The 128,152-nt window shown below is 39.6% G+C and overlaps 6 protein-coding genes and 2 pseudogenes across 8 annotated transcripts; 3 read left to right on the top strand and 5 right to left on the bottom strand.

Annotated features, from left to right (window-relative positions):
• The first annotated feature begins 767 nt into the window (after window positions 1–767).
• Window positions 768–1,595, top strand: LOC139934807 (ficolin-2 pseudogene; annotated as a pseudogene).
• Window positions 1,596–1,850: 255 nt separating this feature from the next.
• Window positions 1,851–17,142, bottom strand: LOC139935233 (uncharacterized). Of its 2 annotated transcripts, none has more exons than XM_071929732.1 (9): window positions 16,448–17,142; window positions 13,143–13,295; window positions 11,727–11,833; window positions 10,794–10,893; window positions 9,937–10,058; window positions 9,249–9,600; window positions 8,262–8,340; window positions 6,256–7,619; window positions 1,851–4,987 (listed from the first exon to the last, which is right to left on the bottom strand). In XM_071929732.1, the coding sequence occupies exons 1-9, from the start codon at window positions 16,454–16,456 to the stop codon at window positions 4,862–4,864; spliced, it is 2,412 nt and encodes an 803-aa protein (XP_071785833.1). In that variant the 5' UTR covers window positions 16,457–17,142; the 3' UTR covers window positions 1,851–4,861. The 2 variants fall into 2 exon arrangements, with proteins under 2 accessions (XP_071785833.1, XP_071785834.1); XM_071929733.1 differs by having other exon boundaries at window positions 1,852–4,987; window positions 16,472–17,141.
• A 350-nt stretch (window positions 17,143–17,492) lies between these two features.
• On the bottom strand, window positions 17,493–41,250 carry LOC139935086 (protein O-glucosyltransferase 2-like). The gene is made up of 10 exons (XM_071929544.1): window positions 40,861–41,250; window positions 33,113–33,315; window positions 28,537–28,745; window positions 27,236–27,313; window positions 26,369–26,541; window positions 24,352–24,589; window positions 22,256–22,465; window positions 21,574–21,663; window positions 20,888–20,992; window positions 17,493–20,421 (listed from the first exon to the last, which is right to left on the bottom strand). Exons 1-10 carry the CDS (start codon window positions 41,064–41,066, stop codon window positions 20,404–20,406), a joined length of 1,530 nt encoding a protein of 509 aa, XP_071785645.1. The 5' UTR covers window positions 41,067–41,250; the 3' UTR covers window positions 17,493–20,403.
• A 3,275-nt stretch (window positions 41,251–44,525) lies between these two features.
• On the bottom strand, window positions 44,526–68,612 carry LOC139935312 (sacsin-like). Its single transcript, XM_071929837.1, has 5 exons — window positions 68,461–68,612; window positions 64,239–64,305; window positions 63,832–63,920; window positions 62,266–62,524; window positions 44,526–60,633 (listed from the first exon to the last, which is right to left on the bottom strand). Exons 2-5 carry the CDS (start codon window positions 64,255–64,257, stop codon window positions 47,936–47,938), a joined length of 13,065 nt encoding a protein of 4,354 aa, XP_071785938.1. The 5' UTR covers window positions 64,258–64,305; window positions 68,461–68,612; the 3' UTR covers window positions 44,526–47,935.
• A 1,653-nt stretch (window positions 68,613–70,265) lies between these two features.
• Window positions 70,266–109,449, top strand: LOC139934542 (deoxynucleoside triphosphate triphosphohydrolase SAMHD1-like). Of its 2 annotated transcripts, none has more exons than XM_071928797.1 (16): window positions 70,266–70,371; window positions 87,645–87,764; window positions 88,466–88,517; window positions 89,125–89,170; window positions 89,499–89,659; window positions 90,519–90,634; window positions 91,811–91,881; window positions 94,123–94,266; window positions 94,613–94,831; window positions 95,655–95,746; window positions 102,305–102,361; window positions 103,156–103,357; window positions 103,493–103,588; window positions 105,235–105,339; window positions 105,875–106,006; window positions 107,171–109,449. In XM_071928797.1, exons 2-16 carry the CDS (start codon window positions 87,743–87,745, stop codon window positions 107,243–107,245), a joined length of 1,590 nt encoding a protein of 529 aa, XP_071784898.1. In that variant the 5' UTR covers window positions 70,266–70,371; window positions 87,645–87,742; the 3' UTR covers window positions 107,246–109,449. The 2 variants fall into 2 exon arrangements, with proteins under 2 accessions (XP_071784898.1, XP_071784899.1); XM_071928798.1 differs by lacking the exon at window positions 70,266–70,371 and adding an exon at window positions 86,970–87,080.
• Window positions 72,192–77,163, top strand: LOC139934545 (ATP-dependent DNA helicase RecQ-like; annotated as a pseudogene).
• On the bottom strand, window positions 79,167–80,812 carry LOC139934543 (uncharacterized). The gene is made up of 2 exons (XM_071928800.1): window positions 80,693–80,812; window positions 79,167–80,055 (listed from the first exon to the last, which is right to left on the bottom strand). The coding sequence occupies exons 1-2, from the start codon at window positions 80,728–80,730 to the stop codon at window positions 79,167–79,169; spliced, it is 927 nt and encodes a 308-aa protein (XP_071784901.1). The 5' UTR covers window positions 80,731–80,812.
• Window positions 80,711–85,962, bottom strand: LOC139934544 (uncharacterized). Its single transcript, XM_071928801.1, has 6 exons — window positions 85,547–85,962; window positions 83,807–83,899; window positions 82,742–83,269; window positions 82,225–82,454; window positions 81,394–81,637; window positions 80,711–80,838 (listed from the first exon to the last, which is right to left on the bottom strand). The coding sequence occupies exons 3-5, from the start codon at window positions 82,757–82,759 to the stop codon at window positions 81,520–81,522; spliced, it is 366 nt and encodes a 121-aa protein (XP_071784902.1). The 5' UTR covers window positions 82,760–83,269; window positions 83,807–83,899; window positions 85,547–85,962; the 3' UTR covers window positions 80,711–80,838; window positions 81,394–81,519.
• Window positions 109,450–128,152: the final 18,703 nt, after the last annotated feature.

Genomic DNA, 128,152 nt, shown 5'->3' with positions numbered 1-128,152 from the left:
TGAAAACTAATTTAAGCAATAATTGATTTCATCATTAGTTGCCGACTGCTCATTCTCAAGACATCTTATTTCAAATATAGTAAAAAAAAGTTGAGATATTGAACACAAAAATGACCTTTCAGCAGTATATTGGTTTTCAAGACCCAAGGCCAATAAGCTGCCCATTGTGGTAGACGAGAATTCATTAAGGCATTCAAAATCTGTGCCATAGTCAATTACCTGTATTGTGTCAGCACTGTGCATCACATCGCTCTCGGACCAATCAAGAGGAGACTTGAGATGGGGGGGAAACAGCTTCAGGTTACGGTTCTCATACATGAACATCTTACTGCTTCAGGGAGAATGCAAACAAACTGGACACTTGGCGAATTACTAAATATACTGCAACTGTCCACCAATGGCTTCAAAGGATATGTTGAATTCCATGTATAGTTACAAATAGACTGAAGGTTAGATCTGCAAATTACAGAAAAGTCAGCTGGTTTTGAGAGTGAGTACTCCATTTTGGTTGTCTGCTTTTGTCTTTTTAAAAGACAGATTTGCTACCATTGGTTTGACTTGAAGTGATTTTCATGATGCTACTTCTCCATTACAACCTGGTTTTACTCGCCATAGTAACACTGTCCACACAAAATGAAAGATTTAGCAATAAACATGAAAGATTAGAACTCAAGTTTTATGGCGCCAGAAACGGAGTCCTGAAAACTGCACATACGAGACGAAACATTTATCTCATTTTGTCATTATTTTGTGGACGAGACTGTGCCATGGAGAATAAATGCAGATCATTCAATTTCCACAATTCTTTATGTGAATTGAATAACTTGACATGGACTCAGCATCTTGAAGACTTCAATGAAGATCAAGGAAGTTTATATTTTGATCGAAACGAAAACACACCACTCTCTTCTTTGAATGATTACATCTCCTCAGCTCAAGAGATTAAAACCTGCAAGGCGCTTCTGAACGATGGTTACGATGAAAGTGGAGTGTATACAATCTTCCCTGATGGATTCAATATCGGGTTACAGGTTTATTGTGACATGACGACTGATGGAGGGGGTTGGATTGTGTTCCAGCATCGCAAGGACGGTACTGTTGATTTCTATCGAAACTGGACGGACTACCTGGTTGGTTTTGGAGGTAAAACAGGTGAATTTTGGCTTGGTAATGATAACTTAGCCCTCCTGACTACTGGGCCGACCTCAGCATGGGAGCTACGAGTTGATCTGACAGGGTGGAAATCTGATAAAGTATTTGCAAAGTACGGAGACTTTCAAATATCTGGAGAGAAGTACAGTTTATTCCTCGGGGAATATGATTCAAACAGCACTGTTGGTGACGCTCTGTCATTTCATAATGGACAATCTTTCTCAACAAAAGACAATGATAACGACAAATCGTTATCGGCTCATTGTGCAGAATTCTACGAAGGAGCCTGGTGGTTTACTACATGTCTTAATTCTCATTTCAATGGATTGTATTACTACGATGGTAAAGCACATCAAGGAAAAGGAATCATGTGGCAAACATGGAACGGATATTATACAATCAAAACAGCCACCATAAAAATCAGAGAAAAACACTCTCGATAATCATGTTGACCATTTCTAATGCGCCATGTCTGTCAATGATGACACTCCTGGTACAAAAAACAAGAACTCTGCTTATACACAAGACAACCATTAGTTGATAAAAACAGACTTGTCTTATGCGGTGAGATTTGATTGAACGTCAAAAGATATTTTGGATAAATTTGTTTTCCTTATAGCAACATTGAGATGTGTTTAAATGCTGTTATGTCTCTGGATTTAAAAAACGGAGTCAGTCAAATATATGGGGCAAATTTCCAGCTAGCATGTACCACTTTTACTGCATGCTCAGCTCATGCTTTAATAGCTCTGGGCCCGCTAAATGGCTAAAAAAAAACATACCATGAGTATGAACAAAGAGAAGCTGTTACAGAAATTTGTATGCAGAGAAGTTGTGAAACTCAGTTCAGTTCTTTAATACTTTTTTTTACACTTTGCAACACATTTTTTTTTTTTTATTAAAAGCAAACAAACACTAGTAACCTTAAAAGGGTTAGATAACAATGAACAATCGGTTTTTCAGGTCCTTTGTGGCAAAAAAACCCCCAACATTTTTTACTTTCATGCTTTCGTAAAATACTGATCTTGTTGGGGGTTGCAAGTTTAAGGCATTTCTTTGTACGCAAAATTTGCATGTAATTTTTCAGAGTACAGTACATGTAGTGCAACTAAGTGTCTATGAAAAGCTGTTGCAAATTTTAACACTGTTTTAATGGATTGTTATAATAAGTTGTTGAATGATAAGTTTTTTAAATCAAAATAATATTTGCTTATGGACATGGCATGTTTGAATTGGCTGCTTATTCCATGAAATTGACCAGGAAAACCTTTAAGTATGAGTTAACATCAAACACTAACAGTGTATGTAGTAACAAAAATATATTATCCACGAGGGAAACTAAAAGGGTAAACTTTTTATAATATTTTGGGCTGAGCAAAGACAAATTGACTAGAACTCGACTTGAACCTGTAACCTGCAGATAAATGTTCTGGCACTCTTCCAAAATAGGAAGACCACCAACATTTCTGCTAAATAGCCAGCACGTTAATCTGGATGTCACAGGCCGTTCAAATCTCCCTCTAGTCAGTTGTTGTTTTGTTCAAACATGATTTATTTGAAAAAAAATAAATAAAAATATCAAGGAAAAGCAACTGTAAGTGAAAGAATTTTATCTTGATTTTGTATAAAAAATAACATCATATCTTGCAAAACAGAGACTCCCTTTATAAAAATATCTTTGTGCCATTGTGCCGTTTGATTGACATATGTGCACTTTCATCATTGCTTGTCAATTTTTGAATCCATTTTTCATCACTGCCAACTAAATCCTGTCTAATAAAATGCTGAAACATTATTCTTGATTCACAATGTACAGGTATTAAATCTGTGACTGAATAAAATAATGGTATTAGAGAGGTTTAGCTGCACGTTCCGCGTGAACGTGAACGTCAGAAAAGTGTGTCGTTAAGCTCTCATGTTTCTAGCATACGTGAAAGTACCATTTTTCATGTCAGGTACGTACGTGTGCTCAGACAGACAGATGTCATTTGTGAACATGCAATAAGCCCAAAGTGGTGAAATCACCTACATGTAGAAACAACACAATTTTTTGACGTTCACATTCAGATATTTGCTCGGGAAACATGCAGCAAAACATCGCTATTGACTGCACTTTAAAACTTGCCTGCATATGACTTGTATCCAATGTACATATTTCAGCGATCAGTGTGGGTCGTGTTTGACCATAAAGTAGTCTTAACATTACTACAGGCTAGCTGTCAGTGTGGGTAGGAGCTCCTTGACCATTAAGTAGTCTCAACGTTACTACACGCTATTGAAGCACACCATGGGTAGGAGGTCCTTCACTATTTGTAGTCTTAATATTACTACAAGCTAGCGGTCAGTGTGGGTAGGAGCTCCTTGACCATTAAGTAGTCTTAACGTTACTACACGCTATTGAAGCACACCATGGGTAGGAGGTCCTTCACTATTTGTAGTCTTAATATTACTACAAGCTAGCGGTCAGTGTGGGTAGGAGCTCCTTGACCATTAAGTAGTCTTAACGTTACTCCACGCTATTGAAGCACACCATGGGTAGGAGGTCCTTCACTATTTGTAGTCTTAATATTACTACAGGCTAGCGGTCAGTGTGGGTAGGAGCTCCTTGACCATTAAGTAGTCTTAACGTTACTACACGCTATTGAAGCACACCATGGGTAGGAGGTCCTTCACTATTTGTAGTCTTAATATTACTACAAGCTAGCGGTCAGTGTGGGTAGGAGCTCCTTGACCATTAAGTAGTCTTAACGTTACTACACGCTATTAAAGCACACCATGGGTAGGAGGTCCTTCACTATTTGTAGTCTTAATATTACTACAGGCTAGCGGTCAGTGTGGGTAGGAGCTCCTTGACCATTAAGTAGTCTTAACGTTACTACACGCTATTGAATCACACCATGGGTAGGAGGTCCTTCACTATTTGTAGTCTTAATATTACTACAGGCTAGCGGTCAGTGTGGGTAGGAGCTCCTTGACCATTAAGTAGTCTCAACGTTACTACACGCTATTGAAGCACACCATGGGTAGGAGGTCCTTCACTATTTGTAGTCTTAATATTACTACAAGCTAGCGGTCAGTGTGGGTAGGAGCTCCTTGACCATTAAGTAGTCTTAACGTTACTACACGCTATTAAAGCACACCATGGGTAGGAGGTCCTTCACTATTTGTAGTCTTAATATTACTACAGGCTAGCGGTCAGTGTGGGTAGGAGCTCCTTGACCATTAAGTAGTCTTAACGTTACTACACGCTATTGAATCACACCATGGGTAGGAGGTCCTTCACTATTTGTAGTCTTAATATTACTACAGGCTAGCGGTCAGTGTGGGTAGGAGCTCCTTGACCATTAAGTAGTCTTAACGTTACTACACGCTATTGAAGCACACCATGGGTAGCAGGTCCTTCACTATTTGTAGTCTTAATATTACTACAGGCTAGCGGTCAGTGTGGGTAGGAGCTCCTTGACCATTAAGTAGTCTAACATTACTACACGCTATTGAAGCACACCATGGGTAGGAGGTCCTTCACTATTTGTAGTCTTAATATTACTACAGGCTAGCGGTCAGTGTGGGTAGGAGCTCCTTAACCATTAAGTAGTCTCAACGTTACTACACGCTATTGAAGCACACCATGGGTAGGAGGTCCTTCACTATTTGTAGTCTTAATATTACTACAGGCTAGCGGTCAGTGTGGGTAGGAGCTCCTTGACCATTAAGTAGTCTCAACGTTACTACAGGCTATTGAAGCACACCATGTCAGTATTGATTTATCAAGTTTGTAATTCTTGAGTCGACAAGCAAGATCATCACCAGAAGGAGTTCCATCTGTAGAGCTCCTCTGTAAAACATTCAAATCAAAGAACTGTTATCAGTGACAATCTTAAACAATAAACAAGATTGGAAAACTGACTTGGTAGATTTGGGCTTGGTGGTCTCCTTATTTTCTCACTATCATTGTTTTGGGTTGTCTTTCCTTTGTCAAGCTTCATTGTGAAAAGGATATTTTCAAAGAAACATTGTTACTCCAGAAGCTCTGCAATGTTCAGAAGATAACATCGCTCACAGACAATGTAATGATTTTAAAATACCGACTTAAAATGTAATAGATGTTTAATTTGCAAAATTAACATCTATTATATCGTTGCGGTACCCGCTGCCAAAACATAGGATTCGAACTGCCTCTAGCTGCCGAGCAACCTCGGTAGTCTAGTTGGTAAGACACTGCTCTAGAATTGCAAGGGTCGTGGATTCGAATCCCACCCGAGTAACATGCCTGTGATATTTTTTCACAGGACTCGGGAAAGTACTTAGTATAAAGTGCTATACACATCAGTGTATGGGTAAAAACCAAAATTAATATTCTTTATCCCTGGTGCAAATTTAACATCTATTATATCGTTGCGGTACCCGCTGCCAAGACATAGGATTCGAACTGCCTCTAGCTGCCGGGCAACCTCGGTAGTCTAGTTGGTAAGACACTGCTCTAGATTTGCAAGGGTTGTGGGTTCGAATCCCACCCGAGTAACATGCCAGTGACATTTTTTCACAGGACTCGGGAAAGTACCTAGTATAAAGTGCAAACACACATCAGTGTATTTGTAAAAACCAAAATTAATATGACTTGAAATGGTTATAGGTCAGAGTTTTGTCTCGTTAGAAGGATACCTCTATCATTTATAAAGGGGCTTCATAGCAGAGATTCAGTTGATGTGTTCTAGAGTCACCAATCAGAAAATGACTACAGGGAACAAGAGCAGGAAGAACTTAATGACGCTCAATTCCATTGCCCAGCGCTGCCATTGCCTCTTGGGCCCATCAATTTCATAGCACTGCTGAACGGCTGACTTTGTGCTTACTGCGCAAGTTTTCATTTCATAGCGCTGCTAACCGCGAGCAACAAAAAGGTATGCTAACCTTCGGGTACTTACTGTATGAAAAGTGAAATCCATGGTGGACCACAACCTGGCTGCCTTATTTTCTTGCTTACACTTAAAGAAACGTTTCTGCTATAGTAAGCACGGATATGTGCTTACCGTTATGCAGGGCAATGAAATTGGCCCCTGGAGTGGTGAGAGTTTATTGATGCTAAAAACCTGATGTGTTTACCTTTGACCTCTTTGCGACGGCTGGAGTTTCTTTAAATGTGGATTGGCTCTGGACAATCCAGTTTGATCCACACATGTTAAGAGAACACATTGAACCAATCAATGACGAGGATGAAGATGAGCAGAATGATCGGTCCAATGGTCTTGCATTCCATGACTTGATATTAGAAGAACTACAACTGCTGAATGACCTCGTTAAGGGAGGGTTTGTCTTATCCATCTTTAGCGTTTGAGCAACCTTTAAGATGTCTGATGTTTTACTTAAAGAGTTGGATGTTTGTGTGTGCGCATCATTGAACGTACCAGAGTTCTTTCCAGAAGATGTACGTTGTGAATCTTTGAATGATTGTGCATTTGTAGGAACTTTATTGGAGGTTGGATGTGCTTGCAAGTTGACTTGATGTTGGCTGCCATTGCTGTCCAGTACAGAATCTTTGAATGATTGTGCGTTTGTAGGAACTTTAATGGAGGTTGGATGTGCTTGTAAGTTAACTTGATGTTGGCTGCCATTGCTGTCTTGTTCAGAGTTGATCTCACTTTGTTCTTCAGAGCTAGACTTTGGTTGTTGACTTGAAACAGAAGGAACAATTTCAATGCAATCCTCAAATTCTGTTGAGATATCTGAGTCAGTGTTTGTATCGTTGCAATCTTCAAGTTGTTCCTTATTCATGTTTTGCTTCTTTATATTAGCGAGGTGTTCTCCAATCTCAAAAGAGAGTAATAACGATTCTGAAGAAACAGACTCATCTGAAAATGAATCTTCCTCAAGATTCTGTCTCCTTCCATCACAAGAATTCATCAAACCTTTCTGAAGACCCTCAGACTCAGTTCTGTTGATTTGTTCTTCTTCTCTTAAACATGTTTTTTGTGAGTTGCGTTTTGATTCTTCATCATTAGCCAGGGATGAGTTATCAACAGAAGAATGCTTCAGCTGGAAACCATCACCACCATCATCCTCCTCAATTGGCGTTAGACAATCACAAAGTTGAGTCAAACCTTCTACTGATTCAGAATTATCCCAGTGTTTTTCCTCTTCTAATCCTGTTTCCTGTTGAGGGTTACTCTGCAGCTGAATCCCTCCCAAGAGTTGATTAGAATTGAGACATCTAGAAGCTCCTTGGTCTTGATCCTCAACGATCTTACTCTCGTAACTCTCAGAGCTCTTTGCCATCTTGCAATGACTCTGTGACCTTGGTGAGAATGTGGCTTTCCGTTTACATCCCTGTGATGCAACACTCTCCTGCTCTTCTCCATCTTTCTTATGTTGTTCTACAGAGGGCTGAGTATTGAGGCTTGTGATATCGATTGAGGAGCTCCCAGCAGCACCTCGATCAGAGCATGGAGGTATGTAGTCAACTTTCCATTCTATTATACAGGATAAAATAAAAACCGATATGTTTAGCCGCCGACAATTCAGCAAAGCTAAGAAGTGGATTGCTCAGTTATAAAAGATGAGAAACTTATCTTTTATATTAAAGAAATAAGCTCACAAGCACTGCTGCATATCATTATAATAATGATTATAACTTGTTTTCATAATAATACATATTACAAAAAGGGAATTAAAGGGAAGCGACGAGTTCTTTAACGGCCGTTTAAAACAAGCAGGGTCGTTGCCTAGTGATAAAGGCCCAACACGCGGAAGCCAGCCGGTTATAAACAGCGACACTGTCTGGGGTATTTATAACAAACATATCAATGTGCTTTAAATTAGTGCCCTGGTCATTGGGAGTATACAGCCCTGAGCTGCAGTATGGCGCTAGTGGCTTTTTCAAACGCAATATCAATATCTACCCTCGCAGGTACCCGTTTATAACCCTCGGTGAAAGAAGAGGAATTATAGTAAAGCATCTTGCTCAAGGACACAAGTGTCATGACCAGGATTCAAACCCACATTTCCATGACTTAACCATAAGAACTGGAGTTTCATGTTCTAAACCACTACGCTACGGCACCCTGCAGCATGTGCAGCAATAATCAGAGAAAGTCAAGACCTTTGTGACTTACCTTCCATGTTGTCAAGTTTCTGAATAACATCATCCGGGGTTTCATACTCAGCTTGATCAATCAAGTCCTTTGAAAGGTTCTAAAGAGAGAAAAGAGTTGTTATCAGAATCTTCATACTTGGTTCACGTCATGAAATCTGGTCATGTCATGGTGGTGGGGTCAAGGAAATTTGGTCAATAACAGTTTTTACTGAATTGTAGAGAGTTGTATGAATGAATGTAATAAAAGTAATTTGTCTGTGTTTGCTGAGTTTCAAACTCGGCCTCATTGCTAAGTGGCAGCATCCCAATCTCCCCCAAAAACCAGAAGCTACAGCTACCCCATCCACAGACATGAGAGACCAAGAGAAAACAACAACTGCTTAGTGATGTGTAAACCTTGCCAAGGGCACCACAGCAAAAGCACAGGGCACCATGGCAATTGCTGTGGCTGCCGAGGGTTAAACTCAAGGCCTAAAAGCAACATATGGGACCTTTGTGCCCCAACGAAGCAGTGACATGAGCAGCAACCATATCAACACACTCCGTCTCAGACAAGTAGGGCCCAATTCCATAGAGCTGCGTTGCGAGCACAAAAAGTAGCTACACTGTAAACATAAAACATTGCTGCTTACTGGAACTAGGTTACTAGCTAAAATACCATTCTGCATGTCATCTCTGACAGGTGTCCTGCTAATTTTTGCTTAATAGCTATACATTTATAAGCATGATTTTGTGTTGTTATTTGGCTCTATGAAACTGGGCCCAGAACTTAAGTCCAGTGCACCTGTCCACTTGACACTCCATGCATGATCATAACGCAGTGTCCATATTAGCGGCTACAGCTAGGGCTACAGCTAGGGCTACAGCTTGACTTCCGTGTCATTGTTTAGGTATAGGACATCCTTAGCAACACCCTTAGTAACAGCCGTAGCTGTAGCTGTTAATGCCAATTTGGATACGGCCAAACCTTATCTAGAAACTTAAACATTCAGACACATTTACATACCTCAAGTTCTGTTGCCAATATTCGGTAAACCTTACACCCCTGGCCTCTCTCAGCAACATCTTGAATCTCACTCTCTACATCCTCTGCATCTTCGAGACTCCTTATCACCATCTTCTCAACATCTTCAACGACCTTGCTGAGAAACTCACAACTTCTCAATGTTCTCCACTGGTTATAGTCCGCTTTGTCTAGTTCATAAAACCCACAATGAGGGCGCTCTTCATCTGCCCTTTGATCTTTCTCAGAGATCACTAACTCAAGAAGTTGAGAGAGTGCATCTCTTTCTTGGGAATCATCTTCTGAGACGACTTTTGCAGAACATGATTCTTCTTCGTCTGAGTTGTACTTTGACCTGTGGACAATTAAAACGAAATATAGTTGAAACTAGAGTTGAAACTAATGGTTCTTTTTTAAAACCACCCCAATCCATGAGATGTTTAATCAAACTAGTTGTCTGGCTTTACGTTTACGCATTGTGTGAATTTCATTAGAGAAAATCACATTTTGTTCTGAAATTAAAGTAATGACACAGTAAAGAAGACAATGTGATTATTTTTAGAATTCGAGGTCACAGAAACTTGTCATAAAAAAGGCGAGTAGATCTATAATAACAAGTTTACTTCCCCAGAAATCTGAATATACATGTAATGGGACAAAATTATCAGTGTTTTCTTTATAAAACTCTTACCTCCACATTTGTTTGATTTGGCGTGCTATAGATGGATGTGTAACAGCTTCGATAAGAGGAGCTGAGTTACCAAACGATCGAATCAAGAACTCATCTACATAAATAGCAAGTTGGCACTGCTCCTACAATATCAATTAAAAAGAAAACAGGTGTTTATTATGTCATTATTTACACTTGATCTTAATATTGTTAATTGTCCAAAGCTTAGTGCTATTTCTTTCTTCTGGTTTTGCTTAATATTGATGGTATATAAGTGCAATCAAAAGTCGAATTTCAAAGAGCTACTTTAAGCACAAAAATAGCTAAGCACGACAAAACTATATGCTTACCGGAACACCAGCCAAATAACAAATGCACAGGCACAATTTGTGACCGGTTTCCTGCTCACTTTATGCTAAGCAGAAAGTTGTTAAGAACTATTTAGAGCTAAAAGCAGCTCTATGAAATTTGTGTCCTGGTGCAAATGGTGAGAATATAAGCAAGAGGAAAACACATCAATGATTTTCTGACTCGGTCAAAAAACAACAGGTCTTTACAGGCAATTGAATGCCTCCAGTGACCTATGAAATGCTCCAGTACAAATTTATAACAGTTAACTTTTAGTTGCCTTTTAATAAAACAAAACTTCCTTGCCCTTAAATATGAAGTATCAGGCCTGCAAGAAGTATAGAGGTGAAACACTGAGCAGCCTGTAGTTCATTTTCCGTCCATTGAACAAGTTTACTCATTAATTCATTGGAGGCAGCATAAATACACCGACATCTAAATTTACATTTTTGAAGGAAAACAAATAAAAACAAAATTTTGAAGATGATTGTAAACTAGGGTATTTATAAATTGTAAAATGGCCTACTTACAAACTGTGGCGTTATATCCATATTGATGTGAAACTTCTTTAGAACCATAATGCCATTATTAATGTCAGAAAATCCCAAACATGACGTCTGAGCCTCATTCCTAATCAAAACAAAATAAAACATTCCTTCAATTCCAAAAGTCAAGAGAAGTGAAAGTGATTATCAAGTTTAGGTAATAAAAATCAACAGAAGGGGTTGACAATAAAGTGTCGACCATTGGCTCTTTGCAGAAACAAAAATACTCAAGAGAGATGAACACAAGGTGCTACCGTAAACCTCACCTAGTAACTATACTCCCACCGTGCAAAGTTTAAAAAACACTGAACACCTCTAGTAATTGTCAAAAACCAGTCTTCTAACTGGGTGTACATGTACAAATGTATCTCAACATATATGCATAAAATAACAAACCTGTGAAAATTTGAAAACAATTGGTCATCAAAGTTGTTAGATGAAGTGTCACATGAAGTTTTGTGTTTTCAGATGCTTGAATTCAAGACCTCATAATCAAATTTTGAGATCTCGAAATCAAATTTAAATATTTTAGTGAGAAATTACTTCTTTCTCAAAAACGACGTTACAATGTTTTGTACTATCACTATCAAGGGCTCTCCATTGCTTGTTACCAAGTAAGCTTTTATGCCAACAACTATGTTGAGCAATTACCAGTAGTGTCCAGTGCCTTTAAAGTGCAAGTAAGTAACAAGAGACTGATATATGATAATTATTCTTGTAACAAGGAATCAGGAGATTAGTGAGCAGTTTCTTTAGTATACATTGTAGGCCTACTGGTACCCAATTATCCAAGTACCAAAATTCTCCACAAGCTACATGTACATGTATTACAAAACTAGCGCCCTGGCAAGGAACCGGGACCAATTTCCGATAATGAGACCAATTTCTGTTGATGAGACCAATTCTGAAATGTCTTACTCTTCAAATGTCTTGACAGCATCTTCAGTAAACAAAGCTTTGATGGAGAATTGACTATCGTTTGCATCACACATTCCCGACATGCCACAGATTGGCTTCAAAAACACCTGGTGAAACAAAAGTGTAAATAGTGTTTGAATCAGTCAATTAAAAACAATTTTGTTTAATGTGTGACAGGTAGTGATTACATTAGGCCTGGGCAACTACTGAAAATAACTACTCGACTAGTCGCAACTCAAATAGTCATGACCAATTTTTAATTCTCAAGACACATTGTTGCAATGTTTGCCGCAAGCGCAATATAGTAAAATTCAAGCTGAAAGGATTGAAAGATGTGTTAATGTCTGTTAGGGCCTATGTATTTTGTAAGTAAATTATATCAAAGTGAATAGTTGTTAAAGACACAATTGGTTCACCAAACAGGTAGTCGTGACTATGATTTCAGACATCCGCTCATCATTTTCATCAGTCCCTTACAACATGCCACAGACATCGCCACATCTTCAACCAGAGTGTAGACTGTCTGTGTTTGAGCCTGCCACTGTTGCTGAGATTCAAAGGGTTATTATGAAATCTCCTTCAAAATCCTGTGAGCTGGATCCAGTATCAACATCCATGATAAAGCAAAACATTGATATATTTGCACCCTACATCACTAAGCTTGTAAACGAATCTCTCAGTTCCGGTTATTTCCCCGATAGCCTCAAAGTTTCCTACATCAGGCTGCTCATCAAGAAACCAAACCTGGACAAGGAGATATTTAAAAACTACAGACCGGTGGCAAACTTAAAATATCTTGGAAAAGTCATCAAACGAGTAGTGTCATCACATATTTCTGATCACATTCATACTTTCAACCTGTCCGACGTGTTCCAGTCAGCATACAAGCCTTTCCATGGGACCGAGGCTGCACTAGTCCGTGTGAGCAACGATATTCTCTCTTCTATGGACAATGGTAACCTTACAGCACTAGTCCTGCTAGACTTGAGTGCTGCTTTTGACACTGTTGAACACAACATCCTTCTCTCTCGGCTCCAGAATCACCTTGGCATAGAGGACACAGCCCTAGCATGGTGCAAATCGTATCTCCACAATAGAACTCAGCATGTTTGTATTGGCACAGCGATATCCGACCCTGTTGTTTTGAACTACTCTGTGCCACAGGGTTCGGTACTTGGCCCGCAGTGGTTTACGCTGTACACTTTACCGATTCGCGACATCATCCTCAAATTCAATCTGAATTACCATGTGTACGCAGATGACACTCAGCTATACATCACGTTTAAATCTTCTCAAGAAAACGCCAATGGAGACAATAGCGGAACGAACCTCAAGCTCTAGAGACAATAGTGGAATGGGCCTCCATAGTTCTAGGAGTAAAGATGGACAGGGGACCAGTCTGAAAATATGTAATACCTTTAAATTTGACACATGACAACATTCATGTGGTGTAACTTCTTCCTGAATCTGATCAGATGTTTGATTTTCATGATTGTTGAAGTGATTATTCACAGATGTCAAGATCCAGGGATCAAGTGCACATTCACCAATGTTGTCCATTTTGTTACCCTGGAAAAAACAGACAGAGACAAAGAAAAGATCAGCTACATCTGAGATGGTGAGTATTCATCAAAAATACTGTGCCAAGTATTGAAAGACTTTTGACTGGAGGTGGCGGAAGAATAAACATTTCCTGCAGGTAGTTGCGAAAACATAACCCTCCTCCCAACGGCAGCATTATCGCAACTAGCGTGCAGGTTGAGAACACTCAGCTTTAATTTCTTAAACAAATGTTGTCAGCTGTAAGGTTTGTTCGATAATTTTCCGTATGGTGCCACCACCTTTTCACTGATTTTTAAAGAAGGGGATATCTCATTTTTCATCATTGACATGATTGAGGGGTTTGAGGTAAATTAGATATTGGTACTATTATTTCATATCGAATGAAAAAGTGGTGGCACCATACAGAAAATTTTCCGGTTTGTTCTACTATAATTATTAGACCAAGTGACTGGGGTGCTGTACTCCTTTTTTCAAAATGTTGTCCTTATCGGGCGCAGTACCATGGAGGTACGACCGATAATACTGCACTGGGTCTAGTTGGCTAGTAATAGTATCAGATTCATATATCATGTTAGTAATAATAATAATAACATGCATGTATATATAGCGCTTAAAACAAGGTTTCTAATCGCTGAACAGAAAGTGTAAGATAAAAAAAAAAAAAAAATAATAATAATAATAATAATAATTACAAAAAAAAGTTAGAGCAAGGCCCCGAGCCAAAAGCTGCCAAGGGCCATCATTAAACTAACTGAACATGCTATAGCGCCAAGCAACGAACAACCCGACTCTGGAAAGGAATGTTACTAACAAACTAACAAAGTTTTTAACCCTTTCACTTTTTAGCCTGTTTTAATTTTAATCACAAAAGAACACAACACAAGTTACTACGGTAAATAATGGGCGGGGGGGGGGGGGATTCTGTGACTGTGTACAATGTGTAGGCTGTAGCAGGTAGGCCTACTCCTAGAATTTGAAAACGGCAGGAGGGTTACGTTGTCGCAACTAGCTAGAGAGTCATACACAGAGTCTCAAGAGCACTTGTAGTCACTGCAGGTGTTTCTTCCATTAGTAGGCAGTTTCAGTCAAATTTAATGCAGGTGATTTTTTCTCTGACAAGATGTAGTCTGTTAAGGTGTATTCTTAGAAGTAAAAATCAATTTAAAATTTTGAAATCGGATGTTTGGTTGCAGAGATATACCGTTTTTAATGAGCGTGGATCGTGAAAAAAACGTACCCGTGTTCAAGTTCAATTCTTATGTTTTTCTTCATATCGGCCACGGCCAAGTTTAATGCACAGGCTATGGCAATAGAGGGCGCACACTAGGCGAGCGCCCTCTATCTCTTACAAACTGTGCTTTGAGGCGCTAGTATGATATTTTATGAACGGCAAAAAGTGATATTTTGTGAATCAAACTGAGGAGCGGCATCGTGGGGAAAATTGTTAACTATAAAAATTAAATATGTGTTAAGTTTTGCAGGTGTTTGTGTGAATATTCTTTATTAATTATGTCAACAAATAGCATTATTGAATTAACCAGAATGGAATAAAATTAAAGAGTTTATGACTGGTGTTTCCTTTAATTTAAGATCAGTTGATCCTTTGATTTAAAATTGTAGCATTAACACAGTAAAACATTAGAACAATCTTTAAAAAACTTGAGGATGAAGGCATTTGTATACATCGATTATTTTTGTTATATTTACAAAGACAATTTCTAAAAACCAATGGCTATAATTATACAATCAATTTTTTTGTTCAACTTTCGTTTCAATTAGTATAGGCCTTTAAAAGTATATAACAATACTAGTTTCTTTTGACTCAAGATGAGCAGTCTGTTATTATCAATTCAGAACGTAGAAATTATCAAAGAAACAAGATCGGGCAGCTTTCCAGCTTTCTATTATTAGAGCCCCGGCCTATCAAACTTATTGTAACATACGCCCTCTTGTGGTGGCACATCACGGAAACACGAAGATGTACGAGTACGACGTACATATACAATCGTGCGTATTTAGGACAACTTTGCAAGAAATGGTCTAACAAAACCTTTCTGCGGGAGAAGAAAACATAATCAAATTACACCAAATTTTCACAAGTTAAACTTAAAAGTATGGGAATTAGCACTGACAAAGTCGCATTCAATTTTGATGATTGTCTCTGGAAGAAATCTTGATTCAAAAAATGAAAAACGCCGACAAAAATAGGTTTTTATGGTAAAAGCTATGCGACTAGCTGTACGATGTGCGGAATTTTATCGGCTACACGATGATGTAATCGTTATCTCATTTTGTGTAAACATGTGCTCCCGCATCGCAAAAAACCGTCTTCGGGCTTCTTCGGCGCTTTCCGAAGATTTCCGAAATCCGTTGTCCACGGGGTTCAAAGTTGACGTCATGCACAAACGAATGGGCGCTGCACGCCAGGCCAAGCTTCTGCTTTTTGTCGTTGCTCTCTTTTTTTTACAATATCTCCGAAACTATTCATCCGATTTCGAATATTTTTGAAATGTAAGCACGGGGAGAGAATGCTCCTGCCTGCTGTCAAGTCTCATAGTTGTGAGTTGTACAAAATGTGAGTTATGATTTAATATATTTCGTTCTTTTTTTTCGGGGCTGTGTGTGTGTGTGTTTTGGTACACGTAAAATCAACTTGATGAAACTGCCTAATGAAGATAATTAGGGCATCGGTTGATATATGGCATCATTATTTTTTTCTCGATTCAAAGAAAAAGGGCATAATACCGTGAAAACTGGTAAGAGGAGGATACAAGTGCAAATAACCAGTGGAGCCTTACGTGTTTCTAAAGTTTTGTTCAAGGGAGAGGAGACTCTTTCAAAATCAAAGACTCTTTGCTTACAAATAAAACCACCTGACCACACAATTTTTATCTAGGTAGGGACTGTTTACATCGCGCACAGAGAGGAAAAGATTATCCAAGATTTGCTACGATTTTAGAGACACCTCGAAACATGACCTCCCTTCCTACCATGTATAGCCCAGGTTGGACTCCCTCGTTCGTCATGTTCGTTGCAGACAACACGAGTGCAGTGGCACTGACTGACATCCTACCACTGCCAGGGCCGGCTAGGAAGTGTGGAGTGAACAGCCGCTGGGCTGGGGCGATTTTTCAGGCAAGATAACAAACACAACTTACCGAACACATAAAGGAGATACTAACCTGCAATAGAAATAGAACTATATTATAATGTAGGAACTGCTCACGAGCCTCTCTACGGACTTGGGTCTTGGCAAAATAGAATTATGTTCTTCTTTCTTCACTGGAAGTTTTTAATTTCGTATCTTCGCGCACTGAAATGACTGCTGTGTGTGTGTGTATGTGTGCGTGTATTTAGCCAATTCGTTCAATTAGTGCGCCCTCAAACCAGTTTCATGTCCAGTTTGATTGCGGGCCTTTTCGAATCTACGGTCTACCTTTCGGCTTTGAAACAGGCTCTGTCAGATAACGCGCACTTTTTGTGTGCATTCCGAGGGGCAGGCGGACGACACACAAGGCATACCGAAAGCCTTGGAAGATCTGTGCATCGTTGGGCCCATGCCGCGTCTGGAGTTTCAGGATATCCGAGTTTCAAATCACGGATTTGGCTTTGCTAGGCTTGACACCCAATACTAAAAGCATAAAAGGCCTAAACAACAAAAACCGACGACGCTCTTCTACCTCCTTGTTAGGTTCCCCAGCGGAAATTTCAGGAGGAAAACCTACCAAGGACATGTACCATGGAGGAATAAATTAGCCTCCATGCATGTACCAATAGTAGTACCAAGTTCCAAAAAGGGCACCTTCAAAAAGTTATTGACGAAGCCATGCCTTGTTTTTAGGTGCAACATGTATGAAACAAATTAAAGACACATCAAGACCAAAAGATCAAAAGGGGGGGGGGGGTGGGTGGTAAATTAAGTTCCCAGAATAATTCTTCTTTCACTGAATCTGTGCAAATTTTATAGGGGAAAAAAGTGGCAAGACAGTACCTTCTGCTATGCAAAATTAAGCAGCAGACCTATGACAAAACAGGTAAATGACACCATAGAAATAGAGCAAGGACCAGCTACCAAGTCCCATACAACATCATTTTGTTGCCAACCCCTAGCCAACTTTGTGTGATTAAACAAAACAACTCTGTGAAATCATACCCTAATCATTAAGTTCTTTTGACCAGTAGTGCAATTAAAACCTGATCCTCCTTGAGAGATATATCGATCTGAAATCCAGCCCCACCCACCACCACAATTACGAACAAATTGAAGAAAATCAATTAACACAGTGATAATTTTGTTAAACTTTACTTCATTTATTAATTCAGCACCAGAAAAATTAACATAATATTAATAATGAACAGAATTTACTTCATAAGGAATCCATCTCCATAATCCTTGGCATAATATTATTTCAAACCAATAAGTAGTGTTTATTACAAGTCGTTTCTATCTATTCTCTTCATATTATTACTAGTATATGAGTCTGAGCCTAGTTTCTAAACCTGAAATGATAACACAATTTTTAAGTACAGAATGTAACCTAAAGATTCAAGGTGTGATAGAATTAAGTTTCAAAATAAAAACTGTTTACAAAATGTTAGTGTAAAGCAAACTGTAAACCAAGTTGTCAACAATAAAAATAGTAACTTATTAAGTCATTTTATGTATTAACATAATATTTAAGACATGATAATGACATGCCAATCAATGTTTTATTTTAAAGACTTGACAAAAGTTTGCCAGTATAAAACTATCAGTAAGTACATGGACAAATGACCAGCAGCTAAAATAAAATGAAAATATTTACTTTGTTTTGCTTGCCTTTCATTGCCTGCACTACCATCTTTTGAGTTTTCTTTACAAAGAAACAATTAGTTTGCTTCTATTTCATATGTATAGATCATTATTGAATCACAGGAGTTCCATAATTTTTCAGATAACAAAACTGCAGAAAAGTTTTTCATAAAAAAAGTCTTGTTAATTTTTTCACTTATGTGCAAACGTGTCCCCCCCCCCCTGCATATACATTTCAAACTTTTACCCACCCAAATATAACAACTGTGTGTGAATTTCAAGTTTTCAAATTTCAGTAACATTGATGTTTGTTAGTTTTGCCAAAGAAACTTAATTAGTGTACATGACAACCTGTGACAGCCAGGCTACCTTTGTTCTGGGATCCGACAGGCATAACAAAAGTTCTTTCAAGACCTAATTTTACATTTGAATGTGCACAATTTTGAGCACAAAAGTTGTTTTGTACATGTCAAACTGAATAAATGAGTTGATTTGCCATACAGACACAGATGGACAAATATAGAGTCATCTTTGAAACCAAACTTCCATTTGGTAGTGATTTGTTTCTATGAAACCATTTCCAAAAGAAAATAAATGAATTGTTAATTATAATTCTCTTCTCTGTAATATCTTCCCTTTGGTCTACTATCAGTGAAAGACCAGACCATGTATGCTAGCTATAATCATGAGATGTTAAGTAAAACCTAACATAATAAATATCTTGCAAAATACATATAGTGGCAATCATAAAAGTCCAAAAATAAAATGTTTAATGAGAAAAATATTATTTTGTGGAGATGTCAGCGTAAATGGAATATAAAAAAGTTGTATAAAAATGAGTGCATCGTGAATGGTAAAAAAAATTCTCAGTGAAGTTTTTTTAAAAATTAAAATAAGAATACTGTTGTAAGAGTGTCAAATACCCAAGACATAAAAATGAAGGTATTTTATTGAAATCTGCCTTGAGTGTCATATTTCCTTTACTGCTATAATTGGGGACTAAAAAAACCTTCATGACCCTGTTTCTGATGACCTTTGACCTTTCTATGAGATGTCTTTATATCTAAGTCACTTTGCTTTTCATTCATGTTTCAAGGAACAACAATAAACAAATTGATTCCTTCACTATCTTCTAGTTTTCTAGAAACACCACCATACATACAACCTGTGAAAATCCCATCAAAGTCAGTGATACTGTTTAAGAAAACTACATGGAGTTGCTGCTGTTCATTATGTATTCACATTTAAGAAACGATTCCTTTCTAAATAGTGTGGTTTCAGAGAAAGGAATTTAAAAAATTTAGAAATGTTTCATGCCGGAAACGTTCCTCAGATTGTGTATTCAAATTACGGATGTTTCTTCCTGCACGGACTAACTGCTCCAGGTTTTAGTGATATCCCCAAAATGCAAACACTTTGTGAATTGAAATTTTCACAACTTAGTTGTAATGTATTTATATCTACATTCATATAGGATTTAATCAATCAAGCAGTTCCACAGGTATACTTTACCTGAGTGTTGAAACAATAAAAATAAGACTGACTTGTGAGGCTTTAAAATGTGATTTCCACAAATTTAAGGTGTGTAAATTTCTCTGAATGATTGAAACGGATTTCAGCATTCTTATCTTACAAATCCGTTTTTTCATTTTATATGCAGCACTTGTGAAAGTAATGAGTTGTAATTATTATCGTTTGGATTGTGAGAATCAGAAATAGTCTTCTGTTCTTAGTCGCTTGGTTTCTGAGAATCAGGAATAGTCTTCTGTTCTTAGTCGCTTGGTTTCTGAGAATCAGGAATAGTCTTCTGTTCTTAGTCGTTTGGATTCTGAGAATCAGGAATAGTCTTCTGTTCTTAGTCGCTTGGTTTCTGAGAATCAGGAATAGTCTTCTGTTCTTAGTCGCTTGGATTCTGAGAATCAGGAATAGTCTTCTGTTCTTAGTCACTTGGTTTCTGAGAATCAGGAATAGTCTTCTGTTCTTAGTCGCTTGGTTTTAAAACCTCATTCTATTTGTGGAGATAGAATTTAACAATTTATTGTCCACAACTTAAAAATAAAGAAACTTATTAACCATTGGGAAATAAGAAAAGAAAATTCAACTCTAGTTGCACCTGTATAATATTTATGTTATAAATGTCTCCTTATTTAACTGTCAAGACAGCCCAGCCAGATAGGGTTACCATGTGTGTCAATATCTGTAATACATTTCTACAACACTTATACACTGTTTTAGTAATACTTATGGGTTAAATGTTACTTGTTATACACAACATTATGTACATTATTATAAAAGTGAGAGCTTGAGTTGAAGTTGTGTGTTTCAGAGTTCTTCGTGTGCCTGGAGAATGAAAACAGAAATGGAGAGAGGAGAAAGTTATTAACAGATGTAACAATTGTACCAGGGAAAACAAATGTTATTAAAACCTTTTGTATCACCCTACATCTATGTGTGATAAGCACAAAGTACTCGATACTTTTACCCCAAGTCCTGTCAGAAAAAAAGGTTCCCTCTGGTATACTACTCAGGGGAGATTTAAACCCCACACCCCCTGCCATTCTACAGAAGAAGTCCTACCACTAGACCATCAGGAATGCCTAGTGAAAAAAGACCAGTTTTAATCCTGTTCAATACAAATAGTAATATACCTTTTTTTTATAATGTGTGGAAGTTGTTTATACTGCCCCACAGGGGGTCCCCTAGCAACCGTCTTTCCAAACGTAACATCTTTGCACTTGTTCCATTCTGCTGCTACCCTACAGGGGTTCCCCTAACAACCCTTGTCCCAGGGGTTATATCTACTCACTTGTACCGTTCTACCGCATTGACAATGTGCATCTTCAGCAGGGTGCTCAACTAGTTCCATTCCTTCTCGAATCTTTGGTGAACCAACCTGTCTGGAAGAGTATTCCTGAGGGTCGGAAGAAAACAAAAGTAGAATTATAAACACAACTTGGAGAATCTCATAGTTAAAAAATACAGAGGAATTGTGTGAGTATTCACACCAGGATTTGTGCATGTGTTGTCCATTGGTGCTGTATATTTAGGACTATTCACTTTATTAACCACATCACCAGAGAGTGATCTCTCCATCAACCACCCAATAGAGTCCAAGGTTTGGTTGATGATGATGTTCCCGGATCCCCCACAGAATTATGGCCACTCTAAGCCAATAGAGCCCAAGGTTTGGCTGATGTTCCCGAACCCCCCCCCCCCCCCCCAGGATTATGGCCACTTTACCCCCATCAGCTCGTAAGAAGAAGACTCTATTGAGAATGGATTTCATAAAAACAACAGGCCTCAAAATAAATCACAGCACCCTTTGCAAAGTTCCAACACAAATTGACGTTTCCCTCATAGAAGTGCCCCTCCAGAAGAAAATTGCTGTGTGACCCTTCAAGAGTGAAGTTCAAGCCTGCAAAGAACCATTCATTCTATTAACAATTTCATATAAAAAGGTGGAAACTTATGGAGATAAAATGAACTGACTACCTTAAGAAGTTGGTAGTAGTAACAGAAGATATTATTGGACAGCAGATTCTCTCGGGCAAACTGCTGGGCGTTTTTAGCTATTTGCTGGGCCTGACAGAGAGAAGGAAAAGATTGATAATAAAAGTTATTAAAAGGCTAAAAACAGGTACTATCAAAGATTTTTTCACAATTAGAAAGTCTAAAATTAACTTTGAATACTTTCATTTCACCAATCAGGTAGTTGTGAAGTTCATTTATTTCGTATGGCTCATTGAATGATCAATTTCACTGACACTTTGTGAAGCTTTTAACTCTTAGAGCGCCCTCTTGTGGCAGATATTTGACAGGCTATAGTGCCCATTCAAACTGCAACCCCACACCTTAATTATTTGTGCAGGTTAGTGTTTATTGGAAACAATTTCATATTATATGTCTGTAATGTTTCCTGCTCATTTCTCTGCCCAAGCACCTTATGAAATACATATAAGCCATTTGTGAGATGACCTGCTAAGTCACCAGGGATTGCTTACATTTGAAATCCAATATCATGTAAAAAACCACTAGAGAAACCATGAGAAACTTACTGGGTAAGTTTTTAAGTAGTTTAGCCTGACTTTTCGACCAAGCAGGTTGTTTTCTCGAAGGCTGAGATGAAAAAAATGAAAAGAAAATACTAGAAGATGTAGAGTCTCTGATTCCTCACCTCTTCATCATGTGTTTGGGCCCATTTAATCTTCTCTACGATGTCACTTAAATCCTTCTTGAAAGGAATGTAATGAACCCAAGGTTGTATCTGCTTGTAGAAATGTTCATAGTAGACCGAGTCATGCTTCAAGACAGCGCTATCTCCACTCAGTAGGTATGGAAGACGGTAGGCTGCGACAGTACCATCAATGTTTATTTGGTATTTGTACTGTAGAAAATCAACATAAAACACTTGTAAAACAACCATCAAAAGGTACATTTAAATATGATTAGTTAAAGGGTTAGGACTGAATTGGTCACCGAAATTCCAAGAGGATAATGAAAGAAAAAACAACACCCTTGTTTTACAGTTGTGTGCCTTCAGATGCATAATAAAATGCTTCAGGCCTGATGTCTAATACTGTTTGAGTGAGAAACTACCTCCTTCTCGTAAACTACATTACTTCAGAGGGAGCTGTTTCCCACAATGCTGTTTACTATCAACAGCTCTCCAAGTTTTTATACTAACAATTATTCTGAGTAATTACCAGTAGTGTAAAAAAAGAGCTTTTTATGTGACAGTGTAAGAATGTTCGCTTCGGTCTTGAGTGTTCAAATAATGCAGTCACCAGAGGTGGTTCATGTCAAAACAATTTGATAACAGGGTACAAAAGTAGGAAGGAAACCACTACGCCAAACTGAATGCCAATCATTTAAAAATGACACCTTTAATAAAGTTTTGCCTTTACTTTAAAATTGAACAGCATACAAGACAGTGTTAGGAATGGGAAGCTGTACATTGTACCATGGAGCCAAGATCCATGATTGTACCATCCTCCATGATTGTACCATCCTCCATGATTGTACCATCCTCCATGATTGTACCATGATTTTACTCAGCCCATGGAGGTAGAATCTAGACTGTAATATGTGTGCAGTGCAGGCCCTTCATTGAAATGTAGTGCAAGTGGACTTATGACTACCAAGAATCATGGCCATTTAGACAGTTCAACCATAGATGAAGGTATGGTTCAACACAAAAGAAGCTATGGATCATCCTAAAGAGGATTAAGGTAATCCCTGATACTTTTCATGTAATCTTCTTTGCCCTCCACACAGTGAAAGGAAGGCTAACAGTACAATCATGGGTTACACAATAAGAAATCTCTATAGATGAATTCTGGCAAACTGGTTTACTAACAATGAACACAATGAACAATTCTAGTCTAAAGACTGGTATCAACAGAAGTTTTCCATACTGGGTATAGGATCAAGAAAAATTCCCCATAATTTCAAAGAAATACTTTAAGAGATAAAAAGATCAGAGCCTATCGATCAAACTCAAGAGTTTCTCACTTTACTGATTTGTATAAGAATCACCACTGCTCATCTAGATTATCCCATGGTGTTAAACCAAACCTCACTAGATTACAGATTCCATTGAACTACTTTTACACTTACAGCAGGTTGCCAAATTGTCCTTAAATCCCAGACTAAAAACTTAACAAGAGATTTGCGTTTCAACTCAGATTACATGAGAAAACTAGATTCCAAATTGAAAGCTTTATCAACCTAATGCTTCACAATCCAAAGTATCTTTTGATCCTCCCTGAGGTTTTCTAAAGACCACACCAAAGAGTTTTTCTCAAAGACCATTTTGATTTTAGCGTTGAGGTTCAAAGTACTTAAGAAATTGCTTCAATGAAAACCTGTACACCACTTTGCACTGTGACATCCAGTATCCATGAAATGACAGCAACAATTTGTTTGAGATGAAATCGTTAAAGTTTTAAAGTTGAAACAAACATTTGCTGGCGATACATTTCCACACAAAAAAACAATATTTCAAAACTTGAAAGATGAGGGCACAATTACATAAAACATGTTAGCACAAAAACATGGCAGGCACAGAGAACTCATTGCTTAACAAAAATAGGTTACCGACTAAAACACCATACATTTACCATTGCTGTGACTGGTACCCCACTCATTTCTTGCTTAGCAAGAGTAGGGTCTTCAGCTAGTAAATCTGCCATGAGTAATCAACAAGAAAACCATTAGTATACAAAAATCAAAACACCGTTATTGAATCTTTTTAAAAGATACCAATCTCACCTTGAAAAAGTCAAAGAATGAAATATGTTTGACTTTAGGTCCATATTCCTCCTCTTCGTTCCTGAAGAAGAAGAAGTTTGTGAGCGCTGCATCAATAAGATCCGGCTGACTACGAGATAACTTAACCAGATTTAATCTCTCTCTACGACTATCTCTACCTCTCCAGAATGCCTTAGTTGTCTTGTTGATCCATTTAGGACCAGTGTTGGCCTGGACAGACAACATGTCTAGAGAAACCCTGGAAAGCAAGCAATAAGTACAGACGCAGTATTTAGTAAGTGACATTATTTTCATGTTGCTGAAGGGAAGCAAAATTATTGAATTTAATTATGTCATAAGAAGATATTTAACTTTGCACAATAATAAACAATTTGGAATTAAAAGCTTGCGGTAACACTATTTATATCATTATCATATACTTTTGATATTTGGTAATGACACCAAGGAGCCGATGCCTTTCACTGTGACCCTAAAGTTCAAAGACACCTCAGAAGATAAGATGTTGAAGAAATCTCAGTTTAAGAATAGGAGGGAGGCGAGGAAAAAATAAGAGAGAAAAAACAAACTCTTGGGAATGCCCTAGCTGCAATCAGGTAGGGACTGAAAAACCAACCCACACACAAGGCTCCAGTCTAAGTTGAGTTTCAAAGGGCTCTACAGAGATGAAAGGTAGCAGGGAATAAACCATGCAACCAACCTGAATGCTTCAGACAGAAATCTAGTTGTTGTGGTGGTGCTGAAAAGAACCATTGAGTAGTTTTGGTATAATGTAGGCCTCCTGTGTCTGTCAGTTAAGTCAACCACGAGTAATGAGCCAGTCTATGCTACAACTAGCCCCAACAAAACAACAACCAAACTTCCCAAACAAACCCAAAGATCAACTTGCACAAGCAAACAACTTCAACTGCAAAACCCAGTATTAAGGTGCTGTATTGAATCTTGTCAACTGAATCTACTCTTGATCATTATCAACTATTGATCACTTCATGTGATATCCCTGATGGACTCTAAACATGATACAGAAAGGAAAAGTAGCAACAAGTGCAAACTAGCCACTTCCACAAACCATTAAAGGATCATCAGTATAAGGGATGTGTTTGCCACTAATTAAGACAGAAATCAATGCTAAGCAACAATCACAGCAGCTTAGTACTCCAACTGCCAGGCATGGCTTAGCCGAGTGGTTAAGAGCACAGAACTCTTGAAAGCTTTTTTTTATCAGCAGAGTGTAGGATCGTGTCCCGGTCTTGACACTTTACACAAATACATGAACGTCCTTAACTTAATAGTCCCAGGAAGTATTTCTGTCTTAAAAATAGACACATTTAATTAAAGGCACATACATGGACATCTGAGTAAGTTGTTGTGCAACATTAACTACGTTGTTACCATGACGAACAATGTTGTAATTATAACATCCAGGAAATGGCTTTCCCTGCCATGCTGTTGTTATTTTAAACAACTTTAGATGTAGTTATGTATTTATAACTTGCAATGTTGCTGTATAGTGTTTCCACTATTGAAACAAGATAATATAGGAACGGTGGCGTTCTCCCCAAACAGTGACACTAGTTATTTCTTCTAAGGACCAGTCAAGTCAAAAGTCTGTCCAGTGAGCTCAGCTGGCAAGGTCAATTCTTTCCAAAGTTGTGTAAACCACTGCCTGCTTGGAATGTTCAAAAATGGTTTCAACTCAAATAAAAAATGAGTTTCTCCCCCCAAAAAGAGGAGAAAAATAAGTAAAAGATGAACAGGTGAAACATCTGGTGGACTACCAAAATAAGAAGCTAAACAGGTCCTGCTGGCTAGTCAATGAAACAATGGGGGAACCTGAATGATTTTAAACGTGGTCTTATAATACAGAGTTATACACATTTGTTTGAGAGATTTAAAAGACCAAATTGACTTTTCAAAAAATTTACTTTTTCAAAAATTGTAACCCCCTTTAAAGGAAGGTCTCGCCTCCACAAACAAAAGGGAACATTTTAAAGTCAAATTAAAACCAGCTGGGACTGACCTGCCTAGGGTTTCCAAGGTTGACTCTGTGATGTCATACGTTGGCATGACGATATCCCTGGTATCATCGGAACCACACCAGGACAGGATTGGTAGAGGGCTGTCATTGGCTGACTTCTTCTCTAGAGGCCAATCACCGAGGTTAATGAAAAATTCCACATCTGGGAGTCGCACCTGTTCAAATAAGATATGATGGTTGACAAGTTATTTCACTATTGAGTTGGTAAACATTAGAAGTCATAATTGAAACATGATGTTTAGCTTTCAAGACAGTGGACACTATTGGCAATTACTCAAAATAATTATTAGCATAAAACCTTACTTGGTAACGAGTAATGGGGAGAGGTTGATAGTATAAAACATTGTGGGAAACGGCTCCCTCTGAAGTAACATAGTTTTCAAGAAAGAAGTAATTTTCCACGAATTTGATTTTGAGACCTCAGAATTAGATTTTGAGGTCTAGTCGTAATCAAGCATCTGAAAGCACCACAACTACGTGTGACAAGGGTGTGTTTTCTTTCATTATTATCTCACAACTTCGATGACCGATTGAGCTCAAACTTTCACAGGTTTGTTATTTTATGCATATGTTGAGATACACCAAGTGAGAAGACTAGTCTTTGACAATTACCAATAGTGTCTTTAAATAAATATTTGTATTGTTAAAAGAAAATGTGACCTAACCATTGTTAGAGGTATTTATATTTTCCTCTGCATTACCTTCATTCTCTCTGTATCAAGGCCTATAACGTATACACTTTCTTGCGTTTGGATTTGTAAATAATGTTCCGTTAAAAAACAACTCTCAGAATACAAGTACATGCAATATTGCCGCAGATGCCTTCTCTAGTAATAAATACTGACTTACCTTCCGAGCCATGGAGAGAAGAAATGCATCCGAGAACATTTTAAAACCAACATGCTGTCCATGCGTTTTTCTATAAATCTGAAACAAAATAAAATTAACCTCATTTATTTATTAGGTCATATTCAACCAGGGGAGCCCATCAGCTGTCCATGAACTGCTCTCCCTGGGGGTCCTCATGACTTTCATTATTATTTTTTATTAATGTTTCATTGTCTTAGAAAAGGGGGGAGTTCTAGAAAAGACAAATCCTGTTTATTATCCTGTAGAAAAAGTCTGTTTATTCTCCTGTTTTGACAACCTGTTAACCATTTTTGACCTTGGGGTCATATTAAGAATACATTGCCACCATTGTCATTAATCTGTGTACCAACAGGGGACTGGCTTGCAGTATAACTAACATAACACCATCAATGTTTGCTCATCCATAAAACATTTCTCTATGGTTTATCACAATGACATGCTTCCTACAGTATTCCAATTCCCTTCGATCAATTTGTTATTTTTTAATCTGTGGTTTTGTTTGTTCAGATAGATCTTCCTGTCTGGAGAATACCACAAGGATCCGATCATCGGAAACAGCAAGCTGGCATCGGATAATAATCTGTCATGATTTAAAACAAGGTTTTTCATGTCTCTTTCTGTTGTAAAAATGTAGTGGATTCAGTACTCTCCTGATGATATAGCTAGAGCAAGTCTCCCGAACACCCGAACATTCTACTCCGCGGTTGTAGAATTAAGCAAAACAGTTCTCTAAGAACAAACTCTTTCTGGCAAGTAGATACACATAGTGTTACCGAAAAGCAAATATATGTAAAGCAAGCTGGTCGAAACGTTGAGAACAATTAAGAACTCACTTCGTGGTAGTGAAGTTAATAACGAGAAGTCCCCTGGATCCACTAAAGAGAAAGTAGTAGTCTCGGCCGATTTCCTACCTTCTACTCAGATAGTAGTTAATTAGCAGGACAGTTTTAATTCAGAACTGACAAGTCTCCCAAATTCCAAAAATCTACTCCACAGCACTTAGAGAAGTCTCCCGAATTTAAAAGAAAATGTATTAAAAACATATCGTAATAGAATATAAAGCAAGACAAGTTTTCCTAAAAAACAAAATCTACATGTATCCAGCAAGCAGATATAATGATACACATGGTGTTGCTGCAAACCAACAGTATATAGATTGATATGGAAAGATTTGCGGTAACAGTAACACCATGCATAATGACTATGTATCTCTAAATGAGTTGGGGTGGTTCTAGAAAGAACCGTTAGTTTCAAAACCTTCATGTTATAGATTGACTTACTTTGTTATCAATAATACTATAGTGACACATGCTGTGGTGTTTCTCAAATCTATTAACGGCTTCAGTCGCTAGCCGATCCAGATCAATGGATGGAAACACAGAGAGATCGTGCAGAATTTGTGGATGTATTTCTGAAGCACAGTGCATATTCTGTTTCCATTGCTCTGGATCTTGAACTGGACAGTTACACTTCTCGTCATACATTGGCTCTGTCAAATAAATAAATAAATAATTTTTTTTAAATGCCTGACGTTTTCACCCTAGCAGATTTGTTTTCTCGTAGGCTAAAAGAAAAACCAACAAAGATAAACTTGGGCCTGGAATTTCATCTTTCAGAGGGCAGAGCCATTTTCACTTTGAGAAGGGCATTATCTTTTGAAATGTTTAAGTCTTTGGGAAACCTTTAAATGGGCACCAAGATTAATACCAGGGCAACTGAGGCTATGAACTTGTTTAATTACCAGGGCAACAGAGGCTATGAACTTGTTTAATTACCAGGGCAACAGAGGCTATGAACTTGTTTAATTACCAGGGCAACAGAGGCTATGAACTTGTTTAATAATACAATTCTAGGCCTGTAAACAGAGAAACAATGAGTCGGAGTGTCTGAACCTAATTTTGCTTTCAAATGAAAGTTGCCTAAATGCTAAAGAAAATCACAGTCATAAAATAAAATTTTAAATATTGGAGTTGGATAATTTCCTTCCTGGTTTGATCAATGAACTTTCCTTGCCATAAAAACTTTTAATAAAATTGACTCTTTGGCTTTGGTTGGTCTTGGTTCAAATTCCATTTTTTCAAAGCCATTTCTGACCACTGATTAGCTCTTTTTGAGCCTACTATGAGTCTAACAACCATTACAAAAACAACCCTAGTCTGGTTTGGTATTGTCATAGCAAATTTAATGAAGTAAAGGCTGTTAGTGCTGTACAATCTTCCGGTGGCCACAGAAGGCGATACATTTCTAAGGTTACAGGGGAAACAACAAAAAATACCAGTTGATCGTCCGGATTTTTCTAAAAAGAGGAGGATGAGGGCCTTACTATTTTCTTTCAAGATGGCCGCTAAGTATTTCAAATCAAACAGGCCACCAATTCTTCAGTTTGAATCAACCGCAAACTTATTTATAGGCCTACCTAAATGAAGTTAGATTCGGAAGAAACTCCTAGGCCTGTCCTTTTGAAAAGATGGATTGAAAAAAAGAAAAAAAGAAAAATAGTAAATAGTAAAAAAAAAGGATGCGGCCCCCAAAAAGAATGCGGGCAGGGACGATCAACTGTTTTTTTTTGTTATTTGGCCTTACAGGGGAAACATCATCAACAATCAGAGATGTCTGCACCAACAAATTTTTGAATGTCAATTTTGTCCTGGGTTTGTTACTGCAAAGTGTTTCCAATGAAAGGTAAAAATTTGTTCACCAATCACAGTGAAATTAAAAACATTTAATGAAATTTTCGTTGATTGACAACAATTTCAGAAAACACCTTTCAAGGCAGCTGATTGGTAATTACTCAAAATAATTATTAGCACAACAACTATCTCGGTTAACAAGTAATGGGGAGAGGTTGATAGTATAAAACATTGTGAGAAACGGCTCCCTATGAAGTGGAGTAGTTTTAGAGAAAGAATTGATTTTCCACGAATTTGATTTCGAGACCTCCGATTTAGAATTTGAGGTCTCGAAATCAAGCATCTAAAAGCGCACAACTTTGTGTGACAAGGGTGTTTTTTTCTTCATTATTATCTTGCAGATGACCGTTTGAGCTTAAGTTGTCACAGGTTTGTTATTTTATGCATATGATGAGATACACCATGTGAGAAGACTGGTCTATGACAATTACCAATAGTGTCCAGTGTCTTTAAAACATGTAAAAGATTAAATTCAGTTTGGTTTTTACCCATATAAACCGATGTGTGTTAGCACCGTATAGGGGGCCAAGTACTTTCCTGAGTTCTGTAAACAAAATCACTGGTATATTACTCTGGTGGGATTCGAACCAATGACCTTTGCAACTCTTTTAACACTACAGTGTCATACATTACCATGGAAGGTAGAAACAGTCGTGGTCATTCCTCGTAACAACTAATAGATTGTCATAAAATGCAACAAAAACCCAGCAAAACTCAAACACACAATTGTAACACTGAATATCAAACTATGTTTCACCATGGAGGAATAAATTCCCATGGTAAAACAAACCAGAAAGGTGCTGGTTAAGTCTTCACTATCCATTACATGTTGTTTGGATTTAATTTAGGAAAAAATAAACTTGCAAGCACAAAGGCCATGGTTCCAAGACTTATCTCTTGATCTTTAATGACCCCTTGACTTCCTGTCCAAACAGAAGGTAGTGCAGGCTACTGTACAATATACACTAAACAAGCAATCCTTCCTCCATGCCTTTAAGTGTGGGAGGTTTCAAGCAGTAGTGTATGGTAAAGGACCACACGTTCATGAACTTTGGAGCCACGGGAAACGTCTGGAAGTGAAATAAATAGACCAAGGACCCTTTCTGTTTGTCATGTGTGTGGTTTGATGACTTCAATCTGGTTGCCTTCACTCCGTTAGTTCTTAGCCAGCAGGAGATCTAAAGCTTGTTTTTTTCATCAGTTTGTCGGTTTACACAAAATAGGGATACTTTTCAAAATAGAAAAAGCCAGCCAGACCATTTGCAATGAATTTTTGACCGGTCCTCATCAGATATTTGAACTGTCCCGCCCCCCCTTTCATCAAGCATTCAGTACATGTTGTACTCTCTAAAAAAAACACTGGTTGCCAGTCTAACCTAACAACCAAGGGTCTACAGTGTCAAAGGTCACTTGTACTTAGGTTTGATAACTTCCTTGCTAGGTTGACTTTGCATGAATGTATTTCACTTCCAGGCTACCTCCAAGCCCTACAAAAGGAAGTCAATAGTGTCTTCACTTTGTTCTAACCCTCACAATAATGCAATGTCATACATCAGATCGACCTTCCTTAATATCCATTTTTTTCCTAAAAGACAAATTTCTCTTAGATTTGAGAGTTTGTCCAGGAGTACCCTTGCTCTGCTCTAATCATGGTTATATGTATGTACAGTGTACATGTACATGTATGAGCTATTTACAACACACACAAATATACCTGTGACTGCGAGTGCTCATGGCACTAATACAAGCAATAAAACATAGGGCCTACATCCAGGCCATACATGTAATAAAGGCCTTGAATTTTGTTTTTCAAGGGGCACATCAATTTCCATGGTAAGGGGGTACTCAATGAGGCAATTGCTTTTTTGTTCTGTGGCTTAATTCGAGGTCTGGTATAGGAACGTAAATAGGCCTACTATTTGGTAAGGAAATGTGTCTGGCACATTCTGTTGGGTGTGGTCAGGGGGGGGGGGGGCCTTGAGAAATGGACCCTTACAATAAACTGGATCAGCTTGTGAACTGACCTGATGATAGTGTTCAGCAAAGGCTCAGGTTCCTCCATGGTATCACGAAGGACAACTTTCACTTCAGTGATGAGGCAGTGCCTGCCAGACTTACATAACCAATACCCCAAATTGAGCTTCCTATAGATCACAAACAGACAGGTTTTTCAAATTGTGCACAATGCACTTTCACCACAGTACAATAGTTGTCTCCAAACATTTCTTGCTTCTAGTAAACTTATTGTGCGGGAAACTATTTTTCTTTATGTTGAAATAGAAATGGCAGCAAAAGGTTGCTTAAAAAACCTTGAGAAGTGTTTAGGTACATGTAACAACTGCGGGGTATAACAACTCTCTGAGTGAAAGGACTTCCAGCCAGGGGACTGCATATTTTGCTCAACAGATTCTAATTGTAAGGTTTACAATTGTGGTTTGACAAAACATCCATTACAGAATAGAAGACACAAATATGCATTACAGCTTACATGTACTGTGATTCTTACTGGAGTAAAGTCATTTTACTTCCAAAGTAAAAGTAAACGGAGTTTACACACAAGGATTTAACATGTTGACAGACTGTTGGCAAAATACAAGATTATCTTCAGAATTCAGGTGTACCTACTGGAAGCTGTAGATCCTTTCTCTAGGCTAGAACTTATGTAAACAGGAACTACCTGTGACAACACCCAGGAGGATGGGACACTCTGAACAGTGTGAATACAGTATAGACCCATGGAGGTGGGAAAATCTTCCTCCATGGTATGGACCAAAGAAAGTTCTTATAGATAGAAAAATTAACCTGTTTACAAAACGAGACCTGTACATTCCAAGGAACATCCTGGCAGGCAAGAAATTACACCTTGTTGGTAAAATGGAAAATTTTATATTTTGTGTCATAGTAATTTCCATGTAGATTCAAGAGTTACAAAAACAATACAAAATCAGAAAGTTCTTACTCAATAAAATATCAGGGGTCGATTTCACAAAGAGTTAGGACCAGTCCTAACTTAGGACTAGTCCTAGGAGATATACAAATTGCATGGATAGTCCTAAGTTAGGACGAGGAACTGGTCCTAACTCGAGATAAGACTAGTCCTAACTCTTTGTGAAATCCACCCCAGATTTAATGTTCTAGTGTCAGTTGGTATCACATACAAATTTACCTGTAATTATAAAAGGTGAGGCGCCAACATGTCGGTCTCCACTCATGACTTCAATTCTCATCTGAGGATATGTTTGAAAGAGACGATAACGGACAAGAAACGTTCCATCGTTCCTATCCAGTACTTGGGTCCAGATCCGACCTCTTCCAGTAGAAGGTTTAATTGCGACTTGGAAAGCATTGGGTCCAGGGGAGTATGTGAAGCTGTTAAAAAGGAAGAAGATATTTTGAAATTTATTTGTCAAATTGTGGCTTGAGTTGGACCCAAAATAACCAACAAAGAACTTCTGTTGAGAGACCGCTTGAATACCGAAGTAGACACCGCTTCTTTGACGTCACAGAGCAATTGGTTCCAGAGCTTAGGAGCTGTATTGAAGAATGAATTGTCTCCAGCCTTTTTGTAGGAGCGAGGAAGACCAAGCGTGTGACGTCAGAAGCAGAGCGGAGCCTTCTACGGTCGGTCTTCAGAATGACCAGTATTGTAAAGGATGATGTTTTCTGTGAGGTATTTTGGTGCTTGACCATGAAGACATGTGTGAACATACAGAAGGATTTTGTATTTGATTTAAATTTCTCGTCAGTGAAGAGATCTCGCAGCAGTGCAGAGACCTCAGCAGGATTTTTTTTCCAAAAAATAAAAACAAATAACCCTAAAGTTTGCTATATAGGCCTATTGACCAGCTACCCAATTTTAAATTTTCCAAAATTGGACAGTTGAACTACATTAATTATTTTTAGGCATTCATGTAGCCAAGCAAGTCAAAAGCCACTAAATATAAAAAAAATTAAAAAAGGTTGCCAACCTCACAGATCCAGTAGATTCAACAGTTTGCCTGATTGTTTCATATAAAAAAAGATCTCCAAACCCACAAATATTCTTTTTCAATACAAGAGCTAAATTTTGGGATGCACACTGACCTATAATTGCTCCTAAAGTTCTCATACAATTAAAGAACCCTTCCACACCCTGACTAAGTAAGCTGCTGAGCACATTTCTTAATTGTTTTTTTTATTATTCAGCAGATATTACTGCAAAACTCTGCTCACTTAGCAATGGATTTCTGCAACTGAGCTTGTTTAAACTTTCCATTCACATGCCTCTTTCCAACTGTGTCTAGACTAATGCCACCCAATTACACTATCATACCCATGAAGGTCAAATATGACTCAGTGGTTGTTTCCTGCACAGACACCTAGCAAAAGTATTTCAGGGCAAAAAGCCCAGTAGCTTGTCATCACCAGATCTACAGCCTCTAAGAGGAATTGAGATAGACTTTGAGCAGTTATAGACCATGGTTAGACTGAAACCCTAAATTTCCTGCTTACCACTAGGAATGATGTACAGTACTAAGCGCAAACACTGGACACTATTGGTAACTGTCAAAGATCAGTCTACACACTTGGTGTATCTCAACATATAATGCACAAAATAACAAACCTGTGAAAATTTGAACTCAATTGGTCACACAAAGTTGTGTGCTTTCAGATGCTTGATTTCGGGACCTCAAATTCTAACTCTGAGGTCTCGAAATATACAAATACTTTAGTGGAAAATTACTTTTTTTTTTCGAAAACTACGTTGCTTCAGAGGGAGCCGTTCCTCACAATGTTTTATACTATCAACACCGCCCCATTACTCGTTAAACCAAGTAAGTTTTTATGCCATAAATTGAGTAACAACCAATACATCTGAGGCCATGTTCAGATCAAGATCTGACCATATGTAGGAACTGTCTGACATAGCTAAAAATGAAGCATTAGCCCCTAAATAGGAGTCAAATTTACAAATTTATAGGCCCTACGCATTCATTTTAAGATAAATTTTGGTGAAGTTTGCCTAAACTACAGGTGAGGACGATGAATTTTAACAAAAACAAAAGATGCACACTTTCTCTCATTTCAATTGTCTTTGTTGAGGGTGAGAGGTCAGTGGTCATCCGTTGTGAGATACACTTGATGTTGTCTTTATTATTCTATCCACATGCAATGAGTATAAACCCAAAGCGGTCTAAAGATAAACCCTCCAGCTCGACGGCTTAACTTTTCCTGGGTTAAACCCGATTGGGTCTAGCTCTAGAATCATTCAAACACACAATAACTAGATTGGGTTGAAACACGAGTTCAACCAACTTGATCATAATAGATGTTAAATTTGCATCGGGGATAAAGAATATTAATTTTGGTTTTTACCCATACACCGATGTGTGTTGGCACTGTATACTCAGTACTTTCCCGAGTCCTGTGAAAAAATATCACAGGCATGTTACTCGGGTGGGATTCAAACCCACGACCCTTGCAATTCTAGAGCAGTGTCTTACCAACTAGACTACCGAGGTTGCCCGGTAGCTAGAGGCAGTTTGAATCCTATGTTTTGGCAGCGAGTACCGCAACGATATAATAGACTTGATCATGTACTCATTGTGTTTGAATGACCACTTACACAGCTCTACAACAGCGGTGCTGTAATTCAGAAGGCCCTACAGAGTTCAACGTTCAAGTTCTTTTCCAATTTCTTAAAAGCACTGTTTGAAAAAAAGACGTGTGTTTATCTCAATTATTGTAAAAGCTGTCTGCTGATGTTTGTCTTTGGCCTTCACTTTCTTTTCTTTTACCAGAAATAATATATGAGGCTACAGTTTTTGACAAAATGTAAACTATTTCTTTCTTGTCTTGGAGTCATTGCATATGTGGTGAAGTATCAATAAATGTTTGCTTAGCATCATACTTACCAGGTAGATTGGTCTTTTGAGATTATGTCTTGCTTTTTAAATTCTACTACCGCAGAGCATGGAGGTAGAATTCTACCTCGAAAGAATTCTACCTCCATACCTCCATGCACAGAGAAACTTCTCTATTCTAAAAAGTAATGTCGAACTGCTTTTTAACAAGTGGGTGGAAGGTAGGAGTTATTTCTTCTTCCTTTGATAACCAGTTTACTTCTTCTGAGAAAATTTGATCAAGGAGGCTTTGAGAAACACCTGATCAAAGGTAGCCTTGATCAAGGCGCTACAGCCAGTCGCGATCTGCAAAATCCTAGTCACCATCACTACTGAATTCCGCCAGCGCACCCCCATACATAACACAGTGCATATAATACGTGTACAGCGTACACATGTACTTACTGTACATGTACATGTAGGTACTGTAAATGTACATGTACCATCTGTGTACGGTACACTTACGGTACATGGGTACTTCCTAAGTAGCGCCTTGATGGTTTTGTAACTGCCAAAATTTAGGGCGGAGCTCATTATGCTAATGTATACTAACAACCCGTTCTCATTGGTTGTTGGTTGACCTATAAACTCTCGCTGCGATGTCAATCACAACGTTCTGCAAGCACTCGCACACATGTGCTCGTGGCTGTCATTGCAATGGCGGCGGGCGAGGGAGAAATCCCTACTAGTAAAACAAAACTGGAGTCAGTGGAAATCAGTGGTGTAAAATTTGCAACACAACTAAAGAAACTTTCAACAAAATATAACAACCGCGGTTAATGCATCAATCATGGGTTGAGAAATAGAAGGAACAAAATTAGACCGTGTGAAATGTGTTTGAGAAAGGTTAAAAAAGTATCCAGGTGTCACGGGTTTCCGGCAAGATGGCTACTTGGTAAGAATTCTTAGGTGCTGGGCATATTTTCATTTTAGAGGAAGGACAGAGATTTCATAAACTAACTCTTGCCATACTAGTACAACACTACAACGTTACACTCATAGTACAGCAGCTTCCAATTCAGGGACAAATCTACCAGCTACGTTGTAATTATGAAGCTAGTCCTCGTGTTATAATGAAATGCAAGACAACGGAAGTTGTTCGAAGTTGTTCAACACCATTACCGACCGGGCGAGTCTTGTCCGGCTCACCTGTCCGGCCGGCAGCGCATTCAGACTCCTTACAATCATAGCTAATATACACCACGCTCCCGACACTGCTATAAAAAGCACGTAGTACAGTACATGTACATATACAGCTAGCGTACAGCGTACACACACACACATACACACATGGACGTGGCATGATTGCTAGCAGTAATACGTCATTCTCAATCGTGCCTGTGATTGGCCAATGTTTAGAATGACACGCCCACATCATGACTACCCTTTTATCGGAATTCCTATAAAGCTTTACAAACCCATCAAGGCTGTTGTTTGAGCCACGTGTGCGAGGTTGAAAGTAGAAAGACACGACCGTACTCACGACTACGCTATACTGTTCTCGCTGTACAATGTATGGTAATGTACATTTGTGTATGCACTGCATGCGTGTGCAGCGAACCGGGCCGGGGAACAGTACGTCAACAGCCTTGATCAAGGCTAGATCAAAGGCAGTGGACACTATTGGTATTGTCGAAGACCAGTCTTCTCACTTGGTGTATCTCAACATGCATGAAATAACAAACCTTTCGAGCTAAAATCGGTCGTTGAAGGAGCGAGATAATAATGAAAGAAAAAAACACCCTTGTCACGTGAAGTTGTGTGCTTTTAGATGCTTGATTTCGAGACCTCAAATTCTAAATCTGAGATCTCAAAATCAAATTCGTGGAAAATTACTTTTTTCTCAAAAACTATGTCACTTCAGAGGGAGCCGTTTCTCACAATGTTTTATATTATAACACCCCATACAAATATTCTGCCTTTCCATTGGCTTAGAGCACGTCACATGACATACATGTCTTAGTTTTACTAGACACTACTAGACGGCGGCTGTGTGATAGTGCATCGTTTGCAGAGTGAAAGTGCATCGTTTTGCCGTGTGATAGTTCGACGACTATCAAACAGCTTGCAGTACCCAGACGTCTTTTTACCCACCTCAAACCGTTGTGCACCTGTGTATCTGAAACGCACATACGAACATTACGTGTACGAAGATGATAAATAGTCTGGTGGGGTGTTATAAAACAAATATGGACTGCTTTAACTTGTGCTAAACTACGACTCCCTCGCAGACGGAAAATCGACGGTCCGGGGATCACCGAGGGAGTCGTTGTTTTAACCGTAGCACTCAAAGCAGTCAATATATTTATACTATCAACCTCTCCCCATTACTCGTCACCAAGTAAGGTTTTATGCTAATAATAATTTGAGTAATTACCAATAGTGTCCACTGCCTTTAAGGAAAAATCTTGAAAAAATCAGAATGATACTGCAATTTTAAATGTAAGTTGAAACCTGCACTCGCAATTGGCCTCCTTTAGCCTCTCAAGGTTTATAGAGCGCCCCCCCCCCCCCCCCATTGAGATTTAAGACCACTTGTGGTTCTTTGTTGAACAAACATGGTATGATTGAAGTGGGAATGCTTGGCAAACAGTCTACCACGCCCAACACTTGATTTGCTTCATTGTCATCGCTCAAAGACTTTATTGTTTGATAGGCCCTATGACCTTGCAAAACAAAAGAGCTAGCCAAAGTGTATCGTAAAAACACAATTGCTAATTCCATTGTTTACTGTAAATTTGTAGAACATTCAAAAACCTCTTTAGAAGTGAAAATTTACTAACCTTCGAAATTATAATTCCATGAAAAAATAAGTCCTTAAGACAGATTTGTGTTCCCAATTTCATTGTCATTTCTGAAAGACATTTTCCTTTAATCATGGAGGAATAAATTAATTCATTCCTCCATACTTCAATATAACCTTGCAAAACAGAAGAGCTTCATGTTAGCTAATTCTGTTGTTAACTGTGGATTTGTAGAACATTGTGTATCATACTAAGGATGTTAACCAAACACCCTTAAAGCCATTGGACCCTTTCGGTACAGAAAAAAAAAAAAAAGTTCACAGATTTACAAATAATTTACAGGGTTTACATAAGGTAATGGTGAAAGACTTCTCTTGAAATATTAGTCCATGAAATGCTTTACTTTTTGAGAAAACGGTAAAACAATATAAATTCTCGTTAACGAGAATTACGGATTTGTTATAAACACATGTCATGACACGGCGAAACGCGCGAAAACAGGAGTGGGTTTTCCCGTTATTTTCTCCCGACTCCGATGTCCGATTGAGTCTAAATTTCCACAGGATTGTTATTTTATATATAAGTTGTGATACACGAAGTGTGGGACTTGGACAATACTGTTTACCGAAAGTGTATAATGGCTTTAAAGTAAAATTGACCAATGTTCATCAGATGTTTTACCATGAACAAAATGTTCCTGTGACATGTGTGAGTAGGTATCAATGACGATGGATCAATATTGTCGAGTTTCCTTTGTTGGTTACCATGGTTACACCTAGATATCTTTTGATTGTTAAGCAGGTCTTCTTCCTGATTATTTTTCTTTATGCAAATCTAACTGCTTGAATGCATCTTCTGTTTTAAATGCCTAATGTATGATTAATGCATCTTCTGTTTTAAATGCCTAATGTATGATTAATGCATCTTCTGTTTTATAGACTCCTTGTACACCTAAACAAGGTGCTCTGAACCATCATCTAGGTTTATCAATCCCTTTTCAGCAGTTTCCACTTAGTGGAAACAGTTGTTTGTTGCCTCCCTTTTCTTAAATGCTCTATTTCTGCTTTTAAAACATACTACCATTATTTAAATATATTTGGCACAATTCAGGGATAGCCCAATTTACTTTTTTTTCAGTGACTAGCTAGAAGGACGAGCTCGTTTATGATTCACTTGGGTTAATTTTTAAAAACACTACGACTATTATTGTTCCATTTCTTTAAAAAATGATTCATTTCAAGCTTACCACTGGCATTTAATGCAAGCCAGGAGCTCAGCTGGACCACTTGCAGAGAATATTGATTGTTTTTTTTTACCAGCAAGCAATCGCCTTTGCTGCTTTCCAGTAAAGGATCAGGCATGTTAGGCCTGGTTTGTGGTCAAACCAACCCCTTTTCTCCAACCCCAACCCACCCTCCTTTGTAACCTGCTCTTCCCTAGACCCAGTAACTGGGGCACTGTAGGGCCTACTCCTTTTCCGAAATTTTGACATTATCGGTCGGACCGATAATGTCAAAATTTCGAAGAAAAAAGAGTACAGCGCCCCAGTTACTGGGTCTAGTGCATCCCAGGTTGTTTTTTTTTCTGTGTGCTTTCTGCCCACTCTCCCTCTCTTTTCATTTCTTTCCACTTAGTTGCTTCATAGTACCAGCTGGGCCTTCCTGTTTATGGGCATTATGTTGTGTTGTCATTTAGCCTTCCAGAAAGACTCTGCCAGACTCCAAACACTTATTTCCATTCACTTCTTTTCCACTTATAAAATACCATTACACTACACTGTATAATGGTCATTTTGGCTAGCTAGCAATTTGCAACTGCATGTTTTCATTTTTATATAGGCCTTATAAAGTACTTGGTTTAGTTTACTGGGGAAAGTTTTGGTTGTGTAGTACAATAGGAAACTTCAGTTATTGGTGGCTGGCTAACAGTCATAAAACTTTCATCTATCAACGCGATTTTAAAAACGAAAAGCGTATAAGGAGGCCCAAATTATTAATAGACCCCTAGTATAAGGCTCATTCATGGGGGGAGCCTTTTTTACAGAGGGAGCCTTATCTTATAGTTTCTAGTGAATAATGAATAATATTTTACAAGCAAATGCAATATGTTTTAATACAATGAAAATACGGAAAACAAACATTTTCAAGCAAAGGCAATCGTATTTAAAAATAGAAAATAAAGACTATAAATACCCAATACTGGGGCCTCTTGTCTAGGCTAGGCTATGTCACATGTGAAATACTTTGTAAATAAACAAAGAGTTTTTAAATACAGAGAAGTAAACCTACCTATTGTTTTGGAAGTCAACTGCTTGAATAAAAAAGAACCGAGCCGGGACGTCAAAGTTGGCTTCTAGTCCAGGCCCCCATGCCAGACTTTTCAGTGGGCACACCACTCTCTCCCTGTCATAACCCGTAAATACATCTTTCACAGCACAACACGCTAAAACACAGTAGACAAATATCACAAGGATTGTTCGACGAAACCCAAGCATGGTTTTTGTTTATAAAAGCCGTTTTACGACATATATGTAATATCCTTTTTAACTTCTAGTGTCGGTTGTTGAAAACGCGTAGCAGGACAGTGGGTGACACACTGGCGCAATTAATGCACGTCCACGCTCACAAGGCCCTGTGCTTGCGTTTGTTTTGATTGCAGCATGACCGCCCCATCCAAAAGTAAGGATCACTTTATAACAATGGATCCCATAATACAGTCAACTTCCGTCCGTCCGTCCGTCCGTAGTGCAGTGCGTGCGACGACCTTGATCGAGTGTTCCAATATTTTAGTAGGTATTACTAGGAACATTAGTTTCACAAGATTGTCTTCAATAATTATTTTACTGGTTAATTTTAATAAATGACAACTTAAGACTCACTTCTACAACACATTGCAGATCTTTAATTGTTATAAAACTGCATCGCAGGAAGCTCTGGTGCCGAAAGAAAACATTTCTCAACATAACGTACCCTTTTTATAAATAATAGACGAACCCTCTTCTCTTTTTGACCAACAGGTGGCGCTATTAACATTTTGGATTTCAGTCAGTGTGTTGGTTTGCGGTCTCTTATGCTAGGAGTGCGTTACACTAATAAGTTTCTGTGGTAAACATAGAGCTATAGCTCTATGGTGGTAAATCCACTCGTTTGAATGAAAACACCCGTAGAAAACTAAATAAATACAGCATGTTAAACTTTCAAAGGTTCATAACAATTATCAACGCCTCATAAGGATTTTCCTACGCCGGTTTGGGTGGAAGTAAGGAGGGGGTGTGGCAGGATTCTGCCCCCCCCCCGCCTCCGGAGATTCGGTCCCCCCATTATGGCTTAATCACTTCTGATAGCGCCGTCTTTTGAAATATCCTCCTACAGCTCACGTTAATTTTGCATTGGGTGACAGATCTCCGGCGGACCGCATTTCCCTGGGGAGGGGGGGGGGGGGGGGGGGGAAGAGGACGTCTTTCACCAAAGCGACATTGTGGGCTTTCCCCACAATTCAACTATCCCTTTTCTTGACACTTCCCCTTCATCAGCACAGTCATGTTGACCCTTTTCACAGTACTCTATTCCCCCAGGGGTTGCCCCGGAGAGTAACGGCAGGCCTTTACCCCCAACCCCCGGTCTGCTCTGACAAATGGGCATACCCCGGGGAAAAGCAACCACCTGCTCTCAAGCGACAAAACCCCGGGGTACACGTGGAATGGGGCGACAGTGTGAAAGTAAGCCGGGGTATGGAGTAAAAACTCCCGGGGCTGTATTCCAAGCGGATAAGAGATACAATGTGAAAGGGGCGTGTGTCATGAGATTCAGTCCCCCGGAGGTTCTGTGCCCCCTCTCCAACCCCCCCCCCCCAAAAAAAAAAAAAAAAAAAAAAACCCCAACAACAACACCCTTTTCTGATATAGCGCCCTCTTTAGAGTGATCCTCTTCAGCCACAAGGAGGGGGTAGAATCATCGGCGGAAGACACTGCACGCACTGGCATGGATCCTTCAAAGCAACACTAAATGTCATAATAGTTTATCAGATTTGAGCGCGGGAAGGAACATTTCAACAGTTTTCCCGAATTTTACACTCCTGATGGACTCAGGAGTGTAAAATGGAGCAGACTGGTCATAACAAACGAGCAGTTGTAAATGCAATTTGCAGAATGTTGCTTTTATCTCTTACGTGGAGTGAGGCTGGCACTCAAACTCGGTGGTGTGTCTAGAAAATGTTTGAAAAATCAGCGTAGACTTGGCTTTCTTATTTTTTGCACTCAATTCGAGGACCCCCACCCCCCCCCAAAAAAAAAAAACCACGACAAACAAACAAACACCTCCCAAAAACCAAACAAAAACACCCCAACACGCAAACAAACAAATAAACCTCACCCGTTCAATGCTACGCCGACACGACCAGGACAAAGTGTCTTCAATGCTGCAGACCTCTTAAAAATGTTTTTCAATTTTAACATGGAGGAACGATACATGAGTAGTGTTAGAGTTAAAATTTAATCAAATGTAAATAGGAATAATATTATCAACATTATTTGTCATCAGTTTTGTTCTCTTCACTTTTTGGGGGGTTCAGATTTTCAACTTCGATAAGACAGAACTTATGATTTTCTATGAACTGATCTTGATGAAGAAGATAATATAAACAAATACAAGTTTGGAGTTGGAGGGTAGATTCCTTAAGAAGTCTGACATATAAAATAAATAAAATGATATTTGGATTCAACGAGTAAACAGTACTTCTTTATTTTTCTTCCTTCTTTCTTTATAAGTTTGCGATTCATGGTTGAAGACAGTGGACACTTGTGGCAATTACTCCAAAATAATTATAAGCATAAAACCTTACTTGGTAACGAGTATTGGGGAGAGGTTGATAGCATAAAACATTGTGAGAAACGGCTCACTCGAAGTGACGTAGTTTTCGAGACAGAAGTAATTTTCCACGAATTTGATTGCGAGACCTCAGAATTAGGTTTTGAGGTCTCGAAATCAAGCATCTGAAAGCACACAACTTCGTGTGACAAGGGTGTTTTTTCTTTCATAGTTTAATCTCGCAACTTCGACGACGAATTGAGCTCGAATCTTCACAGGTTTGTTATTTTATGCATGTGTTGAGATACACCAAGTGAGAAGACTGGTCTTCATCACAATAACCAATAGTGTCCAGTGTCTTTAACACATGGACGTTGGTCCCAGACTTGTTACATTAACGAATAACAAAAGAGTGTTTATTAAGAATGCAGAATGAAGAACATAAGTCAATACTGATATCAGCCTTCTTTGTCTTAGATATTCCAGTAGGTTTTCCAATAGCTGGAGTGTCAAGAGTTTATGCATACTTTTATATCGTGATACATTCCATTGAGCATCAAATCATCAAAGTAATTGAGTGATAATATTAATTGTGGTTTTATCTTTACAGTAACTGAGCAACAGTTAAGTAACCGAGTAACAATTTTAAATCTTGTTAAAACAATTTATACTTGTTTTTGTCTTGTTGATCACAGTTATTGAACGATGATAAACATTTAAAAGCTAGGTTAAAAAATTGACATACTACGCGTTTATAATTCAATCCACTACAACTGAACAAGCATTAATCTTATAGAAACGAAAACTGTCATCTGTCATTAAAGGAACACGTTGCCTTGGATCGGTCGAGTTGGTCTTTGAAAAGCGTTTGTAACCGTTTTTTATAAAATGCATATGGGTAGAAAGATGTTGTAAAAGTAGAATACAATGATCCACACAAACATGCCTCGAAATTGCGTGGTTTTCCGTTTACCTCGTCGACTAACACGTCGGCCATTTATGGGGGTCAAAATTTTGACTCCCATAAATGGCCGACCGTGTTAGTTCGCACAGTAGAAGGAAAACCACGCAATTTCGAGGCAAACTTGTGTGGATCATTGTATTCTACTTTTACAACATCTTTCTACCCATATGCATTTTATAAAAAACGGTTACAAACGCTTTTCAAAGACCAACTCGACCGATCCAAGGCAACGTGTTCCTTTAACACAAATTTAAACACAGGGATTGGTTTGATTTCGTTGTCTACCAATTCTCGAGTTTGGTCAAGTACACCCAAATCATATGCAACCAACTAGACAAAGTTAATTGACTTTTAAAGTATAGGCCATTATACTTTTATCATGTTCCATACTGCTTTGATCCACGCGCAGTTAAACAGCTCTTCAAATAGAGTAATATTAATCAACAGTGTTATAGAGCTATTATAAGCATAACATTTTTATTTAGTTTTGTCTGTTTGACGGTACAATTGCTACAAACAGGCATAGCAGCCATGTTAACATACAAACTGCACCTTCAATATAAACCGTAATTATTATAAACACATGACAACAACCCTTAATACACAATATATAAAAAATTAATAGTTTTGTTGTTTTACCAGACGGTTTTTATACACACTTTTAATTTAAACCCCTGATAAAGTTCCTGGAAAATGAACACTTGACGTGCTAACCTCGGGGTTATGTACTCCAAAGTAGTGGTAAATATTTCGCGGGAAATGGCAATTCCCCGGGAATTTGCCGGGGTTAGTAAGTCAAGTGTGAAAATGTCAACCAAAATGTTCTGGTAGTTTCCTGGAAATGTCCTGACAATCTCATCTAATGAGGAAGGGGTTTGAGAGTAGACTATTTGGTGCTGGCAGTTACAACTCCCGATGGGTTTAGTTCGTATCTTAGATAGATTTGAATCAAAAGTTAGATTTGAATCTACAGCTTTATAATGACATGAAGTGTGTTTCTGAAAAAACCCTGATATTCAATTAAGTAAATTTATGTCAAATAGCCAATTTCAAAATCCACATTAAATATATGTTTTTTAGTCACCTGTTATTCACAGAAACCATTTTGAAATAGAAATAAGAAGAACAATCTAAAGTACATTATCGTTTGCTGTTCTGAGCATTATATTGTTTACACATATTATAATCATTTTTCTTCTCCTAGGAACACCAGACTCGTGTCAGGCACCCTTCTTCAAATAGCTGAAACTGTATACAGACTGACTAATGAGTTTTTCCTATTCATACGGTTTGTTACTTCATTCTGTCAGGTATACAACTCTTACAAAAACGAGCCATTTAGTGACACTATAATGTCGAGACCCTCATGGATCATGGGTTGACTACCGTTGAAAGGTACATACATTCACCTCAAAACCATCTACACACAAAACTCACATTAGTGGTTTACGAAAAAGAGAAATACTAGCTCTCTTAACAAAAATATACAATCAACAGCTATTATAGTAAGCTCATATCTAGAAAATCATACTTTGTTTTCAATCAGAACCTGTATTATGAATATCTTACAGAATTAACTTATTTTAAACTCTGTGAAGTGTACCGAGTCATAACAAAGTGTATTATGGCCTAAGACTAAAACCATTATATTCATTAAGTGTTTACGACAACGTTTCATCTATATATGCATCAAATTAAACTCTCAGTATCAAAACATGCCTTCGTGCATAAAGTACTATTATTAGGTACAAGTATTTATTCCTTTCTCAAAACATTAAAATTAATTTGCATATGACATCATTCAAGAAACTCCAGTAAAACGTCATTTGGGACACATTTTGTTTCATAAAAAAGGTGTCGCTCCCTAAAAAATGGTTCCAATGGTGACTTTACCCGAAGACTCTGAATAAAAGAAAGTAATCCCAGTACAACATACAGCTTGATTAAAATACACCAGAGATTTGTTGAATATCCGGCAAGTGGCACACAATGTGCTAAAACCTTTGAAGTTAAGTGACGTTACTCATTCACGCAATTTACAAGCAGGTACAACAAGGACCTCGTACATATGAATAGAAAAAGCACATGAAAAGCATAAATATATTGAACCACGTTTACATTCTTCATATCACAAAGACAACATGTTTTGCTCTTATAGGCACAACATTGACGTGATTGTACAAAAGACTGCATTAACCGTGTTTTGAGATCAGGAGAACATATTACTCTCATTGAACCAACACCCATAAAAGTGTCACACTAATTTCAAGAAAAGTGTACAGAATAAGGTACAACATTATTTGCCCGGAAATGAAATCGCTTTATAATTTTGCTTTTTTCCGTCCACGAATTCATCGTGAACGAATAGTCATACATTAAACTCAATTATTTCTGAGAAGTATATGCTTTTTCTCAATAAAACAGCTCTAACTTATAATTAGCTGCTATCTTGCTACACAATTATATTACAAAGTGTGTGAAACAATTAGCCTTTTATGAAACCCAAGTTTTAATAACACAGAGAGTGAGCAGTGAAAACAAACTCAAACAATGAGTAATACATCTGTTCAACTATTGCTTTACATTAATATTAATTGTGAAGCTATAGAAGTTATATCAATTTGTATTATATAAAATGCTATGGGGTTATAAAGTAAGTTATAACAAGAAAGGTTTTGAAACACCAAGCCTTATAATAATACCATATAAAAGCGAGTAGTAGAGCGAGTAAATATTTAAACCGAACTCAAAGAGGCGTACCACGTCGACTGCAATACAATAAAATTATGTTATAAAAGGTTTGGTATCTATACTATTAATTGATATCAGGCTTACCCTTAGCCCGGCAAACAACATCACAGCGATAATTACATTAAGGGTTTTGTATTGTGTCATTGTAGGAGTGTCAAACAAGACATCGATATCATTGAATATTCAGTACATTTATTTCAATGCTGTCATACAAAACAATAATACAATAGCGTACATTTATGTCAAAATTAAAACAAGCAATATAGTATGAGGTATGATTAGGTACACAATACTTCAAAAAAATAAACAAGTAGTATTTAAAGACAACATTTAGGTGTAAGGTTAAGCAAAATGCTTTTGTGCCCTAACCTATTGACAGACAAACATGATACCAAGGAACACAAACAAAGACAAAGACAAGGGACAACATGGTCAGACGATAGGTGTAGGCCTACAAACAACACAAAGGCGAGTCATCATTAAATGGAATCGTACTATTAAAGTCATGAATTATAGGGTTATAAGGAATATGCATTTGAGTAGTAGTTTTTGTAGTTTTTTCGAAAATACAGGTAGAGTGATTGCCGATTAAATTGTTCATAAATTTGCCTAATATCAATGATAAAAATCAGAGAACAAAATAATGCAACAGTATGAAACCCCCCCCCCCAAAAAAAAAGACATCTCGCTTTCGTGAAGTAAGACGCCGATTACTACTAGTGTAGTAATATCAACATCTACCACTTAAATTCCGAATGTTTATCACATATATTTTATACATCGAATCTGAGTAAATTTAGTTTAACATCGGGAATCAATTCAAACATATATTTACAAGCAATTTCAAAATACCTTTATCCCAATGATATCCCTCACGAGGACGAGCAACTCTCGACAAAGCTTAAGGGCATTACTCACCTCGAAATCTTTATAAGCCTGTCCACTTGTCCTTGAGCTTCGGGTTTGAGGTTTTCGGGGTTTGCTGAAGTCACAACCAAGACGAATCAATTCACCTACTAGAGTCAACACTTCCCTTGATGTCACATCTTGGTGTTGACAGACTTTCCGTGCAAGAGATGTCAAGTCATTACTGCTCTCATCAGGACGACCGTCGAGACTGAACTGAGCTGCTTTGAGAGCCATTTCTACTGCTTGATGGATCTGAAAGGCAATCCATTGTACATGGGTTGGCAAGTTTTCATTCAACTCCGCAGCGAGGAAGTGCTCTTCAGCCTGTCGGAACCACAACCTTGCGCTGCGAGGGTCAGGGGTATCTTTGCTGAAGGAGGGTGGAACGAAGCCAGTTGAGTAGTCTTCTCTCTCTCTTCTTCCATGACGCTGGAAATCATCTTCGTACTTCTTTTGATAGTTTCTAGCGTCTTCTCTGTCCCTTCTGACGTCATTGTCCCATGTGGAATATTTCTCTTGGTATTTGGATCCATTTTCATGTCTGTCAATTTCCGCTTTAAGGAACTTAAATGCTTCGTTTGCAAGTGTTTCCTTGCCAGGGTTCTTATCTGGATGCCACTTACGGTAAAGACGCCTAATGGCTCTTTTTCTCTCTTTTTCTGGTATATCGAAGGCTTCGTTTATCTCCTCCCTAATTTTGTCTCGGTAGTTTTCGAAAATATCTGGCAGTGGCTCGTCAGATGGCATCGATGGAACTTCAGCTGTTGGGTCGCCAGTGAAGGGAACAACAGTCAGGTCAGGTTTTTCCTTAGGTCGCAGGAACTTATAGAGTGACGTTACCTTGACAATGATGTGTTCTTTGAGCCCGATGTCAATTCTGTATTGTTTGGACAATCTGGAAGACGCATCACTCTCGCCAATCTGTTCAACAATTTTGGCAAAGATTATCTCTGTATCTTCGTCTGATGAGTGGTTTGACTCCAGACTAAAAGATCCTGCTGATCCCGAGGCAGTGTTCACATCAGCTTGATATACATCTTCCAATGAACGCTCGTAACCCACAATCTCCCCTTTATAGAGCCGGTTGTAAGGATCTTGATCAAGAAGAAGTCTTCTGTCTCTTTGAATAAGAGCCCCCAAACGGTATTGCCTGTTTGTGTGTGAGCCTGGTGCACCGGTGTCATACTCTGGAATGTCGGCCGTGGATAGGATTTCATTCATCCCATCAGGATTTTCGCAGTCAAGAGCATTTTGTAGGAAACCTAGGTGTTCAGAGTCCAGCAAATCTTCCATCACGGCACCACAGTACTGTGCAATAAGACTGAAGGTTAGACATCTAATCTTTGCAGTACGACACACGTGCTCCAAGTATATTGTCATAGTGTCTTTGTTAAAATATGCTGGTACTGACTTTGGTCTACTTGTAATTAATGCCCCATTTGAGTCATACAAGCCAAGTTTCAGTTCAGTCTTGCAGCAGAAGTTACTGAACTTCTGAAGCAGTTTAGCACTTTTTGTTTTATCTGCGTCTGGTGGTTTATCTAGTTGATGCTGAAGAAGTCTCAACAACACTCGTGTCATCTCCACCGAGTTCACCATCCTCTTGATATGTTCTAGATATGAACAATCTTGTCCAGCAGGGCAGTCTTCGTTATCTTCACATACATTTTCATGCATCTCATTCCCCAGATTCTTCGGCCGTAATGATTCAGGAAGAAGCTCAATTAGACTCACCTCATCATTGACATCAAATCCGCATTGCTTAAGTGGAATAAGAAACTCTTTATCAGTTGACGCTAGCTTCATCTTATCCATCAGATGTGGATCTGCATAATACAGATTTGAGGCTTTCCTCAGAAGATTGTTAGAACTGGGAAGGTACAGCTCAGAGACTGTTATCTTACATTTCCCTTCGGTATTTGCAAGTAGTGTGAAAAGAGCTGTCACAGCACCCAGAGCTGACTTGTTCTCATTTGGATCAAGGATTTCATCTTTGCATTCTGTCTTGATGGTCGACAAAACTCCAGCCAACTGGTCGAAAGTACACTTTGTTTCTGCTCCAAGTAATTTATTAAGAGCATCAAATTCTGATAACTCCCTCGGTGCCTTGTACAAGTATGGCCTAAGACTCTCCTCTTCTTGGTCCATCATATCAAAGACCATTTGATCAGCTCTGATAAGGACTTTTCCATTATCTACCAAACAGATAGCAGTGTGGTGTAAACGACGCTGTAGTTCCTCTCCATGCTCTGTTATATTATCTTGAAGATACTTGAAAATCTTTGTCATGACCTTCTTCAATGTATCTCTCACTTTAAGTGGCAGCATGTCTTCCTTGTGGATAGCATTCTTTTCAGCCATTCGACAGCAAACTTGTTGAATGTGACTCACTGCTGTTTCGATAACAACTTTGTTTTGAATGCCAAGACAATCATGCATGAAGACTTTTCTGTCGATGTGTATGTTTGAGGGTATAGACCATTTGGGTAGAAGCTTGGCAACTGACCACACAAGTTCTACATATTTGTCAGGCATTGATCCTCGATATGCAATGAATGGACGCAGCTCTTGGCCATCAGATACAGCAGGATGAATGTCGATTAGTTCTTGCTTTATTGGAACTGAAGGAATAAACTTGATCTCTGCAATTTCACGCAGGAAAAGTGCGTTGCGTAGTCTCTTATTAGAGCCCAGTTCATCTGCAAGAAGTTCGGAGGCTTTACAGAGCTCATCGCGTTTGGTGCTAACTGTGACTCCCTTTGATTTTGATTCAATTGTCCTGCAAAACTTGACAAACAACTCCCGAGTGACTTCAGTATGAAGCCCAAGCCTAGACAAGAAGTTCTTCACCAACCCCATTGAGTCAGGTAGTAATTGGCTTGGGTCAATCATGGCTTTAAAAACTGCATTCCCTCGGTCAAAAAAGTAGTCTACAGTTCTTAAGACACCTTCTCTATCAGGAATGAATGAGATCTGAGAAAGTCTCCTCGTAATGCTGTCTTGCTCATCAGCAGAAGAAGAATCCAATACTTTGTCTTCAATATTCTTGAGATGTGAAACCTTGGACGTCAGGGTGAGCAGGTTGAAACTTGGAAGTATGAACTTTAAGTAAACCTCAGCGTGCGTGATGGGAGAGATACCAAGTTTACAATGAATCAAAATCAAATGTCGACTTGGATGCAGGAACACACAATTCATGTGACTCATCCACGTTTCTGCTTCAGCCTGTTGTAAATTATAGCCTTCAATTGTATGACAGTGTTCGAAGGACTGAAGACTGGTCATATTGCCATGAGGGAGTTTGAAAATTGGCAACATCTTGATGGTCTTGACGTTCTCCTCAGAAAAGGAGTCACATCCCTCTTGAAGATACTGGAGCAAAATATCACTCTCTGAGAGTGAGAGCTTTCCAATCTCACCATCTGTGGCCAAAATAAACTTGATGACATCAACAACACTATCTGGTTTGGCAGGCATGGCTAAGTAGTTCTTCAAAAGCTCAAGTAACGGGGATACCATTATAGGCAGACGATTTAAGTCAAGTTCTGGAACACCCAACTTCTTCAGTACTTTGGTGACTTTCTCACGGAATGGTGCATCACAGAAACCATGTAGAAACAGAACGGTTTTAGACATTGCAGGTGATACCAGTTTCTCTGATGTTGTAGGGAATAAAGGCCAATCTTGGATGGGCTGTAGACAAGTTTGGGAATTTTCCTCCGTTTCACTGCAGATGAACTCCCACATGTTTCTAATCCATGATGCAGGAGGATGTCCATTTTCACTGGGTGTCCATTCTACGTGATCAGTACATCCTTGCCAATCTTCAGGCAGGTAGCTTCTCAAGTGCACAGCCAATTCAGAAATGGTAAACTTCTTGAAAATCCCACTGGTATAAGCCTCGTCTTCTGATTTGTTCTTATAAAGCCAATTGAGACATAAATGGACAAGATTCCTGTGAAGAAACAGCTGTTTCGAGTTGGGAAGCACATTACAATGTGAGCTTACGTACAGTCCATCTAGTGTAGTAAACACACCGACCTTGTTGTCATTCGTGAGACGCAGCGGTAGACCATTCAGATCAATTGGCTTTGTAATACCCTCCAGGCAGTACTTGAACATCGTGGTGAAAGTGCGACTGTCTTGGAAAGCTGTTTCAGTCAAAGAAACTGATGAAGAAGGGTCAATTAAAGGGTTACATAAAAGGTGCTTCACAACTGCTTTGGGAGACACAAACTCTGCTTGGACATGAATAGATTGGAATGCTTCACACAGTTCCACCGAACTTGCTAACAACTTGAAGCCTACTTTTAGTAACAACGTTCTCAGGATGGTGGACCTTGAGGTTGTCTTTTTTGTTTCTACTTCAGCAGATGATGCAACTTGGGGATTGTCTTGCATGCTCAAGTCGTCAAAGTATGCTAAGCTTGTAGCTGTGTTAACATGGTGCCAAGTTACTTGTGTTCCCTTACCCTTCTGACAAACAACAGGTAGCACTTCCAAGTTATTCTGACTGATGTACTGAAGTGTGGCCTTGGCAACTAAATGCCATTCGCTGTGTAAGTTCTTCAAATTCTTTGGAAAAAAATCGTCATAAAACGAAATAAGGTTTTGGACTGTTGATCTCCCCTTATCCTTAAGAGGAATTTTCTTGCCTGCTTCCACCAAAAGTTTAGCATAAGCCGGAGCAATGACACCTTTAATCAGCTGACGATTCCATTTGTGAATGAGTCGATCATCGTCCTCTACATCCTGTTCCTCCATTACGTAATCATCACCTTTAGAAAGATTTCTCCTTGAAGAGTCCAGCTCAAACATGCCATTTACATGCACAGGTAGTTCAGTGTGGATGGGTAAAGGAAGAACACAGTATGCTCTGTGCTGTCTATGTTGGACACTCTCAACTCTTTTACCACTTAAGAGAGCTGCTACTCCTCCTCTGGGAAGACGATCTTCTGACCCCTTGATACCTGCGACTCCTTCAAATCCAAGCATTTGTGACACCATCCACTTTTCCTTTCCCTCCGAAGAATCTTGAATAACAAGGCTGTAGACTTGACACATGGATGGAATGATTTCATGCGGATTGTTTTTGAACAGCTTGACATGTTCAGATAGTTTTGCGCGTTTCTTCCTGTCCACATCCGAAAATGTTGCCATGGTGGAATACTTCACTTCCAGTCTGTTGGTTTCACTATTGACACGTGAGATCGTGATCTTCTTGAGGTTGTTAAGGAATAGCAGAGCTTCTTCTGAGACAATCTGAAATTCATCCAGTAACCTTTCTACCTTGACGGGGCTGAAGCATTCTTCAGATATCTCAGAAGGCTTTGCTCTGAGTGGGAAGCGAAACATCGTTCCTTCAAGATCTTTGAATTCCTCTTCGAGATATCCAGACAACATATCAGGGAAGTTCTGTCTGAAGTCTTCGTTGGTGTTATACCTTCTACCGGGGCAGGTTTCATCAGCTCTTTCTGTATACTTCAGAAGAGGATCAAACACACACAGAGTGTCCTTGTTACTCAGGAAACTTGGACAATCAGTAAGATGGTACACAGCATTGAAGCCAATTCCAAATCGTCCAGTAGTTGAAATATCCTCTCTCTTACCACCAACCCCTACTTTCTGAATTCCCTTGATGTCTGCTTCAGTGAAGGATTTATCATTGTACACACACAACGCAGGAAGGTTTTGGACACCAGCCCAGTCGTTGGATATGACTTTGTGAGACTTGTGCTGGCGAGGGTCATACACAAAGTGTATTTCCTTAGCTCCAGCGTCATCAGCATTTTGTAACAGCTCCTTCAAAACATCAGAAACATGTGGATAGGATCTCAGGATGTTACTTAGGCGGTCTGTCAGTTTTTCCATTTGTCCAAACTCGGATTCGAATCCACTGGAGGTAGAGCATCCATCAAGTTTTTTCTGTCTGGTTGTTTTGATACCGATAGTTTCTGCGGCCTTCTGTGATAGGGAATCATGAGTGTAAACTTCATTGGCAGATTTCCCTACCCACCACAAATCATGGTAAGTAAGATCGCTTGGCTTCTGCAAAATGCATTGGTCATCTAAAACAAACATTTCTTCGTTCACATCTATGTCTAAGTGCTGCATATCATCTGCCTGGTGACTGCGACATATTGTAACAACTTCTGAGGTCATCGCCTCTGCCGTTCTGACAGCTACGTCTGTCAGAGCCATGTCTCCGAATTCCGTCTTCAAAAGATGTAATACTTGAAGATAATCTCCGATCTCAAAATGTTGTTTCACAACACAACGTCTCAACAGCGTCTCAAACCGACGTAAATCAGTAGGAACTTCAAACAGATAGGGTCTACTTTTGCCATTGTACTTAAAGGCAAACTTCTTGCAAGCTCTGAATTCACCTTCACACAGAATAAATGGCAGAGAACAAAGCCTGTCAATGTTCTGGTCTGTATCATCATCTCTGCAAAATGCATCTTGGAGAAATGAATATATTGTTTGAGCCATAGAGTATGTCTGTGGTGTGGATTTCTTCGTTTCTTTGATCAGAATTTCGAGCTGTTTAATGACGTCCACGACTTTGACTTCATTTTCAACAAACCCAAGGAAGGCTTTCACATTTTGATTCAAGGCTTCAGATCCAAGTCTACCCTCATCTAGTAAAGGTTGGACAGAGCCAATTAGGAGGATGTGTCTGGACTCATACAGAGAAGCTGCTGACATTAACTTCAAGGCGCTCTTACACCACACAGAAGGGTAATCATTAGGCTTTGATAACACAGGAAGACACTTTGCATTCTGGATTCGTTTCTTCTGTTCAGCTGTGAGTGTATCTTGTCTCCCCAACTTCTCACCAATCAACCTCAGAATGTTTTTAATCTTCTGGTCATACCCCTCGTTCATAGAGATTGATTCTGCTCTTTCACACACATCATCCCAGGGTAGATCATCGCAAGCCATACCTAACTCTTTCAAAGAAAGAAGGCGGACCTCCCTGCGGTATTCTTCTCCATGAGGAAAACATAGAATGTCGTTTTCACTGTACAGAGATCCAATGAGTGTAAATGGATGGACTAACCTATCAGGAGATGCAAGATCGTCCTCGTCTGGAGAAAATGGAATACAGTCGGTGTTCTTAAGAGAGTCATCATAGTCAGTCAACTTTCTTTCACCTAGACGAAGATCTAATAGATGCAGAATGATGTTGTCTCTGTGACTAGATTCAACAGCTCCTTCCTCCAACATTTGAAAGAAAACTTCTTGGAGAAACCGACTGACATTGAAGGTGTTGCTGTCAAAGGGGATGTTTGCTCCCACGTTAGCAATACTAGAAACCACATCTGAATTCAACTCGACCCAGCTTTTTGCGTGTAGCTTCTGACGTAAGAGTGTTATAACGCTGGATTTCAGATCTTCTGAATCAGATTGGCTCCATTCAGTGAAAAAGCAGTCTTGCACTGCTACCCACTGACTCCCATTAAATATCACAGCAGGTGCATCTATATCCCTGCCCAGTGTGTGATAAAATGTATCAACAAATGAGCGAAAATCACTTGAGCATTGGGACTGTCTTGGCCACAAACTCTGAAAATCTCGTGCATCAACGACATTCTGGCTCTGCAAAGTTTGAAGATCTTGGAGAAGATTGAAAAGTGCGCGAGATAAGACTGACTTTATTAAACAAATGTTCCAACGTGCTTCGAATTCACCTTCTGAAGATGATGGCTTACTCCAGAGCTGGCGACGATTGGGCTGCAGCAGGAAATTGCCATTGACATGAAAGGGAAGACCTGTTGAGACTTCAAGTGGCAGGTAGCTGAAAGCTTTACCATCAACAGGTTTGGGTGTAAGTCCTTGTACACCGGCGCCTAGTTCAGCTGCGACACCACCACAAGGGAGAACTCCTGCTCTGCAACCATCATTTGTTTCTGCTAAGTCTAAGATTTCACCCTGCACCATGCATGAACTGACAACAAATTGAGAACATTTCTTCTTGGTTTTGTTCGATGCATAAGTCTCATGAGTGACCTTCACAATCATTGTTGTCTCTGGGACAGGTAAACTGGAGTCGTCCTTGCATGCTACTGTTGCCGCAAGGAGATTACGTTGTGTTTTCATGTCTTCTTCTTGACCTGATATTGATCGAGGCATCTGTTGAATCCTCTCCAGTTTAACAGACATCACTGTATTCATTTCACATGGGTTCTTAGAATCAAGCTCATGAACACTAACATTGACAACGTTTTGAGTGAAGAGTAAGAGGGTGGAGGAAGCCTTCTTCAGAGATTCTATCAGTGGTTTGACTGCCTCTTTTGAATCAAAGACACCATCAGCCAGTTGGTTCAGCTGTTCATTGGCTTCTTCGGGTGTACGTAGTGGTAGTCTGATCAAGGTGTGGTCGAATCCATCATCAGTAGATGTAGCAAGGTTGCAGCCAAAGATACCATTGTAAGGTTGAAACTGGTTTGGGTATGATTTGAGTGTAAGGTGGTGACGTGAATTAGTCAAATCTAGTTTAATACCAGGCTGCCCAGGCTGTATACGAGTTCCAAGATGTGTGGTTCTAGGATCACAAATCAACACATAGGGTCCGCTGACTATACTAGGGACATCTGTGAGATGATAAACTGAAGTGAAGCCCAATCCAAACCTCCCAACTTTATCAAGCTTGTGTTTCTTGCTCTGTGCTGCTATACTGCAGATATTTGTTATGTCCTTCTTTGAGAATCGTGCGTTATTATAAGCCCAGATTGATGGCCCATGACATGCTTTCATTCCACTGCTCAGAAGATCACTTGCAGTTGCTTCGTTTCTGCGCCAATCAATGAGGAACTTGACTTCAGTGGCTCCTGCATCATCAGCATTCTGGATCAACTCTTTGAAGATGTCCACTCCTTTCTTGTACATATCAAGATTTCGCTTGATAGCATTTACTGGAGTCTCGTGAGGACCTGCCAAATCATATCCATAATTTATAGCCTCGGATGGAGCTAAGATGTGACTTAATGGCTGAACGCCCAAACTTTGAGCCAAGTCATTGGATATCGATTTATGGATAACACGTCTGTCATATTCTGCCAGGACATTTTCATCAAAAATTTGTTTCATTAGTCGCTCCTCATCTACGTATAGACACTTGGATGCTTCCAGCATATAGAGACAACTGCCACTTGTTCCTAAATTCCTGCAAGGAACTAGCAGGTCTGAAGTCTTGGAATCAAAATCGGCTAAGTTCGTGATGTATCGCAAGATACTGTGCACCAGTTCTACATCACTGTTAATGCTTGTTTCATTACAGACATGCTCCCCTTCGTGTTTCATCTGAATATGTGACAGAACAACACTGAGTGCACTTTCCTGGAAGGTTTGTCGAACTCCCAATCGAGTAAGGAGATTATCATGTGGTTTGATACTGTCTGGTACAGTGAAGAGGTATGGCTTCAGATCAATACGAAGTGTCCCAACAGTTATTGCCATTTTGTCAGGGGTTGTAAACCCTGCGCCATGCCATACCCATGGTTCTGAAGTGATAATGGTTGGGAACAGGTGATTCAGATGCTGGTCTGAGGCTCTGCTAAGGAACCCGTATATCTCATGTACTGCATTGGAGACGGTAGGTATCCCGGCTGGATATACAAAGTTGCTCACAACATTCTTCAATTGGTGCACAACATTTTCAACCTTCTGATAGTTTCTTGGATCAAGCTGTGCACTCCAGTTGAAGACATTCAGTAGCTCTTGTCGAATACCTTGCATCCTGATGAGAGGAACCACAGAACCTTGCAACATGGCTGACTCAATTAACCCAACTTGACGTGGGGAGTACAGTGTGTTGTTCTTACCATACCAGCCAGCTGAGACAGGGTACTGAGATGGAGATGAACCCTCGCATGGAACCCAATTCAAATCTTCAAGGAACTTGTACAATGGCTTAGTTATCCTGTTACTGGAAACATTCTGAGTTAACAGATGTGGGAAGCGATTGATGTAGATAAGGAGCACGTGAGCTCTCTCAACGTCTGCCTGTCTCTTTCCTCCACCTCTTGACACCTCGGTTGCCACATTTAGCACATCACTAGACGTGACATGAGAATCATTCTTCAGACCGACCCGTTTCAGGTGATTGAGAAGTTTACCCTTTGAATATTCCTTGACTGGAAACACATTTGCAGATCCAAGCAGCAATAAAAGATGATCACTTGGTTCAAATAGCTCAGAGGGACTTGCCAGCTTGTCATCTGCAGTGGGTATGAACTTCAAGTGCTGAACTAAACCATCATATTCTTGGTTTGCTAACACCCAAGACATAATTGTCATGGATTCGTCGACAGTGTAGAATCTTTCGGCCACAGCAGGAAGGATATTGTTGTGCAGAAACTCAAAAGCTGCCTCCTTGTGAATACCCATCAAAGATACTAAATTGTCTTCAGAGCTATCCACGATGATTCGGCACTTCTTCAGACGTTTGACTGGGATCCCAAAGAAACTGCTTGGAACTGCACTCACACCTTGCTTTGCTGATAGAAAACTTTGATCATTTGACAGAAACAAAGGCAGGAGTTTTAGAACTTCTTTCTGTTCATTACTAACTTTTCGCAGTTGGCAAAATAAACCTCTCAGCTCATTTTTACTTCTAGCTTTCATCTTTGTTACACATCTCTCCATGTTGACTTTTTGTCTGTGTGCAATCAATATGTTCAGCACTCCCTCAGGATCCGGAGCTTGGATGAACCTGTCCAATTTCCTGTGGCTGGTTATGTAAGACGGAAGATCATCACGTAAAACAATTGCCCCAACGCTTTCAAGAAACAGACAAATGCCCTCAGTCAAACAAGCATTTGAATACCTTGACATTTGCTTGCGAAATATGATGCGATTTTCCTGCATCTTTGCGAGGAACCCGTTATTCATCATTGGAATGAGTGGAATACTTCTGAATTTCTCAAGAGGGGTTTGATTCTTTGTCAGCCAGTTCCACATCTCAGTCAACCATTGAATGGAGGGATGCTTGTTGCATCCTGGAGTCCACTTGACCTTTACATCTGTCCCTCTAGTCCAGGTACTTGGAAGTATTTGGAGGAGTAGTGGTAGTATATCATCGACCTCAAGGTTCTTCAGCTGAGTGTAGAATAATACTTGGTGAGATTTCAATACTGCTGGCATGTCAATTGCAGCAAACCTTGCCTCTGCATTTGGAATGAGATCTCTCGGATTCTTACTGCTGGCAATGTACACTGTGGGTGATCTTTGCGAGAACAAAGTAAATGTACCATCCTGTAATGGCAGTAGATAGAGATTGGTCAGATCAGATTGTGTGTCACTCGTAACATAGTCTACAAGTTGAAGCTTCTCAGCTCGTGATAGGTATTGGAGAGGATCATTCTGGATACATGAACGAATAACCGAGGGTGTTATCTCTTGGTACTGGACACCTGCCCAACGAAGAGATGCAGTAACATGGCTGGGAAGATGTGCGACTGGATGTCCCTTATGCTTTAGTATCTTAGTAAGCAGAGGGTTCTTTGGGGTGTCCACGTATACCTCGTTTGCCTTCATCCAACAGCCACCATTGTGATCAGTGTAGAAGATTGCATCATTCCTAAGCATCTGCAGGAATGTTTTGACACCCTCTGACCACTCCTTTTTAATACTCTCCTGGCATGGCCAGGCTCTATAGACATCATCGGGTTTGACTGGATCAGTTGCCTCTTTGCTTTTCTCTATTGAAGCAAGAACCACTTTTCTGTAGACATCAGGAGATACTTCAGTTGCCAAAAGCTTGTTCCATATGGCATTCTTGTCATGTCGAGACTCTCGATCTGGCCATTTGATGCCTCGACGGTTGTCACCAAGGCCAAAATAACCATGAACGTGAACAGGTAAACCAGTTTGCTCACTACCAGGCAGTGGCAGGAAACAGAACACTCGACCATCACTCCTACTGACACCTACTGAATCCTGACACATGCCGACCTGAATGGCTACACCCATCCAGGGTACTAACTTCAGATCAGCGTCACTGATGAGTTGTTGAAGTTGAGGGGAGGTACTTTCTGTCTTTATGGCATTCACTGTAATGAACCTGCTGATGCAAGAGCCGGCACCGGTCTGCTTCTCTATATTCATACATGTCACCGTATGAAAGTCTCGCATCTCTGGAACTCGTGTCAAAAAGTCTCGTCTTTGAATTGTCAAGTGTGGACGATCGCCAGGAGTAACATGTACTTTGAAGATTTGTCGTGGCTGCTCATGAATATGACCCCTTTCATAAACTTCAATAGAGTGGACATGCTTTAGGAACAGTAGAGACAGCTCAGAATCTGTTTCAAAAGACCTGAAGAGGTCAAGCACTCGATGGTCACCTGTGTACACATTTTTACTGATTTCTGAAGCCTCTGTACGAAGTGGAAACCGGAAAATAGTTCCTTCAAAATGACCATTCACAAAACTGGATTCAGCACAACGGAATAAGTCAACAAGAAAGGGGGAAAACTGTCCTCGAAATTTCGACAGTAGCTCTGCATTAAGTTTCCATTTCTTACCTCGTCTCCCCTTGTACTTGGTGTTGGTGTGAGGATTGTAGTTGAAGTGTTTTTCTCTTGGATCCAAGAAACCAATCGTCTTCCCACTCAGGATGCATGGAAGGTCTGAAAAACAGTATAAGAAAAAACTATAAGAAATAAGCAGCATGATCAAACTATAACAGAAAAACAATTTTTGTTTTAAATTGAGAGTAGCAGTCAGTGAGACTTCGGCCAATCGAGCTGTACAGCTTGATGCCATAGCCCTTTTATTGAATGTCCAAAATGAGTCAACAAACTGGCATAGTTACATTTGGTGGTGTCTTCAGTAAATTGTGTTTGAAGCTAACTATAACCCAATTATAATACACCTGTGATTTTTGTTCACAGAGCAAGGGAAAGTACAGAGTATACAGTGCTAACACACATCGGTGTAGGCCTTTTTGGGCAAAACCAAAATGATTATTCTTTATCCCGTTGCAAATTTGTAAAACATATAACAAGATTGTTGTTTTTGATTTCACGGATGGAGCGTATAGTTTCAAACCAATTGGACGTTTGTTAAACTATTATTCATAAATACCCCAGACAGTTTCTCTACTCCTATTGGTGGAGAGCGCGTCACGTGGGTGTGCATAAACCTTTTGTTAATGACCGGTAAATAGTGTTAATTCATGGACGTGACACGCGACCTTGCACCTGTTCTCATAAGACAGTTTCTTCATTCCTATTGGTCGAGAGCAACGGCTGAAACAGTTGTGCCACATTGCGGGACGCGCGACGCCCCCAGCATTCCCTTATAAGGAGTTGTTTACACGAGGGCAGCGGAGGACCCTACAATTTCATAGCTGGAGGGGTGTTGTGTTGAAAAAAATCATTGAACAATTATAATTTTTGCATTTATTTTACTTTTTGACCAACAAGTGATGATGTTTTTGACCGAAAAGGTATTTATGAATGGGAATCAAAATGTGTTGAATCGGTTTTCAACTGATGGTTTAAACCCGCCAAGGCCTGGTTCTTTATAAATTTACCTCGACTTCGTCTCGGTAAATTATCAAGAACCAGGCCTCGTTGGGATTAAACCACTAGTTGAAAACCTCTTTACCACACATTGATTCCCTTAATCAAATCCATTGTTTGATATAATTTACAAAAATAAGTCTTGAGTAGGCGTGCCAAATTTTGACAATCTAAAATGCATTATGTAAAATCATTATGGATGCCAATTATAAGCTATTAAGTTTTTTTTTTTTTTTTTTTTTTTTTGGGGGGGGGAATTGAGTCACAAGTAGGGGCCTTTTTGTAAACTGTACACCAAGATCACCGACTCGTCGATGGCTCAACTATGTCACAGTGCCTGCGGGGACTCATTTGCAACTTCTGGTGGTAATGTTTTCATTTGTTTTGGCAGTAATATTGGGTTTGTTCAATGTGCATCAACAAACAAGTCTCCACATTTTTAACGTAATTGGACAAAAATTTATGACCATTGGAACAGAATGCTGTTTTTCTCTTTTAGCAAACGGCATGGAAAGAACACACCTCGAACCACTCTATATTAGCAGTGTTAAAAGGTGGAAACAGATTCCTATTTGTTTCCACCCTTAAAAAAGAAAAAGAAAAACAGTTTTCCCCAATAACAAAATATAGTAATCTATAGATTGAATGAAAATTCTTTATCCCGATGCAAATTTAGAATAGTATCCAGTGAAAGAGTCAAACAGTAGTAAGAATATAAAGTCAATACTAACTGACCTGTCAAGTGATAGACAGAGATGAAACCCAGACCAAACCTCCCAACCTTTGTGAGTTCATCGACCTTTCCACTCTGTTCAGGATGTTGGATGTTATACCAGTCTGGCGGTTTAAAGACAGCATCGTTGTAAGCATACAGGGCTGGACCTTGGAACTGACCAAGCTCACTTGTCCAGAGTTGATCCTTGGAGTGTTGTGACTTATCAAACAAGAAGATCACCTTGGTTGCCTCAGCATCATCAGCATTCTGCACAAGCTCCTGCAATGAAAAAAAAGTTTCATCACAGATTGAGGTAAACCAGTAAAGCCAACAATAAAGCAAACAGGAAGTACTTGAATAGCACCTTTGAGCTTGTTGATATAAACAATTTGTATGTTCAACCCTCATTCATGTGTTGTGACTGCATGATCCGATGAGAAAGAGGCTCATTCAACTGGCTTTAAAAAAAATAGCTCAACCATGGGGCAGGAATCCTTCACATTTTACCCTTAATGAAATAAAAACACACACAAATGAATGAATGTTTCATAATGAAACCATTTTGTTCCCCGCACCCCCTCCCCATTTCAATTTTTGTTTTCGCCTCTCTTTAAAAAAAAGCTGGTTTCACCTAGTTAACAATACTACACCACTGTTTAGCTCAAGCGTGATGAAACTTCGTCTACCAGGAAACTAGTTATTTGTATTTTGAAGCAAACCTTTGGTTCAAAATGGGAACTATAGTGAGTCTCTGAATACTGTTTCGGGTTGTTCAATCATTTGCAACAAAATTCATTAACAACATCAGGCAAATTATGCATGCATTTTGTAAACCTGTTTTATTGCCATGATTGTTTGAAACAGTAACTCAACAGCAGGTTCCATGAAGTAGGTGCACCCACCTTTATCTGCCAGAGTTTTTCTTCACACAGATTACAGTCGCATTTAATTACTTGGTTTATTTTCTTGTTGTATTTTCTATAAAGGTGCCTCCATACATCTAAACTAATTGTCATAGTTACAAATTTATTAGTTTCTGACCAGAATGACCAAACAAAAACTTTATCAGAATTTCATTATTAAAATTAAATCATACGAACCTCTCTAATTCATAAATCAACTCCAAAGCTTTACCGTCGAGATTATTGGTCGTCTCCTCAGTTAAAAGACACCATTTTTGTTGTGAAGTAATTCTATTTGTAGACGGTTAACGACACAACCAAACGGCTGTTTTATGTGTGGTGTTCAATAGAACGTTCTACAGGGTAATTGCATGTGAGTTTTTGTGGTTAGGGTGGTTCAGCCACTCCTTCTGATGAGGATGTTTTTTTAATTTAATGGACGGTCCGTCAGTTCGGATCTGAGTCGTATTTCTGACTATATGCCAAGCTCGCTCTTTGGAGTCAAATTGCAAGTAAAAATTGTATTGTAGCCATTTTGACTAAAAACGCTATGTCCGTAAAATTTGCGCATGTTATTCGCCCCTCCCCTTAACTCCCCCCCCCCCCCAAAAAAAAAAAAGTCACAAAAAACCCAAACACATTATATTATTTATTAAAATAATATGGACATGGAATGTAGCCTACCTTAAGTATCTGTCCTCCTTCTGGATACTTGTCAAGAACTCGCTTCAGGTAAATATGAAGAGGCGGCAATTTCTGCCCAAAATCATCATCTGCAATAACAAACAACACGCAGTTGTTAACGGGCGTTAAATGTGTAGTGGAATATAGGGTTTTGAAAATGTAGGCTTCCAGACCTATACTGGAGTTCATGACCTGGAATTATGTGAACGTGTCCTTATATTGCACGATTTAATAAGCAGGCCGGGCAGCGAATATATTTCCCCAAACGACATTGCAATGATTTGGTGAACGAGCAGGTTAATTTCAAAAAAATAAATAATGATGACGTAATCTGACGGAAAGAACCAATCACAGCGATATTGCAATGTCGTTTGGGGAAAAAACACGCGGTCGGGCACGGTACTTACCATCACTTGAGTCAGCCATACTCGGTTAGTCTTTATGAAGTGTTGCTGATCTGTCGAACGCCATTTCCTGTCATTATAACCAAAGTGTAGTTATAGATGTGTTTCAATGCAGAAGCTCTTAAAGGAACACGTTGCCTTGGATCGGACGAGTTGGGCAAAACAAAAGCGTTTGTAACCGTTTTTTATAAAATGCATATGGTTGGAAGGATGTTTTAAAAGTAGAATACAATGATCAACACAAGTTTGCCTCCACATTGCGTGGGTTTCCTTCTACTGTGCGAACTAACACGGTCGGCCATTTATAGGAATCAAAATTTTGACCCCCTTAAATGGCCGACGTGTTAGTCGACGAGGTAAAAGGAAAACAACACAATTTCGAAGCATGTTTGTGTGGATTATTGTACTCTACTTTTACAACATCTTTCTACCCACATGCATTTTATAAAAAACGGTTACAAACGCTTTTCAAAGACCAACTCGACCGATCCAAGGCAATGTGTTCCTTTAATAAACCCGAAATGTAGTTATAGATGTGTCTCAATGCAGATGCATGTCTTTAGGGACATGCATACAAGCTCTGCTTCTGAATTGGCTCCCTCTGTGGTATCATTATTAAAAACAAAATGAACCCTGAACCTTGAAAAACTGCAATTACTACGAAAAACGGCCTTTTAAAAATATAGCCTCATTGAATGTAAAGCCATTGTCTGTCTTCCTTTGATCAGAGTTATTGCGTGCTGAGGGGGAATCCCCCGCGCACGCAATTCCTCTCAATTACTCAATTATATCCATCCGCCAGACCGGCACACACATCAGACCAAAACAAAACACGGGCTATTTTTAAACGAATGGATACATTCCCGATTCAAAACAGATGTAAAAGAAAAATCGATCATAGTATAGTTCAGATAATTATTCATTTGTAAATAATATCCATGGTTTATTACCAAAAACTGCAATACAGCGGCTTAAAGACAGTGGACACTATTGGTATTTGTCAAAGACCAGTCTTCTCACTTGGTATATCTCAACATATGCATGAAATAACAAACCTTGAACTCTATTGGTCGTCGGCATTGCGAGATAATACTGAAATAAAAAACACCCTTGTCACACGAAGTTGTGTGCGTTTAGATGGTTGATTTCGAGACCTCAACTTCTAAACTTGAGGTCTCGAAATCAAATTCGTGGAAAATTACTTCTTTCTCGAAAACCACGTCACTTCAGAGAGAGCCGTTTTGTACAATGTTTTATACAAACATTCGCCATTACTCGTCACCAAGAAAAGTTTTATATGAATAATTATTTTGAGTAATTACCAACAGTGTCCACTGCCTTTAAAGAACACGTTGCCTTGGATCGGTCGAGTTGGCCTTTGGAAAGCGTTAATTGTAACCGTTGTTTATAAAAATGCATATGGTTAGAAAGATGTTTGAAAGTAGAATACAATGATCCACACAAACATGCCTCGAAATTGCACGGTTTTCCTTTTACCTCGTCGACTAACACGGTCGTCCTTTTATGGGAGTCAAATTTTTGACTCACATAAATGGCCGACCGTGTTAGTTCGTGCAACAAAAGGAAAACCACACAACTTCGAAGCAAACTTGCGTGGTTCATTGTATTCTACTTTTAAAACATCTTTCCAACCAAATGCATTTTATAAAAAAGGGTTACAGTTGGTGTATCTCAACATAATATTATGCAGAAAATAACAAACCTGTGAAAATTTGAGCTCAATCAGTCGTCGAAGTTGCAAGATATTAATGCAAAAAAAAAAAACACCCTGGTTTATACAATCAACCTCTCCCCATTACCCGTAATCAAGAAATATTTTACGACAATAATTATTTTGAGTAGTTACCAATAGTGTCCACTGCCTTTAAAGCCAAAATTTTACGAAAATAGTCATTGAAAATAATAAACAAAAAAAGAATGAAACATCAAATGTATAAACACACAGGCAACAAATTTGTGACAGAAAAGCATTAACAAGAACACCCCAAAACCATATAAAAACACACAGACATTTAGATTGAACATCAATCATCGCTCAGAGAGCCGCGCCACACGTTTGTAAAATCGTAATGAATTGCATACGAAAGGTAACTTCCATTTGGTTTTCAAAACCGATGGCACGTTTTAATCTCATACATTATAAAGACATAATAGGCCTATACTATAAAACTAACATATGAACATTGCATTTCAAAAGGTGATGGGGGGGGGGGAAGCGTTTTGGAGACATCGCAAGAAATCTGGAGCGATAATGTGGGTCTCGGGAAAAATCTGTAAATGAGAATACACAATCTTAGAAAAGCTACTGCGGTAACCTTCTCAGATTCACATTGTGTGGCATACCACTTGATACATTTTTCCACAACCAACCACAAACTTCAAAGTGAAATGACTCTCAAATTCTATCGAAAGGAAATCTACCAACTTTACTTCTAAACGTAGTTTTTTTTTGCCATTGATTTCTTAAATGAGTGATTACCAGACGTGTATTTTGCCCATTATCTATCTATCTATCTATTTACCAATCAGTACATCCCTCCATGAGTATAGTCGTACTGGTGCAAAAGTGCTTGGTCACGGGAACAAATCAGTTTGCTGATTTTATTTCTGAATTCTAGGTGTAAATGGAAAATTACAAACCAAACGCAAAACCAAATGTGACAAGATTTGACATGGTCTCATGTTTAGCATTGCCACGGTGGCTTGAGCGGCAAATTGGTGAGATTTAATAGAAACCCACGCAATATTCTACAGCACAGGATCTTCTACAGCACGGACTATCCCTCAGCACGCAATATTCTAAAGCACGCAATACATATCCATCAAGGGGACCACGCAATTCCATAGAGAACAAATTTTTCTACCGCACGCAATATCCCTCAGCACGCAATATTAACGTTTGCTGTGCACATTGACAAAATCACGGTCTGCATTATTTCTATTGTTTGATTTTGTTCTATATTTATTGTGAAGCAGACTAGTAAACAGTGTTTGTTTTGTATGTAGGCCTATCTGGTTGACTCTGTCAAGGTCAATGTCAGTGTACTGATCAGATAACCCCGTCCTCTACCTCTATCAGCCCCCTATAAACAGGGGCGGTTCCAAGGAAGGGGACGGATAGGCAAGGTAGCCCCGTAGCCCCCAGGTCTTAGCACTTACAGTGTAGTGTCCATGAAGGAGCCCACCTAAGGGCCCCTGGTGGTGTCTAGGGGCTAAGCCATTGTCGTGAAGGGGGAGGGGGAGGGGGCAGCAAAAACCCCTTTAGCTTTTTTGATGGCCTAGAAATGCTCCTATATGTTGGTATATAAGACCAGTGAAGACTAAAACTACAGGCACTGGACACGTTTGGTAATTACCGTCGAAATTGAGTTGGTAATCGCAACAGAGAGCTGTTGGTGACATTGTGAGAAACAACTCTCTCTGAAGTAACGTAGTTTTTGAGTGAGGTTTTATTTCTCACTTAAATAATATTTGAGTCTGAGAAAGACATAGGCCTGAATCCTTTCTCGGGCATCAGGAAGCATACACACACATGATGCAACTAGGTTTTTTTCTTTCGTTATTTCATTTTCGTGACTAATTGTTATTAAATGCAACATAGTACATCAATCGCCTCTCACATTGTATTACACCCTTATATTATGTTCCAACAACCCTAAGTTCAGAAACCCCTAATGTTTCGACACCCCTTATGTCCCGACACCATCGTTCCTACATTCTTACGTTCCAACAACTAAACCCAAACTAATGTTTTGACACGTCAAAACACATCAAGATAAAAGGACCACACTGCATTGGATCGGTCAAGTTGGTCTTTGAAAAGCGTTTGAAACCGTGTAATGAAATGCACATGGTTACTAGATAGATAATTTAAAAGTAGAGTATAATGATCCACACACACACATGCCTCGAAATTGCATGGTTTTCCTTATACTTCACGAAGAAACATGGTCGGCCATTTTGTGAGTCAAAATGTTGACTCAATAAAATGGCCGACCGCGAGTTAATTCCCGAATTAAAAAAACGTGCAATTTCGAGTGATGTGTGGATCATTATATTCTACTTTTAAAATATCTTTCTAACCATTATGTATTTCAAAATAAACGGTTTCAAACGCCTTTTCAAACACCGACTCGTCCGATCCAAAGCAACGGGTTCCTTTAAATATAGGGTGGAAGACAATGATGAAGTTCTCAAGCCTTACCTTAATGTTGTCAAACCATGGTCAACTTGAACTGTTCTAGACGTCTTTTCAGGTCCATCTGAACTTGTACATGTGATGTCAATGTCTAGATGTATTTGGGTAATTATACCATTCTAGCTCCGGACTGTTTACCACAATAAGCTTCCGCGCAGATCATACTTCTCTGAAAAAGCAGATCTCAATAACAATGCTTGATTGGCTTAACGAATAAACGACTGAAATAACGTTATTTACACGTAAGCATGATGAGAAACGTTTTTATGAATTAAATTCTAATTTACCTTCGAGGGATTGGGCCTATAAGGGAACTACTTTTTACATTAAGGCCAGACAATGCATTGCACAACCGGGTAATTCCCTTCGCACGCAATGTCGGGATTTATTACTTTAGACTTGCTTCAAGTCGTTCCAGTGCTACGAAATGAACCCTGATTGAACGACACTCTGAAGTCTCCGATTTGTGTACATTTTTATGTAGTATAATAAGTTTTACTTTTTATAATACAAACAGTCATGTCTACTATGAGTTTTATCTTTTCAGTGGAAGTTTGAAAACCCTCAGAGCAGGGGGGGGGGGGGGGGCGGTGGAGTCGAGCATTTTTAAAACTAAAAGTCCCAATTGAAGTCATCCGGTCCATTTTCACGCTTACTTTTTGATTGGCACCACATTTTTAAAGTGTGTTGGTACTATTTCGACCTTTCAAAATTTCGGGGACCCTTTTTTGTTGTTGGAAATGAAGGCACAAATTTCAGCCATTTGGTCCAGCAGCTGGCACCGTCGCGATCTTCCCAACATGTCGGGAAGATACCATGATTGATCCGGAAACGGGGATTTTACCAGACCCGAAGTTTGACCAATTTTCCGGCTAATTTTGACATAGATTGCTGGTCAGTCTGACACCAAAAACAGTAAGACCAATGCGATTATGGGTCAATCCTGACTCGGGTGATTTGAGAGTGCGAACGGACATGGCAATGATGAACTGCAATCAGAGACAACGAAACAAAAATAAAGAGTAAAAGACGAATTTTTATAAAGACAAATGACAAATAAATAAAAGATAAACTGACAAAGGACCAACACGACAGGACCAAACATTGAACGACAACCTCTGTATTTTGCTAGTAAACACACTACAGCTAGAATGTATGATGGGCCACTAAATAAAACCCCATTGCACAAGGTGCACGATGCTGATATTCAACAATACACGAAAAATACTTTATAGTCTCACAGCTTTTTACAGTACAGGGAAAATTATTAATTGACTCTCGAACTCTAATTCACCCTCCAAATAAAAACACCCCTAAACCAGGGTAATTTTCCAAAAGTCCAAGCGTCAATCTTTAAAAATGTCCCTACACCTCTCTGCATATAGGACCATTTATTTCAGGGCACTATGTCATCCTAAATACCTCAAGTCTGACGTCAACAACCCCGGGGTCACAATTTAAGCAGTTTTACACCGTATCCATTTTCTTGGGCTCTAAAATTGTCGAAAATAGAATATCGTGGGCCAACAAAAACTAAACAGTACCGACGCTCTGTTTACTTCCTATTGGGGTGCACCAACAACTATGGTGGCCCTGAAGGGACATCAAACATATGTGATTAGGCACAAAACGTGAATATTTACGTAAATATTCACAATCTGGCCCTCAGTCTAAAATATTAACGTGAACATTTATGTGAATTTTTGTGAATCGGGACCAAAAAAAACGCAAATATTTACGCAAACATTCACGAAAATGTATATGTTTGATGTCCCTTCAGGTTCACCATACACAACGCCCGACCCGACCCACACAACTACAACTCTCACTAAAATCACATTAATATTTACAATCCCAGTATCATGTACGGACGTCTACAGATCAGTACAAGTTTACCATTGTTTGACAACATTAAAGGTAGGACTATGTACTTCATCATTATTGACTTTTAACTTATCAGTAATATTTTAGTAAGAATTACGAAATTTACTCTCATTTCACTATTGGGTTTCTTAATTCGTTTATTTCTAAATTTACGTTGATAATTCCGGCGGCGGACTGTGTGATATGCATCAATGTATAGTTCTTTGTTTGGTTATTGTATGAGTGGGGTCTCTTCTCGACAAGCTGATGCTTATTGAAAACCTCCATCCTCACACAAAATCCTACTGTACTTGTGTTTTCTGAAATTTTACAATATAATGTAAATTATATAATTTATTCTTTGTATGTTTAACAATAATACAAAGAAGTATTTTCATCGATTGATCGGTGGAAACGAGACAAGGAAACCAAATAAATGAATGAATTATGTGTATGTTGGCGCGTCTGTCTTTTTCAGTTTGAAGTATTTTCATCGATTGATCGGTGGATACGAGACAAGGAAACCAGAGGGTATTCATCAGACATACATAGAAAAAAACCGAACTGAAACGAAGTGGAACAAACAGTGGCAAGGACTTAAAATCTGAATGAACCATAAACATAACCCAATGGCGTATTGATATAATTTATTAAATGTGTGGAGAATATCGCGTTCGCAATCATGGCATGGGTCTTTGTATGAATTCTCTCTCAATAGTTTATATCAGTAACGTTAAATTTAGTTGTTCTATTTTTCTCATACAAGAAGAAAAATCACTGTCTGTTTAATTTTGAGTTAATTACTCTCTGGCGAATGTTCATTCACAGTATAGGATTATAGAAAATCCAACTGTTTAATTCATTGTGCTTTTTCAAAATTCAAAACAATAGCTTTAAAAAAAATTGAATGAACTCTTAAAGACACTGGACACTATTGGTAATTGTCAAAGACCAGTCTTCTCACTTGGTGTATCTCATCATATGCATAAAATAACAAACCTGTGAAAATTTGAGCTCAATTGGTGGTCGTCAAAGTTGCGAGATAATAAAGAAAGAAAAACACCCATGTTACACGAAGTTGTGTGCTTTCAGATGCCCGATTTCGAGCCCTCAAAATCCAATTCTGTGGCCTCGAAATCAAATTCGTGGAAAATTACATCTTTCTCGAAAACTACCGTTACTTCAGAGGGAGCCATTTCTCACAATGTTTTATACTATCAACCTCTCTCCAATACTCGTTACCAAGTAAGGTTTTATGCTTAACATTATTTTGAGTAATTACCAGTGTCCAGTGCCTTTAAGGTCGACCTACAAAATTGCTAGCATCATTTTTAAATTAGGCATCTTTTATGATGACTTCATTAAAAAAATAACCCGTTTGTGCATAATTTAGTGTTTTTGGTAATGTACGTTCCAGTTCAGTTTAGTTCAATGTCAAGTACGCGCACACGCATCCCGCACCTGCACCATTTTCTAATGGTCCCTATTATTGGGGGGGGGGGGGGGGTAGACTTGATTCAAGTCCCTTGATCGTGTGAGGTCCGAAACACAACGCGCCAGCAGTCAAGTCACATAAGACAAGTGCGCCCCCATCGTCAAAATGTAGTTATTGCAGCAGCGATCAAGGGATCGGGACTTGACGATGTCGTTTCCTCTTCCACGCAATGAATAGGAAAAATCTCCCCAAATGGGGAGATGTACAAAACCAATGTGAGCGTGGAAGCGCCGCCCTGTTTATAAATATTCATCGTACTCTGTGACCTTTGTACACGTACACGCAAAAGACGATCACAATAATCATGTATGTACGGACCTTCGACGACGTAAATAAATAAGCTAGCTCTGTAGTCTGTGTGCACACAGGATACCCTACCCGCACAATTCAATTATGGCTGCCATAGAGTTTGCTTAAGAAAAACTGGGTGTTTCGACCCTCAAAGAGTCACAACTTGAGGCTCTAAACAAGTTTATGGATGGGAGAGATCTGTTTATTGGCTTGCCTACTGGCTATGGCAAGTCATTAATTTATCAAGCACCGCCTTTCTGCAATGACTTCAGGCGACAATTGGTAAGTCTCTGTCCGAGTTTTCTCTAGTCTACTTTATGCTATGCGTTATTCGTACACAAACTAACTCAGGGTATCCCCCATTTATTCATTAAAATTATAATTTTATGTATGGCTGACGGTTGCCTGGTTAAGTGTAAAACTGACAAAAACTTCCTAATCATACATATCGCACACACTTCACTTGTTACTCTTTACTTGGCTGCTGTGGCATGTCGTATAAATGATATAGACATTGTTGTAGCTAGGTAGTAGAAGTAGCAGTTTAATAGTATTGTTAATAATGTTATTTGTTTGAATTTGTGTCATGTTTGAATTGTAATGTAATTGTAACTATAAATATAGGTAGGTACTACGTAGCTAAGTCAAGAGTAACTCGTGATTAAGGACTATTTTCTGGATTTTGTATAACCAGTTCTGAATGGTTGCCCAGTTCTAGATCACTGACACAAATCAAATAATGTTAATGTGACTGCTGAAGAAGCTTATTAAATAACCCATGCTATAAAGTTGCAGAGGTGCAGGGGCGGGAACAACATAATTTCCAAACTATTTCCCTAGTCCATCCAACATTCTTTCTAGTAATAGTATTCATATTGAATAAGGGAAAACAATTTTCTTCTACCTAAAAAGGCAAGAAAATTATTATTCCTAAAGTAGCCTATGTTTTGTCTTTATCTAGGAGGGTGACGTGACGACATCCATCGCTATTGTGGTGTCACCATTGGTAGCTTTGATGCGCGACCAGGTAGCTTTACTCAGAACAAAACACATCAAAGCTGCATACATGTCTGATCTCCTGACCTTCAATGACAAGACCAAGCTGATGAACGGAGAATTTTCCATTTTTTTTGCCAGCCCTGAGAGAGTCTCTTAAGTCAATTCGGCAGAGACCTGATCGCCTCCAAGACTTATCGAGACAACATTTGTGGTTTTTTTTTATAGATGAGACCCATTGTGTAGCAAAGTGGTAAGTATTTTATAAAAAATGTCCCTTTTATGTGTATTTGTTTTATAAGGGCAGTCATTTGAGGAAATACATAGTTATGGGATAGGGAATAATACTTAAAATCACAATGGTTGATGTTATGACACACCACACATAAAATTATGTGTTGCAGTTGGCCAAGGAGTTTTGCTAGATGTGCTAATATGAAAAGTATAGAAACTGCCCACGAGAAATGTCAAATTTTGGCCTACACATTGACAATAAATCAACCAAAAGGGACAATGATACAAAAGGGACAAAAATCAATTTGTCACATGGTCCCTTGTTTAGTGTTTGCCAATTTAAACCAAAAAATGAAGCTGGTATTGATGTGAAATGGGATGGGGGTCTAATGTGAGTGCAAGTTGGTTGTTCTTGTTTCTGTATTCTTTCATTGCAAATTGAGGTCTAACAAAATGTGAACATGACAGTATTAAAGCTTTGCAGAAATGTCTAAAGCTTGGCAGGTGTCACAGAAAGATAGTGGTGCTCCAAGTCTTTTTTTTCATCATTTGAGAACACTCCTTGTAAATTACCAGTGTACATTATAAGTTATCACATGCTCGTAAGTAGAATGCAGTCAAATTATTGTAGTGCTTCTTTTGCATCCCTATCCATCTATATTTTTCTGTATTCCACGAGTGCACATGTGATAGTAAATTTATCTTCCAGCCTCATGAAGTCAACGCGCAAAGTTTAAAATTTCAAAGCATTACTTCATTACGAACAGCATGGATGCACAAAGTTTTGCACTGCGTGACACATTGACACTCGCAATACGCAGTGTGCAATATAAAAAATGGGAGTAGGTTATTATAAGTTATCACACTCTGGTTGGAGCATCTGATTGCAGGATAAGCGGAAACTGGAAAATAAACAAATAAAAAAAAATTAAAATGAAATGAGTCAATAATTAGATTTAACAACCATTTTTGATTCACTGTAACATGAATTTATTGGTGATGAATATGATACAATAAATAACCCCTTCTTGTACACAGTTGTCACAAACCTATTATTATTTAATGGTGTGATACTTTAGGTAAGGGCAAAGTTCATAGAGCTTGTGAAGCACAAAATTTGCTTGCGCAGGAAAAAACGCTTGTTCATTTACTGTTACTGGCTACAACTCCATGCAATGTGTACATTGCTTGTCACTTGGTAGCTGAGTTAACTTTGCACAATAATTAAGTGAAGTCTAGGCCAGAAATCTGATTTTACTAAGCAAGGATTTGTTGTACTCTTAGAAAGCAAATTTTGTGCTTTTAAAAGCAGCTTAATGAAATTGGCCTAGCTGTTGTCAATACTTCGTATCCGTGGTGGAACTGAGCAGTTCTTCAACCTGTTGTACTCCCTTCAAAATTTATAAAGATGCATCACTATTTGTCATCTACTGGTAATTCTCAGCAGCATTGGCAGTCTTTACATGTAACTATAGATCCAGGTCACTTGCACCCTTGCACGCACTTCCATTTTGGGGGTCAAAATGTGCCTGAAGGATGGTACACATGTTTACGCACCAATGCATGTGTAAACACATGTACCATCCTTTTTGTAAATGCTTTGAACCCCAAAATCGAAATGCGTGCAAGTGCGCTGCGCATTGTGCAATGGTCTATAGAAACTTTAAGCTTTTAATTTATGGCAACTCTTATAGCAAGATATCTAGGCCACTACGTGATTTCATAGTGTAGCCTGGTTTATGGCGTGGGCCTAATTTCATAGAGCTACTTAAACACACAAAAAAGCTAAGCAAAGCAAATTTATGCTTACCAGAATAAGGTACCAAATTACTGGTATCCTGCTTGTTACTACTAAGCAGGGATTGTTAAAGCAATATTGTCTGTGAAATTAGGCACAGTTTATTGCCATTGAAAACTGAAACAAGTTCCAACACAGTCCAACAACAGTGACATGTACAATGTACATGTACAAACAAAACAACCAGAAGCAACCTTGAATAATTTTATGACACATGTCATTTATTGTTAACAAATGAAATTTTGGAAACATCTGATAAAAGTCAACATAATCGGTCCTGTACATGGTGAAATGAATGTCTGTTCTGCAACTAGTGGACACCAAAAATAAGAGCGCAAATCACCTGCATCTTATTTACAGTAGACTCCTGAACAGGTGTTGTAATCATCCATTTGTTGTCATACATTTTCTATTAATTACAGGTAGGCCCTATGTGTCACATTTTTTTTTTTTTTTTAAATACATGTAATAATTATTATCTGGCATGTCTGGTTAAGAAAATCCAAAGTGTAATATTTACACTGGGGAAAATGAATATGACCTTTTTTTTGCCCTACACGAATGTGGGATAAGCACTGCTTGGTGATTTTGAGTCCTGCAGGAAAAATCTACTAGACAATTCAAGTGGGATTTGAACCCATATCTGCCGCATCATTATTTAGCAAATAGCCACGACCAGTGACGAGGGGGCAAGGCCTAAATCCTGTAATTCAGTATTATTGTGTGTAGCAGCTCCCACACACCTACGTTTTATTTTAAAAAAATTCAAGAAAAACATTCCCAATTTTAAAAAGTTTTCTGTCAGCAAAGTCCCCAGTGGTTTTGCTTGATATTACATAACTGCATAGGTTACAATGTTAACACATAACAGTCTTAATACACATTACCGTGTGTCATTGTAGATCTGTAAAACATTATCCTTTGATGTTCATGAACAATTGTAATTGGTAACTAAAACACAAGATAATCTTTAGGAGAACATTTCTGGATTGGTAAGCCTAGCTATGTACATTTTAGTGTGGAGCAACAAATATGTAATGTAGTTTCAGTTCAGCCTGAAGGATGTTCATATTTGAACTATAGGCCTACATGTACATTGTAAATAGGCAAATAATAAACAAGTTAAACAAGCACATATAACATTGCAATTTTCTTGTTCTTATTGTTGTCATGCAGGGGTTACAAATCAGGAAAGGTTCAAGCATTTCGAGAGTGTTACAGTCGGCTTGCTGAACTTAGATCCCTGGTTCCAAGCACTGTGCCTACGGTGGCATTAACAGCAACAGCATCACAGGGTATCAAAAAGTGTGTCATTACCACTTTAGGGATGTCAAATCCAACATGCATTAAGATGTCACCAGAACGACCAAACATCAGGTATTCCGTCATCAAAACTAAAGTAACAGATCATGAAAGCCAATTTGGATGGCTAATTGATGAAATCAAAGAAAAACAACAGGATTGTCCAAAGGTCATAATCTTCTGCCAGTCCCACAAGAATTGCAGGGAGTTGTATGCAACGTTCGATGAAGCACTTGGAGAGGCAATGTGTAGCCGTATTGCCATGTTTCATTCATGTACAGCAGATAAAATGAAAGAAAGATATCTAAATGATTTCCCCAAACCCACTAGTCAAATTAGAGTTCTCAGTGCTACTGTGGCGTTTGGAATGGGTATACATGTTGAAAGATTGTACACCGTCATCCACTATGGTCCATCCCGGGATATCAATGATTACTTTCAAGAAAGTGGTCGAATTGGAAGAGATGGCTTACAGAGTTTTGCGGTGATCATGATGTTCCCTGGTTGCATGAGAGGTTGCAGAGTTGATGAACACATGAAAAATTACATCACCACAACAAACACGTGTCGGCGGAAGGTCCTTCTAGACTATTATGATCAATCTATCACACACACCTTAGAGAAAAAGGTTTGTTGTGATAATTGTTCCGAAGACGACAGCGGTCAAGGATGGGTAGAAAAACAATTACTGAAGATGACGTCAACAGCTTCTCTACCTTCTTCCTAACACAAACAGGGAAGGGAAGTCACAGATGAGCAAAGGCAAGACCTAAGAACCCAACTTCTCTCCTACCGAGACACAATCCTTCATGGAGAGGCATCTGCTATGTATACCGGTGTTGATTTAGCAAGTGGAATGGGAGTCTCGATGATTGATGCCATAGTTGAAAACTGCTACACAATTAGGTCATTAGAGCATCTGCAAGCAAGTTTTTTCTTTTTTAGGAAAAGCAATTCAGATAAAGTATGGAGTATGATGTCCCAAATTTTAGGTGACAATTTCCAATCGGCAGATGAGGAAGGAGACGAAGGAGATGAAGCAGCGGACAGCCTTTCATCTGTAAACAGTTTCATGTCAGAAGCTGATCATTTGAATGTTCTGTCTCTTAACACATCACAATCTGACACAAGTACATCTAGTGCCGATGATGAGCCCTTGGAAGTAGATTAAATGCACTTCAAAATTGTCAAGATTTTGCCATGTCATTCCTTGAAAAGTAGTTACTGAATAGTTTCATAAAGAAAGACAGTTCTCTAAAGAACAAACTCTACCTGGCAAGTAGATACACACACAGTGTTACCGCAAACAAAATATATATTGATACCTCAGTGGTTGCATGGAACACAGATTTCAGATACAGCATCTCATGTTCATCTCTATTACTAAAATCAAGTTTGAGTTAAATTAACAGTGGGTGAACTTGTACATTAAATCTTCTTTCCTCCATGTTCAACCAGAAAACAATATACTTTCTTGGTGAAGGTTAAAACAATATGTATGTACTTTCTTTCTGCAAATCTGATCTGACTATTAGCCTGTCACTTGAAGTAAAGTACACATTTGGGCCTACATGTAAATGTATTCTAGCAACTTCATGTGCTATTTAGAATAATTATATTGTTAGTTGCAGTGATACACATAAGTGAAGAATGCTCGAGTTTGAGTGTTGTGAAATTTGCTTATACCTTTTTCAGGTTAGTTACACATGTGCAGACTGTGTATCCATGAGAGCAAAAAAATAATGTGTTTTAATTTATGAAAAGCAAATTTTCAAAACAAAGAAAACTGAAAGTACAAAACAAGTAAACCAATTCAACTAATGAGAGTATTCTAAATGCTAGAATACATGGGGACCTGCATGTGTACTGTTTCCTTATAAATGTACATGGGGTGCCAATTATAAGCTGTGACATTTTCAAAATTAACCTGCCAAAACATTTCGCTGTCCACAAGGGACCTTTGATAAATTTTGATGAATGCAGCTCATACGAGTGGAGGTGTTTTATTTAGGATGTGTTTTGAGTTTGGTAACAAAGATACATACCTGTAAATGTTTTATCTGAGATACACACCTGTAAATGTTTTATCTGAAATGTACTGTTTCATGTAACCACTGATGGAGTCACATGGTGATTCCAAAAGTCACTCAAAACACTCCCTGACAAATAAAGTAGCACAAAATTTAGGCAATGTGTTTACTATTTAAAGGCATTGGACACCATTAGATTTGAGTAATGTCTGGTACAATGACATGCTTAGTCACAATGCACTGCCCCGAATCATGTGGCGTAGCAACTGTCTTGATAGTCCGAGGAATTCAAATTTAAGCGGTAACTTGTGATCAAGCAAGTCATTGTACCAGACAATATTCAAAATTAACACGCAAATGGGTTCTTACCAAACATGTCCAGTGCCCTTACGGCGTGCTTCGTAAACAACAAAAATAGGTTCAGTTATGTATATCACTTCGTTCCAGTATGTAAACAGACCAGAAGTAAGGTGCATCAAAAGACATGGAATAGATCAGTAAATTTCAAGGGAAAGCCACACACCGAGGCTCTTCAAGAATAGAACTGGTCTTCTTGAAACAAGCTCTTCAAGCAAGAATGTCGAAGTTGTAATAAAACATTTATGTGAGGTTAATTTGAGGCAATTACAAAGTTCACTTGTACAGCTTTAATTTGGAGAACCCTTTGAGGGTAGCTGTCATCCAGGTATGAAGAGCAACTCGGTCAAGCCGGGAAAGGGGATTTATTCATAAAGTCAGGGAAGGAATGGAGTTTTCTGCCGGCCTTGTGTGAAAATATTTGCTCTTTATGCATTAGCGCTGCCAGGGCAATGACATCATCTTTCGCTGTGACTTTCTTGTGCTGTCCAGGGGGCTTCTTGACATTTGCTGCCTTATCAGCACAGTACAGGATATGGTTGAGTGAGTCGGCAGCTTGCCCTACCCTAGCGATTGACTTGCCTGTAACTTTGCCATGGAAACTTCGACATTCTTGTTTAAAGAGCTTGTTCCTGTGCTCCATCACACGGTCCATCTCCACATTTGTGTGTGGCTTCCCTTTTAGATTTATGAATCTATTCCATGTCAGTTGATGTGCTAGTCGAGGTGAGAGTAGACATTTTGTTTGGGCAAGGAACCTCAGTATTTGGTATGCATATTTAAATTTCCCTGTGACTCTAAAGTGACAGAGCATAAACTTATAGAGAAGTAGAATTCTGCCACTATCACCATGCTTTCTTGTGTGCGTAAAATCTTCAGCAAGCAGACACAAGCCCAGACTTGCACAGCTGTAGTTTTCTACACTTTCTTTCTTGGGGTCCGAGGGTTGTGGTGCGGTTTTGTAGAGCAACCCATCATGTACTTTTTGGAAATGTTTCTTCAAACTTGACATGGTCTTGTACTTCTTGGTGCATTCTGGGCATTTCAAATCTTGATCTTTGATTGGAGTGGGAGTTGAGAAGATGGCATACTTGTTTAAAAGCTTACCAATCACGTCATTGAAGTATTGTTGCTTCTCCATTGTTTCATCCATGTTATGGTGCCGTATCGGTCCGTTTGGCTCATCCATACCAAAAAACTGTAGGGCAGCACTGAGAATAAGAGCCTCTGTGTACCTGTGTAAATCGGAGTAAATTTTAAGGAAAGTCTACCTGATGCACTGAACAACATAAACTGCAGCCTATACCAGGCAATAGAACAATTCACAGCCTTGACTAGAAGGTACACGTTTGGTAATTACTCAAAAGAAATATTAACTTAAAAACTGACTTGGTAACGAGCATTGGAGAGCTGTTGATAGTATAAAATATTGTGGGGATTTGCTCCCTCTGAAGTAACGTAGTTTTTGAGAAAGGGGTAATTTCTCACTAAAATATTAAAAGACTTCAAGCTAGAAATCTTTTATTCCTATCTGAAAGCACACAAATTTGTCCAACAAGGGTGTTTTTTCTTTCATCATTCTCTAGCAACTTTGAAGACCGATTGCATTCAAATATTCACAGGCTTGTTATCGTATGCTTATGATGGGATACACCAAGGGAGAACACTGGTCTTTGACAATTACCAAACATGTATGGTGCCTTTAAGGTGCATGCTCATATGAGTATTGGAGAGACACTTGTGCTACCCATGTGTACAGTAGTTATGCAGAGGAAAACAAAGTGACAATTTATTATTAGTAATGTTCAAATTTAAAAACTTATTTCAAAATTCAAAACTTATTTCAAAATTCAAAACTTAACATTTGTTTACTTTTGAATGAAGTCACTGCACGCATTGAAGTGTTTCATGGGATCCGACGGTACGCTGTGAGCCTTTAGAAAATTTCTGGCTGTATACAAAGTGCTGATATCCCTGCACCCAGCACTGTCTGTAGAATACAGGAGTTTCCACAACACCTAATGTAATAAAGCAAAGAAATTTAAACTTGTTTATTTAAATGCCTCAATTATTCCTGCAGTCTCTTTTTTTTTCACTCTGATGCTTGGTTTACTTATAAAAAAATACTGGTGTTTAGGTTGATCTTTAAGTACAAAGAAGAAAAGAGAAAAAACTGAAAGTTTATGACAATTTAATCTCTGTTAGTATGAAAGTGAACGTTGAAACCCCGATTCAAAATTAAGCATTATAACCATGGTCAATCCACAAACAAAAACTTTTCTCAAACTGATTCAAATTAAATTGCAAAGGTTACGTTTGTTTGTTGTTTGTTTGTTTGTTTGTTTGTTTGTTTGTTTGTTTGTTTGTTTGTTTTGGTCAAGTTAAACTTGTGGCAACATATCCTTTTTTCAATTTTGAGTAGGAATCTAAAAAGTTCGGAGCACCCAAAGAGGATAGTGATAAATAAATTAGCTATACCTGACATCCACATTGTCCACTCCCAGATGAGGTGGCATGGTATAACCCATGAGTGAACTTAACTTTAAACATCAATTTTGCATGTTAAAAAATACCTGATAAAAATTCCCTAGTCCATGAAAATCCTCAAACACAGGTAGAAGCCCTCCCCACCGATCACTCTTGGTGGATTGTCTTCGGCCCTCTTGAATACATTCTTGCCGCTCGCAAGTCAACTCCACTCAGGGTTGATGTGGGATGGTCTGTTTCAGAATGTGGGACGTATCTATTGATGTAGTCCATAATCTTGGTAATGCCTTCATTAGTGTTTTCGTTCTCCAAAGCAATACCAAGACCAACCTTCAAAACAATCCAAAGACACAGAATAAATATTGAACTTACAGTACACCGCATAACTTTCAAAAACAACCACACACAAAAAATAAGTGTTTTAGCTTCTTTTGTGTACGTCAAACTAGTGGAACTAGTTTTGTGTTCATTCCTTAAAGGCAGTGGACAGTATTATTCAAAATAACTATTAGCAAAAAAACTGCATAACAAGTATTGGGGAGAGGTTGATAGTATAAAACATTGTGAGAAATAGGTTACAAAAGGAAAAAGGTTTTACAGGTAACTATCAATCTCTCCCCATTACTTGCTATCAAGTAAGTTTTTCTGCTAATAATTATTTTGAGTAATTACCAATAGTCTTCACTGCCTTTAAATGCAACCAACATGAAAAAAGAACACTGAGGTGGTACAACAGCCCTTTTTATTACTTTTTATGGGCAAATTATGGTGTGCATTTATTATGATTGCAACTGCAGATAAGATGTTTAGCAGGTCAGCTATTGCATTCTTGTGACATAAGATTGTTTGATGTCGCAAACACTAAATCCCTCGTCCCTTCACCCTATTCCCTTATTTTTTTGTTCTTTAAGACTTACCACTTCAGACTATTTTTTGTTATACCACTATACATGTAAGAGCGATAGGGAGGAACAAACTGTTTGAAGTCTTCAAATGCTGGGATATAGTCAACAAGTACTTTGCTGACGATGTATATCCATCCTTCCCTCAGTTGGAGATTGTCTTCTACATCAGGGATGAACTCCGCTAACTCCACTTTTTTTATGTCGCCAGTTGGGCCATTGTCTGGAAGATGGTTGCCAGATATCTGTAGAAGCAAATTTTAAAGAATACATCTTGTGACTAATAAATTAACCCGAAAGTTAAGGCAGCTTTGGTTCAGGGATAGATACACTTGAGTTCAGATGGTTGAACATCAGTCTAAAATATTGTTGTCATGACTTGAGGCTAAGTCATCAAAAATGTGAGATGACCATCTGTACCATGCACCAAATTTCTGTTGCATAGATTTGTTTTGCCAATATAGAGTGTATTAAAACAAGAGCACATCTTTCATTTGAACTTAAGTAAACAATTGATCAGTTGTGATCTTACCCTGTTCTTGACAGCCATACAATTACAGTAGTGCAGGTCTCTTGTGCCGTGGTCGCGTGTTTCTTGTCTGGCAGAAATTCCAGGTCCACGTTGTCCATTATTATTTTGAAGGTAGTAGGTGGCTGTTGTACAGGTGGTGCTTGTTGTTCAGTGCTTGCAGCTTCTATTTCTTTCAACCAACCTTTGACTTTACCATCAAAATCTTGTCCAAGAGCTGTTTGTTGGGACAATACAGTATCATAATTATGAGACACTCAATCCACGTGCATGCAACCTTTGGACCGTTTGCTTGGTAACACCTCCACGTTTAAGCTGTAGCCCTGTTAATGTCTGGTGAGTGTTCATATGGACATTCCTGCAATAGAACAGTGATCCAACAGCAGTCATCCTTGCAGGTAAGATGCCCTGTATGGTCCTCCGCTTTACCCTATTCTGCGTTTATTTACTGATGGTGATACTTTTCACAATCTTGTGGATAACAGGTGCTCGCTGTCTCAGCTCTGCCCCCTGATCCTTGTAGGACCAATTCTGAAATGCAAACGAACTTAAATGTGAAAATTGTAATATATAATGAATTTTGATCTGAAATTCCTCGCTAATGTTTGCAAACATTATGCTAGTACAAATCCCATGCATTAATATTTCCAAATGATATTCTCTCAAGGAATTTTTAAGACCACCCCCAAAAATGTACTCTGTATTTAATTAATATATTCATTTTGGTTTTACCCATATATACACCCCACCTATGTGTGTTAGCACTGTATACTCGGTACTCCCCCCGAGTCCTAAAATCACAGGCATAGGCCTATTACTCTGGTGGGATTCGATTCGAACCTACGACCCTTGCAAGTCTAGAGCAGTGTCTTACCAACTCGACCACCGAGATTGCCCGGTAGCTAGAGGAAGTAACTGACTGCTAAAATATAGGACTCAAACTGCCTTTAATTGGTTTATATTGGTAAAACCAAATTAGTTTTCTTTATCCCAATGCAAATTTCCATCTATTAAACATTATTTTGTATATGCTCCTTCAAAAAGTGACCCATTTATTGCTAAACATACCTCCATTGAAGCTTTGTCTTTCCTCCTGAAGATGGACGGATTATGGGTGCTGCACATGTTTTCTGCCTCTTTGGATACTTGATCGAGGATATCCTATGCCATGTGGAAAAAATGCTTTGGTTAAATTAAGTAATTTGCCTGTTTTCATGATTTATAGTCAACTATAAAGTGGCTATGCGAAAATCCAATAATTTATTGAATTTGAATGCCCCCCCCCCAAAAAAAAAAAAATTATAATAAATATATATAATATTCAAAAAACAAATACAATAAAATGGTGCCAGTAAAAGCAATTACGAGTTGATGTCATGCTATTATTAATTTTTTTTTCTCAATGAACATTAAATTATTGAGGAATACACATTTTAATGAAGGTACGCAGTGACTCGGCTGAAGGTTAAGTGAAGGTACGAAGTGACTCAGCTGATGGTCACTTCGTTCCCCGCCCACGGTACGAAGTGACCAATTTGGTTACGGTACGAAGTGTCCCGAAGGTACGAAGTGTCCAGGGTACGAAGTGGCAAAGGTACGAAGTGTCCGACATCCTTGAACTTGAGACCTCAGCTGAGGTCTCAAAAGTTCAATTCAAATATTTTACTTTTAAGTGAGACCTTCTTTCTCAAGTAAAGGGAGCTGTTTGTCACAAAATTTTATACTAACATCCAATAGCTCTTTATTGCAAGTGAGTATTTATGCTAACAATTATTTTGAGTAATTAATAATAATAGTGTCCAGTGCCTTAACAACAACATTTACTGAGGAGAAATGTACAGAGAAAGGATACCAGATGGATTGGTATACATGTCAATTAGTTGGTCCTGTGGGCTTTTAAACATGTTGTCTATCATCTTTGTTGTTTTGTAGTTCATGTATTACAAACTCTTTAAAATAACCGGGTTGCATTAGATAATTAGGATAATTTGGATAATCCAATTGGAGTTTCTTCTGCCCTGGTTCGAGGCAACGCACAAAAGTAACGATGGAACATGGGGACGTGATAACTTCTAGAAACGTTTCTATCTAGGAAAAGTAGGACATACGTTCAAGATGGGACAACGGTTACTTATATATAGACATGATAGAAACTTACAAGGCACGGGGATCATTATAATTATAAAATAGTTTCTAAAACTGTCACCGGACACCGGGATCACATTGCGTGTTCCACCCGCAGAAAACAACTCGAACACCACTCACCTGCAATCTAAATTTTTGGGGAGGGAAGTGAGAGGCACAAAAAGACCCCTCTTTATTTGGGAACTGTGAAGTGTTTCTAAAACACAGTTTCCATGGATAGGTCTTCTTGTACAAAACAGGGACTTCTCTCTTGATGTCGACGACATGACGGGATCCAGGCCACACTCAAGTGAGCCAGAAAACGTAAAAAGGTGTGTTTTGTGTTGTTCGCTTAGATTTGTGATGTACACGGGGAACGGTGGGTGTGTTGAACCAAAGATGAACTATGAACTCGACCTACGTACTACTAACTACGGGGTCACTGAGTGTTATTGTTCACATCCAACGAGTATCGGGTCAACAACCCCAACACTTTAACTTAAAGGTGATATTGTCGTAATTTCAGCCAAAGTGTTCGATCGTCGGGATGTATTAGTACAAAAAAATTACAATATGAATTGCGTGTTACAAACACATCATGTTCTCGTCCAAGTTCTAGTTCTGCTCTGTGCCGACGTAAATAAAAAATACAAAAAAACAACGGCAAATTGCAATGTTGCTTACTAAGTTACTTGTAGGATTGTGTTGATTTTCTACCAACTCCTCCTGGCGTACGGCCATGACTAAACTTCTTCTTTCTTGGCACCGCTTTGGGGGATGGACTGCAAATGAAAGGTCGCCTTTTCGAGACGGTGTTCTTACTACAGCAACGGTGTCGGCTCTTTTATCGTCGCTGTGTCGATTGTTCTGTAGGTACTTTTTCACAAAGTCGTCGGTAATTGTCGTCAAGCTCTCAATCTTTTCCGCCAAAAGACAACACGGACCACAAATATTTGACGAATCTTTGTTCACGTCGTGCTGAAGAACATCATGCCCTATAATATTACTTAAACGACGGTGTAAGTCACGTCGATACAAACTAAAATACTTCCTGATTAAAATCAACTCCCTACCACAAACTAAACAAACCCGTCGCGATATTGTTTTTCCGACATTTTGTTTTTATCGAAAATGAGCTTTAATGTTTGAGCAATGCAAAATACACGTACGGGACGTACGTCGGTGTGTGTGTACGAACAGGCAAAAAAGGAAACTTTTAGCGGCGCGGCCGGGCGGAAGACGGGGATGGGTGTTTAAGTCGCTCAATTGCATTTGTCAAAAAATCAACGTATGCTTTTTGCAAACAATTTAAATTCCAATTAGCCTATGTATTCGTAATATCAACTTAAATTCAAATAAATTTGTAGTTGTTGTATGATTTGTTGTTATTAATGCATCCCCATCCAAGACATCCATTACTTTACCCCCCTTGCAATAACGAAATGGACAAGTCCTCTTTTTGAACGCGTTTGATTGGGCAACACGTACCACGCGGCAATGTTTGCATATTCATAAGTGAATATATTTACATATCAGGCGACTGCGGGTTCGTCAAGTCCCTGTCCCGCAAGCAGAACAGGTTGGGGCCCGGAAAACAATTATTTTCTGTGACGCTGGCACGGGATTGGGACTTGAGTCAAGTCTACCCAGCAGCCGATTTCACGAAACTTTGCGTAACTGCGTAGGTCCACTTGCGCAACGTTTATGGCGTAAGTTGCGCCATAAACGTTACGCAAGTGGACTTACGCAGTTGCGCAAAGTTTCGTGAAATCGGCTGCTCAGGTAACCAAAAATGATTACCACGGAGGATACATTAAATTGGGGGGGGGGGGGTGCCTCCTGAAGAAGAAAACACAAAGGAAACTATGAGTTGGTTGACTCTCTATAAATACTGTTCTATTTTTCAAGACATTAGATAGAAATGATACATAAAAAATAAAATACAAAACTGAATAACTAAACTCAAAAGCATAAGAACATTAATAACATATTCCGAAAACACTCAAAGACTTGGCAAGTCTAGTCTCGCGGGGCGGTGGGTGGACAAAGTCAGGTGAGTCGGTGCGGGCGCTGTTGGTGAGTTGGCCGCGCTGTGCGTGAAAGTAAAACGAGAAACGTCTTGCACCAAAGCTACGACTATTAAACGGTTAACCATAGTTATCTGCTTTGTTGTGACCACGGGTCAGCCATGGTTAGTGGTGACTAGAGGTCAACCATGGTTAGTTACTTTCCTTTGCTACTATTCGGTTCATCACAGTTAGCTGCTTTGTGGTACTAAGGGTCAACCTTGGTTAGCTGCTTTGTGGTACTAAGGGTCAACCTTGGTTAGCTGCTTTGTGGTACTAAGGTTCAACCTTGGTTAGCTGCTTTGTGGTACTAAGGGTCAAATTGGTTAGCTGCTTTGTGATACTAGGGTCATTCAACCTTGGTTAGCTGCTTTGTGGTACTAAGGGTCAGTCAACCTTGGTTAGCTGCTTTCTGTGGTGACTAACGGTCAACCATGGTTAGCAGTTACAGTTACCATTAAGCGAACATTTGTCCAGCAACTTTGTACAACGACATATCTGGGCTTAACAAATTCTGTGCCCATTGATCGCCAATATTAAGTATGAAAAATAATGATTTTCAGTAACAATATATTTATTCTGTGTTCTATTTAGCCTTGCTGTATATGTACAAGGGAAATCGTCCAATGTCATTAATTATTGATATGAAAACAAAAGCTTTGATATTAACAAGTCCTTATATTTATTTATGTAACATACCTCTGTCCCTTTTACAGTCACGTTGGCTGCCCGCAAAGTCGAGCCGTGTGTCCTATTTATACATTCACTGAGGCTAGCTGGGTGATTAATTTCGGCAGACAGACAGAAGTTCGATATGCCGAAACGCAAGAGGGAAGGTTGGTATTATACGCATGAACTGGTAATGAGGTAAATCGTGCATTTCTATTCCCCAAAGGACTTTAAAGAAACACGTTGCCTTGTGTCGGTCGAGTTGGTTTTTGAAAAGCATTTGTAACCGTTTGTAATAGAATGCATATGATTAGAAAGATATTTTAAAAGTAGAAAATAATGATCCACACAAGTATCACTCGAATATGCGTGGTTTTCCTTATACCTTTTCGACAAACACGGTCGGCCATTTATGGGAGTCAAATTTTTGACTCCCATAAATGGCCGACCGTGTTCGTTCGCAAAGTAAAAGGAAAACCACGCAATTTCGAGGCAAATGTGTGTGGATCATTGTATTCATCTTAACATCTTTCCAACCATATGCATTTTATAACGAACGGTTACAAACGCTTTTCAAAAACCAACTCGACCGATCCAAGGTTAAGTGACCAAGAGAGGGACTTATATCCCTAGGCCCGATGCCGAGGATAGGTCTCTCTTCTGGTTACTCAAAGTCCCTTGGGGAAATAGACGGACACTATTGACCTCAGCTCATTGCCAGTCCATAATATATAAAGACAAGTATACTCTCAAACAATGAAAAGTCATCATCAAACTTCATAAGGGCGCTGTTTTGTCTGAACTTGCTTTTATAAAAAGACAGCTTTCTCGAAATAAAATCTGTACCTTTGAATAATCTTTTTAATAGACCAAGACAGATCTGGCACGGCAGCAAATCCTGACAAGAAAGCCGGTGTGAGGTGAGATTAATCTTGTAAACTATACCAAACTATAATTATTGCAAACTTTGTTTATGACACAATCCAGTACTACCAACTCTCCCGGATTTTTTAGTAAGTTAATTCCCTGAAAATAAAGCTAATTTTTGTCCATCCTTTGATGAAGAGATTTGAAAATCGGCCTGAATATGAATACTGAATAATTCCTTTTAGAGGAGTTGTGTCTATTTTAATAAAGGTACTCATTTTGCAAGCTGTCCACGGAATGACTTCTTTATACTCTTTGCTACTTTGCTTGATTCAGTCAAGCATTAACATTCCATGGATAGCTACAGTCAAACGGGCATAACTCTTAGAAGTAATCAAATTTGTTAATACTTTTTTTTTACAGAAAAGCAGGAAAAAATAATTGAGTGTCAGTTGTAGTTTTGTTTTTATATCATATAAATATCTCGGTCAACTTCATTTTTTGACGCACCCTGGATATGATCAACTGTTGTTGCAATTTGTTTACAGATCTCAACTTGCGTTTAGAATAGTAATTATTTTAGTGACTGCTCTAGATTTCAGCTAGACTGTTGTAGTCTCCTCCTTTATTAAAACAAATCATTCGCCTACTTCATTTCAGTTCTCCTGTCAAGGACCCAGAACCCACGTTTTTTCAAGAAGCCAAGGTTTGTTTCTTTGATGGTTAAATTTAGTACAAAAACAAAACAAGAAAAAAACTTCTTTTTTACATATTCTTTGCTGACATCTTTGCGATAGGGATCGCTGAAGTCGAACCCTGCACCACTCTAGTCAGCTGCACATCTCACAACTCTTCAATTATTTGACAACCCTGTGTGCATTATTACTTTGAAATTTTATTAAGTAGAAAACTAGTTTCACAAAAACACAAAGGCATGTTGAGAAATGTCGACATGCCTGCAGGACCTAGTCAAGTCGTATAAGTCAGCCCAGTGACTAATTTACGCCCTGTGTGTGTTATTTATGTTCTGGTAGGTGTTTAACGACTCAGTTCATGATCAAATTACCCTTCACCCGCTCTGCGTCAAGATCATGGACACCATACAGTTCCAGAGGTTACGCTACATCAAGCAGCTGGGATGCTGCTATCAAGTCTACCCAGGAGCCGCTCATAATAGGTTTGAGCATTCGTTAGGGTGAGGACATTGTAATTACAAATATAATGAAAGACAAGGCTATCGGTTCTCTCAAGGTGATGTTTTCCTTTCACTGTCCTTTCTCAGCGACGCATGAACACTATTTCCTCTCACGTTGCATCTCATGTAAAAAGGAGGATGGAGGTTGCCCACTTTTTCGCTTGATAGAATTCTCTTAGTTTGCTGGTGAGCTCTTCGAGTCTGTTTGACTGACTGAAATTATCTGAAACCTCGGACAGGATAACCTTGTCAATCAACCATTCAAAAGTTGTATTTTGTAATTTGTAACTATTTGATGCATTGTCTCTAAATGTTTATATTGATTTTTTTTTTTTTTTACTTTTCACTTTTGTTTCCTTCTTTAATTATTACAATTATAATATAAGCTTTAACGGGTTGCTATGAAGGTAAATATACTGGTTTCAGACAGCTTTTCAACTTTGGGCTTAGGGTGCACCCTCAATGTTTCCCATATTTGAAGAGTTTCCAATGGGATGTCCTTAATAGCAAAAAGAAACGAATGTAGTCTCGCCCATACAAAGATGAAGTTCGAGGCCTATAATTAATAACCATTATGTGTATAAAATAATAAACACATCAACAAATCCACTTTCAAACAGTCACGTCCGGTAGCAGATTTTTTTTTCGGTGGTTGTTATTTTGTTCAATATCTGAAACCTCCTCAAACTGAAACGACATACTATGGATGGACTGGATCATCACCATTGTTTCAGAATGATTGCAGAAATGGTTTTGATCGCCTTACGGTTTTTAGATTATGAAGCAAAGCTTATTGTTGTTAGAGGTTTAGTTATAACAGCTGTAATTTTGTTCTTGATATTCATATACTGCCATCAAGTGTGAGTCACTTAGCGGGAACCTTTTGCAAAATGCTTCAGCAGAAACAACCGGATCTCGAAATAACTGATGAAGATGTTGTGTGTGTGCAGATTGCTGGCCTTTGTCATGATTTGGGTGAGAAGATCAATGCAAATTGTGTAATACTATATTGGTGGTCTTTAATATAGCACTTAAAACCGCCACTCAGTGATGGGCCATTTGAATTCCTTAAACCATGTCACCAGAACTTGACTAGTCTGATGTACCTTTACTGCTCGGCCACGACATGCTATCCAAGTATACCTTGCCCTGCATGTCACTTTTATTTTACTTTGTGTCGAATCCCACCTATATAAGCTTTCTCTTCTGAATATATTTCGGTTCAACCCCCCCCCCCCCCATACGTCGGATCGTGGATTGGGTCATCACTCCATGATGGGTTCTCCAGTTAGGGTTTCGCAGAATCGCAGCCCAAACCTTTTCGTTACCTTCTTCTCAAGACAATTTTATCTGGTGAATGTGCAAGAACTTCCCCTTCGCAGATCGTTCCTTTTGTTTCATTACCAGAAATCAAATAAAAAAGAAGATAATTAAACAGATTTAGAATTCCCAAAATAAGTACCCTGTTGTGAGGTAAGCAGAATAATCGAAGCCCGGTCTTGACTGTTTTGCATAAAGTAAGACACACATCGATTGTTTTAATCCTTCATAAGTGTATACAATAAAACTTACCTGTGGACATTTCATTTCAAAAGTTGATCGCGCTTTTGGTAAAGTCACCGAAAATCTGTGGCGAATAATTATGTCTACGCATAGGAGAACAATATACAGTCTGAGAAACTAATCTCATATAGTAATTTTCTTCAGTATCAAATTTGATGGCATAAAACCTGATATATTTTTACATAATAACAGTACTAATAAATAAGACGTATAAAGCGCATTTTAAAAAGATATAAGGCGCTGGTATAAATAAGACAACTACGAAAAAGTAAGTTTATGAGCGAGAAAACAACATATGCGTTTTTAATTTACATAAACCTGGAAGTTAAGTCCTAAAAATGCTTTCTACCCTAGAAAGCTGCTGTATTTCTTTCTACCCAATAAGTGTTTATTGCCACGAGTAGAGTGATTCCCAAACGTAGAGGGTCTATACCTTATCAACTCTAAGATGGTAAGTGACCGAGTAACGTTTTAAATTAATGTAAAACTGTTGTAATTCAGCCTTTGTGCTGCGAGGACAGTTTTTTAATAAACAATCTATCTATCTTTCTATTATTAGTAATTGTCATTATTTTCCCGATCACTCAGGCCATGGTCCCTTTTCACATGTGTTTGACAACGCCTTCATTCCAGCCGTTATTAAAGGTTCTAAATGGAAGGTGAGTCAACTTTGATTTGTTTCTAGCCAACAAATGGCGATAACTATGTTTGAACACAGTACACATTTACATGGACAATTTAATACCTTGGGCACAGATAATGTGAATGTGACATGGGAGTAGTGTGTAAGGCGTATATGACCTCCTTTTTTTAAGGTGGATCATGATCCACAAGGTCGTGGTCGTTGTAAGTAGATTGCCAAAAGGGGGTGTGATGAACACCCCCCTTTTTTTTTACCAAGACAGTAAGTGGGAAGGTCAAAGTGTAAGACTCCATAGTTAATAATATGATACGCTGTTGAGTATTAGTCCAATTTAAGATCAGGTAGGAATTTGATTTGTTTGTTTATAGTGGAAATACCCCCCCCCCCCCCATCGGTCAAGAGTGTACGAGTCTGATAGTTCTGTTGTCGTCTGCTACGTTTTAATCGTGTTCGAACTTGCTCTCAGTTGCCGGACCGGACAACAAAGACAACCGAGTGGCATTTGTGGTGTCTGCGTGATACACAAGTACAAATTTTGTTTGAGAAAGTAGTGTTTGCATGTGATACACATTAGAGAAGTATTGTTCTAAAAAAGTAGTGTATGGAAGTAATAATACCAGTGTTTATGCAAATGAGGTGACCATGTGATTTGAAAGTTTAACCAGCATAAAACATGAGGAAACAAAGGGGGCTGGGGTTGGGTAAAAACCAGAGAAGAATGTGACAGACAGTGAGTGTTAAGTACTGGCATATTTTATTTGTATTGTGTGGTTTTACCCATGTTTCAAGTGAAACTCCACATGGTATATAATACTGTGGTATGGTTTCATACTGGGGTATTGTTCCAATATTCTGTATGTCTTATGGGAGATTTTTGCAGCACTTTGAGGTACCTGCCTTAAATTATTTATTGCAGTTGAAAACATGCATCATCAACCCATTTCTAAAAACAATAATACAAATAAACTTACTTTTTTGCTAGCCAGAAAAAAAAACAGTTACACAAGCTTCAAACATATATTACCATGTATTGTACATGTGTACATGAATGTACATGTACATGTTTTCTGTATGATATTACATAAAAATGTGCCAAAAACATATAATGTTCAAATTGCCACCACACCATAAAGGAGTTGAGTGCCAAAGCTGAAAATTGGTGTATAAGTAGATATAATATATATCTACAACTGGTATCAATTTCAAAAAACGTTTCAATTGATCGCGGGGTCAACCGGGGTCAAGACGGGCGGGGTCTTTTTGACCTTTTTCTGGCTGGAACCAACTTTGGGTCCATGCTATTTCTGAATTAATGCATTGGTGAACTTATAATTGCTTATGGGTAAAGACATGCACCCATAGATAATAACTAGGGAATATAGGTTTCATTTGACCCCTCATGCGGGCACAGGGTGACCCCAATTATCACAAAAAACATTTTCGGCTGATTAAAGTGCCTACTTTGGGTGACCATAACTAGAAAATTAAAGGAGATACATTTAAATTGAGTGCAGATTCATGAAATTTGGCAAAAAGTAAGATGGAATACCAAGTTTGAGCTCTCTACCTGGTGCAAAATCTAAGTTATGAGTTTTCAAAGTCGGCAATTATCACAAAAACCACATTTTGCGTCTCGCGCGCGCACAAAATGGCCGCCTTGACCAAATTTCAATCGATCATATCTCAAAAACGACATGGAGTATGACTTAGCTTTTTTGCATGTGTTCGTTTGAGCCACATCCAATCATTCTGATGAAGTTTCATCAAAATCTGAGGGGGTCACCTGGGGACTACTGGTTCATTTGACACGGAATGACCCTTCTATTTAATTAAACAAATAACAAAAAATGTTGTTTGTTTTTGCTGTTATTACTTATGGACGGCTTTGGAATGTACAGGAAAAGCAGCGAAAAATGGCTACTTTTGTCTCACTCTCCCGTGCCTTTCGTACACAAGTGGAATTGCTATCACATGTCATAATTATTATAAATGCGCATTTTCCACAGGTTCCTCTGTTTTAGACATTTCTGCTTTTAACAAACAGTTCTGCTTTTATAACGTCTATTCGATACATCCACTGAAAATAGAAGTCAGCAAATCGGCTTTGAAACCTACCCCAAACACGTGTAAAGAAAATGTCAGTCGTCCAAATGAATTTTGCACACCAGCGAAAGCATATTTTCACCTGAAATTTCGCTGTTGGCTTTGAGCCTTCCCAAAGTAACGACTAGTTTATTTTGTTCGATACCACCCCTAGCATGAGAAAGCTTCAATGGATATGTTTGATCATCTGATAAAGGCCAATAAGCTGGAGGGAGACTTTAAAAGGTATAAACTTGACATGAAGAAGGATATCACCTTCATCAAAGAGCTGATAGATGGACCACAGGACGAAAATAAGGTAACATAAAGAAACTGCGTTGTCAGTCAACTGTCGATACATTTGAAATGTTATGCTAAGCGTCTGGATTTTATCATGAAATCACACCAACTTTTTAAAGATTTACCTGCTCTTTATTGTTTATTGTTTAGGGAACATCTCAAAATGTAAACACCAGTGACATTGTGTGAGACACAATGTCAAACAAGCAAACCTCCGATTAACAATAGTATAGCATTCACTCCTACTTGGGAAACGTTAAACGCGCAGTCAGCGAAAAACTTATTTAAGTATAATTTTTTACTTTAAATAATACAAGTAACCTATACCTTAAAATGTAATGTCGTACTCTTTGTCACGTTTGTAGAACAAGCCATGGCCCTATGAAGGACGACCACAAGATCAAAGTTTCCTCTATGAGATCGTTGCAAATAAGAGAAATGGAATCGACGTTGACAAGTGGGACTACTTCCTCCGAGATTCTCATCACCTAGGCATAAACACCAGATTCAACTGCCATCGCTTAATGAATTTCTCTCGCGTTATCGAAGTGAAAGGAAAGAAAGAGATCTGTTTCAGGGATAAGGTTTGCTATAGATGGGTTGCAAGACGCGTCATTGACCGCCATCTTTGATGTTTTAACACAATAGTATTATACTCTATGGTTTTAACACGTGAAAAATACGCGCGTGTCGCGCTGCGCGTGACTTTCAGCCAATTAGCTTTTCACGCGTGCACAATATTCATCAAATAAGGCGGCCGATGACGCGTATTGCAATCCAAGTTGTCATGCATTTATTTTGTATCCAAATTATCAGAGTCCTGTCATGGAAATAACAAGTTGAAGTTGCTATTTTTATCGGTAATGTCTGGTAACGGGACTAGAACTGACATACTTCTGATCAGAGACACAGGAGTTTGTTTCTTGTGCTCTTAACCTCTCGGCCATTACATGTATCAATTATGTTAAACTTCGGTAACAAAAGACCGTGTCAGGAGATAATTGACCAGTCCAAGGGTATTCAAAGAATAAACACATGTATCTTTAAATTTGTTTGTCTTGTCCTCTTCCTATCTTCCTTCCTAAAGGAGCAGCCTCGCGAGCGATTTATAGTCTGATGGGCCTTGTCGTGACAGCTAGTCGATTGGGGGAGGGGGGCTGCTGTGAATCTAAACGCGTCATAGCTTTTAAGTCATGAACAATTCAAACTAGAAGGGTTTCAGTAGTATTTTAGAAAATATGCACGAGCGCCAGAAAGATGTAAGTTGCGATAAGTTGGACTTCATGTAGAAAATATAACTCGTTACTCGCGTCAGATTACCAAAGTTTGACGATATAAAAGTTACACGGTCCACAGGTGCAGACTACTTGATGAAAGATGTTTCCATAATTTTGTTTTTGTTTTTAGGAGGAACGTAAATTGTACAATATGTTCCATACGAGGCTTCTTTTTGGTCAAGATGCCTACCAGCATAAAGTAACTAACATCATTGAACAAATGTAAGTATTCATTCCGTCAATCTCATCAGGGTATTGTAATATTGGGCAGGGATAGAGTCCAAACAAAATTCATTTCATTTTATTTGTAAATAAAATATAACACAATAATTGCGTTTCCCCGATTAATTATTTTATTTCCTCACAATCATTTGAATTGTTAATTCTCTACAGTAACGAAGTTAGTTAATTCAAGGGTACAACATTATACTTTGAGGGAACGAAATAGTATTTTGAGGTAAACACCCTTTCAATCTTTTTTAATTGTCCTTTAACAGTAGACCAGCCAAACTTTAAAAAGTGCTCTAGAAAAAAAAAAAAACACGGCATAGTTTGTTAATGGCTGGCATCCATGCTAGATGTATGGATCATGGGCTCGGAAAAACGATGGGGTCAAAAGGTAAAAAAAGGTCAAAATTCAATATTTGTGTCAAATTTAATCACATTTGATAGATCTATCCATAAAATGTATTTTTAACTTTGTTGATACTACAAACCTTGTGTTCGAAGAGTTTGTTGTGGAATGGATCCTTAGTGACATACAGTCTTTCATTGACAAATTTCAATTTGGTTCTTTGAAAGGATCCTCTACATCCCACTGTTTGGTCAAACTCCTGGACGATATACATTGTGTTCTTGATAAACCAAATAATTCTGCTGTGTTTATAGCCACTGATTTTAGTAAGGCATTTGATAGAGTTGACCACAACTTAGTTATTAATAAATTTATTAAGCTTGGGGTCAGAACTTCCTTGGCTATGTGGATTTTTATCAGATCGTCTTCAGGCTGTTAGATATAAGGGTGATATTTCTGATTGGGAGAGATTGCATGCTGGAGTTCCCCAAGGAACAAAAATTGGGCCCATTGCCTTTTTAGTAATGATCAATGATTTTGTTCCTGATCTTCCAGCGGTCAAACATTACAAATATGTCGATGACCTGACTTTAAGTCAGACCCTCTCTAATCCTAACGAGAGCTCCAACATGCAAAATGTGCTTAATGACCTAAATCAATGGACTGGTAACCAACCTGATCCACCCACCTTTGACATTTTAGATACAGAATAATTTGAAGTGGGATTCCCAAGTGAACAACTTGTGTGGTAATTTTAACCGCAGACTGTTCTTTTTACGCCAGCTTAAACGTTGTTTTATTTCTGTCAAGGATCTGTTAACTGTATATGTTATGTATGTCCGACCCACTATCGAATACGCCTGTCCTGTCTGGTACTCTGGACTTACTAAAACACAACTCATAACCCTTGAAAGGTTACAAAAAAGGGCTGTTCGTATCATTCTGGCTGGTCAGCCAAATACACCAACATCATATGTGGAAGTATGCCAATTGTTCAGTTTACCTACAGTCACTGATAGACTGAATCATTTATTTGTCAACTTTGGTAAGACCTTGTTTGAATCTGAAAATTACAGGCACTGGCTCCCACCAAACAAAAACAAGAACTTGCGGAATGCCAACAAAATGTGCCCCCCAAAATGTAGAACTGGTCGTTACAAAAATAGTTGCATTCCATCCCTTGTCCAAGCACTCAACAATACCTCTTAATTTTTGTTCACTCAGCTGGCTTGCCTATTGTCCCCAACCCTTCGCCTTGTTCCTTTAAGGTGACTTGCTGTGCAATTTTTTGTTTTATCTAATTTGTTACTGGCACTAGCCAGTTTGCCCTTTTAATGTATAAAAACAGTTTGTAATTCTTAATGGGTTTTTTGTAATTTTTAAAGATTTCGATTTTTTTTTATGAATCTCTGTATTTTAAACTCATTTCAGTTTGTAGCTGCAATGTTTGAATGTGTTTTAATAAACCAATAATATAATTAACCTATACACTTTGACCTTGTACACAAATGTATAGCAAAACGAAGTGTAAAAGTGCGATTATCTTGAAAAGGGTACATTTTGAGTACACCAATTGTTTTTGCACTCCCCGTCCTCATTGGTGTACATATCGGTTTCAAACAACTTTTGAGGAGAAAAAATCAAATACCACCTTCATGTGGGGTCTTAACGACTCATTTTAAGGTCAAAATTTCAAATAAGGCAACAATTGAGAATTTTTGAAATTTTCACAAAATTTGACTCCGAATGACAGATCTATCCATAAAACTTAATTTTAGGTTATGTTGATAATATGACAGACGTATGTAATTAACGATTAAACTTTGACCTTGTACACAAACGTATAGCAAAGTAAAACGTAAAAGTGTGATTACCTTGAAAAGTGTACATTATGAGTGTACCAGCATTTTTTGCACTCCTCATCTCAATGGTGCATATATCGGTTTCAAACAACTTTATTTTGAAAGGTAAATGTACCCAGGCAGTTTTTGAAAAAAGGTCATAATGAGGTCAAAAGGTGCCAAAAATGGCAATTATTTTATTTTATTTGTTCGCCAAATTTTACCCCAGGCGGCAGATCTATCCATAAAATATAGTTTCATCATCAAATTGACATGCCAAGTCTGTGAAATTATTAGTTTATCTTTTGTCTTGTACACAAACGTATAGGAAAACTAAATCTTAAATTGCAATTTTCTCAAAAAGTGCGTATCTTGAGCATAATACAGTGTTTTGCACTTCCTATCCCAGCAATGCATATAATTGTTTGAAAACAACTTTTTTTTGAAAGGTCAATATACCAAGGCATTAAAAAAAATAATATCAAACTTTCTTATGTCGTAAAATGAAACAAAAAGGTACTTGTATGATATTCACGCAGAACAGTTTGCATCCTTAAAAAACTAGCTCAAATCAAGCATCTGAGATAGGGGTAGTCTTCCAGGTAACATCACTCTTTCTTTTAAGCTCCTGTGTGTCTGTGTCAGTGTGAGAGATGATACGTCCATGTACTCCTAGTTTATGCTGTGTGAAGTTTCAGTGCATCTCTTGTTGGCGGTAACATCTCAAGACGCTTTATTCTTCGCCTTTTTTACCAAAGAGTTGGAGCCTGACAAGGTTGATGATTTTATACCAAGGTGCACAAGTGTTACCAAACTGCTCAATGAGAGCAAGTTCTCCATTACGGCCGATTCCCTTGACACATATTAACTTTGCTTTTCAGAGACTTTCTTTTCCCAATGGTCATGTAGGAGAGGCTGTGTCGCATCATGCAAGAGCATGTAATCTGCCTTACAGGTTGGCAAGTCTCTCACTGCACGTATCTGGTAATTAATGTGCATTTCTTTCCAAGTTTCTGACGCTTTTGAACACACTAAGTTCACCAGAAGTGACATTTCTCCACCTGCAAACCACTCTTATCTTTCATTGACTGTCTCTATGCATGGAGCATCAACCGGGTGTCAGCCTGCTATAAGGTGTCCTCAAAACGTCATCTCTCCTAAAGGACCATGGCTTCCGTAACATAAAGGAACCCCCGCCATTACTATTCCTCATCTTTCCAGTAGACCCTTGCCCTTCTCTACGGAAACATCTGACAAGAACTTGAGATTAGCTTTGGTCAATAGCCCATACCTGATGTGAAGGAGTGGAACCCGGGTCTATCGATGAACTTTCGATTTGGCTTTTTCTTTCGCATTCTCTTTGACTGTGTCGCTGCCTTGGTGGAGCCCTCTCCAATCTAGCGATCAAGACCATGTTGTAGGTTCCAGTGGCAGCATTGAGCAATTGTTGCAGTAACTTCCTGTCCGTTTTGATAGGCTTTTGTGCCGTACATAATTCGTTTGGTTGAAACATTTGTATTGTACAGATCAGAGAAAGTTTTTGCGCAATGTTTTTTTCAGGACGTCACTAAAACCAACAGTTTCTTGAAGCAGACGGTGCTTCCAGATGGTCATTATATACTGCGTTCCATGATCTGGAGTTGATAGAAGATCACTTACCACATCAACTGGTGCATGTCTTTGGTTGTCAAAGATACCAGTGGTATCTCTCTAAAAATATCAGAGTCTGTGTCATCTTCTTCGCCAAGGTTGGGTTTAGTCGGAACACATCAAATCTTACTGTTTGTTATGAAAGCTTCTAAATATCATCAACATCTCTGTCTTCTTCAGGAGTTTCATATCTGCCAGATGAACACATCCCTAATGATCAAAGTTACTGTGGTCATAGATTATTGGCTTCATTAACACCCTGTCTTCTTCAGGAGTTTCATATCTGCCAGATGAACACATCCCTAATGATCAAAGTTACTGTGGTCATAGATTATTGGCTTCATTAACACCCGCCTCTGTCCACAAGTAGGCCTAACCAAGCCCAACACTTTCCATGGGGATTGTGTTGGCAATCCTTCAGAAAGTTGAAGCAGACGTAGTCCTCCCTTGAATTGAAAAAAAAATTAAATCTCAAACTTTGGACTTGCCCGTTTAACTTCATTTCTTCCTGCTGTGTTCAGTGGCCGGGCAACTGTGATGGTGGTATGTTTCTGACCTGTGTTATGTCCACAACGTGATTGATCAAAGTGATGAGAGTGTCATTGCTGTCTTCTAGTGCCTGAAGAGCAGTGAGAATTCTTTCATCAAAGAAACTTGGCATAAAAGTATGTTAAGCTGTAGTGGTTTTGGTGTGCCTGGTTGTAGCTCTGGAGTTAGCTTTGAATAATGGCACTCCAGATAAGAAAGTATACAATGTATCACTGCACGATACCCCATACCCCCATCTTAGCATAGGTCTTACTAGGATAAAACAACATGGTACTGCAAAAAGAATGTTAAACTTTGTTAATTCACTAATAAAAGTTGAGGATTTAACTTCGTACATGTACTTGGAAATATTGGGAGTAAAAATAACTTTGGTATCAGACAAGCAGTTTTTGAGCATGTCAAACTGTAACTACTATATCAAACTAATTGCATGAATCAACATACGCATTTCTTGTTTTGATTTGAACTTTTGTTAACAAAAGACTGCTTTGGTATATTTACCTTTAAAAAAAGGTTCGTTAAAACTGTTATTATGCAGTGCTGGGATCTATAAGGGTGTGCAAACAAACATTTGGTATGCTCAGGATATGCACTTTAGGAGAAAATCGCACCTTTAGATTTAATTTTCCTACAAGTTTGTGTACAAAACAAAATATTATTTCTTAATTTCACAGACTTGGCATGTCAATTTGATGATGAAACTATATTTTATGGATAGATCTGCGAAAAATTTGGCGAAAAAATCAAAAAAATTAAATTTTGCCATTTTTTGCACTTTTTGACCTCAATATGACCTTACATGACGGTTGGTATTTGATTTTTTTTTTTTTTTTTTTAAACTGTCTGGTGTTTGAAACATACATATGCACCATTGAGATGGGGAGTGCAAAAAATGCTGGTATACTCAAAATGTACACTTTTCAAGATAATCACACTTTTACGTTTTACTTTGCTATACGTTTGTGTACAAGTTCAAAGTTTATTCGTTAATTACATACGTTTGTCATATCAACATAACTTAAAAATAAGTTTTATGTATAGATCTATTACTTGTGGTCAAATTTTGTGAAAATTTAAAAAAGGTGGTATTTGAATTATTTGTTTTTCAAAAAAACTGCCTGGGTATATTTACCGTTCAAAAAAAGTTATTTGAAACCGATATATGCACTAATGAGGATGGGGAGTGCAAAAACAATTGGTGTACTCAAAATGTACCCTTTTCAAGATAATCACACTTTTACACTTGATTTTGTTATACATTTGTGTACAAGGTCAAAGTTTATACGTAATTACATAGGTTTGTAGTATCAACATAAAGTTAAAAATACATTTTATGGATAGATCTATCAAATTAATGTGATTAAATTTGACTTAAATTTTGAAAATATTGATTTTTGACCTTATTTGACCTTTTGACCCCAAAATGACCTTAAAATTCAAAATCAAGCTGGGCATCCACTCTAATCGTCTTCCCGAGCCCATGATCCATACATCTAGCATGGATGCCAGCCATTAAAAAACTATGCCGTCCAAAGTGTAATTTCACACTTTGGCTGGCCTGCTATAGTATTCCGTAAGATCAATATTTGCTATTAACACATACACACACACACAAAACATGTATCGTAGTGATATGTGGTTCTGTAAAAAACCGGAAGTTAACCTATAAGAATTCAAACAGTATGGTGTGTATTGACAATCGTCAGGAGAGTGCACGATACCGCAACTTGGCAGTGAAGGTGTCTATGGTAGAACGGGTGGACGATACAATAGCACTTACCTCACGATAAAATATTGGTTAACAATAAAATTGTATTTTATTTGAAAATGTTTCAGAGCAAAATTTGAATTATGACATCACATGGCAGCATTAACAAAAAGGTCTGTAGTGCGTGAATTCGTCGCGATATTTCACTTCCATCGACCAGCCCTGATTTCGAGGAGGATCCCCCTGCGTGGGAATAAAATCACACGCCTGATCCCTTTTGAAAATGCACGCCCTTGCATACTATTCCGGTGTAACATTGTAAAACAAATTTCTTTGTAGAAAATGTTCAAACCACATTAGGGCAACACAATGCTTGATTTTCTATATTGGTTGATTCTTTTTCTTCTGAAAACTGATGGAAAAAAAACCGTATGATGCTCATGTTTTTTTGTTTTTAGGATTGTGGATGCACTTGTCAAGGCCAATGAGCACTTTTCGGTCACAGGAAAGGAAGGGTACGTAATGCTATTAATTTTAGCCGATATCAGTGTTGTAGTTGAGACCACAAAGTTCGAGATATGGTCATGAACTTTGAACATTAAAGAAATGTCAAAGCAACCTTTCTTTATTTCCAAATCCATTTTGCTGAACTAGGGCTGCTTCACTATGGTTGTCAGTTGATGCCGTCATACCAGAGGGAAAGGTGCGGACGCGCTGATGTGCTGGCATTAACTAAAATCATCCAATGCCAGCTTGAAGAATACCCCTTTTGGTGATCGTTTTCTTTCTTGTAGTCGTCTTCTATTATGTTAACGTAGTGTTGTTCGCTCCCTGCGGTTTTGAATAACGATTTCTTGTATTTATTTATTTTATCTTTACTCTTGCTTTTAAATTACATTCTAAGTGATTCACATGGACTCTTGATAATTTTTTAGGCAACAATATTATTATCATTTAACTAACTCGTTCAAAACATGAGTTCGTGTCTTAGAAACTAAATTGGCGATGTGGAAGAGGAAGACAGTTTTGTGATAATAATAGCCTTTTTTAAACAGATGTTTAAAACACATATTTTTTTCAACCATGACTTTTGGTATATATCCTTTTTTGAATTTTCCATCTTTAATTGATCAGACTATTGCAACCGCATGTCTTCCGATTTTGATAATGTGCTTGTGCTCGTAAAGCCATAATGAGCAATGAATGTACACAATTTGTTTAGCTCATTGTGACCTTATTATAATCAGAAGAAAGGAGCCTCAGATAAAAAAGTGTTGGTCTAACATGGAATGTCCCATATGAAATATAGAAAAGAGATGAAGATGTCCGAAGCGATTGATGACATGGTAGCCTACACCAAGCTGACTGATGACGTCATACTTCAGATTATGCGATCTCCTGACGAAAATCTCAAGGAGTCAAGAGAAATACTGGAAAGTGTCCAGAAACGTGAGCTCTACCAATTCATCGGAGAGCACAAGCCCCAAGCAGGGTTTGACTGCAACAAAGAGGTACTGAGTTATCCTCTCCTTTATTTCTGATAATCAAAGTGAATTTTCCTTTGTTAATAATACACATTTTTAAACACTAGGTTTCGTGTTACTCTTTCACGGGTTACGGGTTACTTTTTAAAACATTTATCCTAGAACATACCCCAATGGAAAGACGACATAGTCAGCCGGTCGAATCAGAATCCGAAAGATGGTGGCCAACAACTGACAGAGGATCAACTGGTCATCCATGTAAGTCTTAAGAATCGATTTTTATCATTTTACTATTTATAGGCCTAATTGTAATTTACACGCATGGCTGCAAGCTTTTGGCCAGTGAGGACTTAAAGCGCCTGGCTAAACACATGACTGGACAGCCTCGTGTTTTCTTTCGAATAAAATTATCCCAGTACGTCGTATCTTTCAGAAAAACCAGATGTTGTAACCATTCAAATTGAAGCACGGTAGACCAAATTTCCGTTAAAGGCAGTGAACACTATTGGTAATTACTCAAAATAATTATCAGCATAAAACCTCACTTGGTAACGAGTAATGGGGAGAGGTTGATAGTATAAAACATTGTGAGAAACGGCTCCCTCTCAAGTGATGTAGTTTTCGAGAAAGAAGTAATTTTCAACGAATTTGATGTCGAGACCTTAGAATTTGAGGTCTCGAAATCAACCATCTAAAAGCACACAACTTCATGTGACAAGTGTTTTTTCTTTATCTCGCAACTCCGACGACCAATCGAGCTCAAGTTTTCACAGGTTTGTTATTTTATGCATATGTTGAGATACACCAAGTGAGAAGACTGGTCTTTGACATTACCAACAGTGTCCACTGCCTTTAACACAAATGACCTGGTAGGCCAAGGCCTGAACCTTTTTTAAATGTTGTTTTGCTTGCGTTTTCGCAGATTTTGCCCACGGTTTGGGGTATACTCGGGTGCTGTCAAAATTACGGTATCTAGACGTTGATTTCCATAGGTGCTGTCCGTCTGTGGGTTCTTTATATGTGGTCTTATCCGTTGATCTCCAGTTTAATGGAGATCAATGGTCTTATCCCTTTATTGGCTGCCATTGCTGATGAGGTCAAAGATTGGAAACGTGCATGCGCCGCGCACAACTCTAAGCCAATGATATGACTTCCATGACATCAGTGAGCTCGCGGCTTTTGGAGCTTTTGACATCACGAGAAAAGGGGTCTGCAACTTCTTGCAGCAACCAATAGGTTCTTGTTTGAATCTATTATTCCAATCTTAATAATGTTCAAACTAACACATTTATAAGGAACAGGTTGCCTTGGATCGGACGAGTTGGTCTATAAAAAGCGTTTGAAAAAGTGTTATAAAATGCATATGGTACGAAAGATGTTTTAAAAGTAGAATATAATAATCCACACAAGTATCACTCAAAATTGCACGGTTTTCATTTTACGTCGCGAACTAACACGGTCGGCCATTTATGGGAGTCATAAATGGCCGACCGTGTTAGTCGACGAGGTAAAAATAAAACCGTGCAATTTTGAGGCATATTTGTGTAGATCATTGTATTTTACTTTTACAACATCTTTCTAACCATATCAATTTTATAACAAACGGTTACGCAACGCTTTTCAAAGACCAACTCGACCGATCTAAGGCAACGTGTTCCTTTAAAGTTTTGAGAAATTGCAGGGTGTAACTGGACTAGGGTGTAAGTAGTACATAATTGTATTTTTTCTGGTTGTTATTTTTTTCATCTTGTTGTGTGTAGCTTTTGCCTTGCCTTTAAAATTATGTCTTTTCCCCACATTAATATAATTTATTGTACCCTTTTATCACTTGGAGATTAAGGAGTATATTGCACATTTAAAGTGCACTAAAAGGTAATAGGCCTTTCTAAACAATCAATTTGCAGGTTGTGAAATTCAACTATGGTATGGCAAACGAGAACCCAACTGACAAAGTCCATTTCTACTCCAAGAAGGACCCCAATCACGCATTCAAATTGACGAAGGAAGAGGTAAGAACCAGAAGACAACAAACAAAACAAATACATCTTTTATCAACTAAGTTCTATCTTTGAAGCTTTGCATAATGTAATAAAAAAGAAGTAACTGTAACAAGTACTCATGCGGGTCAGCCATGTGTAAATCTCTTCTGAAAAGAGCCGGTGTGGTCTCAAATTATTGAACAGTTTACTCTGCTCGTATTTTATGATAAGATGAGCACACACACGTCGAGACTACACCGGCTCCTCAGCCAACACTTTGCGTGCCTCATATTGTTAAGCACTTCCCTTCCTTAAAAAGTGTTGGAGGGGGGGGGGGGGGGGGGGTAGTGTAATTACACAGGTTAACCATTATTAACGTCTTGTTTACCGAATGTAGTTATTCCTTGTCCATACACAGCCCGTCCAGTATTTTAACTTGACCATTTAAAAGACGGCTTATTTCAAAAGACTTGGACGGTGTTCTGTCAATTATTCTAGTATCATTTCCCAATGATTTAATTAAAAGCAAAAACAAATAATTGTCTGTTATATGAATAACGCACAGGTTTCTTGGATGCTTCCAGTGAGTTTTGAAGAGAAGGTGATACGGATCTACTGTAAGTGTAAGCCGGAAGAACTACAACTATGCAAAGAAGCAACTGAATGTGTCGAGAAATGGTGGGAGAACGTTTTAAAGGTATGATGCCCCAGTAGGGTGATCGATCTTCCGCGACATTGGCAACCATGGGCAGCGCGCCGTATCGATATCTCATCACTATTATTAATCATTATTCAGAGAGGCGTATACTAGTCCCTGGAGGAAAGAACCGAAAATCAACGCTGATTGGCTCCTCAACTATTACTGCGTGCGCACACTCCAATTCATCAGACACCGGAGCTGTCTGTGCAAAATTTCGCAACAACATTTTGACACGAGTACAAGCGAAAACACCGCCGCCTTCGACTAGCCTCGTTTCCACGCGAGTAAACCACCGTTAAACGCAGGGAAGCTAATCGAACGCACCCATATATATTTCAAAGTCACACTTTCAGGGGGGGGGGGGTCATGGTCGAGCACAGCATTTTAAAAAGACAACCAATTAGCACGGCAAGATCGCACACCACCGGGAGCAAGGTTGCTTGCGAAAGGACACAAAATAAACTAACTAGGACTGCGGACGATGAAATTTATGCACACGTTTAAAGGAACACGTGGCTACGGCTCAGGCGAGTTGGTCCATAAAAAGAGTTTAAAACCATTTGTTATGAATCGATATGGTTTGACAGATTTGTTAATTAAAGTAGATTATAATGATCCACACAAATATTATGCCTCGAAATTGCGTGGTTTTCCTTTTATTTTGCGAACTAACACGGTCGGCCATTTTTTGAAGTGAACACTTCACTTCACAAAATGGCGTGCCGTGTTAATTCACGATGTACAAGGAAAACCATGCAGTTTCGTGGCTTGTTTGTGTGGATCATCATATTCTATTTTTTTAAAAACTTTCGAACCGTATATGCATTTTCTAACAAACGCTTTTAAACTCTTTTCATAGACCAACTCGCCTCGATCCATTGCAACGTGTCCCTTTAAGTTTGTTAACCTACGTGAACAAAAGAGATATAAAATCATTGAACAATTCTTCTTTGATCTTGTGGCTATAACGTTTTATCTGTTGCCCTTCATGACACGACGAGAATGTGTTTTACCCATAAACTGAAGTCGGTCAAGCAGCGTGTGCCCAACATTTTCACGTGTACTGTAAACAATACCCCTCTATCCCACTCTCAGAAAAACAATACCACAGCTTCTTGTTTGGTGTTTTGTTCTTAATTGTTTATCTGGATGGTATTTCAGGAAAGGAACCAGAACACACCAGACAGGCCTACACAACAGTCAACCCTCTCAAGGATCCGACGCCAATCAATTTAGCTAAGAAGTTTAAAACTAAAACAACACAGACGCAATAAATTGGTCGAACCTACAATACAGGGACGACTGGTAATAATCAAAATTACCAAACGTAATTTGCTGTTTGTTACACACTAAAAACAAGGGCACCACGTTCAAATCTTGGACATTAAACATTGCATTTTCCTAACGGCACATTTATTACTGGATTTCGGTTAAGGTATTTTTTATAGATGTAGATGTGTAACTTTTAATACAAGAGTTTGTAGAATTAAATTTAATGAGCGACCATTTAAATTCAAGCTTATGTAGATCATGTATAAGCTGTAAAGGTACCACATGTGGATCTTTGTGAGATTTTTTAAGTTTGGGGTTAAATAATGTTAATGTTGATTGAAGTGATTTGAGTAAAACAAGCTTTATACTTCACATCTTAACGGTATTTTGGTTTTTGGATCACTGCATTCTTTATGAGGAATTTTATACTTTGGTGGTGGTAGTTTGATTTACTCTTAGTACTTGTTTTGTTTTATTATAAAATCACTGTTTTTATTGTGTGTGGTGTTAGGCTGTTTTAAAATGTAGATAGAAACCGGCACTTATCGCCATTGACAGGTTTTTAGTTGACATGTATTTTATTGTCTATGTGTATGCGCGACTCTTTTGAAGTCAATAATCTAAGCTTTGTATTTAAACAGGACATTAAGTTTATATAAGTGCTTGTTTCCATTCCAACATTGTTATAGCACGACAATATCTAAAAGTCATTTGATTTACCGTTTAGCGTTTAGATGCCATGGCTGACTGTTGTAACTGTAATTGTTCTGAAAATTTGAATCTAGACAAGATCAGTAAACAGTCCCCAGTTCCTTTTCTCCCACTTCTTCTGATCCGGAGCACGTACATTTTTAGGAGACTTGGCCTATTCTCATTACAGCCAGTTTTGTTAAGATACTAGTGTTTTTACTTAACATCAGTGATACGTCTTTACAGATCATAATAATAATTGACGTTTATGGAGATTGTGGGTGAATACATTTCGTTTAAAAGTGGCACTAAAATAGGATTAACATGAAATAAGTTGAACAAAAAACCTCAACGTTAACATTTTCGGGTACACGCAATAATCGGGTAAGTTTTAACGTCTTTTACTTAAGCGTTATTTTTGTCCTAAAACTATAGCCCTGTGAAGGGAAAAAAACACGAAATTAATAGAGAGTGGTTGGAAAAAGAAGATGGTACTAAAAATAAAGACTGTGGAAAAATACCTACAAAGACTGCAATACGTCAAATTTAATCGTACATTTATTTCATGCAAAGGATAACAAGAAATAACAATAAATGAATATAATTGCTGTACTACTATGCGTCTTAAAATAATGATGCTGTAGACAAGAACTAAAATATAATATTGAAGTAGTACTTAAACGTGATAATTGTGTTGTTAGACAGCGCAATAATAGTATACACATAATGAATGTTTATGAGTGCAATGGTGCGAATATGTTCATGAGTTGAAAGATGGAATGTTCTTTTCAACGAGGCGGAGCCGAGTTGAATGGAACATTCCAGCTTTCAACAAATGAACATATTCGCACCATTGCACGAATGAAAAACATTCATTATTTGTTTTATATAACATCCAAGTAGATCTTTGTCATTTTGATTGAAAGATACAACTTTCAAAACAAACAAAGCGTAGGCCTACAATTTTTAATTGTAGAAGCCGAATGCTAGTAATTTTACTAATATTCCTTGCAGTAACACTGCTGCGTTACCAAAGACACGCGCACGCAGTGATGTTTTTACTCACCGTGCTTTTTCGTTCCATTCGAAAAGTACCATTGCACGCTGGCAGCTAATTTAAACTTTGGTTTCAGTTTGCAAAAACAAGCCCCTTTTCAGTGCTCTTGTTTTATGACAATTTATAAGTTAAAAAAAAAAAGATAATCTGACGAGAGTTGTCTAGTGGGGACAAATAAGGATTTGGGAGGTATGCCGAGCCAAAGGTCCTAGGGATTTAGGGTTTTCTTACACACAACAGTTTTGCTGGCAAGAAATGCTATCCAATCAAATGGCAAGGATCTGCTTGGGTGTTATATAAAAGCCGATATTATACTTGTAGAACTATATTATTAGTTAAAATTTAAGTGTATGAAAATACTACAGGCCCTATTTTTGTAGAGAGTTTTCTAACAAAAGATCACCATTTGTCCCCAAAAAGCTATATAAATGTCACGGGTGCGATGCAACCCCCCCCCCCCCCTACGTTTATTTTTATGTTACGTAATCATTTGCTTTACTTGCATGGCTAGCGCCCTCTGCGGGCTGCTTTCCGGTTCAAGAGCATTCTGTTTTGGGCCGAAGACCTTAACTGACGTCTTTGCGTGTCTTCACCCAACAGGTAAAGATCTTGTTATATTTTGCATTTAAATGTTTTCCTAATTACTACTTAGATTAAATAGTGTGTAATAAGCACTATCCTCAAGTCTCAATTTGTTTATAGAATGTTGTTGACTTTAGTGGATATCTGGTTGCTTTTGCAACATCACGCTAGCTATTTATTGATTTGCGGTGTTTAGATATATTTATTACCTCTAGAGCCTTTCCTAATAATCTTAGCAGTGTTACTGAATGTAACATTTTGGAGATCCTTTAGTTTATTTTATCATTGCTTCTGGGATTGGAAATAACCTGTTTATATTGCATTTCACCGTTAATTTGCCTTAAATCCAAGATGGCGGTCGCGTCCTTAATTTTGGCGCGAACCGCGAGTATTGTTTTATCGTTTCATTGTTTATTCTTTTAAAGTTTAGTTTATGTAATTATTATTGTATATTTTGTATGAGCATTCTGTTTTGGGCCGAAGACCTTAACTGACGTCTTTGCGTGTCTTCACCCAACAGATTCACCGTTTACAGATCTCAATAAAACTAAAGAGCTACTATATGATCAGACTTGCCGTTTCATGCCCGTACTTATTCCAAGGGTCACATTTGGTGGAGAATCCGGGTACGGGCATATCGACGACGGCATCAAGCATCACTTGATCGTCAGAGTACATTATACCCGTCAATCTTGTGACCGGTACAGATTACCCCATCAAGACGTTGAAGGCATCCCCAGCCAGGACAGCCGGGTTCCAGCGGGCAGAGCGGCCTTCCCCCCTGAACCCTGCCCCGCGGATCGGAGAGACCCTCAACACTCCAGACGTGAAGAATTTTGGACCGCCGTATCCTTACCATCGGACTTGGATCACCCGTGATTGAGCAACCTTATCCAGCCTCTTCAACGCCCCTGAGTGCCGGATGTTTTTTCTTCACGATCGGAACTGTTGAACATTTTCGCCAACATCAAGAACAAGTTTATCGCGGTGTTCTTGAACATTTTGCCAATAATAAAAATTTGCAGATTTCACGAACTCTCGCAAAGAATTCGATCGCCTCCATTTTGGACAAACTCATAGTTGTTTAAACTCATACGATCGGGAAAGCACCATCATCAGGACAATAAACACAATAGCATTGTCACACGGACTAAAGACCTCCTTTGTACTCTTCCACTGTGCCGATTAAGAGTGCGTTCGGTTGTTACCACCAGACAAGCAGCTGATGAACAATTCCCATTATGAACATTGACATTATTGGAATTTGATTGAATCAAGTCTCAATTGTATTTTGGATTCGGATTTGGTATTGTTGGTATTGTTAGGAGTCATTAATCTTGTCTGGCATTTAGACAGGTGTCCACTTAATGGGAGTAGGTACTTAAAGTTCTCATTCAGCTGAAAAGAACTTTAATCCATACATTGTTGTTTGCCTTTGGCGATGCTAAATTCCTGGGGTGTAAAAGAACACCTGTAAATTCTTTTGTATTGTATTTGAGACATTTTGATTGTCCAGCTGTGTGAAAGTTTCTCTTTATTACCTCAATTGGGTAGAGATAATTTAAGTCATTTCCTTCAGAATTGTCGCACGAAAATTCCATTGTTTCTGGTACTTCAATTGTGTACAGAATTTTTTCTTCTTCTGAATATTGATGTGTTCCAATTTGCATTCAAAGATTATATTTTGCTATTGCTGATTTGTTTTTGCATTGGTTACATTGATTGCATTTCATGATTGCTTCAGTTGGATTGATATTATCATTTTTTCTGACAGCCATTTTACATTTTGTGAAGGTATTGCATTGATGACCATTTTTGATACTTTTGAATTGTGTTCTTTTGCATACTTTGTCACTCTGTATTTTATCTTTGGACTGTGTTCTTGGAAGCATGTCTGACGAGGAAGAATTCCCATCGTCCACAGCAGCATTTGGTCACAGATCATCTCGTCGAACTCTTCCGAACAGACCTCAACATACCTCTCCCTTCCAAGAAGAACTAGGCGACATCCAGCAAACAACCGATCGCATGCTTTCGCAACTGGGAAACATCGAGCGAAGACTATCCCGAGGCTCACTGCATCAATCAGTTCCAGGTACTCATGCACAACGGTCAACTCCAATGATGTCTACCACATTGCCAAGGCAAGGGTCTTCTTCAAATGACTATCCTTTGAGGTCTAGCCAAGCGCCGAGGCAAGGTTCTTCTTCAACCGACTATCCAGTTCTCACACCTCAGAATCACCACCTACCTGACCGCAACTCCACTACGCTTTCATCTCATCACCGTTTACTTCCATCACATCAAGTGAAAAGTGTACCTATGTTTACAGGGCGTGACCAAGGTGCAACAATCGCCATTGAAGATTGGGTACGAGACGTGAATTATCTCATCGAAACTACTTCGATGCCTGAAGAAATCCAGTTTTCTACCATCGTGAGATATCTTGGTGGCGCTGCAAGAAAACTTGTACTCAATCTCCATCCAACACATCAGACCCCAAGCCACGCCTTTGCAGAACTCAAAGCACAGTTCGGAGATGTATTCCTGACTGGTGATCCATTAGCCAGCTTCTATGAGCGTGTGAAACATCCCACCGAACTACCGAGCATCTACGCCGTCGAACTAGAGGCAACGCTGAGAACCATAGAGGAAAAGTCAACCCTAAGTCGCCCTTTTCCTAATAGAAACAGTATGCTGACGCAACAATTTATGAGAGGCGTCAAAGACGAGAAAGTTACACAGAGACTCGCACCGATGAAGCCCAGAGATATGACGTTTCGGGAACTTCAAATTGAACTTCGTCAACTGGAACGAGAGTCTAGGATTGCAGCAGCTGCAAAGACAGGAACCAAGCTTCAAGCTCAACAATTGCAGCAGATTCGTCCTCCATATCAGCAATCCTCACCGAAAGTGCCAGATGTCAAGAGCCCCAAACCAACTACCGATCATGATGTGTTACAAGAACTTCTCGCCACTGTCCATCAACTAGCTCTGAGGGTAGATCATATCTCTCATCAAACTCCACGTGGACCTCAGCAACCAAGAACAGACCAACATGCCTCTGGTCAACGAGTGTTCTACTGCCACAGATGCGGCAATGAAGGTCATATTGCCAAAGGATGCAGAAGTGCCCCTTTAAACTCCAACGGCCCACGGCCAATGGGCAAGCCGTCAGAGGCCGGGAATCAGCGAGCCCAGTAGTAAGTTCTCCTTCAAACACTGCACCACGTCTGTCTTCAATATGCCACGGTGGTAACATACCTCTCCATCACCAGCAATTGATTGGTCCAACAAACGAAGACGTCGTCAACGTTAATGGTGTGAACTACACTGCCCTAATAGACTCTGGCTCCCAGATCACGTCGATAACGGAAGACATCTTGAGGCAAAACCCTGAGCTCCAGAACATGGAAATTTCTCCTTCAGAAGTCTCCATCGAAAGTGCTAGTGGGCACAGCGTTCCTCACCGAGGTGTCATCCCTTTAACCATCACTATAATGGACGTCGTCTACAAGGATGTTCCTACATTTGTTGTACAAGCAGACAGTTACCGTAGAAACGTTCCAGTCCTCATTGGTACTAATGTCATCAGAGCAGTGAAGAGAGACCATCAAGTGACAAAGAGTAATAAGTTCCTGCCTCCGAAGAGCTCTGCATGGTATGCAGCCTTCAACAGTATTTCTGCTTCAGAACCTGGTAGCCACAGCGACGGTACCATCGGCTACGCTAGGTACATCGGCCGATACCCCCGAGTGATACCAGCAGGCCAAGAAGTAGACATCATTTGTCAGGCACCCCCTGGCAAAGGTCCGTACACTGCAGTAGTTGAAAACTTTCCTCGAAGCTCTTCATCTTTAAAAGTTAGCAACCTGGTCACAGATGTTGAATCTAACTGCCAAGTACCCGTGAGACTTTGCAACATCTCCGCCAAGCCCATAACCATCAAACGCAACTGCAAACTCGCACAGCTAGCATACATCCAGCGCATTGATGATCTACCACTCAATGAAGACTACGAAACGTTACAAGCTAGACAGGAAGACGAAGATGTTTCTCCTTCTTATCAGCTGAGCCAAGTCCATGAAAGTCCAGGAGATGTTAAACATACACCACTTGTTGACCTATCCAAAGCGAAGTTAGACAGCGAGTCACAAAAGCAGCAGCTAGAGAGTCTCCTTCAGAATTACTCTGACGTATTCTCATCCAGTCCCCTAGACTTTGGATGTACGTCGACGATGAAGCACTCCATCCCACTCATAGACAATCAACCCTTTCGACTTCCTCACCGCCGAATTCCTCCTTCACAATACCAAGCTGTCAAAGATCATCTCAAGGCCATGGAAGAAGCAGGTGTCATCCGCAGAAGTAACAGTCCATTCGCCTCACCGATAGTGATAGCCCATAAGAAGGATGGTTCACTGCGGATATGTATTGACTATCGTCGCCTGAACAGCAAAACTGTACGTGATGCATATCCTCTCCCTCGCATCGATGAAGCACTGGACGCTCTTGGAAATGCTCAACTCTTCACCACTCTAGATCTCACATCAGGCTACTGGCAGGTTCAAATGGAAGACGAAGACATACCTAAGACAGCGTTCACTACCCCCATGGGACTATTTGAATGTAATCGGATGCCCTTCGGCTTAGCAAATGCCCCAGCTACATTCCAACGTCTGATGATGACTTGTCTCGGAGAGCAAAACTACGTCACGTGTCTCCTCTACCTCGATGACATCATCATATTCTCTGCCAACTTCGAAGACCATCTCGACCGCCTCTCTAAAGTGTTCTCCTGTTTGAGGCAACACGGTCTGAAACTGAAGCCGTCCAAGTGTAACCTCCTCCAAGAAGAAGTTAGATACCTCGGACACATCGTTTCGAACAAAGGCATTAGTACTGATCCAGAGAAGACGCAACAAGTAGAGCACTGGCCAACCCCCACTAATCGCAAGGAACTACAACGCTTCCTCGGCTTCACTGGCTACTATAGAAGATTTATTAAAGGATACTCACACGTTGTCTCACCTCTCTACAAGCTCACTGCTGGTGACCCAAGACGAAAGAAGAAGAATACCAAAAACACCTCTCCATCTGTAACCCCACCTTTCATCTGGACAGAAGAGTGTCAGAACGCGATGGACATGTTAAAGCAGTACTTGACATCTCCACCGATCCTCGCCTACGCCGACTATTCACTCCCGTTTATACTCCAGACCGATGCATCAGGAGTAGGGCTCGGAGCTGTCCTCAGCCAAGTCCAAAATGGAACAGAGAGAGTCATCGCTTACGCAAGCAGAGGACTCAACCCCGCCGAATCTCGCTACGCAGCACATAAGTTAGAATTCCTAGCCATGAAGTGGGCGATTACTGACAAGCTACGAGACTATCTTCTGGGCAACCAATGTACCGTGCTGACAGACAACAATCCTCTCCTTTATGTCACAACATCTGCCAAACTAGATGCGACAGGCCAAAGATGGATTGCGGCACTATCTCAGTTCAATTTCACTGTTAAATACAAGCCCGGAAAGAACAACGGAGCGGCTGATGCACTCTCTCGCAAATCGCAAGCTGATACTTCAAGAAGTCTCTTGTCATTCCAAAAGGATGCAATCACAATTCCTCCCCACATCGTGCAAGCTATCTGCAACAGTCACCCACCCGAAACAACTCCCTTCATCGAACCTCCAATTGCAAGACGCGATGTCATGACACAGAGTCACACGTCACTCCCATCAAATGAGTTGCCGAAACTACAAGAGAAAGACATCATATCCGCTCAGAGAAGTGACACGGACATATCCAGAGTCATACACTATCTAGAGAAAGGAAGAAAACCAACCAGAGCAGAGAGGAGTTGTGAAAAGCTCGGATGTTTCATGTACCTAAGACAATGGGAAAAGCTTCACATGAAAAACGGCGTACTCTATCGTCTCAGAAAGACCCATGACGGATCAACAGCCGAACAGCTTGTTCTCCCTGAACAATTTCGACACACAGTAATGACATCACTCCACAATGATTTCGGTCACTTGGGCTACGAAAGAACGCTCGACATCGCAAGAACCCGCTTCTTTTGGTCCAAGATGGCAAGTGACATCAAAACTTGGTGTGAACAATGCAAGCGATGCTGCCTAAGAAAAACTCCGTCTACAAAAACGCGTGTACCTTTGGTCAGCATCACCACAACTGAGCCTATGGAATTACTCTGCATCGATTACCTCAAGCTGGAAAGAAGCAAAGGTGGCTATGAAAACATTTTGGTAATCACAGATCATTTCACCAAGTATGCCCAGGCGTTTCCATCTCGCGATCAGAAGGCAGGCACAGTTGCTAAGATACTCTGGGAAAAGATAATACAGCACTACGGATTTCCTGTACGACTACACGCTGATCAGGGTCGCAACTTTGAAAGCCACCTCATCCGAGAATTATGCAAGATCTGTGGCATCAAAAAGAGCCGAACTACCCCGTATCACCCTCAAGGAAATGGCGTCACAGAGCGTTTTAACCATACGCTCCTTAACATGCTTGGGACATTAGAAGAAAATCAGAAGAAAGACTGGAAGCAATACGTCGAAATAATGACACACGCATACAACTCCACACGTCACGACTCCACCGGTTATGCTCCGTTCTACCTGATGTTTGGTAGACACCCAAATCTACCAGTCGACTTGATGTTTGGACTCAATTCCACTCAGAGAGAGTCTACTTCAAACTATGCGGACTATGTAGAGCAGCTGAGAGAAAGACTACAGAAATCATACACAAGGGCCAGCGACTACGTCAAACAAGCGCAGTCGAAGCAGAAACGCCTGTATGACAGAGGTTCCTCCATCGCTCCTCTACGTCTAGGTGACAGAGTCCTCATCCAAAACAAGAACCTCATTGGCACATGCAAATTAGCCGATAGATGGGAATCACAGCCCTATATTGTGATTTCAAAGCACAAAGATCTACCTGTGTACAGCCTCCGCTCCCTCGGTGACGGTAGAGAAAGAACTGTGCACAGAAACATGCTGACTCCATGCATGTTTCTCCCACTAGAAGAGAACAACACAACAGCCGATGAACCACATCAGGAAACCCAGTTAGAGTCAGACGAACATCAGGAGAGTGAGAAAGTTCCAACTATCATGAATCATAGTGAAACTAGCGACGAAGAGATAGACATAGACTTCATCCCAGTAGAAACTGAATCTTCGTCAATGTCTCCTTCACTATCTCCGTCACTATCACCTCCTGTCCTCACACCAATCATAGATCTTGAGCCAAGCAATGTCGTTGAAGTTTCCCCTCCTGTCGCACCACCGCAACTTACCCCTGAGTTACTGGAAACCCAAACTATTGATGTTACAGATGAGTCGAACGACACTGAAAGTACGGTATATCTTTCGCCACCGAGCCCTAGACCTATCAGAAACAGACAGCCGCCCACAAGGTTTACCTATGACTTCATAGGTCAAACCAAACAACTGCAAGCACGAGATACATCACGCCAAGAAAAGATATGCAATGGACGACGACTGTTCGACAAGTGGAAAGAGCCTACTATGGCTAAGACAAGAAGAAAAGCTTGTCTGCGTCTCCTTCTGCAAGAACACAGTTCCATCTAATAACCCCCCCCCCAATTGTATATACACTGTATTATTATTGATTGTAACTCAATGAAGATAACAAAGTATTATTTAAATAATACTGTTATAGAGAGAAAGAAACAAAAAATCTCTCTGAGTTATGTTCATTTCGTTATAATTGTTACTTTCAATGTGTCAAGATATTGAAGTTGTAATGTAATTAACTTCTGCATTAAGTTTTGTCTACCAAAATGACAGAGTCTTTTTTGAAGGAACCATTTAGAGATGTATTTAAATTACTGGTGTTCTGCTCCTTAGTTATAGAATACTTACCTTTTTGTTGTTCTAACTAAATGCTTGGAACACCAGAGTTTTGTTTAAAGGTTGGATGGTATGGAAGACATTTGCCACCATTTTGTTTTCATAAGTTGTAAAATTTCCATTGTGTAAATATGTAACATAGGTTATGTTAGTTGCATGCCGAGGACGACATTTTTCTCCAGGGGGAATAATGTCACGGGTGCGATGCAACCCCCCCCCCCCCCCCTACGTTTATTTTTATGTTACGTAATCATTTGCTTTACTTGCATGGCTAGCGCCCTCTGCGGGCTGCTTTCCGGTTCAAGAGCATTCTGTTTTGGGCCGAAGACCTTAACTGACGTCTTTGCGTGTCTTCACCCAACAGGTAAAGATCTTGTTATATTTTGCATTTAAATGTTTTCCTAATTACTACTTAGATTAAATAGTGTGTAATAAGCACTATCCTCAAGTCTCAATTTGTTTATAGAATGTTGTTGACTTTAGTGGATATCTGGTTGCTTTTGCAACATCACGCTAGCTATTTATTGATTTGCGGTGTTTAGATATATTTATTACCTCTAGAGCCTTTCCTAATAATCTTAGCAGTGTTACTGAATGTAACATTTTGGAGATCCTTTAGTTTATTTTATCATTGCTTCTGGGATTGGAAATAACCTGTTTATATTGCATTTCACCGTTAATTTGCCTTAAATCCAAGATGGCGGTCGCGTCCTTAATTTTGGCGCGAACCGCGAGTATTGTTTTATCGTTTCATTGTTTATTCTTTTAAAGTTTAGTTTATGTAATTATTATTGTATATTTTGTATGAGCATTCTGTTTTGGGCCGAAGACCTTAACTGACGTCTTTGCGTGTCTTCACCCAACAGATTCACCGTTTACAGATCTCAATAAAACTAAAGAGCTACTATATGATCAGACTTGCCGTTTCATGCCCGTACTTATTCCAAGGGTCACATACAATATAGCACAAAAAGAATATTGTGACGCAACTTACCCACCACATGAGGGCGCACGACTAGCTGCGGGCTATAAAAGCCGTGAGCGCAACAGTCGGGTCTCTCAGTCGGCTCTCAGTCTCCCACGCAGTTAGGTCATAGTCAGTTCGTCGTGTAGTTGGTGTATTCAGCACGTCCAAGGGGCCTAATTAGGTAGGCACGGGCGGAGCAGACAGCGTGCTGCACGGTGGGTGAAGTCGGACTGGGCGCTGGTCACCGGGTGTCAGGAGGCTACTGGAGGCGCAGCTACGGACTGCTGTAGGTAGCGCGACGGGACGGAGCCGGGGAGCGCGCGTCGATGCACCGGCCGCCTCTACGAGGGAGATCCGAGGACTCAGAGCCGTAGAGGGCGGGCATCTAGGGAGGCGCACTATCACGCAATTGAGGCGTACGGCACGACGGACACCCGGAGGCTAAGCCCAGCCAGGCATTACCCCACCGACAGCATTGCCTCTCATTGATGAACTATTGTGATTGTAGGGATTACACTAATAATTAGGGAGGTTATTCAACAGGGGTCCAGTTAATACAAGAATGATTGCATAATAAATAGTTGGAACAGTGATATATCTGTCTCTGTGTTTTTATATTGTCTGTCCATTGTCTGTCCCAGAAGGCTGAGGCGCGGGTGAGTGCAGCTACGCGTATAGGCGGTATATTTCATCCAAAACGGACCTACCTTTCTCGACCGCTCGATTGGTAAGGGACCAGTTCCGCCACAAATGGTGTCAGAAGTGGGATTATACGTCTAGCTGACACTTGCCCACCTGCTCACTTCTGGGAGGCTTGGAAAGGCAAGGACCATCTCTGGACGCCTCGAATTAATTAAATAGAAATCACACAAGTTAATAACAATAATCAAGACTGACTGAGACTAACAATGACGGACCAGACTGTCCAGGAACTTCAGGAGGAGATTGACAGCCTCCGTGTAGACCTCCAAGGAAGAGAGGATGAACTTAGATGTTCAATGGAGGAGGGTACACGCCAGGAGGCAATGATGGAACAACTGACTGACAGAATATCCCGGCTAGAGGACGAATGGAGGCGCACCAGTCGCCAGGAGGCTTCGTTTGATTCTGGTTTGGACACTAGAGTTACCTACACTGCAAAGGTACAGGGAACAGCGCCGGAGGTCACAGGAGGTGCTTGGACACCTCCGAGGAGTATTTTGAAGAGGAAAATAAATTGGATGCCACAGGCACAATCCACTGCTATCAAGGGAGACACAACGCCCCCTGTGGAGGCTTTCGAGGAGTCGCCGAAGCTCGTTGAACCAATTAGGGAACGAGAGGAGAACGAGGACTTGGACCATGAATTAAGAGGCGAAGTAGCCTCTAAGGAGACACCATGGCCTCTCAAACGGGATCAACGGATAGTCGGACAGGAGCAGTTGCGAGAGAGGCTACAGAGGGGGCGGGTCGCCCCAGGATTGTTCCGGACCGTTTTAATGATAAGCAGCCTTGGGTAGACTATAAGGAACATTTTGAATCTTGCAAGCTGGTAAACGGATGGGACAACGAAGAGGCGTCCGTATTTCTAGCGGCGAGCCTTCAGGGACCGGCACTTAAAGTGCTTATTCACCACGGAAGTGGGGAAAAGAAGAGACATACGTACAGCGAACTTCTCAAACTTTTGGATGGACGTTTTGGACCGGGTGAGCGGGCTGAGAATTTCCTGCTGGAGCTAAGGAACAGGAGGCAGGGGCCGAAGGAGACTATCCAGGAGCTCGGCCAGGCGGTGAGCGAATTGGCAGCTTTTTCGTACCCGGAGTTCACGGAAACCGCAAGGGACCGTCTTGCCAGAGGACACTTCTCCGACGCCATAGCCAGTCAATCAATTAGAGAGGGTGTGTTCCGAGCAAACCCTTCGACTCTAGACGAGGCGATACGGGCGGCATTGGCCACGGAAAACTTTGAGAAGATTGAGGCTCAGCGGAGTGGGACTAAGTTTGGTCTCGGTAAATGCAGGATGTTGGACAACACCCCTGAGGAGGCGGCACTTCAAAGTACGGGACAAAAGATGAACCAAACGGAAAAAGAGGCGGGTCAGACACCGAGGAGGCGTGACACCAGGGTGTATCGTTTTCGCCCGGGTCGACCTGCAACTCAAGGGGACCGGTGTTATAACTGTCAGAGGAACGGACACTTTGCGCGGGAATGCCCAGAGAAAAATAATACACATGACCGTCCGGGAAACGCCAATCAGCCTGTCCTACGACCCGAGGAGGGGCTGGAACCACAGCAGGGTCCCCCAGCTATGTAAACCCAAACATGACAAACCTTCAGCCCGAACTGAGAGAAAGAATACTGGTACCACCGATCTCTCCAAAGAAAGGACTATACGTACGTGGGAAAGTGCGTTCCCTTGACATTCCACTCCTTGTAGACACTGGAACAACTGATACAATTATTTCGACTGAAGTTTACTACCGAATTCCACCCGAGAGGCGGCCAAGGTTGGAGACAGAAAGCATAAAAGTGTTCCAGGCGGACGGGACACCGATAGACACTTTGGGCGTTGCACAAATCGAAGTTCAGGTTGGAAGAACTATCTTCCCAGTGCGGGCAGTTTTTGCTAAGGTTAGCGCACAGGGAATTCTAGGAATGGATTTTCTCATACCTACAGGAGGAGTGTTAGATTTTAAGGCCTTGGAACTTGTGTTGCATGGAGAACACATCAAGTGTACGAGCCGATTGGGAACATCGTTGTGTGCCAGGATAGTTGTGGCTAGGACCACTGTCATACCACCAGGGCATGAGGCAGTCATACCGGGGAGAATGGATAAATCATTTGACGCCTATCATGTCGGAGTAATAGAACCAGTTGAAGGAGAAGGGGTAGTGGCTGACAAGGGCCTTATAATTGCGAGATCACTAGTGAGCATGGGCGGCGAGACACTGCCGCTGCGTGTGCTGAACCCAGGACGACAGAAGTGTGTCCTTCGATGTGGGGTGACCGCAGGCCGCCTCACGCCAGTTGAGGAAGGAGATGTAGAAGAGGCAACAAAGGGAGCAACGGAGAGAGGGTCAAATGATGTGCATGTCCCAGGACACCTCCAGGATCTTTGGAAGCGCAGCGTGGAGGGGATAGATGTACGCTACCATTATACAGTTGCAGGGGTGTTGTCAGAATTCTCTGATGTGTTTTCTGAGGGAGAAAAACTGACTGGGTGAAACACACAATAGACACTGGCAGTGCTAAACCAGTGCCTCCATGTAACCAGAAGGAGATAGACCGACAGGTGGACGACTTGTTACAAAGAGGCGTTATAGAGCCATCGGACAGTCCATGGGCCTCCAACGTGGTTCTTGTTCGGAAGAAGGACGGCACCCAGCGGTTCTGCGTGGATTATAGAGGGCTCAACGAGAGGACAATTAAGGACGCCTACCCCGTACCACGAATTGACGACACACTTGACGCCCTAGCTGGTGCAAGATGGTTTTCGACCCTTGATCTTGCGTCTGGCTATTGGCAAGTCGAATTGGACGACGAGGCCCGTAAAAAGTCTGCTTTTGTGGTTCGCGGAGGGTTGTACAGTTGGAGGGTTATGCCCTTCGGCTTGTGCAATGCCCCTGCCACATTCGAGAGGGTCATGGAGAGGATAGTACGCGGACTCCAGTGGGAAACATTGCTGGTGTATTTAGATGACGTGATAGTGTACGGGCGAACTATTATGGAGGAGATCAGCCGCTTGAGGGAGGTACTTCAGAGGTTCCGCGAGGCGGGGCTTAAATTAAAGCCGGGGAAATGTCACCTGTTTCGACAGTCCGTCAAGTACCTGGGCCATGTGGTGTCCCCAGATGGGATATCTACCGATCCTGACAAAGTGGAGTCGGTAAGGACCTGGCCAAGCCCAACTGATATTCAAAGGGGTGAGAAGTTTCCTTGGGCTAGCCTCATATTATAGGCGCTTTATAAGAGGCTTTGCTGATGTGGCGCGCCCACTCCATAATCTCACTGAGAAATCACGGGTATTTTACTGGAGCGATGAATGTCAGGAGGCTTTTCTGACCTTGAAGACTCACCTGCAGGAGGCACCAATACTGGCATACCCAGATCCAGAGGGGAAGTTTGTGTTGGATACCGACGCCAGTGGAGTGGGAATAGGAGCAGTTTTATCCCAGGTGCAAAATGGAGAGGAGCGTGTTATAGCATACGCCAGCCGAGCACTCTCCAAGCCCGAGAGGAACTATTGCGTGACGCGCAGAGAACTCCTTGCCATTGTCGTCTATCTAAAACATTTCAGGCAGTACCTGTATGGGCAAAGGATAACGGTGCGAACTGACCATGCGGCGTTGAAGTGGTTGGTCACCTTCAAGGATCCCGAGGGACAAGTAGCCCGATGGATAGAAGTTCTCGGACAGTACAACTATGAGATATTGCATCGCCCTGGAAAGAAACACGGGAATGCCGACGGTCTATCACGCCTACCTTGCAAACAGTGTGGACGCGTGGACGACGAGGGCCAAGAGGCGCCTGTGCAGGTGAATGTGAGAATTGTGACCGTTGAGTCAACTGTTACCATGGACGACTTGCGTAAAGGTCAGCTGGAAGATTCATCCATTGTCTGGGTGGTACGTGCAAAGGAGGAGTCTGGTCGGCGACCAGATTGGAAAGAGGTATCCCCCCGTGCATCGGCAGTCAAAGTCTATCTGTCGCAATGGGACCAGTTGGAAATGAGACAGTCAGTGTTATGTCGCCGTTGGGAGTCGAATGATGGACAGGAGGTGAAGTGGCAAGTAGTCCTCCCAATCAACCTACGAGAAGCAAAGATGAAGGAGTTACACGGAGGGAAGAGTGGAGGACACTTCGGGATGAGTCGTACGATTGCTAAGTCAAAGGCAAGATATTACTGGTCATAGTCAGTTCGTCGTGTAGTTGGTGTATTCAGCACGTCCAAGGGGCCTAATTAGGTAGGCACGGGCGGAGCAGACGGCGTGCTGCACGGTGGGTGAAGTCGGACTGGGCGCTGGTCACCGGGTGTCAGGAGGCTACTGGAGGCGCAGCTACGGACTGCTGTAGGTAGCGCGACGGGACGGAGCCGGGGAGCGCGCGTCGATGCACCGGCCGCCTCTACGAGGGAGATCCGAGGACTCAGAGCCGTAGAGGGCGGGCATCTAGGGAGGCGCACTATCACGCAATTGAGGCGTACGGCACGACGGACACCCGGAGGCTAAGCCCAGCCAGGCATTACCCCACCGACAGCATTGCCTCTCATTGATGAACTATTGTGATTGTAGGGATTACACTAATAATTAGGGAGGTTATTCAACAGGGGTCCAGTTAATACAAGAATGATTGCATAATAAATAGTTGGAACAGTGATATATCTGTCTCTGTGTTTTTATCATCTATCCTATGGCGATGGACTAGTATTAGTAATAGACACCACTGTTCTGTTGCCCTGTGACTCTACATGTACATGCAAACAGCATAGAGAAAGGACAGAGAAGTAAAGTCACTGTAATTTTGTATCTAAAAACGAACTGTGGGGTATAGGCCTATGTGACTCGCAATTGCATACTATACTTACGCGGTAAACGCCTCTGACATGTCTGAGCAGATGTTTTGTTGAGAGGATGAATTCTCTAGCTGTAGTTTTGGTGTTGGAGGTCATGACACGTCCATTTTCAACTCCACTCGCTAGTTAGTATACGGGTACTAGACATTCTTTCGTGTACAAAGTGTTCGCATTACTAGACTGGCACCGCTAAAATCCTACATCGTACGAGCAAGAACGGGGAGGTCTGGCCGCGGGGGATGATGGCCCGCTGGACGGCAGCCGCTCGGCCCCGGGACGTGGGCTGAACTTGCTGCTTAGATAGATTAATAAAACGTTAATTCAACGTAGGCCCGTTTATTTTTGTTCATGAACTGTTGTTGTTGTTGTTGGAGTAACCATGGAGGAAGAGATAGATACAAATGGGTTCGTAAAATTGTTAATAATTGCTCAGTTGTATAGTTCAACGGCTGCGACTGGAAATAAGACTAGTGAATTTGGCGGCCATTTATCGGAGTCAAAATCTTGACCCCCATAAATGGCGGAGCATTTTGTTTCGAGAAAGTTAGCAAAAGTGAAGCAATTCTAAGGCATGTTTGTGTAGATCATTATATTCTACTTTTTTAACATCTTTCCAACCGTAATCATTTTACATCAAACGCTTGTCATAGCCCAAAAACGCCCAACAAAGCGCAGCCCGAAGGCAACGTGTTCCTTTAACACAGAGTGTTGTATACAACATTGTGAGAAACGGCTCCCTCGCTGAGTATTCATAGGCATGTGAAAGCACACACAATTGTGCAACGAAGGTGTTTTTCCTTTCGTTATTCTTTTGCATTTTTGATGACCAAATGAGTCAAAATTTTCACAGATTTTGCATGTTATGCCTATGTTGGGATACACCAAGTAAAAATACTTTGACAGTTGACTCTGAAAAGAGCCCCCCCCCCACATTTTGTGCACATTGACTCGGCTGCTTGATGATTACAGTCCCTATGAGGTTCTTGCATATCATAGTTGAGTTCAGAATGTGGAAAATTGACTTTCTTTAAAGACAGTGGACACTATTGGTAATATTGTCAAGAACCAGTCTTCTCACTCGGTGTATCACAACATAATATGCAATAAAATAAAAAACCTGTGAGAAATTGCGCTCAATCGGACACCCTTGTCACACGAAGTTGTGTGCTTTCAGATGCTTGATTTCGAGACTGGGTGTCTCGAAATCAAATTCGTGGGGAATTACTTCTTTCTCGAAAACTATTTCACTTCAGAGGGAGCCGCTTCTCACAGTGCTTTATGCCACCAACCTCTCCCCATTACTCGTTACCAAGTGAGGTTTTATGCTGATAATTATTTTGAGTAATTACCAAATAGTGTCCAGTACCTTTAAGCTTTTTTAAAGCCAGTGGACACTATTGGTAATTGTCAAAGACCAGTCTTCCCACTTGGTGTATCTCAACATATGCATAAAACAACAAACCTGTGAAAATTTGAGCTCGATTGGTCGTCAGAGCTGCGAGATAACTATGAAAGAAAAAAACACCCTTGTCACACGAAGTTGTGTGCTTTCAGATGCTTGATTTCGGGACCTCAAATTCTAAACTTGAGGTCTCGAAATCAAATTCGTGGAAAACTACTTGTTTCTCGAAAACTACTCCACTTTAGAGGGAGCCGTTTCTCACAATGTTTTATACTACCAACCTCTCCCCGTTACTTGTTACCGAGTAAGGTTTTATGCTAATAATTATTTTGAGTAATTACCAATAGTGTCCTCTGCCTTTAACTTTCTATGGATCATGGGCGTAAATCGGGGGGGGGGGGGCAGGGGGACATGTCCTCCCCACCTTTAGGAGGGTTGGGGACACGATATCAAATGTCCCCCCCCCCCCCCGCCTTTTGACCACCTTTATCATGAAGTCCAAGTTTTGCACTGTGTAAGACGAAACCCTGTGTCCCTATATGGGCATTAATCCTGTGGGAAAAGGATGACAGAACATTTTGAAGGGTGGGGGACACTATATCAAATGTCCCCCCTCAAAATTGGCCCTAGATTGCATCACAGAGCATCTAAAATGCAAAATTCGAAACTCGTGTCTTGCACTGTGGAACTGTGGAGCACTGGAACACAATGTTCCCACAGCTCATTGTTCTATTTCGTTTGCCATTTGGCCGCTAAATGGCCTAAAGATTGCACCACAGAGCATCTACAAATACAAAAATTTTCCTGGGCCCTTCAGCGGGCCCCGGACCCATACCGTAAAGGTTTCACACTCGCCTGCTCACTCTTTGACAGATTTGCCCCCTAAAACTTGTGTCTTCGATCTGCACCTGAAGATGCTGTTAACTAAAGGCTTATGTTGTGTTCCATCCTTTGGCCTGTTATTGGCCTAAGATTGCACCACAGAGCATCTAGAATGCAACATTTTCCCCTGCGCTTTAGACCTGGACCCCAGGCCGTAAAAGGCTTCGCGTTCCGCTTTGTAGCTGGCTCCATCTTTAATACGATGCCTTTTGTATCGCCTCACACCATAAACAATAACAAAACTATGGTGCAATGAAGCTTGTAGCACAGACCCGACTTGAAACAAGTCTGTTGACCTTTATCACGCTCACACCATCTTAATCATGTTCCCTGTTTCAAAAAACAATAATAAATGCTAACGTCCAGCCTCAGTTTGGTTACAATGAGTTGGAATGGAGTAAAATCAAGATGACCAAACCGTGACTCGTGATAAAGGTCTATAAATGGATCCCACCATTGTGTACAAGGGGAATTCCCCACCAGTGCGATACATGTCTGGCTCATGTAAAATGTAGTCCCAATATTATCCCTTAAAATTATCTTTTCAATTGTATTCAAATCATGAAATGTATCTCAAACTAGTTTTGAATAATTTGAGTCGTTTATTATTTTGGTCAATCAAGCACTGTTAGTTCTGCTTTGCTGTATCGGAAGAGTATACAACCCTTGATAATATACGCGGAGGCTTATTGCGGTAAACAGGCTTGAACTAGGAGTTACCCGAAATTATAGACCATGTGAACATTGTTTACAATAATTGGGACCTTGTGCATTCTTTCGGTATTCTGGCAGGTAAGATACTGCACTGGTCCTACGGGACCGTTGACATATTTTTGAGTCATAATTTCCACATACATGAAAGTAAAAGCTGGACAAGTTTTGAGATGTGCCCCGTTTCATCATATCAAAATTTTAAAAAAATTGGACAGTGCAACCTCCATCAAATATAAGATTTTCTGATTTCTTCCATTTAGGCCGAGTACAAGTCTTGCCTGCAGGAAGTCCAAACTTGATGGCTCTTTTGTAAACATGTGATGTCACAGGTCACATCGTCTGACCCCGAAATCACAAAAAAACTACGACACTGATCATGTACAACCGCATAGACCTGAAAAGACGTGTGTATTCAAGTTGACCATGGTTTGATAACATAAAGGTAAGCATTGCTCACTCCTCATTTCTACCACACTATTTTTTTATCTGCTATAAATAGCTGTAATGAGAGTCCAGTGAGACACAAATATTGTGCTATTAAATCAACACGTTGCCCAGGATCGGACGAGTTGGTCTTTATAAGCGTTTGAAACGGTTTTTAAATTAAAAAGTAGAATATAATGATCCACCCAAACATGCCTCGAAATTGCACTGTTTTTCTTTTACGTCGCGAAGAAACACGGCTGGCCATGTTGTGAGTGTCAAAAGACTCTTTCGGAGTGATACTTGTGTGGATCATTGTTTTCTACTTTTATAATATCTTTCTAACCCTATGCATTTCATAACAAACGGTTTCAAACGCTTTTTCAAAGACCAACTCGTCCGATCCAAGGCAACGTGTTCCTTTAAATAACATAGGGTGGAAGACAATGATGAAGTTCCCAAGCCTTAAAGGAACACGTTGCCTTCGGGCTGCGCTTTGTTGGGCGTTTTTGGGCTATGACAAGCGTTTGATGTAAAATGATTACGGTTGGAAAGATGTTAAAAAAGTAGAATATAATGATATCTACACAAACATGTCTTAGAATTGCTTCACTTTTGCTAACTTTCTCGAAACAAAACGCTCCGCCATTTATGGGGGTCAAGATTTTGACTCCATAAATGGCCGAATTCACTAG

This window comes from Asterias amurensis, chromosome 3, assembly GCF_032118995.1.
Source record: "Asterias amurensis chromosome 3, ASM3211899v1".
NCBI lineage: Eukaryota > Metazoa > Echinodermata > Asteroidea > Forcipulatida > Asteriidae > Asterias > Asterias amurensis.
The sequence above is the reverse complement of the archived record's forward strand: the minus strand, read 5'-3'. Positions and strand labels throughout refer to the sequence as shown.

Bases quoted from the DNA above. Each gene is read 5' to 3' on its own strand.
- LOC139935312 (XM_071929837.1), bottom strand. The intron at 62,525-63,831 runs GTAGGCTACATT...TTTTCATTGCAG, and splicing joins AAGGAGGACAGATACTTAAG to GAGCTTGTGCAGAATGCTGA. The intron at 60,634-62,265 runs GTCAGTTAGTAT...ACTGTTTTTCAG, and splicing joins CTCTGTCTATCACTTGACAG to ACCTTCCATGCATCCTGAGT.
- LOC139934543 (XM_071928800.1), bottom strand. From the start codon at position 80,730: ATGAAACACTTCAATGCGTGCAGTGACTTCATTCAAAA. The intron at 80,056-80,692 runs GTAAACAAATGT...CGATTTACACAG, and splicing joins TGCAGTGACTTCATTCAAAA to GTACACAGAGGCTCTTATTC.
- LOC139935233 (XM_071929732.1), bottom strand. The intron at 9,601-9,936 runs GTAAGAGTTTTA...AATTGTCCACAG, and splicing joins CAAATCAAACAAATGTGGAG to GTCAAAGTACAACTCAGACG. The intron at 8,341-9,248 runs GTATGTAAATGT...TTCTCTCTTTAG, and splicing joins TATTGGCAACAGAACTTGAG to AACCTTTCAAAGGACTTGAT.
- LOC139934544 (XM_071928801.1), bottom strand. The intron at 81,638-82,224 runs GTAAGTCTTAAA...ATTGTTTTGAAG, and splicing joins ACAAAAAATAGTCTGAAGTG to GTTGGTCTTGGTATTGCTTT.
- LOC139934542 (XM_071928797.1), top strand. From the start codon at position 87,743: ATGCCGAAACGCAAGAGGGAAG. The intron at 91,882-94,122 runs GTGAGTCAACTT...TACCACCCCTAG, and splicing joins TTAAAGGTTCTAAATGGAAG to CATGAGAAAGCTTCAATGGA. The intron at 103,589-105,234 runs GTAAGTCTTAAG...ATCAATTTGCAG, and splicing joins AGGATCAACTGGTCATCCAT to GTTGTGAAATTCAACTATGG.
- LOC139935086 (XM_071929544.1), bottom strand. From the start codon at position 41,066: ATGCTTGGGTTTCGTCGAACAATCCTTGTGATATTTGTCTACTGTGTT. The intron at 27,314-28,536 runs GTAAGTCAATCT...ATTTTGTTTCAG, and splicing joins ATAGTATTATTGATAACAAA to ATTTATAGAAAAACGCATGG. The intron at 26,542-27,235 runs GTAAGTCAGTAT...TTATTTGAACAG, and splicing joins TTCTCTCCATGGCTCGGAAG to GTGCGACTCCCAGATGTGGA.